The 133775-nt window shown below is 41.8% G+C and overlaps 1 protein-coding gene and 1 long non-coding RNA gene across 5 annotated transcripts; one reads left to right on the top strand and one right to left on the bottom strand.

Annotated features, from left to right (window-relative positions):
• The first annotated feature begins 48773 nt into the window (after positions 1-48773).
• Positions 48774-109477, top strand: PAXIP1 (PAX interacting protein 1). Of its 4 annotated transcripts, none has more exons than XM_055269767.2 (22): positions 50000-51815; positions 53334-53468; positions 59003-59046; positions 61674-61737; positions 66764-66926; positions 69616-69729; positions 76775-77410; positions 83886-84612; positions 85105-85199; positions 89257-89352; positions 90573-90710; positions 91366-91487; positions 91923-92107; positions 93072-93115; positions 95510-95580; positions 97109-97211; positions 98323-98491; positions 105216-105316; positions 106389-106523; positions 106615-106690; positions 106774-106838; positions 109004-109477. In XM_055269767.2, the coding sequence occupies exons 4-22, from the start codon at positions 61679-61681 to the stop codon at positions 109013-109015; spliced, it is 3111 nt and encodes a 1036-aa protein (XP_055125742.1). In that variant the 5' UTR covers positions 50000-51815; positions 53334-53468; positions 59003-59046; positions 61674-61678; the 3' UTR covers positions 109016-109477. The 4 variants fall into 4 exon arrangements, with proteins under 4 accessions (XP_063498444.1, XP_055125739.1, XP_055125742.1 ...); XM_055269768.2 differs by having other exon boundaries at positions 50001-51815; positions 66764-66887; XM_063642374.1 differs by lacking the exons at positions 50000-51815; positions 66764-66926 and adding an exon at positions 48774-48894.
• LOC129476913 (uncharacterized) lies at positions 106763-109076 on the bottom strand. Its single transcript, XR_008655165.2, has 3 exons — positions 109000-109076; positions 108548-108626; positions 106763-106839 (listed from the first exon to the last, which is right to left on the bottom strand). It is a non-coding gene; the product is annotated as an uncharacterized lncRNA (long non-coding RNA).
• Positions 109478-133775: the final 24298 nt, after the last annotated feature.

Here is a 133775-nt window from a genome sequence, read left to right as displayed (position 1 = left end):
GCTGGTCTTGAACTCCTGACCTCAAATGATCCATCCACCTCAGCCTCCCAAAGTGTTGAGATTACAGGCGTGAGCCACCGCACCCAGCCTGTAATTATTTTTAAATTTAAATATATCCATATTGACTTGGTGGCATGCCATGATATTTTATGGGAAGAAAAATAATTTTCTCTTCCACCTTTCATGCATTCTTAGCTGAGACTCCACGTAACACAACACAGATTAACAAAAGTAAAACAAACGGAAGTGTAATAACATATATCCCTCCTATACACATGGGAGATACCCAAAGAAATTAGTAAACCTCTGCTGATGGTCCTCAACTTATGATGGTTTGACTGAAAATTTTCTGACCTTGGCCAGGTGCGGCGGCTCATGCCTGTAATCCCAGCACTTTGGAAGGCCGAGGCAGGTGGATCACCTGAGGTCAGGAGTTTGAGAGCAGCCTGTCCAATATGGTGAAACCCCATCTCTACTAATAATACAAAAATTAGCCGGGTGTAGTGGCAGGTGTCTATAATCCCAGCTACTCGGGAAGCTGAAGCAGGAGAATCGGTTGAACCTGGGAGGTGAAGTTTGCAGTGAGCTGAGATCGTGCCATTGCACTCCAGCCTGGGGAACTCAGCGAGACTCCATCTCAAAAAAAAAAAGAAAATTTCTGACCTTTTGATGCTGTCGATGCTGTGAAATCATTCTGTTTTTTACTTTCAATAAATTACAAAGTATATCCAACACTTTAGTGTAAATAGGCTTTGTGTTAGATGCTTTTGTCCAGCTGTAGGCTGATGCAAGTGTTCTGAGCAGGTTTAAGGTAGGAGAGGCTGAGCTATGAGGCTGGTACGTTAGGTGCATTAGATGCATTTTGGACTTATGATATTTTCAGTTTACGACGGGTTTACTGGGAGGTAACACCATCGTATGTCAAGGAGCGTCTATAGATCTCAAAGAAGGGGCATTGACTTAAGATTTAAATACCATTGTTCTCTGAAACAAAAAAAGTTGCAGTGGACAGGAGGGAAGCCCAGTTAAAGCAATCTGGCTAGGAAAGGCACCTTAAGGGAAAGGTTTGTTCTGCATATTTAAAGTGGTGCCTTTTCAATTAATAAAAAAGTCCCTAGTGATTTAGTCATCCTTCTCTTCCTACTGCAGTGAGGAAGACACTCTTGCAACTGGAAGTTTCCTTTGCAGACACAAACATCTCTTTTTTTTTTTTTTTTTTTTGAGACGGAGTCTCACTCTGTTCAGATTGGAGTGCACTGGCGCAATCTCGGATCACTGCAAGCTCCGCCTCCCGGGTTCACGCCATTCTCCTGCCTCAGCCTCCTGAGTAGCTGGGACTAAAGGCACCCACCACCACACCCAGCTAAATTTTTGTATTTTTAGTAGAGACGGGGTTTCACCATGTTAGCCAGGATGGTCTCAATCTCCTGACCTTGTGATCTGCCCACCTCGGCCTCCCAAAGTGCTGGGATTAAGGGCGTGAACCACTGCTCCCGGCCTAATTTTTGTATTTTTATTAGAGACTAGGTTTCACCATCTTGGCCAGGCTGGTCTTGAACTCCTGACCTTGTGATCCACCTGCCTTGGCCTCCCAAAGTGCTGGGATTACAGGTGTGAGCCACCACACCTGGCCCAAATATCTCTTACAAAAGTGTCACTTCTATTCTGCTTTCCAGTTTCTCCTGGGTCTGCTGCTACTCAAAATGATCAGCTCCATACAATCTGTATGCATAAAAGGCATGTTTGAGGTGGCACATTCTGGTCTCCTACAGTCATATTTTTGGGTGGAATATTCTGGACCTTATCATTATATTAACTGGGAACTAGTTGTATATTTTTGTAAATAAAAGGGAGCCAAAATCCTTATGTTTTACATATCTGTATAAGCAGAGAGAAAGGTATAAAAGATACACACACACAGACATACTGCAGTTGTTGCTTCAAACCACTAAGTTTGACAAATTAGATGCTCTTTCCAGTGACTTTGAATCTTGAAAGTTTGAGTATGGAAGAAATGCTGTATTTTATTTAGGCAGTGTCTCAAGTACTGCTTGTGTAGTTGAGTCCAAAGCTCATACCATGCCCTGCATGACAGCAAGTCAAGAGACAAGGTGCTGGGGGCGAGGAAAGGGACTTTATGCTGGAGAGTGAGCAACCTGAGAAGATGACAGATGAAGGTCCTAAAGAACCATCTTAACAGGCAGGAATCTCAAGCTTCTTTTTATATTGGGGAAGAGGGAACAAGTAGGAGGTTGAGGTCAGGAGATGACTGGTGACCACACGCACCTGGTGTCAGCAGGCGTCCAAGGGAGTGGCAAAATTTGTCTTTGGTCAGGTCACGATGCACCTTATCAGCAGTGAATCCATACAGGTCTGCAGCAAACTCAATCCTTGCCTCCTTGGAGGAAAGAATTTGGCCAAGAGGCAGAAGTATGTTTAAGGCAGAGAGAGAGACCACAGCAAGTTTTAGAGCAGGAATGAACATTTATTTAAAAAATTATAGGGCAGGAATGAAAGAAAGTAAAGTACACTTGGAAGAGGGCCAAGTGGGTGACTTGAGAAATCCAAGTGCCCTGTTCAGCCCTTGATTTGGGGTTTTATACACTGGTGTGATTCTGAGGTTTGTGTCTCTTCTCCTGTGATTCTTCCCTTGGGGTGGGCTGTCTGCATGCACAGTGGTCTGCCAGCACTTGGGAGGGGCCACATGTGCAGTGTGTTTACTGAAGTCGGGCACATGCTCACTTGGGGCATTCTTCCCTTACCAGCTGAGCTTTCCTAGAGGAAGGTCATATACTGGTTAATCGCCGCCATTTGGCCTCAGTTCACATGCTTGAGCCTGCTCCTCCAGCTCCTGAGATTCTTTTGGGAAGCTGCTGATCACCAGTGCCAGGTGTTTTCTATCTATTGAAGACTGCCTGTCCCTGGTGCCAGTTGCTACCAATTACCATTCTAAAGAGAGACAGCTTAACCAAATGACCATCACCTAATGGTCGCCTGACATTCTTGGGTGTGGGGGCCTCTCCTGCCCTGCTCGTGGCTGCCTAACTACCTGCTCTAATACACTCCTATACATTTTTAACAGAACAGTGCTATTTGTATGTATAGCCTCCTTATCTCCTCAGGGGTTAGTTTTGGGAAGGGACTATATTATGGTTTGGCTGTGTCCCCACCCAAATCTCATCTTGAACTGTATCTCCCATGATCCCCACATGTCGTGGGAGGTAATTGAATCATGGGGAGAGTCTTTCCCATGCTGTTCTCATGATAGTGAATAAGTCTCACGAGATACTATGGTTTTATAAAGGGCAGTTCTCCTGCACATGCTCTCTTGCCTGTCACCATGCAAGACGTGCCTTTGCTCCTCCACCACCTTCCACCCTGATTGTGAGGCCTCCCCAGACATATGGAACTGTGAGTCCATTAAACCTCTTTTTCTTTATAAATTGCCCAGTCTTGGGTATTTCTTCATAGCAGTATGAAAATGGACTAATACAGCCTGTTATCATTCTTGCTTTAAACTATAAACCAAATTCCTCCCATAGTTAGCTCAGCCTACGTGCAGGAATGAGAAAAAGCGGCTAGCTTGTGAAGTAAGGAGCAAGATGGAGTCAGCTATGTCAGGTTTATCTCACTGTTATGCTTGGATGCTGGCAGGATCCGCCCCGGTTAGTTTTCCTCACCTATTGAGAGCTGGATTTTTTCTTGTTTATTTTCATGCTTGCATCTCCAGTTTTGCATTTTGTGGCTAGATTACATTGGAGCAACAGCTTGAAATAATCGTGGCTTACAACCTCTTCTGACACACGTTCCATTTCCATCATGAACTGTTCCAGGTAGTCACTCAGGGATCCAGGCTAACAGGGGCTCCATCTTCACACATACTTCAACAATCACACAGGCAGCGAAGGACAGCATGGCAGCCCCTGCACTGGCTCTTATGGGGCCTCCCCAGCAGTGACATGTGTCAACTTCTCTCATTTTTCATTGGCCAAAGAAAGTCAGGGGGCCACACCTGAGGTCAATAGGGTGGGGACATATAATTATTCCACAGGAAGGGACACTGAATCCGGGGAACCAGTAACAGCTGACCACATCAGCCCATCCATATGGTCTTCCTTGATTTGTATAACAGCCACAACATTTATTTCTGATCAATAGAGACCTGTTATGAGCTCTCCTAGGAGTCATGACCAATCGCTTAGTTCCCAGAAATTATTGAATTTGCCAACCAAGAAGTATTTAAATAAAGAGGCAGTTAGGTACACTTAAAGAGACTCTCTGTTTTAATAATGCAAGAGAACTATGACTCTTTCTCTTAAATTTCCTCCAAAGGAAACTGTGAATATTGGTTGAGTAACTTTGTATAAGGGAAGGGGAACTAGCCACAAACTTAGGAGGGTTCTGGGATGCTGCTTCTGAGCTGACACTGATTTCTGGGGATGGCAGGAACCAACAGTGGTTCACTAGTCAGAGTTGAGCTATATTGGTAATCAGGTGATAAGTGGAGTTTTGTACAGAATCTGCGTCAAATTAGGCCCCAGCAGGCCCCTGAATCCATGCCATGGTTTGAACACTGACTGTTCTGCTTCAGAATCCCCAACGTGTGGTCCTTGGCTGATGTCAAGGCTGTTAGTTAGATCAAGCAACAGGTTCTGGAGCCTGCCTACTTTATTTAGATAGTAAAATAAAGCAGTTCCACCTCCCTTGGAGAGTCACACAGTTTAATGTCACCAGCAAAGCTTTGAATAATGCACACTCATATTTTTATTAATGAAATTTAAAAAATGAAATTCAATATATATACAGAAAAGCATACATCATAAGTGAATACCTCCATGTAACACCACCCAGAACAGAAAATATCACATTACCATCACTCCAGAAACCACCATAATTCGCCCTCCCAGTCACTATACCCCCAGAAGTAATCACAATCCTGACTTCCAACAGCAGAGATGAGTTTTGTGTCTGGCTTCCTTGTTTAATGTTATATTAGTGAGATTCATGGATGCTGTTCCACATAGAAGTTGTTTGTTCATTTTCATCATTATATAATATTCTGTGGCACAAATGAATACTATTTATCCATTCTGTGGCTTGTGGACATTTGAATTATTTCCAGTTTATGTCTACTAAGGAGAATGCTTTAAGAAAATTTGTGCATAAGTCCTTTTGTGGACATGTGTAGAGTTCTGTTAGGCACTTGGCTGGGGTGGAATTGCTGGGTTATAGGGTATAGTTACACTGGGCTTCAGGGACGTGCTGTTTACAACAATCCCAGCAGGGCACAAGAGTTCCAGTTCCTCACATCCTCATTAACACTAGGTAGAATGATTTTTTTAGTATTAATCATTCAGGTGGAGGAAATCATATTGTGTCTCTCATTGTATCTTCTTGATAACTGATGAGATTGAGCATGTTTTCCTTTGCTTATTTCAAATCTGAGTATCTTCATTTGTGAAGTGCCTGTTCAAATCCTTTTCCATTTGCTGTCTTTTTCTTTTTATTTGTAAGTGTTCTTTGTATATTCTGGATTCAAGTGTCCTTTACTAGTTATATGCATTGTAAATATATTATCCTACTGTGTAGTTTGTCTTTTCATTCTCTTAATAATCTCTTTTTCTAAGTACAAGTTCCTCATTTTAATATGTTCCAAGTTGTCTACCTTTTTCTTTACAGTTACTGATTTTTTTTTTTTTTTTTTGAGACAGATTCTTGCTCTGTCACCAGGGTGGAGGGCAGTGGTGTGAGCTTGGCTTACTGCAACCTCTGCCTCCTGGGCTCAAGTGATTCTCCTGCCTCAGCCTCCCAAGTAGCTGAGACCACAGGTGCATGCCACCACGCCTGGCTAATTTTTGTATTTTTAGTAGAGATGGGGTTTCACCATGTTGGTCAGGATGGTCTCAAACTCCTGACTTTGTGATCCACTCACCTTTGCCTCCCAAAGTGCTGGGATTACAGGTGTGAGCCACCATGCCCAGCCTACAGTTATTGTTTCTTAGGACTTGTTTAAGAAATCTTTGCCTGTTCTGATATCATGAAGATAGATTCTGATCTGCTAGTCACTTTATTACTTTACCTTTTAATGTTAAGATCTAGAAACCTCCTGGAATTAATTTTGGTATGTGGTAAGAGATAAGGGTCAAGATTTCATTTTTCCCAAAGGAATATTTAATTGATCTTGTGCCACTTATGAAAAGACCATGAACAGCATGTAACCCAACAGGCAGCAGTGTCTTCTTTATCACAGGTTAAGTGACCTGCATAGAGAGCTGTTTCTGGAATCTCTCTCGTGTTCCACTGGCTGTTATCTATCCTTTTGACAATACTACACTGTCTTAGTAACTATAGCTTTATAATATGTCTCATTATCTAAGAGCGTTAGTCCTCCAAACTTCTTTTTCTTCAAGATTGTCGTGGCTATTTTTAACCCTTTGCATTTTTATGTGAATTTAGTGTTAACTGGTCAACTCTCATCTCACCCCCCCAAAAAAAACTTCTTCTGAAGTTTGTATTGGGAATGCATTGAATCTTAAGATTAGTTTGAGAACAATTTACATCTTTACAGTATTGTTTTCCAACGTAAGCATAGTATAGTGCATATGTTTAGAGATCTTTCTACAGGTACGTGTTCACATATTTAATAGTTTCCCTTTTTAAATTCAATTTTTGAATTATTTATTGCTGGTATAAAATACAGTTAATTTATTATAATCCTCTATCTAGTGAAATTGCTAAATTTCCTTACTAGTTCTGGTAGGCCATAGATTCCTCTTAGTTTTCTGCATAAACAACCATGTTATCTGAAGTTAATGACAATGTAATTGCTTCCATGCTAATTCTTTTGCTTGTATATCTCTGTCTTGTGTTAATCAATGCACTAGTGGCCGGGTGCAGTGGCTCATGCCTGTAATCCCAGGACTTTGGGAGGTTGAGGTGGGCAGATTGCTTGAGCCCAGAAGTTCAAGAACAGCCTGGGCAGCATGGTAAAACCCCATCTCTACAAAAAATACATAGTCTGGGCGTGGTCGTGCATGCCTGTAGTTCCAGCAACTCAAGAGGCTGAGATGGGAGAACTGCTTGAGCCCAGGAGGTGGAGGATACAGTGAGGTGAGATTGTGCTACTACACTCCAGCCTGTGCAACAGAGCCAGACCCTGTCTCAAAACAAAAAAATACATAAATTAGCTGGGTGTGGTTGTGTGCACCTGTAGTCCCAGCTACTTGAGAGGCTGAAGTGGAAGAATTGCTTGAGCCTGCGAGGTTGAGGCTGCAGTGAGCCATGATCCTACCACTGCACTCCAGACTGGACAACAAAGTGAGACTCTATCTAAAAAAAAAAAAATTAGTGCACTAGGACCTACAGCATAATGTTAAGAACCCTCCCCTCCCCCCCACGCACACCTTGTACAGTCAAGCTACTCTCTGACCAGTTCACTTCCTGAAGAATGTGACCCAGAAGGACTCCTGATTGGGGTGGGGACATCCTGGAAACTGAGGTAACGGGCAGGAGAGTACCAAGGCATTTGCAAGGCCTCCTTGTTCCATGTGTTCCTCAGTTTTGTAGCCAGGCAAGAGATAAAAAGATTCTTTTGGGATAAATCTGTCCAAATCTGTGCTTGTAGGAAGCACCTTAAGACACTGAGAGTCAGAGGAGCCTTCGCTTTCAAGAGCCTCGTTCATGTACACAGAGACTCCGAACGGCATTTGAGTGCTCCGTGGTGAAATACGGGCGGGCAGCCAAGGATCATCAGCTACCTGGACAAAGTCTCCATCCCCTAAGAGAGGAGCACAAACAGAAAAACACAATTGATTAACAAGAAAAATGATGCAGGAAAAAGAAAAGTTAATGAAAACTCTATTTTGATATTTACAAATAAGAGAAAATATTATATCCATATAAACAAGAATAAAATGCCATTTTACAAAAGGAAAAAGGCTGGGTACATTGGCTCACACCTGTAATCCCGGCACTTTGGGAGGCTGAAGTGGAAGGATCACCTGAGGTCAGGAGTTCGAAACCAGCCTGGCCAACATGGTGAAACCCCATCTCTACTAAAAATACAAAAATTAGCCAGGCACGGTGTGTGCCTGTAATCCCAGCTACTTGGGAGGCTGGGGCAGGAGAATCGCTTGAACCTGGGAAGTGGAGGCTGCAGCAAGCGGAGATCGCACCATCGCACTCCAGCCTGGGTGACAGAGTGAGACTCCATCTCAAAAAAAAAAAGGAAAACACATGGGGAGAACCGAACACTTAAAATTTTCTCTTACACAGAGGAAGTGAAAGTGCAACAGAATAGGAATTATTGCAAATAGCTTTAGGCATGAAAATGGTATTCTGGGTTTTTTAAAGTCTATCTTTCACAGGTACATGCTGAAGTATTTACAGATGAAGTGTTTTGAAGTCTGGGATTGGCCATGAGTTGATCATTGTTGAAGCTGGATAATGGATACCTGGTGCTAAAGATTTTAATTATGTTATTTTCTCTACTTTTGTATATGTCTGGAAATTTCCATGATAAAATTTTAAAGGAAATTCAGTAGAAGACAAGTTTTAAAAAATTCTCCAAGAAAGTGGAATAGGGACAAAATTAGAAAACAAACGCAGGGCTGGGCACATTGGCTCACAACTATAATTCTAGCACTTTTAGAGGCTGAGGCAGGAGGATTATTTGAGGCCAAGAGTTAAAGACCAGCCTGGTAGACATAGTGAGATCCCGTTGCTACAAAACAAATTTTTGTAAATTAGCTGGGTGTGGTGACATGTGCCTGTAGTTTCAGATATTTGGGAAGCGGAGGTGGGAGGATGGCTTGAGCCCAGGAGTTCAAAGCTGTAGTGAGCTATGATCACACCACTGCACTCCAGTCTGAGAGACAGAAAGAGAGAGAGAGAGAAAGAGAGAGAAAGAAAGTAAGTAAGTTAGTTCAGGAAAAAGAAAGATGGTGAAGGGAGATTCCAGAGTGGCAGGTGCACATCAGGCCTAGAAGGCAGCAAGTCCAGATTAGAGCAAAAGCTCCAGGCTCTATGAGAGAGGTCTCAAAAACGATGGCCCTGATAGAGCACTGGATAGTTTCACAGGAAAGCTGCACAAAAGACAAAGTCAGGGAAGCAAATTAAATCCAGGGAAAATAATGTTATACAAGAAATGGAGGCCGTGTGAGGTGGCTTACACCTCTAATCCCAACACTTTGGAAGGCTGAGGCGGGTGGATCACCTGAGGTCAGGAGTTCACCAGTTGAGCTGGTCAACATGGTGAAACCCCATTTCTACCAAATATATACAAAAATTAGCCGGGCAAGGTGGCAGGCATCTGTAATCCCAGCTACTCGGAAGGCTGAGGCAGGAGAATTACTTGAACCTGGGAGGCGGAGGTTGCAGTGAGCCAAGATCGTGCCATTGCACTCCAGCCTGGGTGACAAGAACGAAACTCTATCTCAAAAAAAAAAAAAAAAAAGAAATGGAATGGAATATAATCCCAGTATATATTGTAACCCAGCTATGAATAATGATCTTTACACAGCTCTAATAATAAAACACTGAATATTTATTATATAACTATATTGAGAAGTGAATGGGGGGTGGACTGAGGGAGGTATAATCTGTCTTCTTTTTCCGTAGTTAGGAGTCAATAATAAAAGTGAAAAATTGAGAAACAACAGCATAAGCATGCTATTTAAAAATATACAAGTAGGCTGGATGTGGTGGCTCGGGCCTGTAAATCCCAACACTTTGAGAGGCCAAGGTGGTGTCAGAGACGTTTGAATCAGAGCAACTCCATCTTGAATAGGAGCTGGGTAAAATGCGGCTGGGACCTACTGGGCTGCATTCCCAGACAGTTAAGACATTCTAAGTCACAGGATGAGATACGAGGTCATAAAGACCTTGCTGATAAAACAGGTTGCAGTAAAGAAGCCGGCCCAAACCCACCTAATCCAAGATGGTGACAAGAGTGATCATTGGTCATCCTCACTGCTACACTCCCGCCAGCTCCATGATAGTTTACAAATGCCATGGCAATGTCAGGAAGTTACCCTATATGGTGTAAAATGGGGAGGCATAAGCAATCCACCCCTTGTTTAGCATATCATCAAGAAATAACCATAAAAATGGGCAACCAGCAGCCCTCGGGGCTGCTTTTTCTATGGAGTAGCCATTCTTTTATTCCTTTACTTTCTTAATAAACTTGCTTTCACTTTACGGACTCGCCCTGATTTCTTTCCTGTAGGAGATCCAAGAATCCCCTCTTGGGATCTGGATCGGGACCCTTTTCCTGTAACAGTAGGAGAATTGCTTGACTCCAGGAGTTTAAGACTAGCCTGGGCAACATGGGGAGACGCCATCTCTACAAAAAATAAAAAATTAGTTGGGCATGGTGACGTGCACATGTGGTGCCAGCTACTCGGGAGGCGAAGGTAGTAGGAACACTTGGGCCCAGGAGGATGAGGCAGCAGTGAGCTGTGATTGTGTCACTGCACTGCAGCCTGGGTGACAGAGGGAGACCCTCACTCAAATATATGTGTGTGTGTGTGTGTGTATATGGACACACATATGTCGGTGTCTGTATATAGATACATATAAACACACATACACACAAACACACATATATACACTAAAAATATATATGTATATAGATATATATACACACACATACACACACATAGACACATATATACACATTCAAATATATGTATATAAATATATACACACATACATACATGTATACACTAAAAAATATATATGTATATAGATATACACACACACATATATATACACACACTCAAAAGTGTATATATATATATATATATATATGGCCCAGCATGATGGCTCACGCCCATAATTTCAGCACTTTGTGAGGTTGAGGCGGGCAGATAACCTGACGTCAGGAGTTTGAGACCAGCCTGGCCAACATGGCCAACATAGTGAAACCCCATCTCTACTAAAAATACAAAAATTAGCTGGGCGTGGTGGAAGGCACCTGTAATCTCAGCTACTTGGGAGCTTGAGGCAGAAGAATCACTTGAACCTGGGTGGCGGAGGTTGCAGTGAGCCAAGATCGCGCCACTGCACTCCAGCCTGGGGGACAGGGCGAGACTCCATTTCAAAAAAAAAAAAAAAAGGAAGATGGAGTTGGTTAGATCGGATGTTTTTTACTGTTACAATTTTCTCACTGGTATGAATTTTGGCATTTACGAGTAAATGCCAAAAGAAATAATTACTGGGCTTTTTGGGTTTTTTTGGTTGTTGTTGTTGTTTGTTTTGTTTTGTTTCTTACAGATTGTCTTCCAGATAGGGTAGATTGCTGATTTTTATTGTACATCTTGTAGAACTTATTAAGCTTTAATAAAACATTGATTTAAAAAATCCAAAGTAGGGATTACAAAGCCATCACCTGAAAACAAACAGGCAATTGATTAAGAAACATTATCAGAGTCAAGACATTGAAGGCCGGATGCGTTGGCTTACACCTGTATTCCCAGCACTTTGGGAGCCCAAGGTGGGCAGATCACCTTAGGTCAGGAGTTTGAGACCAGCCTGGCCAACATGGTGAAACCCCATCTCTACTAAAAATACAAAAATTACAAAAAATACAGCTGCGCACCTGTAATCCCAGCTACTCAGGAGGCTGAGGCAGAAAAATCAGTTGAATCCGAGGGGCAGAGGTTTCAGTGAGCCAAGATCCTACCACTGCACTCCAGCCTGGGGAGCAGAGCAAGACTCCATCTCAACAATAATAATAATAATTAAGAAATTGAAACCACCTCTGCAAAATTCATAACAGTGAGAAAATTATGACAGTGAGAAAGATCTGATCTAACCAACTCCATCTTGCCTTTAACCTCCAAACTGCCCTTGGTCATTCCTGAGCTTAGGCTAAGCTAGCTTTGGGACCAATTGAGTTATAGTTTAAATGCTAATAGCCATTCCCAAAACTAAACCACTTTTGTAAAACTAATGAAAAGCCACCAGGTTAGCAGTGTGAGAGGGGCCTGAATTCTGCTAAGATGCAGACGTAATTAACCAATTACCAGCCATTGTTCCAGAGGTCACAAGATTTGTAACTTCTCCAACTACTCCTGTGAATAACATCACTACTGTAGAACCTAAGATTTGCCTTTTGAGATGTCTTTTCAAGCTTTTGCATTTCTGAAGACCAGATGGTCCCACCCAGACCAGCGACTTCTCTGTGGACCCCACCCAGAAGCAGCCAGCACAGAACGATCGTTTTCCACACCTCTAGGATTGCAATCCCAACCAATCAGCATTGCTTCTAACCCCAGCCCCCTGCCCACCAAACTATCCTTGAAAAACCCTAGGGTCTAAATTTTCAGGGAGGCTGATCTGAGTAATAATAAAACCCCAGTCTTCATTTCAAACAGCTCTACATGTATTAAACTTTTTCTCGATTGCAATTCCCCTGTCTTGATAAATCGGCTCTATCTAGGCAGTGGACAGGATGAACCCACTGGGCAGTTGCAAGATTTTTAAATTCTAGTCTTTGCATGTATATGCAGTACAAGTCTCCAATATTAACAAGTAGAAATAGCACCAAATGAGAAGACTGGAAAGCCAAGTTACAATCCCAAGGTATGGAAACATTTATGTAAACTGAAACATACTCTGATGACTATTAGCTGGCAGCAAAGGTACAATTTCACTTTTCCACCCAGCCTAAGCTGTATGTTTAGGTGAAATTAGTGGCTGACATCAATGTGATTTCAGAAATAGCAGTGTAGCAGGCAGGAATCTCATCTACAAATGCAGGTGCTTAAGAAATGAAGCTGTTTTAAAAATGCTTTTTTCTCTCATCAGTGGTATGGCAGAAACTTAAGAACAGTCATTCAGGTTTTGTGCCCCTTACACCATGTCTTACCTTTAATGGTGGATGGCAGGGTGGGAGTCGGGAAGGAAGTTATCTTAGCGATTGTTCCCTTCTGGTTTTTTACTATAAGTCTGAATAGTTAAGTATTGCATTATGCTTTTTCCTGCCCAAATTCACTTAGAATCTGGCTTTTTTTTTTTTTTTTTTTTTGACAAGGTCTCGCTTTGTCACCCTGGCTGGAATGCAGTAGCAGGATCACAACTCCCTGCGGGCTTGACCTCCTGGGCTCAAGCAATCCTGCCTCAGCCTCCCAAGTAGCTGGGACTACAGGTGTGCACCACCACACCTGGCTAATTTTTTATTTTTTGTAGAGATAGGGTCTCACTATGTTGCCCAGGCTGGTCTCGAACTCCTGGGCTCAAGCAATCTTCCTGCCTTGGCCTCCCAAAATGTTGGGATTACAGGTGTCATACACAGTGCTTTCTCGTTTGCATCTTCCCTATTACTCTTGGGTACATGGCTAACATCTAGCTGCCCCATGGCCTAGGGAACTCTAGGAAGGTGTTTAAGACACAATCGGGGCCAGGCGTGGTGACTCACACCTATAATCCAAGCACCTTGGGAGACCGAGGCAGATGGATCACTTGAGGTCAGGAGTTCATGACCAGCCTGGCCAATATGGTGAAACCCCATCTCTACTAAAAATACAAAAATTCGCCAGGCATTGTGGCGTGCACCTGTAATCTCAGCTACTCGGGAGGCTGAGGCAGGAGAATCGCTTGAACCCGGGAGGCAGGGAGTGCAGTGAGCTGAGATCCCGCCATTGTACTCCAGCCTGGGAGACAAGAATGAATCTTTGTCTCAAAAAAAAAAAAAAAATACACTATCGCCCTTTACCTGAACTCATCACAGGTAATGGTCACAGGATATCATCAGGTAACATAAAGAGGGAAGCAGGTGAGTGTTGACCGTTGTGAGCTGGAGAGAGTGCTGGCTCCATCTAGAGGGGTGGCAACTGCTCAGCTCCAGACCAGCACCATACAACAACGTCTTCAGATGTCCCAATTGTTCGAGAAAAGCCAAACATTCAGGTGTCTGGGCAAAAATCCATCCCCCTTTTTTTCTTTTCTAGAAACCATATCACATTTATTCATCATTAAAATAGACCAGTTGAAAATGCAAATCAGACATGTGATTATACATGTGTCCAAACCCATAAAATGTGCAACACCAGAAGTGCACCCTAATAAAAGCTATAAACTTCAGGGGATAATGATGTGTCAATGTAGGTTCAGTGCCGGTAACAAATGGACCATTCTGTTGGGGGATGTTGAGAACGGGGGAGACTGCATCTGTGGTGGTAGGAGGTATATGTGATACCTTCATATCTTCGTCTCCATTTTGCTGTGAACCTAAAACTGCTCTAAAAAATAAAATCTAAGGCCGGGCACGGTGGCTCGCGCTTGTAATCCCAGCACTTTGGGAGGCCGAGGCTGGCGGATCACGAGGTCAGGAGATCGAGACCACGGTGAAACCACGTCTCTACTAAAAATACAAAAAAATTAGCCGGGCGTGGTGGCGGCGCCTGTAGTCCCAGCTACTCGGAGAGGCTGAGGCAGGAGAATGGCATGAACCCGGGAGGCGGAGCTTGCAGTGAGCCGAGGTCGCGCCACTGCGCTCCAGCCTGGGTGACAGAGCGAGACTCCATCTCAAAAAAAATAAAAAAAAATAAAAAAATAAAATCTATTAAACAAATACAAATCAGATCACATTACTCCCCTGCTCAATCTCTTCCAAAGAAATCCAAATCATATCTGTTATTTCTTAAAACATAAGAAACATTCATTAGTAAAAACTGCATATAGAGATTAGAAAAACAATAGCCTTGTTGGCCGGGCGCGGTGGCTCACGCTTGTAATCCCAGCACTTTGGGAGGCCGAGGCGGGTGGATCACGAGGTCAGGAGATCGAGACCACAGTGAAACCCCGTCTCTACTAAAAATACAGAAAATTAGCCGGGCGTGGTGGCGGGCGCCTGTAGTCCCAGCTACTTGGAGAGGCTGAGGCAGGAGAATGGCGTGAACCCGGGAGGCGGAGCTTGCAGTGAGCCGAGATCGCGCCACTGCACTCCAGCCTGGGCGACAGAGCGAGACTCCGTCCCAAAAAAAAAAAAAAAAAGAAAAACAATAGCCTTGTTTTTGAGGTAACTTGTTCACAGTCAAAACTGAATCTTTTATCATTTTTAAAAATCAACTTTATTGGCCATTTGCAGTGGTTCATGCCTGTAATCCCAGCACTTCGGGAGGCTGAGGCGGGCAAATCACCTGAGGTCAGGAGTTTCAGACCAGCCTGGTCAATGATATCCCGTCTCTACCAAAAATACAAAACTTAGCCAGGTGTGGAGGTGGGCATCTGTAGTCCCAGCTACTCAGGAGGCTGAGGCAGGAGAATCACTTGGACCCAGGAGGCAGAGGTTGTAGTGAGCCGATATCATGTCATTGCACTCCAGCCTGGGTGACAAGAGTGAAACTCCTTCTCAAAAAATAAAGAAAAAAAAGAACTTTTTAAAGATATAACTGAAATACAGCAAAAGGTACCACTTTTAAGTGTCTAGTTTGATAAGTTCAGACAAGTGTCATCGTCCATTAACAGCCACACCAATTGTGATATAGAATATTTCTATCACCCCAAAAAGTTGCCCCTGAACTCAGGCAATTGCTTATCTTATTCCTGTAACTACAGATTCATTTTTTGCCTATTCCAAAACTTCACATAAGTGAAGTCATACAGTTTGTAGTCTTTCCATTGTATGGATATACCACAACATGTTTATCATTCATCTGTTGGTGGATTTCAGGCTGTTTTAATTTTGCAGCTATTAGGACTAAACAGACCATGAACATTCATGTACAGGTGATTTTGTGGGCATATGTTTTTATTTATTTTGGGAAAATATACATAGAAATGGAATTGATGGGTCATACGGTAAATATATAGCTTCGTAAGAAACTCTCAGATCCCTTTCCAAAGTGGTTGCACTATTTTCCAATGACTCCAGCAATGCATGAGAGTTCCAGTTGATCCACACTTTGCCACATTTGGTGTTATCTTAATATTAGCTATTTTGTTGGACATGCTGTAGCATCTTATAACTTCAATTTGCATTTCCCTAATGAATAAAGATGTTAGACAAGTTTCCATGTGTTTATTGAGGTGCTTACATGTTTTCTCTTGTAAAATATGTGTTCTAATCTTTTGTCCACTTTTATAGCTTTCAGTTTGTTGTCCTCTTACTGTTGAGTTTAGGAGTTCTTCATATTTTCTCACCACAAGTCCTTTGTCAGATACATGAATCACAAATATTTCCTCCCAGTTTGTGGCTCGCACAATTGGATGACGATGTGCCTTGGAGTTATCTGAGTTATCTTCTTTGGTTTATTCTTCTTGGGGCATGCTTGGCTTCTAGTGGGTTCACATTAGACATCAGATATGGAAAATAACCATCATTTCTTCAAATATTTTTCTCTCTTTCTGGGACTCCAACTACATGTATGTGAGGCTTCTTGATTTTGCCTGACAGGAACTAAGGTTCTGATCATTGTTTTTCAGCTATGTTTAAATCCATGTTTCTGTTTGGATAATTTCCATTGTTGTGTCTTAAAGTCCACCGGCCTCTTCTTTTGCACTGTCTAATCTGTTGCTACTCCAGTGGTATTGTATTTTCCAGCTCAAAGTTTTTCATTTTTTAGATATTCCATGCAAATGGAAATCAAAAGAGACCAGGAGTAGCTATGTTGATATCAGATAAAATAGATGTCCAGACAAAAACTATAAAAAGAGACAAAGAAGGTCATTATATAATGATAAAGGGGTCAATACAGCAAGAGGACATAACAATTGTAAATATATGCATCCAACACTGGAGCACCTAGATATATAAAGCAAATATTATTAGGGCTAAAGAGAGAGATAGACTCTAATTGGAGACTTCAACACCCCACTTTCAGCATTGGACAGATCTCCCAGACAGAAACTCAACAGAGAAACATCAGACTTAATCTGCACTCCAGACCACAGGGACCTACAAAATATTTAGAGACCATTTCATCTAATAGCTCCAGAATACACACTCTTCTCTTTAGCACATGAATCATTCTCAAGACAGACCAGATGTTAGGCCACAAAACAAGTCTTAAAATATTTTTAAAAAAATTAAATCAAGTATCTTTTAGACCACAATAGAATAAAATTAGAAATCAATAACAAGAGGAATTTTGGAAACCATACAAATGCATGGAAATTAAATAATATGCTCCTGGATGACCAATGAGTCAATGAAGAAATTAAGAAGGATATTAACAAATTTCCTGAAACAAATTGTATTAGTCCATTCTCACGCTGCTATAAGGATATACCTGAGACTGGGTAACTTACAAAGGAAAGATGTTTAATTGACTCACAATTCTGCAGGGCTGGGGAGGCTTCAGGAAACTTACAATCATGGTGGAAGGGAAAGCGAATACATCCTTCTTCACATGGTGCCAGGAAGGAGAAGAATGAGAGCAGAACAAATGGGGAAAAACCATCAGATCTCATGAGAAGTCACTATCATGAGAATAGCATGGCAGAAGCTGCCCCCGTGATTCAATTACCTTCCACTGGGTCCCTCCCATGACATGTGGGTATTATGGGAACTATAATTCAAGATAAAGTTTGGGCGGAGCCAAACCATGTTACAAATGATAATAGAAACACAACATGCCAAAATCTATGGGATATGGTAAAAGCAGCACTAAGAGGAAACTTTATAGCTATAAGCACCTACATCAAAAAATTAGAAAAACTTCAAATAAGCAATCTAATGATGAAATTTAAAGAACTAGAAAATCAAGAGCAAACCGAACCTAAAATTAGTAGAAGAAGATAAATAATTAAGATCAGAGCAGGAATAAATGAAATAGAAATGAAGAAAACAATACAAAAGATCCACAAAGAGAAAGTTGTTTTTTAAAAAAGATAAACAAAATCAATAAACCTTTAGCCAGACTAAGAAAAAAAAGAGAGAAGACCCAAATAAATAAAATCAAAGATGAAAAGGGAAGCATTACAACTGATACCACTGAAATGCAAACGATTATTATTCAAAGCCTCATTAGAGGCTACTATGAGCAACTATATGCCAATAAATTGGAAAACCTGGAATAAGTGGATAAATTCCTAGACATCCACAACCTACCAAGATTGAACCAAGAAGAAATCCAAAACCTGAACCATCCAATAACAAGTAACAAGATTGAAGCCATAATAAAAAGTCTCCCAGCAAAGAAAAACCTGGGGCCCAATGGCTTCACTGCTGAATTTTACCAGACTTTTAAAGAAGAACTAATGCCATTCCTACTCAAACTATTCTGAAAAATACAGAAGGGAATACTTCCAAACTCATTCTACGAGGCCAGTATTACCTTGATACCAAAATGAGACAAAGGCATATCACAAAAAGAAAACTACAGGCCAATATCCCTGCTGAACATTGATGGAAAAAGCCTCAACAAAATGATGGCAAACCAAATTCAACAGCACTTTAAAAAGATCATTCACTGGGCATGGTGGCTCATGCCTATAATACCAGCACTTTGGGAGGCAGAGGTGGGCAGATTGCTTGAGCTCAGGAATTAAAGACCAGCCTTGGCAACATGGCAAAGCCATGTCTCTACAAAAATAGAAAAAAATTAGCCAGGTGTGGTGGCTCATGCCTGTGATGCCAGCTACTTGGGAGACTGAGGTGGGAGGATCACCTGAGCCCGGAGAGGTCAAGGCTGCAGTGATCCATGATTGTGCCACTGCACTACAGACTGGGCGATAGAATGAGACTCTGTTTCAAAAAAGAAAAGAAAAATAAAAGATCATCATGACCAAGTGGAATTTATCCCAGGGATGCAAGGATGATTCAACACATGCAAATCAACCAGTGTGATATACCATATCAACTGAGTGACAGACAAAAATCATACAGTCATTTCAACTGATGCTAAAAAGTGTTTGATAACATTCAACGTCCCTTCATGACAAAAACTCTAAAAAAATAGTATAGAAGACAAAAACCTCAACACAATAAAAGCTATGTAATAACAGACCCACAGCTAGTATCCTACTGAATGGGTCAAAACTGAAAGCCTTTCCTCTAAGTTCTGGAACACAACAAGAATGCCCACTTTTACCACTGTTATTCATTGTAGTACTGGAATTACTGGCTAGAGCAATCAGACAAGAAAAAGAAACAAACTGTAAAGGAAGAGGTCATATTATCCTTGTCTACAGATTATATGATCTTATGTTTGGAAAAACCTAGAGACTACCAAAAAAGTATAAGAACTGATAAGCTAATTCATTAAAATTGCAGGATACAAAATCAACATATGAAAATCAGTGGCATTTATATATGCCAACAGCAAACAATCTGAAAAAGAAATCAAGAAAGTAATCCCATTTATAATAGCTACAAATAAAATACCTAGGAATTAACCAAGGAAGTGAAAGATCTCTACAATGAAAACTATCAAACGTTGATGAAAGAAATTGAAGAGGACACACAAAAAAATGGAAAGATATTCTATATTCATGGATTAGAAGAAATCATATTGTTAAAATGTCCGTACTACCTAAAGCAATCTACAGATTCAATGCAATCCCTATCAAATTATCAATGACACTGTTCACAGAAATGGAAAAGAAAATCCTAAAATTTATATGGAGCCAAAAAAGACCCAGAATAGCCAAAGCTATCCTGAGTAAAAAGAACAAAACTGGAGGAATCGCATAACCTGAATTCAAATTATACTACAAAGCTATGGTAACCAAAGCAGTATGGTGCTGGCATAAAAACAGGCACATAGACCAGTGGGACAGAATAGAGAACCCAGAAACAAATCCATATATCTACAATGAACTCATTTTCAACAAAGGTGCCGAGAACATACATTGAGCAAAGGACAGTCTCTTCAATAAATAGTGCTGAGAAACTCAATATCCATATGCAGAAGAATAAAACTAGACCTTTATTTTTCATCATATTTTTAAAAATCAAGTTGAAATGGATTAAAGACTTAAATCTAAGACCTCATACTATAAAACTATTAAAAGAAAACATTGGAGAAACTCTTCAGGACACTGGACTGGGCCAAGATTTCTTGAGTGATACTCCATAAACACAGGCAACAAAAGCAAAAATATATAAATGGGATGACATCAATTTTAAGAGCTTCTGCACAATAAAGGAAACAACCAACAAAATAGAGTGACAATCCACAGAATGGAAGAAAATATCTGGAAACTATCCATCTGATAAGGAATTAATAGCCAGAATATATAAGGAGCTCAAAGAACTCAATAGGAAAAAAATCTAATAATCTGATTGAAAAATGGGCAAAAGATCTAAATAGACATTTCTCAAAAGAAGGCATACAAATGGTAAGCAGGTATATGAAAAGGTGCTCTGCCGGGCGTGGTGGCTCACGCTTGTAATCCCAGCACTTTGGGAGGCCAAGGCGGGCGGATCACGAGGTCAAGAGATCGAGACCACGGTGAAACCCCGTCTCTACTAAAAATACAAAAAAAAAATTAGCCAGGCGTGGTGGCGGGCGCCTGTAGTCCCAGCTACTCAGAGAGGCTGAGGCAGGAGAATGGCGTGAACCCAGGAGGCGAAGCTTGCAGTGAGCCGAGATTGAGCCACTGCACTCCAGCCTGGGCGACAGAGCAAGACTCGGTCTCAAGAAAAAAAAAAAAAAAAAAGAAAAGGTGCTCAACATTACTGATTATCAGAGAAATGCAAATCAAAACAATGAGATATCATCTCACCCCAGTTAAAATGGCTTTTATCCCAAAGACAGGCAATAAAGAATGCTGGCAAGAATATGGAGAGAGGGGAAGCCTCATACACTATTGGTGGGAATGTAAATTAGTACAGCCACTACAGAGAACAGTTTGGAGTTCCTCAGAAAACTATAGAGCTACCGTATGATCCAGCAATCCCACTACTAGGTATACATCCAAAAGAAAAGAAATCAGTATATTGAAGAAATGTCTGCACTCCCATGTTTATTGCAGCGTTATTCACAATAGCCAAGATTTGGAACCTAAATGTCCATCAACAAACAAATGGATAAAGAAAATGTGGTACATATACATGGTGAAGTACTATTTAGCCATAAAAAGGAATGAGATCCTGTCATTTTCAACGCCATGGATGGAACTGGAGGTCCTTATGTTAAGTGAAATAAGCCAGACACAGAAAGACAAACTTGGCATGTTCTCACTTATTTAGGGGAGCTAGTAATTAAAACAATTGAACTTACAAAGATAGAGAGTAGAATGAGGGGGCAAGGGATGGTTAATGAGTGCTAAAATATAGATAGAAGGAATAAGATCTAATATTTGATAGCAAAATAGGGTAACTCTAGGAAACAATGATCTATTGTCCATTTAAAAATAACTCAAAGAGTATTATTGGATTGTTTGTAACACAAAGAAAGGATAAATGCTTGAGGTGATGGATACTTCATTTAACCTGATGTGATTATTATGCATTGTATGCTTGTATCAAAATATTTCATGTACTGCATAAAGATATAAACTTACTATGTACCCAGAAAAATTGAATATTAAATTTTTTTAAATTAAGGAAATCTCAATAAAGTACGAATCAGTTGCCCAAAAAACTACAATTTTTTTTTTTTTTTCAGTCTCACTCTGTTGCCCAGGCTGGAGTGCAGTGATGCAATCTTGGCTCACTGCAACCTCTGCCTCCCATGTTCAAGATTCTTCTGCCTCAGCCTCCTGAGTAGCTGTGATTACAGGCGTGCACCATCACGCCCAGCTAATTTTTTTGTGTTTTTTAGTAGAGACAGGGTTTCACCGTGTTGGCCAGGCTGATCTCAAATTCCTGACCTCAAGTGATCTGCCCTCCTTGGCCTCCCAAAGTACTGGGATTACAGGTATGAGCCACCATGCCAGGCCCCAAAAATCATTTTTTAATAGTTTCCATTTCTTTCTTCATTATATGTATTTTTTAAAAAGTCATTGAATAGACATTTTTAAACACTTATCTGTGAATTTCATAATTTGTCTGATTTACATATCTGTTTCAAAGGATTGATTTTCCTTCTGGTTATGGGTTATAATTTTCTGCTTCTTCACAGGCCTAGTAATTTTTATTGGATGCTGGGCATTATAAATGTCGTATCTCCAAATGTCTGGATTTTGTGGGTTTTTTTTTTAAGACAGTGTGTCTGCACCAACAAAAATTAAGAATTGAAAAAAAAAAAAGGGTCTTGCTCTGTCGCCCAGGCTGGAGTGCAGTGGTGTGATCATAGCTCACTGTGGCCTTGAACTCCTGGGCTCAAGTGATCCTTCTGCCTCAGCCTCCCAAGTGGCTAGGACTACAAGCATGCACCACCATGCCTGGCTAATTTTGTAATGTTTTTGTAGAGATGGGGTCTTGCCATTTTGCCCAGACTGGTCTTGAGCTTGTGACCTCAGGCAATCCTCTTGCCTTGGCCTCCCAAAGTACTGGGATTACAGGCATGAGCCACCATGCCAGGCTAAACTTTGTTTCTGTATTTAGAGTACTGAGTTTTGTGCTGGGTGGCATTTACTGAACTTGCAGATCAGCTTGATAACTTGCAAGGCTGGAAGTTTTGTTATCTGCAGGGTACTGAAACCGAAACCTAACTTATAAAACAGGCCTAGGATTCAGCAAAAGAGAAAAACTCTACAAATGTGTACGAGCCAAGCTATCTAAGTTCAAACTGCTTTAACAACAATTTGTTCCATTTCATATATTCCAAAGTAAGATAACAGACAAATTAACAGTAACTCCTCATGAACTCATAGAGAGTTGGATACTTCTCCAGTATTCATTTATTTTCTATTTTTTACCCCAAACCTACATCATATTAATGTTTCAATACACTTCTAACAAACTCTAATATGAAGCAGGAGGTTTAGTGTATGAAACACAGTATGCTTGAACAACATAAGAAAAGAGGTGCAGCTGGTAGGCAAAAAAAACACACACAATGGGACACTGATCAGAGGAAGGACACAAGTGTGCTTTCTCATCCATTCATTAGTTTACCAAATGAAGTGGGTGGAAAGGTGATGCTTAAATAACATGTTTAGGAAGCTGTCTAAAAGGTGACATTCAATCATGAATGAATGAGAAAGAGGCAGTCATGGAAAGAGCTGGGATCAAAGACTCAAACATTTACACAACCTCTAAAGCAGGAAGAAGGGGTTGCAGTTGTTTTTAAAGATGGCAGACACTGGCCGGGCATGGTGGCTCATGTCTGTAATCCCAGCACTTTGGGTGGCTGAGGCCAGTGGATCACTTGAGGTCAGGAGTTCAAGACCAGCCTGGCCAACACGGCAAAACCCCATCTACTAAAAATACAAAAATTAGCCAGGCATAGTGGCACGCACATGTAGTCCCAGCTACTTGGGAGGCTGAGGCAGGAGAAACTCAGAAGGCGGAGATTGTGATGAGCCAAGATCACGCTACTGCACTCTACTCTGGGCAATAGAGCAAGACTCTATCTCAAAAAAAAAAAAAAAAAAGATGGCAGATACTGGAGGATATTTGCACGATGGTAGAAATGCTGTCATGAAGAGCAGGAGAAATACATGCTAGAGAGAAGGGAAGATGGAAAGAACCAAGGCATTAAAGCATTTAGGAAATAGTAGATTAAAAGGCCCACTCAACATTCATTGTTTTGGTTGTCAACATCCCTTCCTCCTTCTTAACTGGGCTCCCCAGTTTCCTCTGGGGAAAATACCTCAATGCCCACCCCATGCCCATTGTGTGAAGCACTGGTGGGACTCTCAATTAAGGTGCCTGCAATCCTCCAGCCAGGAACATGGCTCAACTAGACACTCTGTTCCCCCACTTTGATTCCTGCACTTACTAAATGGTTGGTGTGGGACTGTAGCCCTTGGAGGATTTGACTGACTAGTTCCTGACACCTCCTTATCAAGAGCTGCCCTGGTTCCCAGATGTTTCTGGGAACCCATCCATTTAGTGAGATATCCAATATTTCTCAAACTCGCTTTCGGAATAAGTTAGCCAGCATGTGCTTTATTGATACAGAACTGGTATACAAGCACCTACCACGTACCAGACTCTGAGGCAGGAGCTGGAGGATATATTATCACAAAAATATTAAGGCATCTTCTCTTTCCATGGCATGTAGATTTAGCCAGGTGAACACACATTAATTAAATCATCACACAAATAAATAAATGAGAATGGGTCAGGTGTGGTGGCTCACACCTGTAATCCCAGCACTTTGAGAGGCCAAGATGGGGGGATCTCTTGAGTCCAGGAGTTCAAGACTAGCCTGGGCAACATAGTGGGACCCTGTCTCTGTGAAAACATGAGAGGGGTGGTAGGTACTGTAGCAGAGGAGCTGAGAGAGCTCAGGGGATTTAACTAAACCGAGAAAAGTTTCCTTCAGCAAGTGCTTGTGCATACTTTTTTTTTTTTTTTTTTTTTAAGATGGAGTCTCACTGTTACCCAGGCTGGAGTTCAGTGGTGTGATCTTGGCTCACTGCAACCTCCGTCACCTGGGTTCAAGTGATTCTCCTGCCTCGGCCTCCCAAGTAGCTGATATTACAAGTGTGTGCCACGACACCTGGCTAATTTTTGTATTCTTACAGAGACGGGGTTTCGCCATGTTGACCAGGCTGGTCTCAAACTCCTGACCTCAGGGGATCCACCTGACTCGGCCTCCCAAAGTGCTGGGATTACAGGCATGAGCCACAGCACACATTCTGAAAGACGACTGGAATTAACTAGTCATGTGAAAAGAGGAGGGAAGAGCATCTGGGGACGTGAGAAAGCATGTTCTGGAATGGGAAGTAGCACAGGAGGTATTTGGAATGACAAGGAGTGTAATACGACTAGAGTAAAAAAATAACGGAGACAGTGGGTAGGAGATGTGGCTGGTGCAGTCTGTAAGGACTGGTTCACTCATAGCCTTTGGGCCACAGAATAGAGGACATCACTGAAATACTTTAAAGCGGCGGCACCATGATCAGATCTGTATTTTAAAAATATGGTCTGGTCGGCCGGGCACAGTGGCTCACGTCTGTAATCCCAGCACTTTAGGAGGCCGAGGCAGGCAGATCACTTGAGGTCAGGAGGTCGATACCAGCCTGACCAACATGTTGAAACCCCGTCTCTACTAAAAATACAAACAAATTAGCCGAGCGTAGTGGTGCACACTTGTAGTCCCAGCTACTTGGGAGGCTGAGGCAGGAGAATTGCTTGAACTTGAGAGGCAGAGGTTGCAGTGAGCTGAGATTATGCCATTGCACTCCAGCCTGGGTGACAAGAGTGAAACTCGGTCTAAAAAAAAAAAAAAAAAAAAAGAAAAAAAAATGTGGTGTGGCTCTGCATGGAAAATGTATTGGAAGGTAAGAGTGAGCTTAGCTCACCTAGCCAGGTGGAATGGCTAGGAGGTCACTGTCATATTCCAGGCTCACAGTGATGATGAGAGTTTGGAGTATGAGCACATGGACAGGCAGAGATGGGTTGTAGACCACCCAAGACGTATTTAGGGTAAAATCATTAGGAACAGACTATATATAGGCCAGGGAGGGTGGGAGAGGTGGAGGTGTCAAGGTCTAAGTTTCTGGCCTGCATAACTGGATGGAGGGCTCCTTTCACAGATACAAAAAATACTAGAAAATAACAAGCTTTAGCATAAAAATTAAGTTCAGTTTGGGGCATATTGAGTTTGCAGTGCTTTTGAGCAAGAGGAGATCTTAAACAGCAAGTGGAATAGATCTGTAGCTCAGAAAAATGTTTGAGCTGGATATGTACCTTTGAGAGTTGTCTGTGTAGGGGTGGTGTCTTAGTCCATTTGGGCTGCTATCACAAAAATTCCATAGACTGGGTGGCTTAAACAGTAAACGTTTATTTCTTTTTTTTTTTTTTTTTTTTTTGAGACGGAGTCTTGCTCTGTCGCCCAGGCTGGAGTGCAGTGGCACCATCTCTGCTCACTGCAAGCTCCGCTTCCCGGGTTCACGCCATTCTCCTGCCTCAGCCTCTCCGAGTAGCTGGGACTACAGGCGCCCGCCACCACGCCCGGCTAATTTTTTGTATTTTTAGTAGAGATGAGGTTTCACCGTGGTCTCAATCTCCTGACCTCGTGATCCTCCCGCCTTGGCCTCCCAAAGTGCTGGGATTACAAGCGTGAGCCACTGCGCCCGGCCAGTAAACGTTTATTTCTCACAGTTCCAGAGGCTAGGAAGTCCAAGATCAAGGTGCCAGCAGATTTGGCAGCCAGTGAGGGCTGCTTCCTGATTCATAGAGGGCTAGCTTCTCACTCTACCCTCACGTGGAGAAATAGGGCAAGAGAGCTCTCTTGTGTCTTTTAGAAGGGCACAGTTTCATTCAGAAGGGCTCCATCTTCATGACTTAGTCATGTCCCAAAGGCCCTACCTTCTACTACCATCATTTTGTGGGGTTAAGATTTCAACATATGGGCCGGGCGTGGTGCCTCACACCTGTAATCCCAGCACCTTGGGAGGTCAAGGCCAGTGGATCACAAGATCAGGAGTTTGAGACCAGCCTGGCCAATATGGTGAAACCACATCTCTACTAAAAATACAAAAAAACTAGCCAGGTGTGGTGGCGCATGCCTGTAGTCCCAGCTACTTGGGAGGCTGAGGCAGGAGAGTCACTTGAACCCAGGAGGCGGAGGTTGCAGTGAGCCGAGATTGCACCACTGCACTCCAGCCTGGGCAATAGAGAGAGACTCTATCTCAAAAAAAAAAAAAAAAATTTCAACATATGAAATTTAAGGGGATACAAACAGGTGGCAACTGATACTGCAGCACAGTAGAGAGTTTTGGAGAGAACGCAAAATAAGAACTGAGCCTTTGCTGAGCTGCATAGGGGATGAAATATCTGCAAAGATGACAAAGGGGGTATAGCCAGAGAGACTGCCAGGAGAGTGTCCTGTCCAGGAAGCCACGGAAGGAGAGTATTTGAAAAGAGACAGTAAGGTCAACAGTGTCATTGGCTGCTGAGGGACACCAGTAGGACAAAGGCCAATGTTGTCTGTGAATTTAATAATATGGCGGTCCCCGTGCCCCTAACTGTGTTAGTGGGTCAACAGAAGTCAGATTAGCATGGGTTGAAGAGTTGGGAGTGAGAAAATGGAAACAACTCTTTGAGAAATATGACTACAAAGAAAGGGAGAGAAATTCGAAAGAGATTTGGAGTGGAAGGGAAGTCTGGAATGTATAAAGTGGGGATGTTTAAAAGCACTAGCTTACTTAAAAGCTTTTTGGGGGATTCTATTAAGAGGGGTGGAATATGTAAGAGAGAAGGAATGAGTGACAGGCTCCTGAGGATACAGGTGGATGGGGGAAGATGTAAAGGCTCTAGAGTTAGAAGTCCAGTTTCCCTATTGCACCTGGAGGGAAGGCAGGAGGGAAGTTGCAGATGTGAGTGAATTTGTGTGTCACAGGCCCTGAATCCAAGCTCAGTTGGAGAAACAGGGCAACGAGGCAATATACCGAGAATGTATTTTGGAAACAGAGCCTTATGCGGCTGATTAAACCATCTGTGTGAGGCTGTTGAGTCTGTCTGGGATTGGCATCTGAAGTCTACAGGGTGGGCAGCAGGAAGGGAAGATAAGAGTGAAGTGGAGGAAGCCAGGAGAGTCTGGGCTGGAACCCTCATCAGGCTTTCACTGCCTCCAGTCCTCCTGCTTCGGGGAAGGGGTGGCCCAACGTAGAAGCTGCAGAACTTAAACACTCACCTGGCCCAGGAGGTGGAAAAGCTTCAGGAGGATCTCACAGGAGCAGGAAGGGCTGTGGGCCCCGCTGCTGCCCAGCCTAGGCCCGGGAGCCACAGAAAAGCAACAACACGTGTGTGTCGGGGCGGCGCCTGGGGTCCCCGTGCCAGCCTGCAGAACGTGAAAAGAGAATGGCTACTGTTCCACTTCTGCCTTCCAAATCTTTAACAAATGTCTCTGTGGCCCATGCTAACCCCAAACCATGCAGAGAAGGGAACTCTGGGAAATGTAGCTCCTACTTGGCTAAATTGACACAATACAATTCCAGCACCATCCTCCTTTTGTCCACTTGGCATACAAAGCCACCACTTTCAGCCATTCTTAACTTCCAAACATAGATGGTAGCAAAACCATGCTTCTGCCACCTATCATAAAGCCATTATCCTTCATACAACTGAAAACATGTGATTCTCTCCCCCAAAACTGGATACAAAGACCCTTTATTCAAAGTTAGATGCTGCTGCTTCCACTTCTAATTGAGTTGCATTCCCCCTTTGGCATCCTGTAAGCCAGACACAGAGATACGAGGTTAACTACTTTACACATCTTATGTTAGATTACAGGGGGATGGAAGATGAGAAAGGAAGAAAACGTTGGCTATACCTACATATACATCTTCATAGTGAAATAAGGAAGAAACACTCATAGCTATGACAGCCTTTGTTTCTGCAACTAGTCATGTGGTCATAATTGGAATTTATTAATTTATTTATATTTTAAGACAGGGTTTCACTCTGTTGTCCAGGCTGGAGTGCAGTGGTGCAATCTTGGCTCACTGCAACCTCCATCTCTCGGGTTCAAGTGATTCTCCTGCCTCAACCTCCTGAGTAGCTCACCATACAGGTGCGCGCCACCACACCTGGCTAATTTTTGTATTTTTAGTAGATACAGGGTTTCACCATGTTGGCCAGGCTTGGCTCGAACCCCTGACCTCAAGTGATCCACCCTCTTCAGCCTCCCAAAGTGCTGGGATTACAGATGTGAGCCACTGCGCCCGACCCCTAATTGGAATTTATAACTACTTTCTTCTGTTACACAGTCCATATTTCCTTTGCCCATAGCAAGCACCTTGACTAGTCATAGGTTGTAGTTTTCTACTGGCTTTAATCACAGGGCATAGGAGTAGTGTCAGAGGCGTTGGAACAAGAGCAATTCCATTTTGAATAGCGACTGGGTAAAATAAGGCTGAGACCTACTGGGCTGCATTCCCAGACAGTTAAGACATTCTAAGTCACAGGATGAGATAGGAGGTCGCCATAAGACACAAGTCATAAAGATCTTGCTGATAAAACAATTTGCAATAAACAAGCCGGCTAAAACCCACCCAATCCAAGATGACCACAAGAGTGACCTCTGGTCGCCCTCACTGCTACACTCTCATTAGCACCATGACAGTTTACAAATGCCATGGTAAAGTTGAGAAGTTACCCTATATGGTGTAAAAAGAGGAATCATGAATAATTCACCCCTTGTTTAGCTTATCATCAAGAAATAACCATAAAAATGGGCAACCAGCAGCCCTCAGGGCTGCTCTGCCTATGGAGCAGCCATTCTTCATTCCTTTACTTTCTTAATAAATGTACTTTCACTTTACGGACTCGCCCTGAATTCTTTCTTGCATGAAATCCAAGAACCCTCTCTTGGGATTTGGATCAGGACCACTTTCCGGTAACAGTAGTAAGAGGCCCCCTACAGTTGTAAGAAGAAGGATAGGCAAGTGAGCTCCAAGTCAGCCTAAGATGATGATTATTGGAGGGAATTCAAGAAAAACAGGTCTGGGAACTTGATGTAAGCTCATAGTGGCAATAGTGGCCCATAAAGGCACAGGAGGGGCAGTGTAGATAAGCATGAATTTTTTTTTTTTTTTTTTTTTTGCCAGTAAGAATGAATATCCTAACAAAATGCTTAATTATAATCAACCAAATTATTATTGCAAGATGCAGGGTGAAAACAGTCATGTATTCACATCAAGTTCTCCTAATTTAACTTCCTTTAGCATGTTTTGCTTTACCAGCTAAAATGTCTGCATGTCTCCCATCTTATTACTAAGGAAATGAGAAGGAAGAAGAATATTGAGTCAAGCAAGATAGAAAAGAGGATTCGAAAAAGAAAGCCAAGTCTGGGCACGGTGGCTCATGCTTGTAATCCCAGCACTTTGGGGGACTGAGGCTGGTGGATCACCTGAGGTCAGGAGTTCGAGACCAGCCATGGCCAACATGGTGAAACCCCGTCTCTACTAAAAATACAAAAAATTAGCTGGGCATGGTGGCAGACACCTGTAATCCCAGCTGCTCAGGGAGGCTGAGGCAGGAGAATCGCTTGAACCCAGGAGGCGGAGGTTGTAGTGAGCCCTAGATCATGCCACTGCACTCCATCCTGGGCAACAGAGCAAGATTCTGTCTAAAAAAAAAAAAAAAGAATAAAGAAAAACAAAGCCAAGGAAAAAACTGGGAAGCAAGTGTGGAGAAAGGGAGAAAACGACTGTCTTGGCATCAAGCAGCTCAAGTCCCTGCAAAGTCTCCTGTTTTTGTTTGCCGTTTGGAATCTTCCTTTAGCATTCAAAAGGCTGGGATTAATAATTTTATATCTGAAACTGTCTGACTGAGCATATAAGTAACTATTCCTATGACAGATTCCAAGAGTGACTGCCCAGAATATCACAGGATAGCAAACTGGCAAGCACTGGGGTACTGAGGCTCAAGCATGCTAAGCTCTGATGAATCTTTTTTAAATACTAGCACTAAAAAGAATAAGTGACACTTCTTTCTCTGATTCTACTGAGTGTGTCATGGATAAATGGAATGAGATACGTAAATTATAAAACCTAAAATAAGACATAAAATTCCAGTGTCTCTTTTTTTTTTTTTTTCTGAGACAGAATCTCACTCTGTTGCCCAGGCTGGAGTGCAGTGGCATGATCTAGGGCTCACTGCAACCTCCACCTTCTGGGTTCAAACAATTCTCTTGTCTCAGCCACCAGAGTAGCTGGGACTATGGGTGCATGCCTCCATGCCCGCCTAATTTTTTTGTATTTTTAGTAGAGACATGGTTTCACCATGCTGGGCAGGTTGGTCTCGAGCTCCTGACCTCAAGTGATCCACCCACCTCGGCCTCCCAAAAGGCATGAGCCACCGTGCCTGGCCCTAGTTCCAGTTTTTATGATGTTTCTCTACAGTGGTGTTCAGGACCTGCTACCCCAAAATAGGGCAGCTTGACATAGTGAATATTTTAAGCTGCAGGCATTTGAGAAATGGCAGGAAGGAGTCTGACTTTCCCTCTTCTCTCCTGAAGGAGGTCATTAGTTCCTCAGGTGAGAGGCGCCCTCCCTGGACTCCAGGGAAAGAGCGCTCTTACTGTCAAGCTCACTGTGCTTAGCTCAGACCCTTTGTCCTCTCACTTCTCCCCTCTGTTGCTCTTCATCAAACCTAGCATAAAAATGCTCAGATTTCACCATTTCTTTGGGTCTTCCTTTCCTTATGAAGGCCCCTGTGTCATGTAAGACTTTTAAAATTTGTATACTTTCCTGTTGTCAATCTGTCTTTTGCTACAGGAGCCCAGCTGAAAACTTAGAAAGGGAGAAGGAGAGATATTTTCCTCCCCTTCAACACACATCCAATACGCTGAACATCTTTGCAGGAATGTAACGTACAACTGAATCCAACACTATCTGCATATTCTCCTGATTTTTTTAAATACTTCTTCTAAAGTTCACATAGCTGCCTCATATAGGTAAACGGACTAAGTAAATTCTCTCACTTAGAAAGATACCAAAATTATTCGGGACTCTATTAAATCACTGAATCACTGGAATGTTGCCTGGACAAGGCATTGTAGACGTAATTGTTTTTTGTCTTTGCTTTTCATAGTCTTGTTTCCCTTCCCTCCACAGGTGCAGTGCAGATGCTGTCCTCCACGTGAGCATGTGAGTAACAGGAGCAAGACGATACACCAGTATTCTCAGCAGGCATCCAATGAGGGCGTCTTATATGCCAGTGGAAATAGCAGAAAGTCAAGGCTACCCAGTCAATGCACACTTCTTTTTTTTATTATTTATGTATTTATTTATTTATTTATTTGAGAAAGAGTTTCACTCTTGTTGCCCGGGCTGGAGTGCAATGGCACGATCTCGGCTCACTGCAACCTCTGCCTCCTGGGTTCAAGCGATTCTCCTACCTCAGCATCCCTGTAGCTGGGATTACAGGCATGCCCGGCTAATTTTGTATTTTTAGTAGAGACAGAGTTTCTCCATGTTGGCCAGGCTGGTCTTGAACTCCCAACCTCAGGTGATCCACCCGCCTCGGCCTCCCAAAGTGCTGGGATTACAGGCGTGAGCCACCGTGCCCAGCCTGCATGCTTCTTTCCTGTGAGCTTCTTTTTGATTCATCCTTTCCCCTCCATATTCTTGACCAATAATATTCCTTTTTTTTTTTTTTTTTTTTTTTTTTTGAGATGGAGTCTTACTCTGTCACCCAGGCTGGAGTGCAATGGCGTGATCTCAGCTTACTGCAACCTCCATCTCCTGGGTTCAAGCAATTCTCCTGCTTCAGCCTCTGGAGTAGCTGGGATTACAGGCGCCTGCCACCACGCCCGGCTAATTTTTGTATTTTTAGTAGAGACGGGGTTTCATCATGTTGGCCAGGCTGGTCTCAAACTCCTGACCTCAAGTGATCTGCCGGCCTCGGCCTCCCAAAGTGCTGGGATTACAGGCGTGAGCCACTGCACCTAGCCGACTAATAATATTCTTACTATGGTCTTTGTCTTTCTAAGGAGTAGTATGTTTTTAAATGAAAAAAATGAACCAATTTACCACCGAGGAGAGAATTACTTGTGAACCCTATTAATGAAATGTAGCACAGTGTTAGAAATTCTATATAGTTGGGTTTATAACATCTTTGAAAATTTGTCTTGAGAATTAACTGGGAATAGAAAGTTCATAACAAGAAGTGACTCACAGACGCCCTTTTAGATTTGCAGTTTCTAAATTTGCTCTAAGCTTAAAGCTCAAATATTTATTCATGTAAAAAGACTTTAAAAATGTATTTTAATTCACTTAAGGAGCCACACACCTCATTTTGTGACCATTTTCTCTTTGGTGAATATGTTGTTCATTACAATGGTTAAAATAGGCCAGGCATGGCGGCTCACGGCTGTAATCCCAGTACTTTGGGAGGCCAAGGTGGATGGATTGCTTGAGCCCCAGAGTTTCAGACCAGCTGGGCAATGTGGTGAAACCCCATCTCTTAAAAAAAAAAACAACAAAAAAACCTAGCTGGTCATGGTGAGAAGCACCTGTAGTCCCAGCTACTTGGGAGGCTGAGGTGGGAGAATCACCTGAGCCTGGGAGGTTGAGGCTGCAGTGAGCCATGATCATGCCACTGAACTCTAGCCTGGGTGACAGAGTGAGATTCTGTCACAAAAAACCAAAACCGGCCCAGCACGGTGGCTCACACCTGTAATCCCAGCACTTTGGGAGGCCGAGGTGGGTGGATCACCTGAGGTCAGGAGTTCGAGACCAGCCTGGACAACATAGTGAAACCTCATCTCTACTAAAAACACAAAAATTAGCCAGGCATGGTGGTGGGCACCTGTAGTCCCAGCCACCTGGGATGTTGAAGCACATGAATCGCTTGAACCTGGGAGGTGGAGGTTGCAGTGAGCCGAGATCATGCCACTGCACTCCAGCCTGGGCAACAGAGTGATACTCGGTCTCCAAAAAAAAGAACTGCCCTTCCCCCAAAATGATTATAACATGTTGAAATATCTGCCTTTTTCCTAATAAAAATGGTTTCTATTAATACCTGTGAAAAATGTCCCTAAAATTCCTATATTTATCTTGATAGGCATTGAATTAACTGCTTTTAGATTGCTGCTCTTCTTTTATTCCATGAGCTTCACTGAACAATAAGCTTTTATATCTAACATACGATGAGCACATTTCACTAAGACTCTCTTCATTTTCACCTGTGCTGTGCTAATAAGTCTCAAATTAAACAGCTCCATCCAGTCTCTGCAGCTGGCATTGTACCCCACTGAGTATCGCAAACTGGAAAATGATTATTTGGGGAGGCTTCATAATTATACTAAGATGAAAATCTTGGCAGCTAGGAGATACTTATTTTTCAAGATTTGAGAGAAAATTTAATGAAAGTGCCACAAATATATTACTTAGGATGATAGTTTGCACTTAATATGAGGCCCCATTTCTCAGTGGATTTCAAAGTCTTGACTAATTAATTAGCCCTAATTCCCTTGTTTGCCTGATGGTCAAGCATTCAGACAGACCTCCTGAGACCGCAGAGTTATCACAGTGAAGCAGGGAGAGTGCTGTACGGGGGTCAAGAGGCTCATTAGTTAGTGAACACCTGTTGGGTTTTAGTCTTTCTTTGTTTCTTCCACTTGCTAGTGTGTGACCTTGGAAAACCTAACACAGGGTCAGCAAACCAAGGCCCAAAGGCTAACTCTGGCCTGCTGCCTGGTTTTGTACATAAAGTTTTATTGGAACACAGTCTTGCTCATTTTTACACAGAGTGTCTGTGGCTGCTTTCGCACTGCAATAGCAGAGTTGAAAAGTCACAAGAGAGATTGTATAAACCACAATGCCTAAAATATTTTCTATCTGGGCCTTTCAAGAAAAATGTTTGCTGACCCCTGATCTAACCTTCCCAAACGTGTTTCCCCAGCTCTAAAGTATAATGAAATAGAACAAGGAAACCTTGTTAGAATAAGTTTTAAATTTGTATTATGATGATTATCTTTAAAGAGGCCCTAAAAGGTGAAAAATCCCTGGCAGTGATGTTAATTCATTCAAAATGCATCCATCCACTCCTTAAATATTTACTCATCATCCATTTGACATCAGGCCTCATACTAAATATGGAAGAGAATATGTGTTAAGGGAAAATAAAACTTGTTTTAGGCCAGGTGCAGTGGCTTACGCCTGATATCCTAGCACTTTGGGAGGCCAAGGCAGGAGCATGGCTTGAGCTCAGGAGTTCGATACCAGCTTGGGCAACACAGTGGACGCCATTTCCCTTTTTGTTTTTTTGTTTGTTTGTTTGTTTTCTTTTGTTGTGAGACAGAGTCTTCCTCTGTCACCCAGACTGGGGTGCAGCGGCACCACCACGGCTCACTGCAACCTTCGCCTCCCGGGTTCAAGCGATTCTCCTGCTTCAGCCTCCTGGAGTAGCTGGGATTACAGGTGCCTGCCACCATGCCTGGCTAATTTTTGTATTTTTAGTAGAGACAGGGTTTCATTATGTTGGCCAGGCTGGTCTCAAACTCCTGACCTCAAGTGATCTGCCGGCCTCAGCCTCCCAGAGTGCTGGGATTACAGGCATGAGCCACCGTAGCTGGCCTGAGACCCCATTTCTGCACAAAATTTTAAAAGTAGCTGGTGGTGTGTGCCTGTGGTCCCATCTACTTGGGAGGCTGAGGTGGGAAGGTCACTTGGGCCCTGTGAAGTCGAGGCTGCAGTGAGCTGTGATGGCTCCACTGTACTTTCAGCCTGGGCAACAGAGCAAGGCCCTGTCTTAAAAACAAAAAATTGTTTTAGTACTGGAAGGGTTGGGAGTGGGGTGGTGGTGGTGATGAGATGGCAAACTATTTTAGAATACAGTCTTTTTGATACTTTAAATATAAGTATTGGGATGAAGGCAAGCTCTCACATTTGAGGCTCCCTCCAGCCTTGTTTGTACTCCTTGCCCTGAAAATGGTTCACAGCAGCACCACACCAAGCCATTACATTGGGTGAGATGAATTCTCTCACATGTGGTTGAGTTAGTCATCCTTGATCCAAGCCAAAGAGCCACCAGTTATATAATTAATTTATATTTATGTAAATCACGGTAGAAGAGACCAAAGAAATTCTTTCTGAAGGCATCAGAGATGTTTCATGAAATGGGACATCTAAGGTTGGCCATAGGAAGAGCAGGTGCGATTTGCACAGGTGCAGGTGTGCAGAGGGTTGCTGGTGATGGAACACAGCCATGGCTGCGGTGGGAAAGTTCTGGATGTGTTTGGAGAGTCAAGTACTGTAGTCTAGTCTGCTGAGAGTGGGAGGACGTGGGCCTAGTGTGCTTGGGCTATGGCGTACAAAGGTGGGGTGTATGGTGGAAAGGAACAGCTTAGAGGGTTCTCTGAAAGGCAGGCTAAGGTGATTGAACTTCAGTCTACAAGTGGTGGGAAACTATGGGACATTTTGGAACCAGAGCATTAGGTCAGCATTGTCTAGCTAGTACTTTTTTGGATATTGTGGAACTAGCAGCACTACTTTGCCTGCTATTGTACACTGAATAGGGGCAGGCCAAGCATGGTGGCTCACACCTGTAACCCCAGCACTTTGGGAGGCCGAGGCCGGCAGATCACTTGAGGTCAGGAGTTTGAGACCAGCCTGGCCAACAGGATGAAACCCCGTCTCTATTAAAAATACAAAAATTAGCCAGGCGTGGTGGCACGCATCTGTACTCTCAGCTACTTGGGAGGCTGAGGCAGGAGAATTGCTCGAACCCGGGAGGCGGAGGTTGCAGTAAGCCGAGATTGCAGCAAGCCGAGATTGCAGCACTGCACTCCACCCTTAGTGACAGAGTGAGACCTTGTCTCAATAAAATAAAAAATAAAATAAAATAAACAGAATAGGGGCAGATATTTTCCAAATGGAATCAAATGGAATACCAGTTTTTACTGTCTCAACTTCAGCCTGTAAATTTTTCTGATAGGAATTTAAAATAGTAGGATTCTAATCTATGAGAAATATGAACAGTCATTTCTTCATATAAAGCTTTTCCCCGAAGGTCTCCAACCTGCTTCTTTGTACGTGTCTCCCGCGCTCCATCCTGCAACATCTTCCTCCAGGCAGGAGCTGACTGCTAGTCCTGCCACCCCACCATGCTCATTCCCAAGCCCAGGCCTCTGCTCAGGCTTCTCTTCCAAAGGGAACAGGCATCCTTGTCTTCCTGTTGATCTTCGAAGGTCTCTCAAGACCCCTCCTCTAAGACAACCTCCTGAAACATCCCTGTCTCCGTCACATCTCACACTTTGAATTCCATTACTCTACACAACTCACGTTGGCATTTGATATGCTACTCACAGGCTGGAACTCAGTCACTCCATGGACGGGCCTTGACTGCAACACAAAGCCTATATGCAACGCACCTACGTGCTTAGTACAGGTTTGTTCAACTACAGCAGATTTCCTATCATCAGATCACTTCACTGGACTACATGCGTTGGGCTTGTGTTTTAAACTATACCAGTACCCAAGCTTTACTCACATAACCTCCTGATGGAACAGGACCTCTCCCAGGTAGTGCTGTGGATAAGGGGCAATGCAGAGACAGGGAGAAATGGGCAACAGTGTCCTGTCTCTATCCATGTCTGCCTGCAGAGGGCTGGCTGCTCAAATCTCCGTGCAGAGGCCCTTCCAAAGTGGGAAGACAAGGCAAATTCAGCCATTTTGTAGATGCAGCCTCATTTTTGCTCTTGGAAAACACATCGCTACATGAAAACATAGGTATCCACAAATTGTTTATATTTATAAACATGAAATAATATGGCTTATTGATTTCCTCAAGCCATATACCTGCTAGGCTTATCAATCTATTATGTCTTCCCAAAATGTCATCCATTTAGTCCACTGGCAAGTCTGAGGAAAAACTAAATATTTTATTATGCCATTTATACCAGATGATAGTTTCAGAAACTCTCCTTTTCATTATAGTTATTTAGTATTATTTGATGCGTCATGATTATTTTATTGTCTATAACTGAGATCATGTGACAGGGCTATTTCTTATAGAAGTCTATGTTCTAGGATGGATTTTTTCCTTAAACAAAGGACGTATCCATTGAGTTCAAATTGGACAGAAATTATGGAGTCTCAACTCAAGTTTTTACATGCATCATGGTTCAAAACAAGTGAGAAATACCTTTGCAAGTATCTGATATCTCACCTAAAATTCCCCTTAATCTGTCTTATTCCTGCCACTGATCATAAAACAATAAGTGTAAGACTTGGCAATAATCCCTCTTGTCATAAGCTTTCCAATTATTGAAAATTAAGTAACTCCCTATAGAGGAGAAATCATTAAATATATAGTAAATAATGAGGTTAATTAATTTAACCCCTTCTAATTAGGAAACTAATTAAATCAGAAAATTAAAACTGACACGAGACATTAAACATAAAATTGTCTCTTCCACTTCAACCACTTCCAAAAGAGAAATATGTATTACCTACAAAAAATATAAATCTGTATACTCTTTTCAACCTAAAGTTAGATTTTTCCATAATGTAAATATTACTTTTATAGAGTTTACCTCTTTTCTGTTTCTATTGTATATGAAATTAAAACTCTTTCCTTTCAACGTTTTTAAAGAATGAATTAGAATAAGTCTAAAAAGGAGAGTGTAACCCAGACTCTGCCAGTAATTGTGACAATGAGAAAGTCACTTGAATTCCTTGGGCCTCAGCTTTCTCAGCCTTAGTGTAGTCTCTGAAAGAAGTGAGATTGACTCCCGTCATCTTGGAGACGGACACAGCGTTAAACAGGAGCAACAGATCAGGCAGTTAGAGTTAGAGAAGCTGTTAAAATCTTTTCAGGGTGTTACGATACAGAACTAGATCTTGGCTTGGGATCTTCATTAATTAGCTGGTGAAATGTCTGAGATAAATTAAAGAGATATTTTGCAAACAAGCCCAACTCCTCTTCAACCCCAAACTGTCATGCCTGTCAACATTATTTTTGGATATAAAGTCCTAACCTCCGGGAAACGTCTCAGAACAACAACCAAATAAAGAAAAAGGTTGTGTTGCTTGGTGCCATCAAAAATAATTTTTCTTTTCTTTCTTTTTTTTTTTTCTTATTAAGACAGAGTCACTCTGTTGCCTAGGCTAGAAGTGCAGTGGCATGCTCTCGGTTCACTGCAACCTCCACCTCTTGGGTTAAGCGATTATCGTGCCTCAGCCTCCCAAGTAGCTGGGATGACAGGTACTCACCACCATGCCTGGCTAATTTTTGTATTTTCAGTAGAGACAGGGTCTCACCATGTTGGCCAAGCTGGTCTTGAACTCCTGACCTCAAACTATCCACCTGCCTCGGCCTCCCAAAGTGTTAGGATTACAGGTGTGAAAAAATGATTTTTCTAAGATTGAAAATATCTAAGCAGGTATCCTGCCAGGAGTATTTTTTTACATTGTTCTCAGCCTCCATGCGACTGACAAGCACATGGTGCATCTGCGGGGTGGGAGTGGGTGAGCGAATACGGATTCCCAAAAGCCAGCGCCGTAAATCATTTGTCAGCAGAGAATATCTTCGATAGACACTTGGTCTTGCTTACAGGAAGGTGAGTAGCCCCAATTTGTAGGGAATCTCCAAATTTCAGGACTATCTTACTTCAGTATGTATTTCCTACACCTGGGACCTACGAATTCCCACAGGAATTAAGTGTAGCCCATCTAATTAAGGTGTTAGAAAGCACTAGTAGAAGCAGATGGGGCACAATTTCTTCTCCAAAACTTGAATCCTTAATTCATTCATTTTTTAATTACTGTAAACAAGTGGGTCAATTGGCATGTTAATGCTGCTGGGTGTTTTTAATCAAATGACAAATGCAATTCGTGACAACAGTTTTATTTTCACATGCTTCAAAGGAGATAAATGAAACAATAGAAGTCTTCAATCACTCTACAGGCTGGCCGCTCCTGACTTAGAAAATATTTTGTTATTTCCTAGATTTGTATTTTCGTTTTAGTCCTAGGACTTGTCCATCTCTATGCTAGACCTACAAAGGTTAGGTCTAAACCAACTGTTTTGTAAAAGAAGCCGTTCCTCTGTGTATGCACACCTCTTTCTGAGAAGATGCAGGTATGAGTCCCATGCTGGGCTGTCTCCCTGCTGGTTCACAGAATCTGAACAAGTACAGCTTCTAGATGCCACCTAATGATGTCACTTAAGCTGGTGCTCAGTTGTGTGTGCAAAGTTACTGGGAGTAATTTAGCTGCCCCAGACAAATGTAGATAACATGGTGTGAAGAATCATTAACTTTAAAGAACCAGCAATTGGTGAACGTATTAATACTTTCTGGAAAACTGTAGGGAATTACTTGCTGGGCAGATGACACAGTTCTGAATAATGAAAGTCCACTGTGATGTACTAGAAACCATGGCATTATCCTAACTCTTAAGATGCTCTTGGAGGACTGTGAACCGTGCCTTTAGCCACAACCAAAACCCAACCAAGGAAACAAGAGCCACAACACCACGTTTCCACCGCAGTCGCTTGTTGCGTATTGTTCCCCACCATGGGTTGCTTTCCTGTAGGATTACAGTTCTTGCCCTGTTCACTGCAGGCTTTGCCTTGTGACTTGCTTTGGCTCTGGCTTGGGTTCTCCAAATTGCCCCTCTCAGAGCAGGGCCTGAGCAAGGGCCTGTGTGCAAATTGTTTAACTGGGAAAGTGACCCCAGAGAGCAGCGGTGCAGGTGCAGGGAGTGAAACAGGGAGCATGGGATGTGTGACCAAACTGGCCACCCAATGGGACTCAATGCAAGATCAGTGGGGCCCTTTCTGAGGAGCCTGGTGAAATGTCTCAAAAAATGGGGCAAAGAAAGGAAAGCTTTCACCCATGAGTTCTCACCCCACAGTGATCAAGTACCTTCACAGGCCAACTCCTCGAACCTCACCCTTGTGCCTGTGAGCGCAGTCATGAGATTCAGAAGTTGTGTGTAGCTGCAATGTAATTTATTGAAGTTTAACTGGTAGTGACAGTTGAGGTGGGGAACCCTCCCCACATCCACCCACAGGGATGCCCGTAGCGCTCTGGACCAGCGACTGGGTCAGCCTGCATTCATTCTCCCTGTTCTCAATGGAGGGATCTTTCCCAGCTCCACAGCACCTCGGGGAAGAGGGGCATTCATCTGTTACTAGACTGAGAGAAGACACATCTAGAGTTGCTGTAGAGGCCCCCAAGAGTGCCTACACTTTGGGCCTGATGCTATAATTGGGTGGAATTTTTGCAATTTCTTCTCAAAAGACATGGATGTGGAGTACAGAAGGGACATACGTTCACATTTGTGACTGAGAGGGAACATTGGTAGAACATACTGCTGTCCTCAGTTATCTGCTGTATTCCCAGGAAGAGGATGACACACCCTTGCCCACTCTGCCATGACTTGGAGTGACTCCCTGTGGGAAGAACAGATTCACTACCACATTGACATCAGGCTTGGCAATGAGACTGACTTTCAAATGGAATGTGTGTGAATTCCAGAGAGAAGTTTTATAGCTATTACACGGTTCTGCCATTCTTCTTTCCCCTTGGTCACTAGAACTGCCTATGCCTTCTGCAGAGGTTCCAGAAAGAAGAGCAGCAGAGCCATGCCTGCCCGACGCATGAGTGAGAAGTGAGCTTTGTTTAAGCCACTGAACTTTGAGAGTTAGTTCCCACAGCATAACCTAGCAGTGAAAGCTTACCACTAGACCCACCTGGGCTTCAAATGACCACGGGATGTGTATATGCTAATAGGAAAAAAGAGAAAACATGTAAAGAAACGAAATAATTTTGAAATAATTGACTTGAAATAATTTTATCTTAATAGACTTATCACGCAGTTCTTGGGCACTCAAAGTCAGTTAAAAATCCTGGGGTCACTCTTAGGCTGTAACAATTTCTCGATATTATAATTTTTAGCAGGGCACACATAGTATGCTGTTTGGCTTAAATCCACTCCAAACATGGGCTGACATCTTAATTTCTAGCTTCCTCTTGACTACCCTTCAGACATACTGAATGTTGGTTTGCTAGGGTTACTTTAACAAAGTGCCCCGTACTGGCAGCTTAAACAATAGACATTCATTCTCTCAGTTCTGGAGGCCAGAAATCCAAGATGAAGGTGGTGGCCAGGCCGTGCTTCCCCTGAAGGCGTTAGGGGAGGGGCTGTCCTGGCCTCTTCCAGCTTCTGGTGTCTGCCGCAACCTTGGTGTTCCTCAGCTTCTAGACACTTCACCCCAACCCTTGACGCGGTCATCAGCTGGCACTCTCCCGGGTGTCTGTGTTCAAATTTTCTTCTTGTATGAACACCAGTGACTGGAGTTGGGTCCCATCCTCATCCAGTAGGACTTCATCTTAATGGTGTGGGCAAAGACCCTATCTCCAAATAAGGTCACACTCACAGGTACCAGGGGTTAAAATCTGAGTTAAGATTCAATATGTCTTTTTGTTTACCCACAACATGAGTAAACAGTCAATCCCACAGGCAGCTTGTCACAAAGTACTTAACTTTAAATAGCAGGTAAGCAATTTTCTTTTCTGTTTTCACAGCCACAGAATTTTGCTAAGTCTCAAATGCAACAACCTCCTCTGATGAGGTCCCAAGATCTTCATACGCTAGACACAGCCTATTATTTCTTAATATTCCCTATTTCTACCTTAAATCACCAGTTATTTAATATCCAAAATGTGCACCCTTTTATTTGGCAATATCAGTATTCTGGCCTCTTTTCAGTGGTTTCTCCTGTCCCTTCAATAACTATTCCCTTCAGCCCATTCCATCCAAGAGGTTTCCCCCAGCTATTCTGGCACACGGGAACCTCTTTTCTAAATCTCTGCTGCATTTCTACAGAATCCCACTAGTGTTAGGCTTGTGCATCCAAGTATTTGAGAGCAGTCACAATATTTTAAGAATTTCTCATTGTCCCTGTAAGATTTTCCTGTCCATCACAACAGGGTCATCACTGGGGGCAGCACACTCAAATTACAATCATCTGAGAAGGTTTATCAAGGAACTACTTTCAAAGATGTAGGCAGGATGCATGGAGAGTGAAGGGATCTGCGGAGAGAAGCAGGTGAGCCCTCACCACCCCTAGGTCCAAGGGATGGGAGGAAGGAAAGATTCCCAGGACCTGGAAGGAGAGAGTTGTATAGAATGGGCTCCTCTGCCAGCTCAAGGCAAGCTGATGAGGAACCTGGGAAATAAACACCCTCATACCTCTCTCCTCCCTCCCCTCATTGCCCAGCTTTCTGCTGGTACTCCCCATTGACCAAATTCAACTAGAAGCCAATGTGCAAGGGATTCTACTTATATAATCTGCTCAGGTCAGCACCCAGGGGCGGAGAAAAAGGTGGAGCAGGATGGAGTACAGATCTGACATGGGGAGTGGGACAAATGGAAGATATCTAACACATCCCTCACATGCCTCGGAGAAGTACCTTGTGTTTGCTTTTTAAAAATAATGCTGTTTCTTTGTTGTTGTTGTTTGTTTTTGAGACAGACTCTCACTCTGTTGCCCAGACTGGCGTGATCTCAGGTCACTGCAACCTCTGCCTCCCAGGTTCAAGCAATCCTTATGGCTCAGTCTCCTGGGTAGCTGGGATTCCAGGCGTGCACCACCATGCCTGGCTAATTTTTTTGTATTTTCAGTAGAGATGGGGTTTTACCATTTGGCCAGGTGGGAAAAAGAATACGCTTAATCCTCTATGTATAAAGCCAGTAACTTCAAATTCAACAAATATCTATTGAGTAGCTAACGGGTATTTTTTTTTTTGAAATTACCTTTGAGAATTTTGTTTTATATTACACTAATCTTAATTTGTATAAGAATTTTTTTGAAAACCAAAAATGGCAAAAATTGGCAAGATATCATCAATGCCATTTTCTTTTCTTGGACGTGTAAGAAGGCCACATCACCCAGCAGTCTCCTTTGCAGCTTACGGAGGTGTCAGGAGACCAGGTTCTGGCCAGTGGAAATAGCTGGAGGTATGTGTGCCACTCTTGCTAGCTCAGCCATAGAACCTGCAGCAGGATACTCTATATGCTTTGTCCCCATCTGTATAGCTGGCAAAGCCGCATGATGACAGAAGCCAAGTCCCATTTGGAAGAAAGCTGTCCCAAGAAAGCCACCAAGGCGTTATGTGCAAGAAACTTTCTTTTTCGTTTTTTTTTTTTCTTTGAGACAGAGTCTAGATCTGTCACCCAGGATGGAATGCAGTGGTGCAATCGTGACTCAATGCAACCTCCACCTCACTGGTTCAAGCCACTCTCGTGCCTCAGCCTCTCGAGTAGCTGGGATTACAGGTGTGCACCACCATGCTCAACTAGTTTTTGTATTTTTAGTAAGAGATGAAGTTTCACCATGTTGGCCAGGCTGGTCTCGATCTCCTGACCTCAAGTGATCCACCTGCCTCAGGCTCCCAAAGTGTTGGGATTACAGGCGTGAGCCACTGTGCCCAGTCGAAACTTTCAAAGTCTTATTCCACTGAAATGTAGTTACAACATGATCTTAATTCAGTTTTCTCAACAGTGGCACTATTGACATTTTGCACGGGTCCTTTGTCATGGAGGGTGGTCCTGTGTGTTGCGTGATGTTTAGTAGCTTCCTATCCTCCACCACTAGATGCATCCCCTACCCCCTAGCTGTGACAACCAAAAATGTCTCCAGACATTGTCAAATGTGCCACAGGGGGCTAAATTGCCCATGGTTGAGAATCGCTGATCCTGCTACCGCACTGTTCTCAGAGTGACGGGAGACAGGTATGGGATGTCGTTTCTAACCTTAAAGGATGGAACATTATGATACATTATACATGTATTTGTATTTTAAGATGATTGCTTCATTGGAGTACTGTAATTGTTAAATTGGAAACAACAAATGTGCAACAATACAGAATAAAATATTGTACATTCAAACGAGTATTATGTATTCATTAAATGATATAGTTATTGACATGGAAAGACAGTCTTGATTTTTTTGAAGTGGCAGAGTATGGGGTATAATTTTTTTTAGGGAAAGAAATATATTTATATGGGACAATGTCTAGAAGGATTTCAATAGTGCTTGCTTCTGGGTATAGAATTTGGGGTAATTTACAATTTTTCTTCACTTGTGATTTCTCGTTTTCCGACACTGAATAGCTACATGACACTGGTGGCAGCTGTGCCCCACAGGTCCACCGATGGGATCTTTCCTGCAGAGAAGCAGTGCTCTTTTGAGTCCGCAGTTTCTCCTGCAATTAAACTATGGCCTGTTTGTGCCTGCAACTGGAGTATTCTGACCCTTTCATGAGAAGGTTAAATGTTGTCTAGAAACCCAAACTAAAGGTTTACTAAACATTAAAAATATCTAATTTTAAGGCATGTATGGCTAGCTGAACCGGAGAGATGAAGACTGAGACTGTTGTATACAATATAGAAATGCATTTTTAAAAAGCCACTTGCAAATAATCTAAGTAACTGCCTTGAGTTTCCACCAGTAAGGACAATTTGAGTTAAATATCTCCAACTCTACATTTTTTTCTAATTTTTTATTTTTCCTAGGCTTAGGTTATCTAATTTTGCAAAATAGAAAATGAGAAACATATTACCATATTTACTGAACTAGTATTGGCAGTAAGCAGGCTGTTTAATTCTCCAAAGGCTGATTATCAACAAAATGATCATGCTTTTAATTTACTTGGGGGAAGTCTAAAAATATTAATGCTCAGTGTCATATGTGGAAGTGGTATATGCTTCAAATTAAACAAATGCAAAGCTTCTGTTTAATAAACTGATAGTTATCACCCTAAAATGGGTCATCCTTGAAGTGTCACAAAACCAGTAATAAGAATTTTATTTAACTGTGAATAAGATACCACACTGTCAACATATTTTGTTCCTGTAACTTTGCATATGGCCATTTTGGGGAAGATAATTTCTGAGTTTACCGCTTGCCTTTAAAAACTGACTTGCCATCTTTATGTCCTCTGCTAGATGGGTTACTCTTCATGATGTCAGGGTGCTAGTTTTTTAAGACTGCCTCAGAGCATCCTTTATCCACATGAAATTAACCTAATGTAAACATTTTTATTTTTCATTACTAGCCAAGTAGTAGTCTTGGAGACTCTCGGAGGTACATTTTCTTTGTGTGACGCTGCCTCCAGGCCTTCCTGATGCTGTTGCCGTAAGATCCACTTGTGTGGACTGTCTCGCACAGTTCACGTGTGGTATTTTACAAATTCTGACTAGGTGATGGGGTTTTAAATGGCACATTTATTTATTTGAGTCTCACTCTGCCACCCAAGCTGGAGTGCAGTGGTGTGATCTCTGCTCTCTGCAACCTCTGCTTCCCGGGTTCAACTGATTCTCCTGCCTCAGCTTCCCAAGAAGCTGGGATTACAGGTGCATGCCACCACGCCCAGCTAATTTTTATATTTTTAATAGAGATAGGGTTTCACCATGTTGGCCAGGCTGGTGTTGAACCCCTGACCTCCAGTGATCTGCCTGCCTCGGCCTCCCAAAGTGCTGGGATTATAGGGGTGAGCCACCACGCCAGCCTTAAATAGCAGGTTTCTTAATCTCACAATTTGCCTTACTATCAGAACCTGAAGTAGGGTAAGCTTGTTCTCTTGAACGTTACAAATTGCTTTCTTAATTCACAAAATAAAATACCTGGTTGAGGTCCACTTCAGGTCTTTTAACAAAAAATCACATGCTTAGTTTGTGTTTAACCAAGAGAAACAAAAGGAGGGCCAGGCGTGATGGCTCACACCTGTAATCCCAGCACTTTGGGAGGCCGAGGCAAGAGGATCACTAGGTCAGGAGTTCAAGACCTGCCTGGCCAACATAGTGAAAACCTGTCTCTACTAAAAATGCCAAAATTAGCCAGGTGTGGTGGCACGTGCCTGTAGTCCCAGCTAATCGGGAGGCTGAGGCGGGAGAATCACTTGAACCCAGGAGGCGGAAGTTGCATTGAGCCGAGACCACGCCATTGCACTCCAGCCCCTGGGTGAGAGTGAGACTCCGTTTCAAAAAAAAAAAAAATAGAAAAGGATAAATAAGTTCTTTTACGCCACAGGTTGATAAAAAAGCATTAAAGCATTATCTGTATTTGGATCTAATGTATTTATTACACTGATACGTTCCCAACATAGACCATTAAACATCATAATGAAAAATATATACCAGAATATATCAAATTTATTCTTAGGTATTCAAGGGTTTCCTGATTACAAAAAATGTCATAAAAATTTAAGGATGGATGATAAATTCTTAGTTTTTCCTTCAGGCAAGCACTCAGTGTTTTTATTACAGGTTGAGTAACCTTTACCCGAAATGCTTGGGACAAAAGTATTTCAGGTATTTTTGATTTGGAATATTTGCATATACATATCTTGGGAATGGGACCCAAGTCTAAATGGGAAATTCATTTGTTTCACATACACCTTACCTTGCCCACATAGCCTGAAGGTAAGGTTATATATTTTAAATAATTTTGTGCATGAAAAAGTTTTGATGGCGTTTTTAAATTTTTTTTTTTTTTTTTTTTTTTTACAGACAGGGTCTTGCTATATTGTCCAGGCTGGACTCAAACTCCTGGGCTCAAGCAATCCTCCTGCTCAACCTCCCGAGTAGCTGGCACTACAGGTGCCCACCACACCAGGCTTGTGACTTGACTGTCACCCAGTGTCACATGAGGGCAAGTGTGGAATTTTCCATTTGTGGGGTCATGACAGCACTAAAAAAAATTCGAATTTTAGAGCATTTTGGATTTCGGATTAGGAATGTTTAACCTAAGTTTGTAAAAGAAATTTTTTAGCCTTAGAATAGGGATGTTTCAGATTGTTCAAGAGACAAATGAAAAAGACTAAAAAAACCAGAAAACACTGGAATGATAAATCATTAAGTATATTTAAATGTGCGTTGTTTACCTCCTGCCCATACAAAACCACTCATGACATACATACAAATGTAAGGACAAAACTGTATTCACCGGATTAACAAGAGCCAGAGTTCATTGCATGCTGATCAACGAACTAACACAACTTTTATCATACACTAAAAAAAGGGTAGAACAAAGCCTGGAAAGTGATCTAATCTGTTAAACTAGTGTACCACAGAGTAATTTTGAAAGCCTTTTTTTTTTTTTTGAGACGAGTCTCGCTCTGTCGCCCAGGCTAGAGTACAGCGGCGCGATCTCGGCTCACTGCAACCTCCCCCTCCCGAGTTCAAGCCATTCTCCTGCCTCAGCCTCCCGAGTAGCTGGGATTACAGGCGCGTGCCGCCACGCCCGGCTAATTTTTTGTATTTTAGTAGAGACGGGGTTTCACCGTGTCGCCCAGGCTGGTCTCGAACTCCTGAACTCAGGCAATCCCCCACCTCGGCCTCCTAAAGGCTAGGATTACAGGCGTGAGCCACCGCGCCCGGCGCTTTGTTTTTTAAAACCAATTTCACTAACATTTACTTAAAAATGATTTTCTGCTTGGCAGAAGTGACTTAAGGCATGTGGAGGAGACACTGCGGGCCTGTCTCAGATTCCTTTAGAAACCAATGCTCCACAGTTTTAGGACTAGGTAATATTCCGATAATCACCCATGAGTTCCTGGTCTCCGGTTTGTTGTGGGATTGGAAATAAACGAGAAAGGCTGCGTTCGTCATCATGGCCTTATTTCTTCTCCCAGCTTCCGGTCGTGCAGGTGTCTCGGGCAGGTGATCCCGAGGCCACTCTGCCGTGTTCTGTGAATCTTGGCGGAAGGGAGGCGAGCTGTAAATAAAAGCGTGAGCATTAGAATCGCCGCTGTGTAGTATTAACCTGTTGAGCGCGGGGCTTCCCGGGGCTGGAGCTGCACCGCGGTCTCTGCTGTCTGGGACTCTCCTCCAGCGCGGACCCGACAGGACGCCAGGGACCAGGCCGGTCCGGCCGGGACAGCGGGGCCTCGGGCAGAGACGGGGCCGGGCCTCCCCCCAGCACGTCCCCAGCTCGGGCGCTGAGGTCTGGCGGAGACCCCAGGACTCGCCGCTGAGGCCTCCAGCGCGCGTCTCGCATGTAGCTACGGCCTCGGGAATTCCGTCACGGCGTAGCCCGGTCCAGCGCGATGTAGACCGGGGCCCCGCGCCTCGCTCGGCCAGAGCGGCTCAGGTACTACTCCAAGTCCGGCCGTACTCGCGGCCACTGCGAACAGCCGGGACACCCAACCCCACTCGGCCCGAGGAGGCCGCAACCCGGCTCCCGCTCCCAGTCGCGGCCCCGAGGCCCCACCCCTCCGCCGCGCGCATGCGCCGCCCCCGAGCAGCCGCGTGTGGCGATGGGAGGGGCCTGCCAGCTCCCCTCCTTCCCGGGACCGGCTCACTCCGGCCCCGTCGAGGGGGGTACGGGTTTCCCCTCGTCCTCGGGACCCCCTCGTTGCACAACGGCGGCCATGGAACCGCAAGGGCCAGAGCGGGCCGGCGGACGTCAGCTCCCCCGGAGCGGTGGGTGGCGGCAGAGGCGCGGGGCCTCGCTGGAGGCCGGGCGGCTCCTCGGCGCTCCCCCTCGGTGTCCGGGGCGGGATGGTGCGTCCCGCAGGGCGCGCGCGGCTCCCGCGCTTCGGGCGCTCGGCGCGGGCGCGGGCGGGGGCGCGGAGGGCGGGGGAGCGGACCCCGATTCGCAGGACCGGGCCCGGGCTGCGCGGGCAGGGCCGTTGGCGGGGCGAGCGGGGGCGCCGGGCGCCGCGGGGGCCGGGGGCGGGGGGTGGGCGGGGCCGGGCGCCGCCGCGGAGCCTCCCGGGCCGCCGCGACCATGTCGGACCAGGCGCCTAAAGTTCCTGAGGAGATGTTCAGGGAGGTCAAGTATTACGCGGTGGGCGACATCGACCCGCAGGTACCGCGCCCGCCCCTGCCGCGGCCTCCTCCCGCGTCCGCGTCCCCGTCCGTCCCCGTCCCCGTCCCCGCTCCTGCCGCGGGCGCGCGCAGGGCGCAGAGCGTCGGGTCCGCCGAGGCCGCTGGCCTGAATGCGCTGAGGGCAGGGGCGACCGCGGGGTGGGCGCGGGAGGCCGGGGCTCGGGGGAGTGCGGGAGGGAGGGCGGCCGGGCCGGCTGGGGCTCTGTGCCTCGGCCCCTAGTGCGCGCCCTGAGCCCCCGGCCTGCGGCCCTGGGGTCGCCGCCCCCCACCCACCGGGCCGCCTCGCTCTCTGCTCCTTTGCTGAGCGGGACTGGCGCGGGGTCCCGTCTCCCCCTTCCCCGCGCCGGGCGTCTCGGCTCCCGGGAGAGCAGCTCCGAGAGCGGACGAGGGGCGCCGGGATCCCCAGCCGGGGCAGCTCGCGCGGGGATCCCAGGCTCGCTCGGCCGGCGGGGGTCGTGGCCGCCTTCGCCACCCGGGCAGCTGCCGTCCTGTGCGGGGCTGAGGAGCGCTCCCTTCCAGCCTGTGTCCCTACACGTGGGGGCTGGCATTCGTCTTCTTTGATTTTCCTACTTGGACGATTAATTTTACGGTACCCTGGTAACACCATCACATTACACATTTAATGTTGTGTAGTTTGGGCTCACGCCAAAGGATATTGTGGGTTTTCCTTAGTATTCCTATAATAATACATCTGTTTGATGTCACACAGTTATCAGTCTGTGGTAGGAATGCATCTTAGTTGAATATCCTCTTCAGGTTAATCTTCAAAATATTTCCTTCTTGAAAGTTTAACTGTACAGTTATGTTGCCTTGGGTGTGACATCAGCGGCCCCCACCTTGGAGGATGGGGATGCCCAGTGATCAGAGTTAGGCCTAGAAGGGCGGAGACTCATATTTAGCAGATGAACTTGGATGGTGTAGAAGGAATTGTAGAAAGCTGATTGATCTTGGCCTTCTTGAGGTTCGTCCTTGTATGTTAGTAACAACTTTTTTGGTCCCTTTTTGCTCTGTAACTTTAGGGTAAAGAGACTTCAAGGCCGGGCTTACCCCTGTAATCCCAGCACTTTGGGAGGCCAAGGCGGGTGGATCACCTGAGGTCAGGAGTTCGAGACCAGCCTGGCCAACATGGTGAAACCTCGTATCTACTAAAAATACAGAAATTAGCCGGGCGTGGTGGCGTGCGCCTGTGGTCTCAGCTACTCGGGTGGCTGAGGCAGGAGAATTGCTGGAACCTGGGAGGTGGAGGTTGCAGTGAGCTGAGATTGCGCCATTGCACTCCAGCCTGGGCAACAACAGAGAGACTCCATCTCAAAAAAAAAAAAAAAACTTCTATCTATGAATTTAAAGAGTGAAACGGTTGCTGAACACGGAGTGATCAAGATGAGTGCTTGTAACAGTTAGCTTTTTCCAGTATTGATGATTCCCCAGCCCTCCCTTTTTTTGTTTTTTGTTTTTGTTTTTGTTTTTTGCTATCCACCATTTTTCTCTTCCCCCTCCTTCCTCGCCTTCGTGTTTCATTTTAGGACTTTGGCTCTTATAGGGGACTTGAACCAAATGTTACTTAAAACCTGGAACAAGTTGAACTGGAACCATATTTACTCGACTTTGAATCAAATCTGAGCGCTTAAAAATGTCCTTGGCAAACCACTTTCATCTGAAACAGTATATTTTCTGAAAAGTTTTGAGCCTGGACATCTGATTCTCTGACTCTTATAACTGTGATTATAAGTTCACATGTTGACCATCTAGTATGAGGCAGGCATGTACTAGGTGCCAGGTATAATACAGAGGTGAAGAGGACATGGTACCTGCCCTTGAGCTCCCCTCATTGGTGGGGGAGGGAGCACACCTGGACATATCACAGTACAAGGTGTAGCAGATTTCTCCACTGGGGTGCAGAGTAGACACCACTGAAATGTCACTCAGTAGATGTCATTTCAGTTGGGTTTTGAGATAAGCAGAAGTTAAGAACGTGAGGGAATATTTTCATGTGGAGCGTATGTGCTGAGGAATGAAGGCATTCATGTGTTTGGGATACATCAGGATGATCACTATAACAGTGACATGAGATAAATCTATTAAGATATTCAGTAGTGTGGAGATTGAAGAGAAGCCATTGGTTTTGGCATCCTCAAAGTCCGTGAAAACCGAGTAAAGTGTTTTTGGTAGAGTGTTGGTGGAAGGGGCTGGACTGCAGGGAGTTGAAGAGTGAATGGAAACTGAGAAAGGTTAGACTCTTCAGGAAGTTTGTCCTGAGAAGGAAATAGAGAAGGTGCCTGAGGAAGAGAGGGCAGGGGAGGGATCTGTGTTGCGTCACAAGCGCGTGGAAGGATGTGGGTGACTTTACTGTTTACAGGTGGAGGGAACATAGCTATGGACAGGGAAACTCATGAAAAAGGGAGTAGGATCAGAAACAGACTGGAGGATAGGAAAAGGAGGGGTGCCTTTTCTGAAGACCCGTCGAATGGATGCGTGAAGCTAAAAATGCTTAGAGGTCAAGGGAAGGAAGAAAGGTAAAGTGGCCCATGGCCAGCGACCATTGTTTTTTCACTTACTAAATATTGAGCCTCTGCTCTAGTTCATATCTATTAGTGGTCAGTAAAGTATTCTGAAAAGGTTGTCTAGCTTATGGGTCATTTTATTTTTTTTTTTTGAGGTTGGAGCAAAAGTTTAATAATTGAAAGAAGAAAGCTCTCTGCTGCAGAGAGGGGACCTGGAAGAGGGTTGCCCTTGTGGGTCACTTGAGCTTTGTGGGCACCATGTCACTTTGACAGTTGGTGTGCACTATCAGCTTAGACACTACCCACCTCTTCTGAAGCACTTGACTGTCGACTGTTCCTTAACCCTCACTTCCTTGGCTTCTATTGACGCTCCTCTCCTGTGATACTGCACTTCCCTACCTGTCCCTGAAGTATCAGTTGCTGTGTCTACTCTCTAGCTCCCCTCCCGTTCTGCACTGCTACCACCTTCACGCTCCTGGCTGTGGCTCCCGTCTATGTAATATGCTGATGACTTTCTGTCAGGGAGATCCACATCTTTTCCTAGCTGCAACTGGATGCCTCTTGCCAGATGTTACACATGACCCCCAAAGAATGGCATGCCCAAACTAAAACACGTCCTTGCGTCCCCCACCTGCCAGCCTTCTGATGTGTTCCTCAGTGAGTGGTACTCACCACCATTTCAGTCTGGACTTTGCTCTTGTGCTTATACCCCTTCCAGACACCAGGGCTTGCTGATTCTCTCACATCTTCCTCCTTTCTGCCCCTCATGACATCCCTTTAGTGGATGCCTCTTTCACCGAGGTTATTGCGCTTGTTTCTTAACGGATCTCTTGTCTTTAGTCACCCAGCCAACCAAACCCAGCCAGCCCACCCAATCCATTCTTTTCACATGGGCTGTCATCTTTGTATGAAATCTGTGCTACTTTTCCTGTGTGAAATCCTTCAGTGGCCCTGCATATACCGCAGAATGAAGCACAGACTTTTTTGCGTAGTGTGTAAGAAAGCCCATTTACGGTCTGCTCTGTATTCACCTGTTCAGTGCCTTCAACACTGCTCCCTCTTCCTCGATGTATGGATTTTTGCCTAACACCCAGACGTTTACGAGGGTTCTGCTCACATATCTCGTCTTCCAGAATCTTTCCCTAATTATGGTGAAACTCCCCATGCCCCAGCCTTTAAGTTGGAAGCTCAGGGGCGCCATGTGCGTGGCTCCACCGCAGCAGTGATTGTGCTGTCTCCTGGTTTGTCCAGCCCATCTGTCTTGAGGACAGACCGTGTCCACTACGTGACTCACAATAGCCTCCATTACTTGGTCATTGACTTGGTCAGTGAATCAAGATTTGCTGCTTTTGATTGTCCCCAACAGTTTCATTGGCATATTATTCAGAGTAAAAGGCTGTTAGTTTTTATGTGGGGAATATGGTGTGTTTTTATTAAGAATTGCTATTATGCCCAATAATTATTTCTGTAATTCAAGAGCGCAGTACAGTATTGCCCATTTTAATTTGTGTGGATTTTTTTCTTTTTTAGGTTATTCAGCTTCTCAAGGCTGGAAAAGCAAAGGAAGTTTCCTACAATGCACTAGCCTCACACATAATCTCAGAGGATGGGGACAATCCAGAGGTGGGAGAAGCTCGGGAAGTCTTTGACTTACCTGTTGTAAAGGTCAGTAGTAAATATGATTTGTTTTATATCTTTTCCTCACGTATCTTGGAAGCAGTACATTGAAGTTTCAATGTAGCTCTTTTCAGGGTCTTTGCTAAAGTCCTGTTTTATTTTATTTTTATTTTTTATTTATTTTATTTATTTATTTTTTTGAGCTGGAATCTTGCTCTGTTGCCCAGGCTGGAGTGCAATGGTGCGATCTCAGCTCACTGCATCCTCTGCCTCCCGGGTTCAAATGATTCTTGTGCCTCAGCCTTCTGAGTAGCTGGGATTACAAGTGCCTGCCACCATGCCTGGCCAATTTTTGTATTCTTAGTAGAGACAGGGTTTCAACATGTTGGGCCAGGCTTGTCTTGAATTCCTGACTTCAGGTGATCCACCTGCCTCAGCTTCCCAAAGTGCTGGGGTTACAGGCGTGAGCCACTGTGCTGGCCCTAAAGTCCTGTTTTATGTGGAAAGTTGCCAGATAACTGTGGACATCTTTAACATCTGAGTAACTTCCCTTAGCTTCAGGCCCTTTCAGCTAAACCAAGGTAGAGCGTGGTTTTGTATGTCATAAGTAATCCTAGGTCATCATCCTTTATGCCTGCTACAGAACTCGTCCCATGTTACCACTGCCTAGAAGTTTTCTGAGCCAAGGAAACCTGTCATGGGAAACAGATCTGATGCCTTGAATCAGATGGGTGTTTGAGTTATTGTAAGAGTGTATTTCATTCCAAAAGCAGGCTAAGGCCTGTCAGGAGGTAACTCTTAGGACAGGGTTACTTTCCATCCCTGCTGTGGCAAGGTGTCCTGAATTTCAGTTAGCTGAAGGGAGTCCCCCATTAACTATGTTGTGGAACTCCTTCCTGACAAGAGTCACAATGACCTTTAATCACATTGTCTACCCACTGGTCGTCTGGGGTGTATCTAACTTGACCTATGGGTAATTTATTGCAGAAAATGGGGGATTCAGCTGGTGGAAGAATTGTTCAGATTTTGTTTATCCACGTACTGTATTATGTTATGGCTAATAAGTTAGTTGACGTCTGTTAAAATGTATGTTTTAAAAATTTGTTGAATTTTGTAATTCCAATGCTTCGATTTTACTTCAGATCTTCTGTATTAAGTATTTGTTTTAAAATAGTTCTTTACCACTACCATTTTTTCCCCCTTCATGTTATTAAATGCTTTGCCTTAAAAAGAAATCAGTATGAAAGTTACTGTGGCTTAACAATAACAGTGTTAGGAATTAAGAAAGATTGCCAGCCTGGTGCAGTGACTCACCTGTAGTCCCAGCTACTTAGGAGGCTGAGGTGGAAGGATTGTTTGAGGCCAGGAGTTCAAGGCTGCCATGCACTGTGATCACACCTGTGAATAGCTACCTTACTCCAGTCTGGGTAACACAGTGAGACACCATCTCTTAAACAAAAAGAAAAAGGGAAAAAAATAGAAAGATTGCCATTAAGTCAAATTGCGGGGCCAGAGAAGCTGCCTGGCTGCTGGGAAGTGGTGACCTCCCCAGTACCCAGGGTCGGAAACTGCCTTGTAGGTTTACAAACTCGAATTTCTTTTCTTTTCTTTTCTTTTTTTTCTTCTCTTCTCTTCTCTTCTCTTCTCTTCTCTTCTCTTCTCTTTTCGAGATGGAATCTCACTGTCGTCCAGTCTGGAGTGCAGTGGCATGATCTCTGCTTACTGCAACCTCTGTCTCCCGGGTTAAAGTGATTCTCGTGTCTCAGCCTCCTGAGTAGCTGGGATTACCGGTGTGTGATGCCACGCCTGGCTAATTTTTGTATTTTTATTAAAGATGGGGTTTCACCATGTTGGCCAGACTGGTCTCGAACTCCTGACCTTAAGTGATCTGCCTGCCTCAGCCTCCCAAAGTGCTGGGATTACAGGTGTGAGCCACTGTGCCCGGCTACGAACTCGAATTTCAGAAATAAATCTGAAAGTGGATCTGTCTCAAGACAAGCTGTTTATAAACCATACTCTCAAGAGACTGCTGTAGAAGTCAGAATGACTTATGAATTTGTGGTGGTAACGGTCATGTCCACTCACTCATGGGCCCGGTTCAGTGTGGCCCGCTCAGGCTCGCTGTGGGTACAGACTCTTTTGTGAAGACTGAGTATCAGCAGGTTTCCTGATTCGTTTACCCATTGCCCCTTTGTGTGACTTACCGCAGGGGTGAGGTCCTGAGCTGGGGCACCCTCTTCTTTGGAACATGTTTTTGTCTCTGGCTTGCTTCCTTGCACTGCTGTAGGGACAGTATCTCTGTCCCTTCCTTCTCCTTCCTACAAACTTCCTTTCTCTCAGACAATAGCCTGGAGCTATTGTCTCATTAAGTGGCTTTGCATATCTTATGCAGATTTGATGTGAAAGGGTGATCTTCCTAACGCATCCTTGGGGCCTAGGTGATTGTTGCCAGGCCAACTACCAGAGGTAGTTCTTAAACCTGCCTGACCCCAAACCCCCTTTTTGTAATAAATACTTTGTAGCACCCCCCTTATTATCCAGAAATGAATCGATACATAAGCCAACTTTTAAAATATGTATATATAAATTGCCTAAACTGAAATGTGAAGGCGAAATAAAAGGGAAGTAAATAGTAAATATATATTTCAATGTGCAAACACTTGGGCATGGCTGCTGCTATATGTAGAGTCACTGCCAGTAGCTGCTGCAATTGCAGATTGATTTCATACCCCACAAGTGGGGTCGCCGCTGTGAGGTGACATTTCAGAATGGTGATCAATTCCTGAGCTAAACAAAGCAGTCTTCCTTCATTTTACACAGTATTCATATTCCTGGGAAACTCGATATGTAAGGCTAAGTAGAAATACCCATTACTTGTACAATTAGCAGTTAGCGTCTAGGATTATCACCATTTTGCCAAGGTAATTTACTGTATTCGAACCCAACTTTTTCCCCCTCTGGCTATAGTATTTTAAAATGAGTGACAGACATATTTCATCTGTACCCAGTAGCATTCCAGCCTGCTTGTAATTTGTGGCAGCACCTGTATTGTCCAGGGACTATTGTGTTACATTACAGGGTGGTAGAGTACTTCGGAGCTGACCCAACAGTTTGCCTTCACTCTAAGATATTTCAAGTAGATCCTGATATTCTTAGTTTGAACCTTATGGGCCTGTCTTATTTTGGATCCTGCTGCTAATAGTTGAGTCTGAATTCATATGACTGAAGGCTGAGACCTGGTTCCCTAGAGGCATATCCCTTGGCCTTTACCTTGATAGGAAGTTTGACAGTGCATTTTAAAAATAAGGCATCTTTATACACAGTGACAGTTTATCATTTACATATTTGAATCTTATAAATGTTTAAAACTTCTTTGGGCACCAAAACTTTTTAAATTATTTTTTTAATTGAGATTTTTTCTGAGTGGCCTTTGGGCATCATTGGAAATGTTAATTTTGCTGACTTGTAGTGGGCTTATTTTATTTAATTTTTTTTTCGAGACAGAATCTCCCAGGCTGGAGTGCAATGGTGTGATCTCGACTCACTGCACCCTCTGCCTCGGGGTTCAAGCGATTCTCCTCTCTCAGCCTCCCGAGTAGCTGGGACGACAGGCATGTGCCACCACACCTGGCTAATTTTTGTATTTTTAGTAGAGACGGGGTTTCACCACGTTGGCCAAGCTGGTCTCAAACCTGTCACCTCAAGTGATCCACCTGCCTTGGCCTCCCAAAGTGCTGAGATTACAGGCATGAGCCACCGCGCTCAGCCAGCTTATTTTTATATATTGTTCTTTGCCTTTAGGATAAATAGTTCCTTATTACTTTGCTTTTATAGTTCTCCATTTCTGCTTTGTACTGTGGCCTACATCCTAATTTTGCAATATTTTATCTAAACTTATCTGAAGTAGGGCCTCAGTGATTCTACTGTGCTTGGATGGGACTTTATGATAGCCAGCAGTCTTTAAACTGGGATACCCTACCCAAGCTCCCTGGGGGGAGATTTTCAGTGTGTGTGCTGTGTGGATGTAAGGTGATAGATAACATTTCCAGACTGGCCCTTCCTAAAGCTGCCTGAGAACACACCTGTGGTCACAGTGGCCTCTCCCACTTTACACAGGAGGAATCAGACCTTCACCCATCCTAATCTTATAGTGCATTGCCCCAGGCTATGAAAATTCTCGTGGACAGCAGACAAAAGGACAACTAGAAAGACTGGTTTTGGGGACCCTTCCCTTACCGCTCAGTCATGGCATCACGAGCAGAGAGGGGTTTCTGGGTGTCTCTGTTGAGAGGAGAGCTTGGTCTACGTGAAGGTGTTCTGAATTCAGAAGTGTCAAGGCCAATACAGATTCCTGATGCTGGCCCATTTTTTTAAATTTAACTGGAATTTTTCTAGGACTATCAAAAAATGTGAAGATATGTTGGATAAGGCACATAGATAGAAAAATTAAGTGCCTTCTTTCAGATTTCAGATAACTAATCCAATAACTTAGTTAAAACCTTTGGTAAATGTCAAATCATCATTAAATAATTATCCCAGGCACAGCTGCCAATCTTTATTTTATTTTATAAAATGTTTAATATTCCTTTTCTCGCAGAAAATATGCTTATTTAGAGTTATGCTGAAAAATTGTAGATGTCATCTAAAAAATGATAAGGGGGGCGTTTCATTGTATGAAATTTATTTAAGGTGTACATGACAAAAATAGCTTGAAGATCATTAGCTTGGAATATGAGTTGCAGGAGAGCAAAGACTGCGTTTCTCTTTTTCATTGTTACATCCCCAGCGTCTTGCACCATCTCTGCATAAAATAGATTCTCAATAAATATTTGATGAATGAATTGATGGGTGGGTAATGAGTATATATGTATGTTTCAGTTGGCTGAAGTTTCTGGAAGTCAGCTGCCTTCCAGAATGTAGTAATGGGGGCATTACTACATTTTGATAGTAATTTTGTGAAGTAGAGCTATCAGGATAATGATTTGTGTAATTATAAAAATAAAACATAGAAACAAGATAATTTTTCAAAAATATAAATTACCCAGAAAGGTAGTAATTAATCTGTTTTATAATTAATCTCAGTTTTTAGACTTTATAAAAATATTTTCCGGCAGTTAGAAATAATTTTTATGGCTTACAAACATTGCATCTACTTGACTTCACTAAAACAAACACCTCATGAATTTAGACTTGACTGAATTTGGGATTCAAGAAGGGAGCGTATGAGGAGCTGACTATGCCCTGGATGAGGTGGCGGCGGTGGTGGGGTAGGATGGGTGGCAGTTCTCCTGTCCTAATTGTGGGGTCAGCAGTAATAAGTGTATAAACCTGGAACTTAAATGTTTATACATAATTTTTAAACAATATGGTAGTGCTTCATTCTATAATTGGATTTTTCATCTTGGGTATTAGTAACTAATCTTTGACTATAATGTTTCTATTTGAATATTCATACTTGTAATCTGGATGTTTTAAAATAGGTTATAACAGAGACTTTTAATTTCTAAGAACAACACTAGTAAAATAATATCATGCCACTTGTAAATCGAGAATACTTTTTGATTTAATCTTTTCTTTTTCAGCCTTCTTGGGTGATTCTGTCCGTTCAGTGTGGAGCTCTTCTGCCGTATCCTTTTTTTTGAGTAGGGGAGGAGGGAAAGGGTAGCTCTGGGTTTAAGACTGAAAGAAATGATAGTTAATGGGGTGAAAAGTGGATTCATTCGTTAGGACAGATTGTTTTGTCTACATCTTATATTCCTACTATTTTCCATCCTGTTTCAAATTTTATGTACCTGATCCTTGTCATTCCTCATGTTAAAAGGGGGCTCAGCTGTGACAGGTAGCTCTAGGCCAGGAACTGGAGGCAGGAGCTCCGGTTCTCTTCAGCTTTTGTGGTGCTAGCTAGATGAGGGATATTTCTAAAATTCTAAGTCTATGTGACTCAAATCATGAATTGTTTGAAGAGTAAATTGGGGAAGAGAACATGAGAAGAAAATTTATAACGTGCATTGTTAATCCTTTTAATTGCATTGGGTAGAAGGATTATTAATTCAGTACACCTGTGCTGTGGGTTGAATACTGAAAATGGAGTGGTGAAGAAGACCATTTCTGCCCTCAGGGAGCTTCCTTGCTTGCATTGTTCGTTCATGGAGCGTTCATGGATGTGCCCTTGCCCTGGCACTGTGTCAGGAGTCAGAAATGAGGCATTCTACAGGCCTGTTTACTCTTCTAGGCCTGGTGGCTCCCTTTTCATCCTAAAAGGATAATGCTTCATGGGACTGTTATTTCAAGTGTAACTTGCTTGTGGAAATCATTTCTTTTGCAAGTACCTGATACCATACAGTTGCTAAAATTTTAGACCTGGCAAGAGATTATGTTATGTGCTCTATTTTATTTTGCAGCTATGCCAGGCAGTTCTCTTGAAAGCACTTATTACCCATTGAATCAATGCAGATGGAAGGAAACTTATCATGAAATATTTATAGAGAAATAGGGAAAACATTATTGTACAAGCAATTCTTCTTGGAGGATGTGTAGAACTTCAGCAACTCCAACTCAGAAGTTCTAATATTTTCTTGTATGTAGCCTAAAGAGTTGAAGGAAATTAGTTCCTGTTTTTGTTTTGTTGTTATTTATTACTTTTATAAGAAGTGAAAAAGACTGGGAATAGAGATAAGAGGCTGGTTTTGCTGTTCTAGGTCATTTATTCTCTGTTTAAGACTCCTTAAGAAGCTGAGATCTTTTTTTTTTTTTTTTTTTTTTTTTTTGAGACAGAGTCTCGCTCTGTTGCTCAGGCTGGAGTCCAGTGGCATGATCTCGGCTCACTGTAACCTCTGCCTCCTGGGTTCAAGCGATTCTCCTGCCTCAGTCTCCTGAGTAGCTGGGACTACAGGCATGCGCCACCACGCCCAGCTAATTTTTGTATTTTTAGTAGAGACGGGGTTTTACCCTGTTGGCCAGAATGGTCTCAGTCTATAGACCTTGTGGTCCGCCCACCTCAGCCTCCCAAAGTGCTGGGATTACAGGCATGAGCCACTGCGCCCAGCCACTGGGATCTTCTTTGAGCTCTTACTTGTTTATCCATAACAACAAAAGATTGTGCCACTGTGCTCCAGCCTGGGCGACAAAACCAAGACTCCATCTCAAAAACAAACAAACAAACAAACAAACAAACGAAGGAGCCTGGGAGACTCACTGGTAGACAGTGCGCTCTGAGATTTGCCTTTGTTAATATTTCCCCAAGTCTTTGGAAGTAGAAAATCCATGAGCTTAGGTTGGAAGCTGGAAACAGATCTTAGATAATGGGGCTGAAGGTGTCATTGCAGTCTACAGAGTTTTTTTTTACAGCCAGGGAGGTCTCAAGTGTTTATAAGATTCATCTGTATAACTGTATAGGAGACTTCAAATTTGGAATAGAATTTTTAAGCTGATATTTTTCTTGATTCACCTATCTCAATCAGTATACTTTTCTCCTATAGGGAAAGAGGAGTAATACTGTAACCCATTTTGAATTCTACACACTCCAAATTATTCAAAAAAAGTCATTGTTTGCTCTAAATAGACTATGAATTACAGGCACATAGAGATCATGACTGCCTTGTATCTTGTTAAATTCACAGTGTGTGATGTGTAGTAAATGCTCATTAATCATTTTGAATGAATTTTTAAGATCAGCTTTAGAAATAGGAAGGATCTTTGGAATCACATATTCCAACTTTTGTTTTAAAGAAGGGGACATTGAAGCTCACAGTTGTCTTGCCTAAGTTCACAAAGTTAGCGGAGATAATAAAACTAGAGCTCAGTCAAGCTCTTATGAAGGATTCTTCCTACTGTGCGGTGGAAGCAGTCACAACGTTTCAGTCTAAAAGAAACAAGACATTTTAATTTTGCTTTTAAAATAACTGCTATGCCATTTGTGTGTATGTGTATATGCATGTGTGTGTTTATATATGTGTATATAGTTAGCTAGCCAGCAGAGATCAAAAGGCTTCCCCCTGCGAGTATATTTTGCCCATTTGATTTATGATATAAGTGGAGAGATTGGATTTCAAAATGCACTTTACAGAAAAGCACTCAGTTCTTTCTGTGCCACCCACTGCTCTCTATTCCACTCTGCCCTGTACTTTTGTCTATCTTAAGTCTGTCTCTTTCTTAAGTGGACTGAGTGGGGACGGAGTGGGTGGGTAATGTCTGTTAGTGAAGTACAGGTTGCACTAATCTTATTTCATTGTAATCTTAATAACTATAAAACAGAGTAAATGGTTTTTCTCCAGAATCATGTCAGATTTTTTTTGGAATCACTGCCTGCCTTTCTCAGGTAAGCATGGTTACAGTTAGTCTTGAGTTATTTATATGGGACACTTCTGAGTTTTTGTATGGTTGGATTTATGACCTGTTAACCAGTTTTAGAGAAGCTATTTCCTAAACTGACTGTATATTTAATATGAACCCATGACACTTAAAATTATTTAAATATTTGTGCTTGCTTTTAAGATTTAAAGTTTTTAATGGGTGAAAATGGTCTTTATAAATAAAAGAACAAAGATTTAAAACTTGAATATGAAAAAATATTAAAAATGAAATTAAAAGATGACAAGGAAAATTCAGTTAGAAATACAGGCAAAGAATTTTCTTAATAAATAAAGGGATCATACAGATCAACAAGAATAAAAAAGACCTTAGCAGGTAAGGCAGAGAAACGAATTTAGAATCTATAAAGAGGAATTACCAATAAGTGTAACAAAACATTTGATGCACTTTATAATGAAAGACATGAACATTTTATAGCAATGAGATAAGTGTTTTTGCTCATCGAATTTCTAACAGTGTGTTCAGTGTTGGTGGAGATGCTGAGGACAGACTCCTGCTTCCTGCCGTCAGGAATGGGAGTCAGCACAGCAGCTTCCTAGGAAAGGGGAGCAGTGTTGAGCCTTAAAATACTCATTTCGTTTTCACCTGCATTTCTTTTATGTTTAGAAACTCATCCCAAGTCAGCCGGGCGTGGTGGCTCATGCCTATAATCCCAGCACTTTGGGAGGCCGAGGTGGGCGGATCACCTGAAGTCAGGGTTTTGAAACCAGCCTGGCAAATGTGGCGAAACCCCATCTCTACTAAAAATACAAAATTACCCAGGCGTGGTGGTGCACACCTGTAATCCCAGCTACTTGGGAGGCTGAGGCAGGAGAATCACTTGAACCTGGGAGGCGGAGGTTGTGGTGAGCTGAGATTGTGCCATTGCACTCCAGCCTGGGCGACAAGAGCAAAACTCCATCTCAAAAAAAAAAAAAAAAAAAAGAAACTTATCCCAAGTCGATAGGACAGACTGACACATAAAGGTGCTCACATTTATTGATAAGCATTATTTATAAGATGGTAAAATTGGAAACAATCAGATCATCCACTATTTGGGAATGTTTAAGGAACCTATTGTATATACTTACACAGTAGTCTAGCTGCTTAGCCATTTTTGAATTCTGTTTTATGAAAACATGTAAAGACATGGGAAACGTCTTAAGTGGCAAAAGCAGGCCATAGCCTAGGCATGTATAATATTACACCAACCAAATAAAATATCTGAAATGAGAAACCAAAATGTTAACAGTGGTTCTGGGTATCTGAATATTTTTTTTTTTTTGAGACGGAGTCTTGCTCTGTCGCCCAGGCTGGAGTGCAGTGGCGCAATCTCGGCTCACTGCAAGCTCCGCCTCCCGGGTTCACGCCATTCTCCTGCCTCAGCCTCTCCGAGTAGCTGGGACTACAGGCGCTGGGTATCTGAATATTTAATATTTTTTTATTGTATTTTGTTTTTCTAATCCCCAGCTAAGAAAAACCTCAAATCATAATAAAAACTATTAGAAAAAAATCAAATTGTTATTGTTTAAAGTCGTTTTACAAATTATGTGGAATAATTTGTTTAAAATTAGTGGTCCTTAGGAAGGTAAAAGTGCACCGTAGGATGTCCCATCTTATTTGACCTGACAGTCCTCATCCCAGGCTGTCATTTTGGTGCTCATAGGTGATAGTTTTGAAAAAGTATTTAGTCATCTTTCTCTGTGCACACCTTTGAGAAAAGGGCACATTTAAGTTATTAGGTAAGATGGGAAGGAATTCGGTTATAATCTTGCTTTTCCTTATGCCTTTGTGATAGAGGGTTACGGAGCTGGGGGTAGTATTTGGTTTAGCATTGTTAGGTTGTTGGCCAGACTCAACAGTTAATGCAAAGGGTATCACCAGTCTGAAGTTGACCCATCCTCTGTCCAAGTAATAAGTGAATTTATCTGTGGTTACTGTGTTTTTGTTTGTGTCTCTTGTATCCTGGAAGTTCTCTAAAATCCTGTTTTTGTTTTTGTGACATTAATTTGATGGAGATCCTTCAAGAAGCAAAATTGGCTTATTTTTTTTTTTCTCTTTAACAGGAATTTTGTTGGTATTTGTATTTTGCAATGTTTTTTCATATCTGTTATAAGTGTATATTTACATGAATGATCTTTAAAGTTGACTAAAATGAAAAAACCTTTTAAATGCTGGGTGCTGTGGTTACATGTAATTTTTATTGTTTTCCTCTACTTCTCTGTATGTTCCAAATTTACAATCAACGTATCAGAAAAGTTTTAAAAATGAAAGCATTACTACTTATGTATAAACACAATGTACTTTGGCTAAAATGTGAATTTTTCATTTAATTTTATTTGCACTGGTTGGATTTCTGGGTTTCAGAGACTCAGAGCCGACTATCCAGAAATGATTCCAATTGAATGAGAAAGGGAGAGAGGACGAAGGGCCACTCTGAGTTTGGGACAGGGACAGGGAGTCCTGTGGGCATTTTTCAGAGATGAAGGTCACAGTGACATGGGATTTTGAAGACTTGATTTGGTGAAATAAATAAGAAAATCAAAAGTATGTGAGTACAAGATGATTATAGGGTTTCAAATGAGGTAATTAGATATTGTTAAATATTAACTATGAGTTTAGCACAAAAGAATATTATTAGTCTTCCAAAGAACTAATACTTATGTTTAACAGAGTTTATATTTGTAATAGATTGTTATATTATACATGTAATAAATTAGGTTATAGTATAGACATACATACGTGATACATATATGACCACTCAGGGGGCACAAGTATGATTGTGTGAGCTTAGGAAGGATGGCATCTGTCTGGATTGCGAGGCGAGGGAAGCCTTGATAGAGTGGAGGTAAGGTGTGAGTGGCCCGGAAAGAATGGACAGAATTGGAGGAAATGGGAAGGGAGGAGGGCGTTCTGCATAGAGCAAGGTGGAAGGAGAAGTCAGGAGTACACAGAGGCTAGATAAGAGGAGACTGGTGTCAACCAAGGGTGTGCATTTGCATGTAGAAGAAAAAATGGTCAGGCAGGTAGATGGATAGAGACGATGGGAAACCAAGGTATATGAGTTTGAACTGGGTAAAGTAGGTAGCAGGATGCTTCATCACCCTTTTTTTCTCGTTATTTGGTTTTGGATTACAAATACTTACCTCAGAAAATTTGGGAAACCAGAAGTCAAACAAAATTAGAATCACCTGTGATCATTGCAGGTAAAACTGGTCCAGGAGCTCTGAGGATGACTTGCAGGGCAGGACAGAGGCTGGAGTTTTGACAAATGGAGATTAGATTCAGGGTAGCAGATACAACATGGGACTTAGCAACAGATGGGACTCAGCAGGTATTGGGGACGTGGGATGCTGTGGTGCAAAGAGTGAGAAGCCAGCACTCACTGTATACCTCCCTGCGCCAGATCCCATGGTGGATGCCAAAGATTATGTCATTGTTTCAGTCGGGGAGCACAGGAAAGTGGCAGCATCGCTGAAGGAGCTGGGAAATAGGGAGGAGCCTGATTGGTGAGGGGAGATGGTGACATTGGTTTGAAACACACTCTGGGCTGTTGATAAGGTATGGAAGTGTAGGAACTTGGAGCTCCTATGGCATGAAGGAAACTCCTGCAGAGCATAATAGAGAGAGGAGCAGATAACTGGGAGTAGAGCCTTGGGTAGCACGCATTGGTAGAGAGATTTGGGGAAGAAAAAAAGAAGGAGCTTGAAAACAGAGATGATACTGGAGGAGTAGGATATTATTGTTAGAAACCAAGATAAAGTCAGACTTAATCATTTTGATTTTCATTGCTGGGAAATAACAACCCAGGTGAAGATTTAGAGCATAAATTGGTAGAAGATAGTTGTACATAGGTTTATTGTATCCTGAGTCCTATTCTGTGACCCAGGAAGAGGAGGAAAAGGATGATAGAAAGTGATACAGGAGGATCAGCTGGCTCAGTGAGCATCACGCAGGCTGAGGGGTCTAAGTAGATCTTGGGTTCTCAGCTGAGAAGTCACCAGTGTAGTCCCTGTGGGAATAGGAGGATGGATATCCATAAAGAAACAACTAGGTGAGCAAACTGCTCAGAGAACGTGAATATCTTGATTCTTTGCAGTGGAATAGTGTCATTTGATCGTGTGGTCTGGGAAGGGGCTCTGCTGGTGAAAAACTGGGCAGAGGCCCTGCTCACCCACTGTCAGATGAAAAGTCGAATTTTACCTTGGTGCTAAACTTACCAAGGGGAGTGGCTGGGTCAATGGTGGCCAAAAGGTTAATTTGTTAGCAAGCTCTTTGATAGTATTTTATATCCTTTTAGCAAATTTAGTGGATAAGAAAAATCAGAATCCAGAATTAGCATGATCTTTGTGGGTCACTTACTGTACTTCCCGCAGTTCATCACTTAGCATGATGAATTGGAATCCACAGTGTGTCATGGGGTAAAATAAAAGCATTTCTTTTAAGTTGAGAAAGATTGTTCAAATAGGGATGGGGAAGACTTTAATAGTCACTTCTATGAAGAAACCCTGGAAATTGTAGTTTAAGAAAAGTGCATTGGGAGCACTAATATTTTGTGGTTGCTAAAAAATGTTATTTTGGTTTTAAGATAATTAACAACATATGTACAGTGTGCAGCTAAGGGACTTTGGTCCAACAAATCCTTGATGGGTACTTCCTTTGTGACAGGAGCAATGCAGAGGGGTACAAATTAATTAAGATGCGATTTCTCTCTCAGTAAACATACAGTCTAGGAGGGGTCAGACCTTGGACAAATACGGTATGTTGCAACATATGCAAAAATGAAAGTGGGCACCAGGTACAGAAACAGGAGGGAGTGCTCACAGTGGTTAGTCCTAACTGATTGGAAACTGTCAGAGGGATCTGCACCTTTTCTGCACACTGGAGCACCCATGTGCACACACACTCACATGCACACACCAGGCAGGACCCTAGCTTTACAAAAGGACTGTTTCTTGGTGGTTCTCAGTGACCTTCTGTCTTTTCCCCGTCAGGGTGTTGATACAAGCTGGAGCTCTTTGTTGGAGTCTTCCAGAGCTCTCCCAGGGAGAGGTAGGGAAGGGAGCTTGTCCAGCAGAAGTTGGGAAGCACAGAGATCATCTGCCTTCTTCTGACCCGGTATTGATGCAGGCTGAGGCCTCTGTTGTAATGTGCTGGGTAGGTTTTGGGGAATAGGTCAAGAGTGTAATGGAGAGCCTGGCCAGGTCATGATTTAAATCTGGAAGACTAAAAAGTCCTTTCCATTCTGTATCTCAATCAACAGTATTTCTTGACTGCCTACCCATGTGCCTTGCACTGTACTAGGTACTGTGAAAGATCTCAGAGAAGTTTAGGACATCATGTTAGACTCTTTAATAAGGAGTGTTAGAATTCATAATCAAGACTGGACAAGGAGAAAATCCCATAAACTAGAATCAAGGAGTGTCTTATTGGGGGTGGTAAGGCCTGAAGAAGGAAAAGGGAGAGTGTTCCTGATTGGTTTAAAGGAAAGCTTTTATTCCTGGGAGCACAGACTTGAAATTCTAGTCCTCTGCTCCTGGTTGCTTTGGAGTATAGCTGGGAGGACAGATAAGCAAGCAGATAGTTGTGGAGTGTGAGAAGTATTTAGATTTCTGTCCAGCTTGCTGTGGGAGTACAGTGGTAATGCCACCTGAGCTGAGTCTTAGAGGAGGAGGTCGGAGGGTGGGCACAGCAGGGCACAGGAAAGCGGAACGTGGTGAGGATGGCAGGTGCACGCGTGGGCAGTGCTCATGGGCAGGAGGAGGTGGTTAGGAGCCAGCCAGACAGGAAGGGCCTGGACACTATGGGGGAGCCTTTGGATTTTAGCCTTACAGCACTGAGGAGACATTATTAGCCAACATGATAACATTGGTATTTTGGAAAGATGGTTTTTAAAAAAGAAAAGCACATTTCCCCAATTATAAAATTAATGCTTTTGAAAATTTGGAAAATACAGAAAAGTATAAAAATGAAAATAAAAATGTCCCCATAATCCTATCACCACTAAGTAACTATTGTTAACATTTTGGTGTGGAAAGAGCATTCTTAATTATGCTGCTGGAGATTCATTAAATGAGCTGGTGTGGATGTTCAAAGTCATTTAATCCAAACGTACATCAGTGAAGAATCTGGATCATGGAAGTTTTCCAAGTTGACATAAGCGAGTTATTGGAGGCGTCGTGTTAATACCAGCTCTCCTCCATTCCTCCCTAGCTGATGTTCTTTCCACAGCAATCTACTGCACCCTGTTGAGGTCTACGCCTGTGACACAGGCCAAATAGGGTATAGGACTAGATTTACTGCAGTCAGTAAAATAAAATAATACTTAACTGAACATATAGGCAAATCTTGGTAATAAAGGCATATCTAGACTGTTTTTTAATTTCATTTTTAATAAAGATTATATAATGACTCATTGGATTAATCTGTATTATCATATAATTAAATCTCAACTCTCCACATGCTGCAGGATATAAATGTTTTTGTGAAAGCCTCTAATAAAAATAACCTGGTCCAGTCTTCTGAAATGTGACATTGACTTACTAAATTAACAAGTTATAAAATAATGATTTGAAAAGTGATTTTTAGAAAGCTAACCTGTTTTTGTTAATATTCATAGAATAGTGTGTAATACAGAATAATTTCTAGAAATGTTTGTAAAATGGATGAGAGTAGATGAAGAATGCTAGATTATTGGCAAGCTGCATACTGGCAGTTAAAAAGAGATTAACATGCTATTATCAATACTTTTAAAAAATTAACTTGAGACAAAGTTCAGGATTCTTCAACAACTATAATCCTCAACTTACAATAAATTTATCCAGAAAAAATTTACTTGGTTAAATGATTATCTTAGAATTAATGTTTATATTTTTATTTTTCTTAAATGTTCTTTTGCTTTTCAGACTCTAAAATTTCATTTTTTTAGAAATTATTTTTGACTTTCCCAGCAGTAACTACCCTTAGAGAAGCACTATAGAACAGTGGAAAGTCCAGTTTGGAGTTAGACCTGGGTGTAGACAGACCTGGGTTTTAAAAGCCAGCTTTTCCAATTATTAGGTGTAATTTAGTGTGTTTCCTTATTTTTAAAATGGGGTGAATGATTCCTGTTTCACATGGCGGTTGGAAGGGCTAGCTGTGTAGATATAAAGCACTTGGCACAGTTCCTGGCACATAGTAGGCAGGCAATAAATGGTAGCTGTTTCTATTGTTACAGTGAAAGCCTGTTTGACTGCATAAGCCATTGTATCTGGAGTCCTTACTTCATCACTGAGCAAGCATAAGAATTATTCCTTTTATGCTTGCCTTCTTCCTTTCCTGTGTTAAGTAATATTTACATTTTCCCCTGAACTTATAAGTCACCATATTTTTATCTTTGTTTTTATTTTATTCATTTCATAATTAGTATTTGTTATCCATTAGCATAAAGGCATTCCTAAAATACGATTTTGATATTGCTGTTGTATTTAAACATTTTCAAAAGTGACACAAATGGAAGCTGGAATGGCGTACTAGTTCTTCCTGCTTTTTTTCCCCTGACTATTTTTGTTATCGACTGAAATAATCCTCCATTCCACTTTTTGGAATGTGGATATAAATATTTTTAAATTCATTTGGTGACAAGGCAAAAATAAGTAATTTATATATGTAAAACTGTTGTGATAGGAGTGAAGTTTTTGTTATAATAAGCAGATAGCTAAAAGCTTCTCTATTTTTTCTACAAATATTCTTAGGTTAATTTTATTAAGGGAGAAACAGAATTGTTGCAGTTTATTACTAAAGTGAAAATATAGCCATGCACAGATTGAAATGTATGGTAAAAGCCTTCTTTCTAACTTTCTGTCAGGTGTCATCTGAAGACAGAAGTGCCCTGTGGGCTTTGGTTACGTTCTATGGGGGAGATTGCCAGCTAACCCTCAATAAGAAATGCACACATTTGATTGTTCCAGAGCCAAAGGGGGTAAGCATTTCTTGTGCCACCTTATTTTTGTATGTCATTTAAGAATTTCTAGTAATCACATGTCTTTTTTGAGCTTCTTTTAAATTAATTATATTTCATTTACAAAAGCTGATTATATTGGTTTATATTATTTATATCCAGCTTCATTCCACAAAAGATGTGAGATGATTGTAAATTGTAAGCCAAATGTAACTTCTAAATACTATGAAATTTGGCTTCATTTTATGCGGAAAACAGGAAAATTTTATTAATCTGTAAAATTTCCTTTCAAATCCAGTAAAACTTTGGTTCATTTTTATTTGTTAAAAAAATGTATTTTTAGTTCCCTTCACCATTTTTTTTAAGAACCTCGTATCAGGTATGATTATAAACATGCGTTTGGTGAAATTTTCGATATATTTTCTTCATAATCTGGAATATATGAAAATGACTTTTGTCTTGATAAGCATAGGGCTCTCATCCTTGAGCAGTGGTGTGGCTGTATGGATTTTGTTTCCACAAGTAAGGCCCGGGATCAGCAGCATCTGCCCTCCTTGGGGACTTGTTAGAAATGCAGCCTGTTGGCCAGGCGCAGTGGCTCACGCCTGTAATCCCAGCACTTTGGGAGACCGAGGTGGGTGAATCAGTTGAGGTCATGAGTTCGAGACCAGCCTGACCAACATGGAGAAACCCCATCTCTACTAAAAATGCAAAAATTAGCCAGGCATGGTGGCATGTGCTTGTAATCCCAGCTACTCAGGAGGCTGAGGCGGGAGAATCCCTTGAACCCAGGAGGTGGAGGTTGCAGTGAGCCGAGATCACACCACTGCACTCCAGTCTGGGTGACCGAGTGAGACTCTGTCTCAAAAAACAAAAAGAAATGCAGTCTGTCTAGCCTCTTCCCAGATCTAATCAAATGAGCCCAACAGTCAGTGTGTGATCAAGTTCTCTGGTAGGTGATTCTGATGCATACTAAAGTTTCAGAACCACTGTTCTCTAGAAAGCATTATATAAAATTTATGATGTGACTCCTAAAATTTAAGTAAAAAACATATTTTCCATGACAATTTAAGTCATAAACAGTATGCTTTGGTTAAAATAGTGGGTTCTTTTTATATTAATGTTGATTTATAGCAAAAATGTATTTGATTTTTACATAATTTGAAGGGGAAATGAAAGCTTTTGCTTTTTTTCACTGCATTAGAATGATAATTCAAGAGGCGCTGTGTGAACAGAGTGGGTTTGTCAAAGCTGTTTTGAATTGTGATTTGACGTTTACTAGTGCGTTAATTTAGCGTTTTTTCACCTTCCGAAATATTTTGATGAGAAATCCTTAGTAACTCTTTGGGCTTTAGGATATAGTATATATTTTAAAGTATTTATTGACTTTAGACTAATTTTTTAAGTGTATAGCTAAAAATGGAATCTTAAAATTTTTATTTGGAAGGAAAAACAAATCTAAGTCATAAGGTCTATATATAAATACTTTAATTGAGCTTTATTTATCCCAACAAAGAGGCACTTAAAAGTAATCGTTTTCTTTGGCTAAAACATGCTTGTGAATAAGACAACAAATATGCTACTATAATTATATTTAGATAAAGCAAATACTCCATATATTTTAAAAGTTGATACTAAACATGATATTATATATAATGTATTATGCATGTATACAGAGATTATCTAAGTCAATAGTGGAATTATAATATTGTCTTATGTAATATATTTGTTCTTCATTCTTGATTTCATTTATGGACTGGAAAAGAAAGATAAGTCTTTTTTTGCTTTTCCAATTTTAATTTCCCAGTTTTACATGAACTAATTCAACATAGGGAAAAATGAACTACTATTTTAATGCTTACTGTGTTTCTTCTGCAATGGTAAATATTTGTTAAAAGCAGATTTTGTGTTTGCCAGTAATAAAAATAACACTAATACACAGCCGTTAGTGAGCACTTACTAAGTGCCAGTACAGTGCTGCTTGTGGCATACAGTGAAGGAAGTCCTGCTGTCCCCTTGAGGAAACTGAAACACAGACACCCACCACTCCTTTCTCTAACCCCGTTCTGTACACATTACCGTTCCTAAGTAATTTTTTTTTTCTTGAGACAGAGTCTCACTGTCGCTCAGGCTGGGGTGCACTGGTACAATCTCAGCTCACTGCATCCTCCATCTCCCGGGTTCACACAATTCTCCTGCCTCAGCATCCCAAGTAGCTGGGATTACAGGTGCGTGCCACCACACCCGACTAATTTTTGTATTTTTAGGAGAGACCAAATGTTGTCTGGGCTGGTCTTGAACTCCTGACCTCAAGTGATCTGCCCACCTCGACCTCTCAAAGTGCTGGGATTACAGACGTGAGCACCACGCCCAGCCCTTAATTTTTAAGAACATAATGCCCACATGTAAAGAAAGAGAAAGAGGGTAATTAATAATGAAAAACATCCAGGATTTTTTAATGCTCAAGCATAACTACCCTAGAAGACAATGAAGTAGTAAGATATTACATGGGCCAGAAGTGGTGGCTCACACCTGTAAATCCCAGCACTTTGGGAGGCCGAGGTGGGAGGTCTCTTGAGCCCAGAAGTTTGAGACCAGCCTGGGCAACAAAGTGAGACCCCATCTTTTTTTTTTTTTTTTGAGACGGAATCTTGCTCTCTTGCCCAGGTGCTGGACTGCAGTGGCACTATCTCGGCTCACTGCAAGCTCCGCCTCCCGGGTGCACACCATTCTCCTGCCTCAGCCTCCCGAGTAGCTGGGACTACAGGCGCCCACCACCGTGCCCGGCTAATTTTTTTGTATTTTTATTGGAGACGGGGTTTCACCGTGTTAGCCAGGATGGTCTTGATCTCCTGACCTCGTGATCTGCCCGCCTTGGCCTCCCAAAGTGCTGGGATTACAGGCGTGAGCCACCGCGCCCAGCCGTGATACTCCATCTTTACAAAAAATAAAAAATTAGCTGGATGTGGTGACTCACGCCTGTGGTCCTAGCTACTTGGGAAGCTGAGATGGAAGGATTGCTTGAGCCTGGGAGGTTGAGGCTGCAGTGAGCCATGATTGCGCCACTGCCCTCCAGCCTGGGCAACAGAGTGAGACCCTGCTTCAAAAAAAAAAAAAAAGATATTTTTATATGTATAACATATATATGAGCATATATTTTTATATGTTACAATCCTCAATATGGCAGCTGCAAAAAAATTAATGTCTATCTGTTGTAATGATGACATAAAGGGTAAGCGATCACTACCGTTAGTGACAGTTTCCAATAAAATTCAATTAAAAAAAACCAACTTGTAGTAAATTTTTGAATAAGCTAGAAATAATTCCTTTGATTTTTTTTTTTCTGGAAAATTAAGTACATACCTCCAGATACTTTTTAGTATGACTGATGGTACGTTACCAGAATGTTTGCAGGATAATTCCTCGACTATGCAGCATTGTCTTGATCATTCTAGGACTTAGCATTCCCTCTACCATTTCCTTCCAGCCAGCTTTTGTGACAAATACAACAGACTCTCACAAATTTCCAAAACTTCAGGGAGTGGTAACAGCTCTTCTTTAGTGTTACTGAGTTAGTTTCAGCCAAGATCACAGGATCAGAAAGTGACAGTTGGACTTCGTGCTCATGTCTGTCTGTTGTCTTTAAGGCAATAGTGTTTCATTCCTGTTGGATTCTGGTAGGCCATGCACCCTTCTATGGCATGGTGTTCCCTGCCTCACCTCGCCTCTTCCCTGGTTCTTTCTAACTCACTCCTTAAAGGCTGAGAAGCACCAGTCTATAAAATCAACTGAAGGAACCATATATTCTGGCATAGTCTTCTATTTATAAAACCAAAATGGTTTTAATTTAATGGTAATTATAATTAGCCATTATGTTCTTGATTCACAATTATGTTATGTTTGTGGCTTATGTAACTCAATAACCACAAATATTTGAAAAATTAAATCCCTTTAAAAAGACTGAATTTTTATCATTCCTTTAAATTATTGTATTTTATAATCTATTCAGATATAAATTTATAAACCTAATATGGTGAATTTAAATAGTTTCTTCTAATTTATAAGTTTTATGAGTGCTAGAGACAAGCTGATTATACACAAAAATAACATTTCTTTTTAAAGTAAATGTTTTTGTTTTCTTTAATGAGCACATAGCAAAAGCTTGTGCAAATGGCCTAATAAAACTACCTTTTATACTCTTGAAGTTTAAAAGTTTCAAATTGAGAAGAATGAAAGAATTTATAACTTAAAACCAACAGAAACGGGGTATGGTTATTAGTTGTTGGGGAGAGGGGACATGGTTGACCCTCGAGGTCCTTAGCCCTTAGTGAGTTAGAAGTTTTGAGGATACAAAATTTAGAATAATTTAGCTGATAAATTGGGTCAGGCAAAGATATCTAAACATTGCTTTCCTCTTAAATCATCTTTGTTTAAACAGTTACTGTCTTTCAGTGATTAAAAACTACCTATCTTGTGAAAAGTGAGAGAAAACTTGAGTGAAATATAGTAAGGCTGTTCACCTAAGTGTTTTACTTAGATTTCCACAGGAAATAGTCAAGTTATTTCTGAAATGTGAAATGCCAGCATTCTATACAAACTAGGAACTCAGGAGCCTACTGGATCCCAGCCTTTTAAGTGTGAAATTATCTTTTTCATATCCAAAATTTTCAGTTACTCCTCTTCATGGCAATAGTTTTGTTTTGTTTTTTGGTATTTGTTAAAACAATTACAAATAACTTTTTTTCATATTTTATTATTTCAACAAATATCTTTTTAACTTGGAAAAATCATATGTAAACCATATTACATATAGTCATATGTTATTCAAGCAGACGATATTTTTGTATTAATTGGTTCAAAAATATTTTGCTGTGTACCTAGACTTCATATTTTCCTAAAATAGGTTTTTCTGGAATGGGTAGTCCAGAAATTGAAAATCTCTAGTAGAAATTTATCATCTGGGGAGAGCTATATAACATTTTATGCTTTTAAATATTTAAGAACAGCATGATTTTTAGGATAAAGAATAAGACATTTTATTGTCGAGGGTATAGGTAAATTGATGGACTCTTACATAGCCTTTTTGGGAAGGGAAGTGTAGTTAGAGATATGAAGCCTTAAATCTGTATTCCTTTTCAAACCTCAACACCAAAACCTAGGAATTTGTCATAACATATAACTCCAGTTTTTCATAGTAGTGAAACACTGGAAACAACCACTTGGCTAACACTGGGGGATGAACTAAGGTACACAGCTGTGCAACCGAAGAGGAAACTGTAAAAGCGTTTGAGACTACTGGGGAGATCTGAATAGGGCCTGAGGATGAGGTGAATCATAGTTCATTGTGCTGCTGTGATAATTTTGGTGGTTTAGAAAGTCTATCAATTTGAGATCCGTAAACAAAGTTCAGGAGAAGCAAGATTTGTAAAAGGTTGCCAGTTATTGAAGCTGGGTGACAGATACAAGGGATTTATTCCACTAGTCTCTAATTTGGTCTGTGTTTGAAAATGTACATAAAAAAGTTAAAAACAAAAGCATCAAAGTATACATTTTTTCATAGGAAAAGGTTGTTCACAATATATTAAGTGAAAAAGGAACATTCTAAATTATTTGTTCACTATGACTATATGTTTTTTCCCTTTGCCCTTTTAACATATGTATGTATATATTTATAACAAAAATAATTTATACCCTAAAAATGTTAATCGTGGTCCTCCCTAGTCAGTGTGATTATGATTACATTCATTTTCCTTTGCTTAGCTTCTTATTCATGGGTATCTCCCATGACTAGGTTTTTCTTGTATTTTAAAAAGGTTTAAGAAAGAACAACCTCACAAACACAAGTTAAGTCACTGAGCTGTGTGCAGAGCTCACTATTTGCAAGGATCTCCCAGGTGGACAATGCCTGGCGTTCTTCGCCAGGACTGAATGACCGACAGCTGTCCTCTCTGTGCTGCTGCCATGCATCCCTATTGCATGTGACTCTTATTCCACCCAGAAATTGCAAGTGCCACCTTGGGGCTCTGCAACAGGACATGGAGTTGAGTTTAGGGCCCTGATTATGTGTTTGCTAGAGAATTGCTGTTATGTGTTAGGCTTTTAGAAGCACAGCCAAATTTACAAACTCATTTATTTTAAGGTTACTTTATTGTCATATTACTCTTATTTAACATTTTTTATTTATTTCCTCTTTCTTTCTTATTCCTTCCCCTGTGCCTTCCACATTCTGCACCCTTTACCACAGGAGAGGCCTCTGTTAGCTTGCTGTACATACTACTCCGGACACGTCTTTTCCATTGGGTTGTATTTTCTGCTTTCATTCTAACTGTGCAAATTGTCATCATTTGTGCCCCAGCCAAAGCTCACCTTTCAACGGGGCTTTCCTCACGTCCTCCAGCTTACGTTGATGAGATTCCCTTCCAGTCTGTCACCACCATCATTCAGCACTGGTTTTATATTGTATTTGCATTCCGTATTTAATATCTCTTTAGAACAAAATTGTGAGCCTTGTTAGGTCAGAGACTTGTTGCATCCTTTGTGTCTCCATCCCTTAGTGCTGCTTGGCATATAGCATGAGCTCCATAAATAATGGATCATGAATAGAGCTGTCCTGTGCAAGTCAGCCACACTCCATGAGTGTACGTGATGCATTGGCGGCACTCTGCCACGCTGTTACTTTACTAACTGTCACGGAAAACCAAGCTTCTAAATATTATCAATCGTAAAAACTTAGGTAGCAATTATTCATTTCGTAATTTTCCATAGGATTACTAGCTCTACTTTTGTACTTAAAATATCGTTTTAAAAAGTTAATTTTAAGCCAAGCCTTTTAAAACTCCTACTGCAGATGTGAGACCTTCCTACGATCACTGCTGTATGGTTCCTTTTCACTTTCGCCTCATGTCCCCTCTCTGAAAGATCAAACTTTCCTTATGTATAAAATTGTAATAATAGTTGCTCAACATTTCAACTGCATTCCTCTCCTGAGTTTTTTCTAAAATGCATAATTGTGGGAAATGTGATAAAATTTGCAGCTTTGTTTTGTGTGTTTCTGCTTTCCTCGTAGGAGAAATACGAATGTGCTTTAAAGCGAGCAAGTATTAAAATTGTGACTCCTGACTGGGTTCTGGATTGCGTATCAGAGAAAACCAAAAAGGACGAAGCATTTTATCATCCTCGTCTGATTATTTATGAAGAGGAAGAAGAGGAAGAGGAAGAGGAGGAGGAAGTAGAAAATGAGGAACAAGAGTCTCAGAATGAGGGTAGTACAGATGAGAAGTCAAGCCCTGCCAGCTCTCAAGAAGGGTCTCCTTCAGGTGACCAGCAGTTTTCACCTAAATCCAACACTGAAAAATCTAAAGGGGAATTAATGTTTGATGACTCTTCAGATTCATCACCGGAAAAACAAGAGAGAAATTTAAACTGGACCCCAGCCGAAGTCCCACAGTTAGCTGCTGCAAAACGCAGGCTGCCTCAGGGAAAGGAGCCTGGGTTGATTAACTTGTGTGCCAACGTCCCACCTGTTCCAGGTAACATTTTGCCCCCTGAGGTCCGGGGTAATTTAATGGCTGCTGGACAAAACCTCCAAAGTTCTGAAAGATCAGAAATGATAGCTACCTGGAGTCCAGCAGTACGGACATTGAGGAATATTACTAATAATGCTGACATTCAGCAGATTAACCGGCCATCAAATGTAGCACATGTAAGTCACTCTTTCAGAAAAAAATTTGAATATTGGATTGTAGAATTGGATTTCACAGTCTATTTCAATGTAGGTTATTGGTTTTGCTTTTTCAGACCAAATAACTTACAAGCAGTATTTGTGTGAGAACCTGTTTACTGTTGTGTATGTGTGTGTGTGTGTGTGTGTATGTATGTGTGTGTATATATATATATATATATATATTTATTTCAGGATCATTAAAAAAGAGGGTGACAGCATATGTTAACTTGAAGATTTAAAGCAGCTGAGTAGAACCAGGATGTCAGTGATGGAGTACTATCCGTTGAAGGGTTTCCAGTCTTACTTAGAATAATGAAGTTTACCAGCTGTACCTGATTTGCTTATAAATGAACTTCATGGTAGTAAATAAATAGCACAAATTCATGCATTTGTTGAAGAAGGCTTGATTTCAGGTTAGTTTATATAGCATGGAGCTTATTGATACAGAATGGATCTTAAGTTTTGTTGCTGTTGTTTTTTGTTTTTTTTGACATGGAGTCTCACTCTGTCATCCAGGCTGGAGTGCAGTCGTGTGATCTCTGCGCACTGCAACCTCCACCTCCTGGGTTCAAATGATTCTCCTGCCTCAGCCTCCCAAGTAGCTGGGATCACGGGCATGTGCCACCATGCCTGGCTAATTTTTTTTTTTTTATTTTTTTTTTATTTTTAGTAGAGACAGAATTTCACCATGTTGGCCAGGCTGGTTTTGAACTCTTGATCTCTAGTGATCCACCCACCTCGGCCTCCCAGAATGCTGGGATTACAGGTGTGAGCCACCATGCATGGCCTTAAATGTTTTAAGTAGGTGTATTTCTATTTAAGACAGAAAGAAGGTAGCTGAGGTGGTATATTGGCCACTCTGCATTTTTCTGGGCACTGGAGATAAAATTGTGAATAAGAAAACTAATTTAGGTAGAGAAGACCTACAGTAAGTGGAGAAATATGAACAAAAGGACTGTTGATGGTGAAAGGTGTTTCAAAGAAAATAATCAGGCTCCCCTAATAGCAGGTGAAGGAAAGGAGGCTATTTTAGACGAGATGGTCAAGAAGGACCTCGGGCAGGAGGTGACTTAGATTAGGGTTGAATGACAAGGAGAGGCCATGTGAAGAACTGAGGACACAGACTTCCCAGGCAAAAGGAAGACCCAAATGTGGGCATGAATTTGCTGAGTTCTAAGAAAAGAAAGTTAATGAAATTTGAACTTCATAAGGTGGATGAGTTCTAGGAAGGATTTAAAAGGGGCTTTGCCATGTGGGGCCATAGTGAGGAGTATGGTCTTTCTTAGAAGGAAGCCACTGGGCTTTGAGTTGGAGTGAGATGTACTCTGATAGGTATTGTGTGAACAGTGGATCGTAGAGGGGCAAGAGTGAAGCAGAGAGGCCCCTTAAGAGGATACAGAGGTGGAGTTTGAGAGACAAAAAAATGAATGGGAGGATCCAGCTTTCTGGCTTGAGCGAGTGAAGGAAGATGATGCTGTTTCAGAGATAAGGGACACTGGAAAGCTGCAGGTTTGAAGAACCTAAGTTTCTCTTCAGATGTGTTGGGTTGATCCATGCAGGGGCTGTCTGCTACGTGGTGGAACCAGAGGAAACAAAGCTGACTGAAGCTATGGAGGCAGATGTGAGGATGTGTAGTAGGTGGGGCAGAGCAAGAGGAGGGTCTGGGGCCAGGCTCTGAGGAGCCCCACCATTGAGAGCCAGCTGGGCTGTTCCATCTGTTGATGACACCCTGTCTGCCGCTTCACCTTGTTCTGGACACTTTGATTTCATAATGACAGCTCAGAGTCCCAGAAAAATGGCTCTGTAGCATATAGGAACAACCTGAAGCAGGATCCAGTATTCTCCACATCCACTTTCAGTGGAAAGGCTTGATGTTGATGAAGTGGGGAAATTCAGTATGGCATAGGTATAAGGTGATGTTGACAATGATCATTTTATTGGGTATGATAATAGCAGTGGTTTAAAAAGTGTTTAGAAATGCTGTGGGACAGACAAAATCTTTGTCTCCCCTCCCCTCCACCTAAGCAGCAAGTATTAGTAGTACATGGTTCTTGGAATGATGACAGCGGTTGGCTGGCATCCAGAGTAAGATAGAGGCAAACATGCCCTTTAGATGTTAGGCAGCAGACAGTTAAGATGGTGGGGGAGAAAGTGAGTAGAGGGAGAAGGTCATCGGGTTTGAGGAGAATAGAAGATTTTCAAATAGTTGATTCATAGATAGGGAAGACTTTGGGTTTCTGGCTTGAGAGGTGGATACCTGATAAAATGCCGAGCTGGCCTTCCTCAAGTCCTGGGTGGTGACAGTGCCTTGTAGCTGAGCAGCAGCTGCCCGTTAGAGAGGAGCTCTCGGGCCTGCTTCGGTGCCCACCGCTCCATGCTACCTTGTTGGGTCCTGGAGGAAAACAGGCCTGCCACTGATCATGGGTCTTGGGGGTGGTTGGGAATGTGTGGCTGAGGAAATGGGGAGAAGCCCACCAAGATGGGGAGGTCCAAGAGCTGCAAGGCCAGGGATTGTCCAGATGGGTGCCCATGAGAGGGCTGGCGTCAGCCGAGTTTAGGGAAAAGGTAGATGCACAGAAGGAGCAGCTCCAGCACTGCCCAGTGCTGAGGGTGCCGGCCCTGGTCCCTGCGCATCCGCGTCCAGGCAGGTGGGTGGGATAAAGCCACAGGGCACAGTCTCAGCCACAGAGCAGCAGAGTGACGATCACACAGTCGTCCTGAGAGCCAGAGAATGTCGTGACAGGTAGAAAGTAAAGGCCATAAAGAATGATAGGCTAGAGACAAAGAGGATTCTAGCATTTTTGACCTCAAACATGAGAAGAGTGATGATACTGCTGAGGTGGAGGAATTGAGAAGATGACCAGTCCTGGCAGGAAGACTGGGACCACGCAGTGGACCTGTCCTTTCAGCAGTAGGATATGCGGGATATGGGCCGTAAAGATCTCTCTCATAGGGTTGGTTTGAAAAATCATGGACGAAGCCGCTGGCACTTCGAGAAATGCAACTTTCTCTCACTTTCTTTAGGTGAGAAATTATGGACAGAAGTCATCCATTTGAAATAGGAAATGTTCTTTGCTTTTCATTTATTTGTGGTGTCAAAAAGTGTTAGTCAGTTACTGCTGGTTAGTTACTACTTATTTCTCATATATATGTTTTGGTTGTTTTTTGAGACACAGTCTCACTCTGTAACCCAGGCCGGAGTGCAGTGGTGGGATTTCTGCTCACTGCAACCTGCACCTCCCTGGCTTAGGCGATTCTCTTGCCTCAGCCTTCTGAGTAGCTGGGATTACAGGTGCCCATCACCACGCCTGGCTAATGTTTGTTTATTTTTATTAGAGACGGGTTTTTGCCATGTTGGCCAGGCTGGTCTCGAACTCCTGACTTCAGGTGATCCGCCTGCCTCAGCCTCCCAAAGTGCTGGGATTATAGGTGTGAGTCACCGTGCCTGGCCTTATTATGTTTTTCAAATACAGTGGATGTTGGTTTAAATATAAAGTTCCTTAAGTTTGTATTTGGATATAGAGACAACGTAATTTACTTTGAAATGGAAAAATTGACTGCAGTAGGGAGTTTGGGCACATCTCTGCACTGGAAATTGTCCTTAGGAGACAAATTTGGTATACTTAGCTGTGTGCTCTAGTGGCGGAAAACTGAGAAGGCTCCATCCATTTCTAGTGAGTGAATAGATTTGATCACTAGTGAGAAGAATTGCAGAGATTTTCTGAGAGACTTTCCGCAATGCAAGAGAACATAAGGACATTTTACTGCTAGATGTGAAGAAAATGACTGAAACTTTAGAAATATGAGACAGATTTAGTTGAACATTAGATTGTTCGGAGGGAGGGCGTAACTTACCATCAAAATCCTGTTTAAATTGCAGATTTATAGTGGTTAGAAGCCATGTGGTGTGTATCATAATGCTTTCTGTATATGGCATTCAGTAACTCAGTATTAATGTAATGTAAATGAGGATTATGACAGTTGTGATGGAAAAATTTAAACTTGACATTCATTCAGAATTGTTTGTAGTATAGCACAATTATGTAATTGAGCAATTAAGATTCTTTTTCGTACGTTCTCCAGGACTAACATGTTTCCAGCCAGAGGCAGATCAGATGGTTGAAAAAGTGATCGGATGGATGTGGTAGGGGTTTTGGGAGGCATTTCGATGGCTGGCCTTGCAGATTTCTCCTCTCCATCCAGGCCTGCACCTCTCGCTGCCTCAAGTGGAGAAGGTTCCAGGCCAATGGCCATCTTCATTCCTAGCCGGGACTCTTGTCCTGAATCTCCATCTGTTCTTCTCCCTTAATGGGCTGGGTCAGCAGTGGATGAGGACCCATCTTAACTCAAGCCCATAGTAGAAACAGCTGTAAGTTGCCTCCTGTCCCACCCAGGCGTCCCTCAGCCCTCTGAGATCAGATGGAGCACTTTCTGCAGGCAGCAGACCATGCTGAGTCCTCTTGGCCAATCTGAAAAATAGGAGCCTCTGGCCTCTGTCCTGTCCGATATCTGCTGCTGTGTTTGTCTAGGTCCTGTGCCCGTTCCTGAGCTCCCTTCCACCTGGGCTTGGCAGGTACAGAGAGGCGGGGAGCAGCATGTGGTGAATGACTGGTTCAGCCCTGTCCACCTGCAGACGGGCATTTATTTCTTTACCATCCCTCAGAGTTCCATGGGCTGTTTACATATGAGGGTGAAAAAGTAGTACGTGTACAAAATTCAAAAATTCAAATTATACCAAAGACAGAGTGAACAATTAAACTCTCAGCCCTCTCCCACCCCTCATTGCTGTTTACCTTCTCAAGAGGCAGCCGCTGTTCCCAGCAGTTTGCCGTGTAGGGCTTATGGCTGGTGCCCACCAGGCAGGCAGGTGCCCCACATGTGCATGCTTCTTAGGGGGTGTTCGCACAGCACCAAATGCTGCTGGGCTCCACGGGGTGGCATATGGTGGGGTGAATTTTCCCCTCTTCTTTTCCGGATTTTTAAAAATACTTTTAAATATGGAGATGAAACAGTTGTCTTATTATTTTGTTTAAAAGACATTTTTCTGCTTAGAGTTCCACTCAGGTGTTTCTGAAGTGTTGAATCTGCTTATAGAGATGTCTCATACATAAGGTGATTTTAAAGATGGGTGTGCCCGAGCTCTTGATTTTTACTTATTTCAATTCTAAACTCCATTATTTATTACTAAATCCAAAATCTGTTACCCTTGCAGGTCATATAACCTTTTCAATTTGGAGTCTGTTTAAGTGAAAGATACGTGTTAGAATATGTTTGAGATTTTGGTATAGTTCTGATATGTGGTAAAATCAAATTCCCAGAATTTTATTTAAATTTTAAATGCTTTTAATAGGGTTAAAGGTAGTATGGATTGAGTTTAGTAAAATCTATTTTTACTGATTTCCATGACCATAAGAAGTTGGTTTCAAATTTTTGTTGCTTTAGCATGTTGAACAAAATTCATTGTATAACGTGTATCTTCTGTTGTATTCAGTGCCCTATAGGATATTAAAAAAATAACTTACTCTGCTTGGTGGGTATCTGCTGGTCACCATCCTTCTACTCCTCAGCATACACAGAACCCTCAGCTTATTTCCTGTCCTTGTGAAGCAGAAAGAGCTAGAAGACAAATAGTCTGGTTTGAATTCTTTTTTTCTAGCTTGAAATATTTTTGTGTCCCACATGAAGAACTCAGTCATTTTTGAGGAAGCATCATTTCCCAGCTCTAATGATGAGTTCTTAGTTGGGAGGAACGTCACTATTTAAACAGCCCTGATGGTGTCTTAGCTGGCCTCCTTTTCCATAGCATGCCAGTGCACATAGCAAGTTGACAGTGGAGCAAAAGGCTCTTGGAGTCACAGCTTGGGTCATGCTGCTTTCATCTGGAAGGTGATTCACTGAGAACCTTTCTTTACTAGACTCTGGTCTGTAAGACAAGAGGAAATGGGAAGTGGCAGCTGTGGCGAGAAGGTTTGAGGTGAGGCTGAGCCTGATTACCAGATGCCTTCACCACCTGTCATTCCTCAGTGCATTCCTGGGCCAGGAGAGGGTCTGCGGAGCTGATGCAGGCGATGGGCAGTGGAGAGGTGCCGCAGCACGGTGCAGGGAGCACCGAGGCTTAGCGATCAGGTGTGCACAGGACTCACATGCCCTCCTGTGGCAAACACATCAGCCGTCTGAGTCTTTGTCACTTTAATTCATTAGTTTACTCCATTATACTAACATAGTTTCAAATTTTGGTGGTCTCAATATATGAATTTACTTTATGATATTGGTGTTACAAAATAAATACAAAAGAAAATGCAGTATCGTTTTTGAAGTTTCCAATCATTTGCTGTGTCTACTTGGTTGAATATTGTTAATAAGTAGGATATGCTATTATTCTCTTGACTAAGAAACTATCATTCGTCTGTTTCAGGAACTATTGAAAATGTTTCACCTAACTTTTGTTTTGTAGATCTTACAGACTCTTTCAGCACCTACGAAAAATTTAGAACAGCAGGTGAATCATAGCCAGCAGGGACATACAAATGCCAATGCAGTGCTGTTTAGCCAAGTGAAAGTGACGCCAGAGACACACATGCTACAGCAGCAGCAGCAGGCCCAGCAGCAGCAGCAGCACCCGGTTTTACACCTTCAGCCCCAGCAGATAATGCAACTCCAGCAGCAGCAGCAGCAGATTTCTCAGCAACCTTACCCCCAGCAGCCACCGCATCCATTTTCACAGCAACAGCAGCAGCAGCAGCAAGCCCATCCGCATCAGTTTTCACAGCAACAGCTACAGTTTCCACAGCAACAGTTGCATCCTCCACAGCAGCTGCATCGCCCTCAGCAGCAGCTCCAGCCCTTTCAGCAGCAGCATGCCCTGCAGCAGCAGTTCCATCAGCTGCAGCAGCACCAGCTCCAGCAGCAGCAGCTCGCCCAGCTCCAGCAGCAGCACAGCCTGCTCCAGCAGCAGCAGCAGCAACAGCAGATTCAGCAGCAGCAGCTCCAGCAGCAGCAGCTCCAGCGCATGCACCACCAGCAGCAGCAGCAGATGCAAAGTCAGACGGCGCCACACTTGAGTCAGACGTCACAGGCGCTGCAGCATCAGGTTCCACCTCAGCAGCCCCCACAGCAGCAACAGCAGCCACCACCACTGCCTCAGCAGCATCAGCTTTTTGGACATGATCCAGCAGTGGAGAGTTAGTAATGGAGATTTTTTTTCCTCTCTCCTAAAAGTCTTGTACCCACATAAATGCTTTGAGAGTGTTTGAGTGTGGGGTAAGGATTCATATCAAAACAATTATTACAAAATGGAGAGTATGAGTCTCATACCTAACAAAGAATACAGTTACGATGGGATAATTATGTTTGCTTTTGTACGTTGGGACATCATATCCTGAAGTGAATATTGGTGTCCCGTAGAACATCTAGGCTGCCACAGGGACTCATTCAGGATATTTAATGGCTAGGCATAAGTTACGTTGGTTTTGGTTTTTAATGATCATTTGATGTAGACAGTTAAATAGGATCTTTGTAGCAATATTCCCCATGCACTCTGATTACTGGCAGATACGTCATGGTCAGGACTGATAAGCATAACAGATTCACATTGCAAGGCGCCACTTTTTAACTTTTGTGCGAGCATATTCATAGGGTTTTAATTTTCTTTTTCTTATATAATTTTACTCTAGTTCCAGAAGAATGCTTCTTATTGGGATGTGTGTTTGCAATTGCGGATTATCCAGAGCAGATGTCTGATAAGCAACTGCTGGCCACCTGGAAAAGGGTGAGATTGTGCCTGGAGGAAGGATGACTGTGTCTGAAGATGCTTCTTTCTTATGTAGATGTAACTATGTTCACTTAGCTGCATTCACTGAGCTGCACCTACATGTGTTCTGAATATGTGATGGGCATTTTGATTAACATTCTCTGTGACCTCAGGCACAGCACTTTTCTGGGCATCAGTTTTCTCAGCTGTTAGATGAAGATGGTGGACTTTTTATTTTTTTCAGCTTGGAAATTCCAAGCGGCACTAATTGTATGTGTATAATTGGGGCGATGGAAATAAGTTCAGGGTTTTGGTGTCCTGGGAGAGGGACCATTAATTTGTATGCATCTCAGTCATTTCTCTTTCTCCAAAGGTAACTGTTGGAAAATCCTGGAATCTCTAGAACCTCAAATTCTTCCAGCCTAGTTGTGAAACTGGAGTTAATTTAATTATTTATTATTTTGCATGGTGGTGTTTAAAGAAAAGAAATACTTGCATTCCCCAAAACAAAACTGAGTCAAAAAAAATTCTTTTTCATAAAAACTGAGTTTAAATATGCCTCTGATATATCTTGAATGTGCTTCACTATAAACGTCCTTAGTGCTTAAACCCCTGCTATGTGCCAAGCATGCTGCAAGACCTAGGGAATATGTGCGAAATCACAGAGACGGAGAAAACCCAAGAGCAGTGCGAGAGGCAGCCACACAGCTAAGCAGAGGCAGGGTGGCAGGTGCAGGCTATTGTGAGAGCCTGAGAAAGGACCTTCACCCATCGTGTTTGGGGTGATGTGTTAAGAAAAGTCTGCTGGGAGAGGTGATTCCTGAACTGCTTATAGGATGAGTAGGAGTGAGAATCAGTGGAGAGGATTTTCCAAATGGTGCAGCACAGCCGAAGGCATGTGATTGGGGAAACTGATAGGAGGGTGCAAAGGACGGTGCCTCAGTGGGATCCACGAGGCAGGGATGGGGGCAGGAGCCAGGGCTGGCGTGTCTTCCAAGACCTTGTTGATGTGCCATGTGGTGGAGTTTAGATGCAGGTGAAGTGATCAGCTGTGCATTTTAAATAGTAAAGGGTTGAATCTGAGGGTGACCAGGGAGATGACTGTGTGGTTGGCTGAGGAAAGAGGCGGATGGCATGTGCCAGGGTGAGGAAGGAAGGGAGCCGTTCTGAGAAGGACGGCAGCAGAGATTTTTTAAAAGTCAGAAGTGTTTGAAGGCAGCACTGAGAAACTGTCTTGAGAAGTAGAACAAAACTCAAAGATACAAAAGTTAGTGGAGAAAAGTTGGGGGTTCTTGTCTTGTTTTCAAGTTAAAGGATTTATCCAAGAGGTCTAACATTAAATAGGAGCTTGGGAACAGAGAAAATGAAGGCAAGAACATTATGAAAGAAAATAGCTTTGTAGCTGAAGGCTGTGTGCCCTCGGATTGAAAGAAATGTAAGGAGAGCCATGATAAGGCAACTGGGAACGTTCACAATGCTGGTAGAGAAAACTGTTTTCTCTCAGACAAAGACAAGCTCACTGGAGGGGAAACGCGGACAGATCAGGAGTCTGGGCGATTTCAGGAGCCTCCAGTGCAGTGCGCGGGGGCCAGCAACGGAGCAGCTTCTTCCATTTTTGAGGGAAAATAATTTCCAACCCAGAATAACCTATAGAGCCTGTCAGTCATAAGACTATGGAAGGAGGATATTTGTAGACTAATGGTCAAAAATGTACCTGCCTTATATTCTTCCTTAGGAAGCCGCTATGCCAGCAGAGAGTGAGACATGGTAGCCAGGAAATGAGGCATTTGACTCAGAGATTGAAAGAGAGTTCCTAGGATGGAGGTAAAGGGAAACGCCAATAGATGAGAAAGTAGGTGTAGAGAGAACTAGACCTGGGACCGGAAGAGAGACTTCCAGGAGGAGCAAGCAAACAAAAACACTGGTAGATTCAGGAGAGACATGTACAGATGACCCCTGAAACAGTGTGGGGCTTAGGGGTGCTGACCCGCATGCAATCAGAGACCTATACATCACTTTTGACTCCCCAAAACCCAAATTACTAATAGCCTGGTGTTAACCAGAAGCCTTACTGATAAACAGTCAATTAACGCATATTTTGTATATGTATTACCATATTCTTACAATAAAGTAAGCTAAAGAAAAGAAAATGTTATTAAGAAAATCATAAGGAAGAGAAAATATATGTACTATTTTTTAAGGGGAAGTATATCATCACAAAGGTCTTCATCCTTGTCGTCTTCACGATGAGTGGGCTTAGGAGGAAGAGGGACAGGAGGGGCTGGTCTTACTCCCTCAGGGGTGGCAGAGGTGGAAGAAAATCCAGCTGTCAGTGGACCCACACGGTTCACACCGGTGTTGCTCAAGGATAGGTGATACTATATTCATTTGCTCTTGCTGTGTAACAGATTATCTCAAAACCCAGTGGCTTAAAACAATAAACATTACCTCTCAGTTTGGTCGTGGGTCAGAAATCCTGCAGCAGCTTGGCAGGGCGGTTGTGGCTCAGCTGTCTCCTGAGGTTGCAGTCAGGATGCCAGTGGAGGCTGCAGGAGCCCCTTCCAGGATGGTTCCCTCACATGGCTGTGGGCTGGACGCCTCAGCTCCTCACCACAGAGGCTCTCCAGAGGGCTGGTTGTGTGTCTTCACAGCATGACAGCTGGCTCCCTTCCCCAGGGGGTGTGACCCAAGGTAGAGAGAGGGAAAACCCGCAGCGTTATGGTGTTTTTTATGACTGAGTTATGGGAGACTCCCACTGTCAATTCCACCATATTAAGTGACTAAGTCTAGACCATATTTAAGGCTAGGGAGTAAAGCTCCAACTCTTAGAGGGAGGAGTATACAGTAATTTGCAGACATATTATAGAACCACCATATGTACATTTTTCATAGAGTTTGGGAATGAAATAGTGAAAGGTATATAGAAAACTAAGAAAAGGGCAAATTCTGGGGGGCTGGGATGAGGAAGTGATTAGCACCAGGGAAAACCAAAGTTTATACCACAAAGGAACTCTAATTTTAGGCTGCCATATTAAGCCATGTGGCTGGGCTGCGTCGTGTTAAGTCACTGATGACTGATCTAAACAAGAGTCTGGATATAACCAAATCAGGAAGGCTTGAAGAGTGTGTGTGTTACTAGGGGGAAGGGTGTCCACAGTAGGAGGTCAGTAGATGGTTGTGTAAAACTAGAGAAAAGGAACTAATAAAAAGTGTTAGTTAGAATATATTAATAATTGTCAGAGGAAACGGCTTAAAGTGCTAAATGTGCTTCAGGGGAGTGAAAAGCAGGGATGGGTGAGCAACCTGTGGTTTTGTCCTGTGCCTCATTAAACTATATTTATGCTTAGCCACAGGAAGAATAAACATTCACATCTTAAAAGTAGTAAGTGAAAGAATCGGTTTTTTTTAGGGGGGGCTCATCTTTTTAAAGTTTATATTTCACCTAATAGGCCGTCAAATTCTCCTTTTTCCGTGTACAATATTTTGAGTTCTGAAGAATGCCTGGGGTTGTGCAGCCGTCACAGCCCGAACACAGAGCAATTCCTTCCGCCAGAAAACCAGATCTGTTTTGAGAAGAAACTGTTGGGATTTACTAATTTCATTCTGATTTGCTTTTTATTTCCCTTTTTAAGGAAGGTGGATCTGCCCACCATAGACCTTTGGCAGTATCTGAAGATCTTTAGTAGTCGTGGCTAGGGGGCTGCTGCTGGCATAGGTTGGGTAGAAGTTGGGGATACTGCCAAACATCCTCCTCTGTACAGGACAGCCCCCACTTCCCAGAACCCCCTGGTCCAGAGTGGCAGTTATGCTGAGCTTGAGAAACCCTGGAGCGCATTCCATTGTTCTCTTGTTTTCCTGGGAATTCAGATTAAATTTAGAGTATTGGAGTTCATTTTCATTGTATGGTGCTGGGTAGAAAAGTCTGTAAATGGAACTGTTACATATCCTTGATACTTTGGGGAAATACATGATATAAATATATGATAGAGTCTTTTAATAGCTGCCTTATTTGAAATTGGAATTCTCCTCTATTCTGAGTGATTGATGACCACATTGGTCGTGTCTTTGTGTGTAGATAATCCAGGCACACGGTGGCACTGTTGACCCCACGTTCACGAGTCGATGCACGCACCTTCTCTGTGAGAGTCAAGTCAGCAGCGTGTATGCACAGGTAAGGAAAATAACCTTAGCTGCGACCAGGAGCAAGGTCTGGCATTTTTTATATGCAATCTTAAATGCTAGTGATTGATTATTATTTTTGGAAAGAACTTTTTTCTACCTCTAAAGATAGGAACATTGCTTCTTCCTGTGATCGATTCTTTGGTGGGATTGATACCTTTTGTGAGCACCATTGTCTTTGAGCGATGGAGAAAGAAAGGGATGTTCCCAGGTGGTGGTAAGAAAGGGCGGACAGGAGGCCAAGGTGGGCAGATCACGAGGTCAGGAGTTTGAGACCAACCTGACCAACATGGTGAAATGCCGTCTCTATTAAAAATACAAAAATTAGCCAGGCGTGGTGGCGTGCACCTCTAATCCCAGCTACTCAGGAGGCTGAGGCAGGAGAATCGCTTGAACCCGGGAGGCAGAGGTTGCAGTGAGCCGAGATTCCACCACTGCACTCCAGCCTGAGTGACAGAGCGAGACTCCATCTCAAAAAAAAGAAAGAAAGAAAAAGAAAGGGCAGCACTCCCTGCAGTCACCATTCCAGCTGCTCTCTGTGCACGGTGGAGGGAGGCAGGATTCCGTACTGGTGTGTAACTCTCACACAAGCATGCAAAGACCAGGTCCCTTACAGAGCTTTTCTAAAACTACTGGGGTGCAGGCTTTCTCCTCAATATTACCTTCCTGTGCTCTCTGAAGTTTCATTTCTTTTCAAAAAATTATGCTTATTGTAGACAGATTATATATATGTGACAAATGACTTCCAAGACACCCCTCTTAAAGAGGATATCCATTCACAGGATCTGCTTTTCCTGTAAAAATGTGGAAATACTTCTGAGGCTTTTTTTAATTTTCCTGTGGTTCATCTTAGGTGGATGGTTTTTTTATATTTTTTCTTATATGGGGCCCTCTGTGTTCTTCTGGGGCACTTTTAACTTTGGTGGTCATACATGTTATTTCAGTCATCACTGAAGTTATTTTTAAGGTTGTTGTAGAATTTGTTGCTTTTATAGACTCTTGTTTGCAGATGGATAGTAACATTTTTAGGTTGTATTTCAAGTAACCAGCTACACGGTTTTAATTCGTTACTTTAATCAAGTGCTAGATGTCATGAAATTCTTTTATGGGGCTTCCAATGAAAAGGGTATTGTAGTTATACAACCTTAGAATTTTCTTTAATCCTGCAGCAGAAAAACAAAAACAACAAACCTATAATTTTGTGTTTGATAGGCAATAAGAGAAAGAAAGAGATGTGTCACTGCACACTGGTTAAACACAGTCTTAAAGAAGAAGAAAATGGTACCGCCGCACCGAGCCCTTCACTTCCCAGTGGCCTTCCCACCAGGAGGAAAGCCGTGTTCACAGCATGTAAGAGTCCTCGCGTTCCATTTGTTAAATCATCCTTCGACTTTGGCAAATCATCACTTGCTAGCACTTACCTGAAGCTCTGAGTCAGAGCTTCTCTGTGTACTTTTGCCCAATTCATAAGTGCCTGCTCATAAGAAATAGCTTGTTTTCTTTTAGTTCCTTGTAACAGTCACAACTTTCTGTGCATAGTAGATATTTAATGGATTCTCCAGTCTTTGACACTATTTAAAATCCAAAAATAAATCAGATGTCTTGCACCAAAGGTGGCCCCTGTTGGGTGGAACTAATCAATAGTTGTGGGTCCTCCCACTCAAATGATCTCAGCGTTGGGATCAGTGAGAAGAAGGAGGAGCTGGCTTGTGGTTACGTGCTTTATAACGTAACTGTTGGGATCGTCTGAGCAGTGTTGCAGTAACATAAACAAGGCATCTCATGTTCATTTTTTTCTTCCTCCCCGTGAGGGCTATGTGTATAACCTTTTGACCATTAATACAATTCTGGTCTTGAAAGTTTTAGGAATGATATTACCAAATGTGTTCCATAATGCCAAAGAAATAGTGAAAAAATATGTATCAACCAAGAAGTAGAAGAAATAGTACTTGGTTTTGGTTTTTTGCTTATTTTGTGTTTACCTTATTTTCTCTTTTTTTCTTAGATTATTTCTGTGACTGGATTTGTTGATAGTGACAGAGATGACCTAAAATTAATGGCTTATTTGGCGGGCGCCAAATATACGGGTTATCTATGCCGCAGCAACACAGTCCTCATCTGTAAAGAGTAAGCGAATTTTTGAAACTGTTTTTATTCATAAATTTACACACAATATAGTGCCTATTTCAATAATTGTGCCTTTTTTAGTATGTCATAGTTTTGTGGAAATCAAAGTCTGTTAAAGTATGACAATGATATGGTAATGTTAGTAGAAATACCTGGAAAACATTTGAATTAATGAAATTAGATGAACTAATGAAATTTGAATTAACAAAACAGGAACAGGGTAGAAGTAAGACTCCTAGGTGGTTTTGTAATTCTGTGTGAGCCTTGAGGTGTATATTTCATTACCATTCAGGGTCACCCTCAACTTTGCTAGGATATGCCTCCCACTTCTATTATGAGAAATTTTTTATACCTTTTGTTGGAAATAAATGTACATTTGGACAGTTGACATCTTTAACATTTAATAAATATGTTTTCTCCTCAAAAAATAAAAAGACCAACTGGTTTAAAGTATGAAAAAGCCAAAGAGTGGAGGATACCCTGTGTCAACGCCCAGTGGCTTGGCGACATTCTTCTGGGAAACTTTGAGGCACTGCGGCAGATTCAGTATAGTCGCTACACGGCCTTCAGTCTGCAGGATCCATTTGCCCCTACCCAGCATTTAGTTTTAAATCTTTTAGGTAAGTGAAATTCTACATGCTGCAAATCTTACTTAAATAAAATCATTAGCATTACTTCTACCATCTTTTTATTCATACTAATTACCAAGCCTGGCTTGAGCTTTCTAATCAGTTTTTGACTCATTTCCAATTTCCTTTCTATACTCTTTCTTCCTTCTCACCACTCTGCCCAGGATTTTTGTTTGTTGGTTTGTTTTTTTGTTTGTTTGTTTGTTGTTGTTTTTTTTTTTTTTTTTTTTTTTTTTGAGACAGGGTCTCGCTTTGTCACCCAGGTTGGAGTGCAGTGGTATGATCATGGCTCACTGCAGCTCGATCTCCCCACCTCACCCTCCCAAGTAGCTGGGACTACAGGCGTGTGCCATGGTTTAATATTTTTGTTTGCTTTTGATGAACTCTTCGAGATGGAAGGAGCGCTTGAAAGCTTTTTGGTAGTCTTGCCTCTCAGGCCGGTTAATCTTTTGTCCAAATTACTCCCTACCCTACAGAACATTCCCTGCTTTCCTAGAATGGACGTCTGTCCTCTTTGTCACTGCTGAGCTTTGACTGACTTGCTGTTACATCTTGGATGCCATTATGGCTCCTGTGGTGGGCAAGAAGGTTTGTGCCTGCTAGAGGCCAGACTATGTGAAACCCAGGCTTGGACACAGGCCTAGAAATGTCTACCCAGACAGCCCACGGTGGGAGGGTGAATGCCATGGGTTTAGACACAACGTTTGCTTTGTTGTTTGCTGCCGATGGTCTTAATGCTACTTCATCCAGACAGCATGTGAAACGAAAGCAGCAGCATGCCCTCACCTTGCCTGGAAAGCTTTCTTTAAAACTTCATTATAGTACTTACATTTATCCTTGTTAAGTGTTGTCAGCTAAACCACCTGTCTATTGAGGATTATCAGGGAAGACTTTTACAAAAAGGCCTTTTTACTTAACGTATCTATCATAAAAAATAATGTGTTTCTCTCTTTAGATGCTTGGAGAGTTCCCTTAAAAGTGTCTGCAGAGTTGCTGATGGTATGTCAAATTAATAACCTTACTTTGGCTATTACTGTATTATTAAAATGCAGTAGGGATGTATTTGTCTTCATAAATTAAAAATTATTTTAGTAATTTGTCAACATGATAACGAATTATCTACTCCAGTAAATCCTAGGACTGATTTTTCTCTTAATTGTTAGGATATGATTGTCATTATTTTTATATATACATGTGAGGGGTTTATTTGCTTCAGAGAGCTGTGTGATTGCTTATAGAGAACAGTAAAATCAAAGATGATGTCTTGTTTTTCGTAGTGTTAGAAAGGCAAGAACTTTAAGAACCACTGGAAGCAATGGGTGTGTAACCTACTTGGGGCTACAGATCAGAACTTAAGGAGTCCCGGGTCTCTTGATGAGGGGGAAATGTTTTCATAGTGTCCTGAGTTGGGAGTCACATCACAGTGCTTGAGGTCTCTGCTTCTCAGGATAGGCTATTCTTGAAGTGTGAGGGCCATTGGTTGTTAATTACAAGAAAAAGAAGTGCTTTCTGCATTCTCATCTGTCAGGTATGATGAGTGGAAGATCAGTTTTTTCTCTTTTCCCCACATTCACGTTTACTAAGTTACAGACAGGACCACTTCAATAATTTTTCACTGTAGACTTTGTCTGCTGTGACTTCTCACTGTTTGACTGAACATCAGCACTTTGAGAACAGCAGATTTTTTTTACTGTTGGCCAATAGTAGTGTAATTTAAAGGCTTTGGTTTATGTTCATGTTGTTATATACTAACCTTTGTTTTGAAAAACGGATTTCCATGTCATGTACCCACCAAGTTTTCACCACATTTCTGTTGTATACAGAGGTAATTTAGGGTTTGTGCCACTTGAACAACTAGCTGAGGGGAATAGTCTCATGAGGATTCGCAGCTAATACCCAAGCCTGTGTTTCTGGTTATTCGTCTACTGACTTACTGGTTTTCCAGATCTCATCTGGAAGCTGCTGATAATCATCCCACGTCTCTGAGGAAGCCCCTCCAAGCCACAGTCTTGTTTTCTTCTTGCTAGTGATAATGTGATCATAGATGTATTTTTTTTCCTAGCTTAAACTAGTAGTTATGATTTTGATTTTAAAGACATGACCAGTTTTGACACATCAGCAAAAGCAAATATTCCCCCAGTTCATTTAGCTGAAAAGAATTTTATGGTGGCTTTTAAGCTCACTCTGGGAAAGCGGTCATCAGAGTTTTCCTCCCAAACTACATGGCTTATATTCTAAAGTTGTTAGGGGCTCCAAATGTCAGCTTCTCTTGTGGCTTTGTGTCAGTAATTAAAAGCTAAAAATCTCAGAGACAAAGAGGCCCAGTTTATCCTTTTTGCCTATCCCACCATTTGTTTCTGTTCTTGGTACCAATGAACGACAATTTGGAGACTTAAATGCGATCTTCGGAAATAGAGTTGAGAAATTGTTTTCTTATAAAGGCTATAATAAGAAAGTAATAAACTTCCCTGCAAATTATTATAAAGCTTGATTCTCTATGACAGGGCTAATAGATTTTGAATGCTTTCTGTAGATATATTTATTTTGGTTGTCTAGATATGGCAGCAATATTTAGAAAAAATAAGTTGTAGTTAAAGTAAATTAATAAGATTGAGAGCAATTCCTTCAAGTAATAAAACATCTGGGAAAGACATGGTTGGCCCACACAAGTCAAAGAACTTCTGAGTTGAAACTATGAAGGAGGAGTGAACAAAGAATAGGGTAGAATGGAGACGCTGACTGTGGTCGGGACCCCACAAGGGAATCCCATCTCCTTCCTGCTGTCTTTGTGCTCGGCATGGCTTCTGCTCCAGGGTCAGGGACTGGAGCCGGTTCTAGTGGATGTGACCATGTTGCTGAGGCAGAGTGTAGGTTTTGCTACCTTGTCTGGCTGTTGGTAGCAGTGTTGATCTGATTGTCATGTAACATCTTTTGTGAAATCTCATAGGTGAAATTTCTCTTTTAGGAATAGTCTTTTAGGGTGGAGGTATAATATCAATCATGTTTTCCACATTCTAAATCGGGACACAGGACAAAATATTTGAAATAAAAACCATTCTGAGAAGTTCAAGGTTGAGGCCTGCATATATATAACATGGAGGAAAAAAAGCAACAAAGATACTTTAAAGTACTGAAAGGATTTTGTGAATAAAGAGGGAAAGAAAAAGCAAAAAATAAACAGAAACGATACAGAGGTTCTCTCTGGAATATTAGCTGCTTCTGCCAGCTTGCATTGTCCTAGTGATCTTTTGAGGTGAAGACTAGTACTGATGTGGTGAAGAAGAACATGATTCTTGTATATGTTTAAGTAGTTTGATTATTTGACACATAAATCTTTTGGAAGCTACTGTATTACTTAGTAGATTGATTAAGTTGACAATATTTTAATTGCAGAGTATAAGACTACCTCCCAAACTGAAACAGAATGAAGTAGCTAATGTCCAGCCTTCTTCCAAAAGAGCCAGGTATGAGTAATAACCTTAAATTTTTTATTGCTGGCTTTCACAGGTCTGCTTTGGAAAATTGGTGGCAATTGAGGAAAGTTTCTAAAATGTTTTGCAGTAAATAGGATTTGAAAGGGTTTGCTTTTTGCTTTACAACTTTATTGGGATATATTTCATTTTAATGACATAGGCCAGTATATTTTTTATTTAAAAAAAATTCAGTCTTTTTCTTTAAGCGACATATTATAAGAAGCCCCTCTCCAACATGTAAAACAGAAGTTGCAGTGGTGGAAATGGGGTGGGAGGTCTAGAACCCAGCTCAGAGATACACTGCGGAGCCCCAGGCCTCCTGGGCATGGCTGAAGAACCTGCTGTACTTGCCGAGAGAGCGTAGGTGCCGAGAGAGCATGTACGCTGTGGCGTCGTCTTGGGTATGCTCCTTGGATCTGCCAGTTCTTGATGAGGACAAAGCAGTGTTGGCCACAGTGGGAAGGAGGATCCAGACCCAAAGCCTTTGGAAGGACATGCGCAGTGCACGTGGCATGTTGGGTTTTGGCTTGGAGTATGCAGATTGAGATGCGTATCATTTTAGTGTCGTGTCGGCCAACAGGAGTCAATAATGAAGTCCTTCCAATCATTTAATTAGTAAGGCATAGCAAATGCAGGAGCAAACCAACAGAGCTTTTATATTCTTCCTTGATTCTAGAAAACTCTTCTTTCCAAACTGTACATGGAAATATAACTGCTTGAATGGTTTTTTGCAGTTACCAGGTTCCTCATCTTTTCTCTCCCTGCTCCTCCTCTTTCCCTCCTTCCATTCCCCACTTCCAGAACACAAACTGAACTGTTGACTTTTGTAATAAAATCCTAATTATGTGATATTTTTTGAGGCTGTCATCAAATTACCACAAATTTAAAATAAATTTTTATTGGACTGTCTCAGAAAATAATAAGCTGAAAAAAAGACCTAAAAAATTTAAGGGTTATGTACAAAACAAAAAGGTTTAATTTAAAATGTGTGCTTGAGCAGAGCTGCGTTTTTATAATTTGTGGTTGAAGAGGGCTAGAATGTAAAAGACACTAGAAGCTCTAGTGACACTCTTCTTGGCTGACTTGTATTGATGGTGAACATGCAAACAAGGAGTGGCCTGAGTCACACAAGGTTATCTTAAAAACTTGATAGAAAAAAACTGAAGTGATAAAGCTAGCAAAATCAGTGATGTTTAGAAGCAACTTTGATACTTGCTTTCTTCTGAAAGCCAATGAAAAAAATGAATCAGGAGGGGATTGATGAAGAAGAAAGTATTGATCTTAACCAAAAGTGAATTGGATGCCTCCCTTGGAGGCTTCAAAGGTAGTCTTTTTTGGAAGGTGACTTTATGGAAATGGTAGAAAGAAAGGAAGGACAGATAGCTCATTGTATTTTTCCTTTAAGAATAAAAACCGCATGCAGTTAAAGCTTGTTAAACTATTGAAATCCCTTGTTTTCTAAAGAAAATTTTCATTGTAAGTAAATATGAAATCACTACTATTTTATGTGTATTTACAGAATTGAAGACGTACCACCTCCCACTAAAAAGCTAACTCCAGAATTGACCCCTCTTGTGCTTTTCACTGGATTCGAGCCTGTCCAGGTTCAACAGTATATTAAGGTGAAATTTCATCTACTTTGTACAAGGATTTTTAGCAGTGTCCTTTTTTATATATATTTACTTCAGATCAGCAGTTTATTAACTTACATAGTTTAGATAGGAATATCTTGTTATAACAGTCTTTATAGTGCATATTTATGAAGTATTTTTAGTAGTATTTATAGTAATAAGTAAGTATTTTGTGGCTTCCTGCCCTGTTCTGTGCTATTATTTCATACTTAGATAGTTGCTTTCTTATTAGTATAGGCCAGGAACCATGTTAATAGACACATGAACATTTGCAAGTCTCCTTCTGTGTCGTATTCATGAAGACATCCAGCGTGAAGGAAAACTGTCTTTTCAAGATCTCTGATTGAAACACAGTCTATCCAAGATTAGTTTTCTTAGGTAGAGTGAGGCCAAAAGGGAGTTTGTGTATTTGTTTAGATGATAAATGGGCACAGGTTTTAAATATACTTTTTGAAATAACATCCCCAAGGATGATGGGATTTTGTTTTGTTTTGGTGAGGGAGAGGATGGTTAAGAGTATAAGTTGACCTGTATTATGGTGGATTCATACATTTTACTCCTGGTTTCCTTTTTAGGGAAAAGAAACAATTACAAATGCTATTATACATTTAGAACAAATTAATTTCTCCACTTTTAAAATGTGAGGATAGTTATTAGGAGGTCGCTTTTTAATATGCTCAAGTCTTAGCCAGTTTTTATGCCATCATTTCAAAAAATGAAGATAGCAGGTAAATGTTCCTCATTAACACCAGTTTCTGCCTAGGAAGTCTTGGCTGTTTACTCTTCATTGTGAAGTGAGCTGCATCATTCTCATGTCATTTAATTTATTCATGGAGATATGTTATTGATGTTTGATGGAGAATTCATATTTTAATCTTGGTTTGTGTGGAATTGAACTACAGAAATGTAAATGATAAATTCTCCTTTTTATTTTTCTCCTGTAGTTATAGGTTTTGTTTTACCTGTCACACTGTTTGCTGTGGCTGAGAATTACAGTCATAAACCTTGTCTTTAGATAGATATTCCTCTGTGTTACTCTGTGTCAGTGTGGCTCTGTGGATGCTGAACTTTATCATTTCTGACCTGTGTTTGTGACCTTTAGAAGCTCTACATTCTCGGTGGAGAGGTTGCGGAGTCTGCACAGAAGTGCACACACCTCATTGCCAGCAAAGTGACTCGCACTGTGAAGTTCCTGACGGCGATTTCTGTCGTGAAGCACATAGTGACGCCAGAGTGGCTGGAAGAATGCTTCAGGTGTCAGAAGTTCATTGGTAAGGAGCAGCGCCAGTAACTTTGTTTTTAATGCCAAATAAACTTTTTTTTTCTTGAATTCATCTCTTTTCATCCAACAAATGTTTATTTTTTAACTATGTGATAGTTATTCATTTAAATTTATAAATTTATTTCATATCCCCAGTGATTCCTTTGATTGATGTCTTTGCATTTTACCCTAAGTATAAAAGTTTTGGTAAATTGGACAATATTAGGGGGAAAACAAGCTCTATATCCCTCTTTTTATTTTCTTGTTAGTATATTTTGTTTGGAAATCTGGCTGTAAAATGAGATTTTTCAAAGTGCAGGGAAGTATTTTTTTCTTTATTTGGAAAGAGAGCAGGTGTATGTAAATGTCGTATTCAAATACACTTTGAATATCAGTTTATATAAGGAGGGAAAGACATCTATGTCCTCTTGCCCATCTTCCATTGTTCAGAGCCCCCAAAGAGAAATTCTTTTACTAACAGGCACATTTAGAGATGGTATGTAAAAGATAGTTTTTTCTTAGATTGATATACACCTAAATGTTTTTAGAACCTTGCTAGGTATAAAATAAGTATAAATTCTAAGCAATTTTTTTCTTCATGGAGGCTGTATAGCCAGGGCAGCTGTGTGCCCTTACTCTCCTGCATAGGAGTGGTGTCACCCTGTGTCTGCAGGGTTGGTGTCCACAGTGTGTCGTCTAGGCCAGGCACCTCTCAGCTTCTCCAGCTATGTCCTCCATCCTCCCCTGGGCCCTGTCTGGGTTGAAAGGTTCAGAGGCACATGCCCCATGACAAGCTTCACTGAATTCTCAGTCATTTTTCTCATTTGGTCTTTCTGCCCCAAGCACACAGGCCCTAAAACTGAGCTCCCTGGCTACTCCATCATGTAGCAGTGATACTGATTACCAGCCCCTGATTTAGAGCATCCACATGCTCATTTTTCTGTGCCAGTTGTTTGCCCTATATTGACGTGTTCTCACACTTTCTCACCTATGCCTCCCTTGCCCCTGACCCCTTAAACAGAAAGATACAGCTGCCAAAGGGAAGAGCAAGGCATGTGGCCGTGGAGCAAGCAAGGCCTGCAGGGGGCGCTACTAGGTCCCGTTACACTCCTGTGGCTAAACTCACCTTATTTATCACTTAGACACAAGTCATTAAATCCATCTTTTAAATTTAAAATGTTTTAGATTCATGTCACATTTTTGGCCACAGATTTTAAATATAATTCATGTTTATGTAAATAAATTAGGAGTGTATATATCTTAAAGTTCATGTAGTCTAATTTTACAGATGAGAAGACCCAGAAAAATAAAGATACTTAAGATTGCTGTTTATAGCAAAGCTAGAACTAAAGTTAAAATTTTATGGTTCTGTATCTAAGGCAGTAAGACACAGGAAAGAATAAATCATTAATCTGAAGAAAAGACTAAATCCTCAACTATGATATTCAGGCAATTCTTGTCATTCAGGTAGTTATGCTCTATAAAGTTGCACAGACACTGAGTTAGTGAATGCTGTACTGTAGCCTGTGGGTAAACACGGGGTTAGGTTCCTGAGAGCCTCTGTTCACTACATTTTCATCAGCCAATCATATATAACCTTGTTTTATGTGTGTTTCTGTTTAAAGACATCTTATTCAATGTATATTGTTAATTCATTGACATCGAACTCATGATCAACAGCACTGTAACTCATGCCCGCATGAAGCTTCCCTAAGACACATATTTTCTCCATAAGGCACATCACAGCCTTCTTGCACTTAGGGCTGCGGACATTTTAAACAGCAAAATCACCAACATAAGGCACGCAAATTTGAAAACAGTAGCACTAAATAGATCACAAAAAGGATGCTTATTCACCATTTCAGCTGGAACAGGAAGGCAAGGCATGGCCTTGTTCCTCCCGGCTAGGAACGTTCATGTGGGTGACTGATTCTTTTCCAGTCCACGTATGTCCACAAATGGCCACCGAAGTGCTGCAGACACTGATTGTGGGTTCATAAATAAATTTCAGAGGGGAGGAAAATTAGCAAAGAATCTGTGAATAATGAGGCTCACATGTATTAAGTGGTATTTAGAAATTTTTTAAATTGAAATTTTGAAAATTTTTCGACTCTAAAATAAAAAGATATTAATGAAACAAAACAATGAAGGCAGAAGAAAAACATGGTAGAAACAATTACTGCAAACATTTTAGCTTCCAATTTTGTATAATGTTATACAATTTAGAAGGAGATAGTCTATTCGTTAACAGAAATAGTAAGTGTACTTTCTTAGCTTCTGCTGTGGGAGCATGGCATACACCAGCTTGGGTGGTGGAGAAAGCGGGTCTGCAATGTTCCAGCCTCTGTTGGCTCCATCGGCTGCTTTTGGGCAACACCCAGCTTTAGAGATCTTTATTGTTACTTTTGAACTTTGCTTATTCCTTTTCTTTTCCAACCAAGAACATGCTAATTCTTTGAAAATTAGTTTGCCAAGCAGCCAATTTAGTGAGTGACCAATTTACTTAATTTTTCAAGTTTCAGTTTGTGAAAATCTGGTTCTTTTATCTGTATATATAAAGTTTACAGTTCATATTTGATGGGAAGTTTTGGTTGACTAGCTTTTATTTCTTTATAGCACTGTTAATAAATGTTTGCTGTGTTGCTCTCTGAGGGTTAAAAAAGTGGTTGTTATAAACATTTAATATTGAGAAAACATTTCATATTTTATCTTCCATATTTTAGGATTTCCTAAGAGAATTTTTGCAGTTTATAATTATTGTTTTTTAAAAATAGACAATTTTTAGGGCAGTTTTAGGTTCACAGCAAAATTACAGAAAGTACAGAGAATTCCCATATACCCCAGCCCATACCCATGCACACACACTGCCACCCCCGCTACAGTAACCATCCCACACCAAAGTGAAATGTTTATTAACCGTTAATGAAGCTACATTGACATTTGGGTCATAGTCACCCAAAGTCCATAGTTATATTAGGGCTTACTCTTGGCCTTGAACAGTCATTGGGTTTTAACAAATGTATAAGGACATGATTTTGCTATTACAGCGTCATACGGAGTTGTTCCACTGCCCTAAAAATCCTCTGTGCTCCACCCACTCATTCCTTCCTGCCTGCTGACCCCTGGCAACCACTGATCTTCTATTCTTTCTATAGTCTTGCCCTTTCCAGAATGTTACATATTGGGAATCATACAGTATGTAGGATTTTCAGATTTGCTTCCTTTGCTTAGCAATATACGCCCCAGCTTCCTCCATGTCTTTTCATGGCTTGATAGCGCATTTCTTTTTAGCACTAAATAATATTCCATTGTCAGAATGTATCTGTTCAGCCCCTCACCTACACAAGGACATCTTAGCTGATTCTAAATTTTTGCAGTTATCAGTAAAGCTGCTAAAACATCCATGTACGGGTTTTAGCGTGAACATAAGTTTCAACTCCTTTTGGTAAATCAACAAGGTTGCAATTGCTTGATCATATGGTAAGAGTATGTTTAGCTTTGTAAGAAACCGCCGGGCTGTCTTCTGAAGTGCCTGTGCCATTTTGCATTTCCACCTGCAGTGAATGGGAGCTCTTCTTGCTCCACATCCTCCTCAGCATATGCTGGTGTCAGTGCTCTGGGTTTTGGCCATTCTAATAGGTGAGGTCCAGGTTACTTATTATTTCTTTCATGGATTGTGTCTTTGGTGTTGTACCTAAAAAGTCATTGCCAAACTCAAGGTCCCTTAGATTCTCTCGTGTGTTATCTTCTAGGAGTTTCATAGCTTTGCATTTTACATTTAGGTCTGTGTTCCATTTTTGGGTCAGTTTTTTTTAAAAGAGGGTAAAGTCTGTGTCCAGATTCCTTTTATTGCATATGGATATGCAGTTGTTCCAGCATCATTTGTTGAAAAGACTTTTCTGCACCTGTTTTGGTAGGTGCATGTTTTTGGGATTTTATATTTATGTGTAACTTATATAAAATTTGAGACATCAATATTATAATCAATTTCTAGGATACTCATTTCTTTTGTACTTCCATGAAAAGTTTAATGTTCAGGTTGAGTCTTTACATTGCTACTACTATGTTAACATAACGCTGTTTGAAAAAACCAAAATCTCAATGTCTTATCTATGACAGGATCATCTTAGCTGAATTATTTTATTTTTCAATGTTACTTTCTTTTCTTTTTAAGACAGAGTCTCACCCAGTCTGTCGCCCAGGCTGGAGTGGAGTGGTGCCATTGGCTTACTACAACCTCTGCCTCCCGGGTTCAAGCCATTCTCCTGCCTCAGCCTCCCTAGTAGCTGGGACTGCAGGTGCCCACCACGACCACGCCTGGCTAAATTTTTTTGTATTTTTTAGTAGAGACAGGGTTTCACCATGTTGGCCAGGTGGGTCTTGAACTCCTGACCTCAAGAGATCCGCCCACCTTGCCCTCCCAAAGTGCTGGGATTATAGGCATGAGCCACTGCGCCCGGTGGTATTTTCTCTATCATAAACATTAACTACTTCTTGGTGATCTCACACAAGTTCTTCAGAAGGCGTATCAGCTTTGAAAGTAACACTTCAAATATACCATCTCATGTGTGACAGTACTTTTTCTGTTCCTTTTTTAATTCATCATTTTTTGTTTCTCCAAATTTTAGACATGTTTTTTCTCCTTTCACCTAAAAAGCAGGCTTTCTATCTGCTGGTTGACTCAGGGATTGATTTTGTATTTCTAGCTGTTGGTGAACAGATCCCTGCATTTCTGTCATGATGTGGTTGCTCCTGCCCAGCAGTCGGCAAACTGATCCATACGCTGAGAATGGTTTTTACATTTTAAAAATATTGCTTGAAAGAAGAGGAATACGCAAGACAAATAATAGCCCACAAATCCTAAAATATGTGTCATCTTGTTAACCCCAGTTTGCCAATCCCAAATCACTTTTCCTTGTTTTCTGCTTTTGATGTATATATTATTGGGTTTGAGCTGCCTTATTATGCTGTATGGTTGGTAGGAAATGGCGGAGGAGAAGAAATGGTTTTCTGAATATGAGACATATTTATAGGAAGATTGAAACATTTTGTGATCTTTAACTTTTGACACATTTCTTAAAATGTTGCTATGAAAACTCTGAAAATCTGTCAATTATTAATAATTGTCAGAAATCTTTAAAAATTGATAAAACTATCCTTTATAAATTGCTGTATACTTTTATATATTTGAATGTGTGTTTGGTGAATCTTTAAAGTTTGGTAATTCACCTAATTGATTATGAGCCAAATGACTCCAATGTCCTACAAGTTCTTGAGGAGTTAGTGTGTGTATATATATCATATATATAACATATGTTATATAAAACGCATATGTTATATATCACATATATGTTTTATATGTGATATATAACATATATAACATGTTTTATGATATATATCACATATATACCGTATATGTGATATATATAATATATATCACATATATACCGTATATGTGATATATATAATATATATCACATATATACCGTATATGTGATATATATAAAACATGATATATAACATATATGTGATATATCTTATATATCACATATATACCGTATATGTGTAATATATACCATATATGTTATATGTGATATATACCATATGTTATATATGGTATATATACCATATATATCATATATATATATCTCATATATATACTTGGATGGGATTATTTAAAACTTGTCTTTCTAGGACTGGAGATTTTAACCTGAGATCTGCAGGCTTAGAAAGTTGGTGAACTTCCTAAAATAGTGGGGGGGTAAAGGGGAGGAGCAGCTATGGGAAGAGGGTTCATATTTTTCAGTAACTTTTTTTTCTTTTTTTACATTTTTATTGTTAAAAAAAATTATTACTGCCGGGCGCGGTGGCTCACGCTTGTAATCCCAGCACTTTGGGAGGCCGAGGCGGGCGGATCATGAGGTCAGGAGATCGAGACCACAGTGAAACCCCGACTCTACTAAAAAATACAAAAAATTAGCTGGGCGTGGTGGCGGGCGCCTGTAGTCCCAGCTACTCGGAGAGGCTGAGGCAGGAGAATGGTGTGAACCCGGGAGGCGGAGTTTGCAGTGAGCCGAGATTGCGCCACTGCACTCCAGCCTGGGGGACAGAGCGAGACTCCGTCTTGAAAAAAAAAAAAAAAAAGTAAAAAAGTAAAAAAAGTAAAAAAAAATTATTACTATTATTTTGAGACCAGATCTCACTTTGTTGCCCAGGCTGGAGTGCAGTGGTGCAATGACAGCCCACCATAGCCTCGAACTTCCCAGACTCAAGCCATCTTCCCACTTCAGTCTGCCAGGTAGCTGGGACTGCAGGCACATGCTACCATGCCAAGCTGATTTTAAAGTTTTTCTGTAGAGATGAAGTCTCACTATGTTGCCCAGGCTGTTCTCGAACTCCTGGCATCAAGCAGCTTTCCTTCCTCGGCTTCCCAAAGTGCTGGAATTACAGGCATGAACCACCACACCCAGCCCGTTTTTTTCAGGAGTTTATGACCTCAAATGGTTAATTACCACTGATCTAGGAGAAAAAATACCTGCCTGTCTTTTTTTGGTCTGGCTGTTTTTAGAGGGAAGTAAATGAAATATAATGGTGACATTTAAATATCCGAAGGCTGTACAGGTAATTGTAGCTGTAATATTATGTACCTGAATATGGGCGAGAATTTTCTGGGTCACACTTGCCACACTTCACGTGTCCACACTTTTCAGAGTATGTGCTGTTCTGTTTTCCAGATGAGCAGAACTACATTCTCCGAGATGCTGAGGCAGAAGTACTTTTCTCTTTCAGCTTGGAAGAATCCTTAAAACGGGCACACGTTTCTCCACTCTTTAAGGTACACTTTAAGGGAAACGTAAATCAGTCCAAGTAAGCATAAAACACATGGACCTGCTCAAGGGAACTACCAGGTGATTTGGTGGGAAGTGCGCCTCCAGGGCAGCTGGGCTCACCCTGCATCCCATTTACCACTTGGCTCCCTTCTTGGACATTGCCACTGGAGGTGTTCCTCCCGTGAAACACAGCACATCTCTAGAGAACTTTACTATAATGTTTAAAAATAAGTACACAAATTTAATAAATACATCTATGAGAAATAAGTTGTTCAAACAGTAGGTTTTTGAGTAATTGGTTAAGAGGCATGTTCATTTTTCTGCTTTTAATCTTTAGAGGACATTGCTTCGTACTATTGTCAATAAATGTATATTCAGCTGGAGAAGATACTTGGGAAAAATATTCCCAAGTATGTGCGTAGATATAATTCAGAACTAAAGATTTTTAAATGTTAGATAAGTGTTAGAACAGTTAGAAATTTTTTTGTACCAAAGAACTAAGTAAATCAATAAAGATAATCTGTTCTTTAACCTTCTTAAGGAGTCAACAGGAATTAGAAATGATTTGCAGTTTAAGACAGAATAGTATTTTGTGGTATCCTCAGGAGCAATTCTTGTTAGATAATTAAATCTTAAGCATCAATATCATTTCCTGCTTTGAGTTCAAATAATATGGAGAAAATAAAGAAAAGGGATACAAGCCAGGCAGCATGCTATGCCAGAGGCTGTTGCTGGGCAGATAAGTGTGGTGAAATATAATGCTGATTTAAAATTGTATAAAAATTGTCAAAAATATTTGTAATATTCTTGCTTATTCACAAAACACTTTGTTTTAGGGACTTAAGTTCTGGTTACTTTAAATCATCTTCAGGCATACTTAACATGTGAAAATGCTTACATTCCAAATTTACATAGCTGGATTCCTCTGCCACTTCAGATTGAATGCTAGTAGGAGAATAGTACCTTCATAATGTCATAAAATTAGAAATTTTGTCAAAAATCTCAGGGCAGAATCTATGTACTCTAAAAATGAAAGCATTTTAAGAAGATAATACATATATTTTCATTTAATTTTAGGCAAAATATTTTTACATCACACCTGGAATCTGCCCAAGTCTTTCCACTATGAAGGCAATCGTAGAGTGTGCAGGAGGAAAGGTGTTATCCAAGCAGCCGTCTTTCCGAAAGCTCATGGAGCACAAGCAGAACTCGGTGGGTAGAGTGGAGTCCGCCAGCGAGTCCGTCATTGCCCTGTGTCACATTCGGTGTTCGGTCACTGAGAAACTCATTTTCTTTTCCTTAGAGTTTGTCGGAAATAATTTTAATATCCTGTGAAAATGACCTTCATTTATGCCGAGAATATTTTGCCAGAGGCATAGGTACGTCTCCCTGCTTACGTATGTGAGTATGTGTGCACACATAGCAGTGGATCTCTAACAGTCTCTGTTTCCACCCTGTTCAGATGTTCACAATGCAGAGTTCGTTCTGACTGGAGTGCTCACACAAACGCTGGACTATGAATCATATCCTTTTCAAAAGAGAATAAAAAGTAGATGGGTTAGATATGAAATGGATTTCCCAGGTTAATAAGGCAGTACCTTTCCTGTTTTGCAAGCCATTTTTCCTTTTTTTGCTATTGTGATTTATGCAGTGAACAATTCTTTTCTCTTCAGAATATTCATTTGAGTTGCTAGTAAAAATATTCTCTTAACTTACTGAGAGTTCGGTTTTAATAGGTGATGTTAATTAGAAAGGATCTATACTGTCTAGTTTATGGAGGTATTAAAGAATTTGACAATTAGATAAAATAGAAAATAATTGCAAAAATAAATAGATGTTTCTTTTTATCAGCTCATTTTTGAGCTTGTAGTTTTCAAAATGAAATTTAGTTCGTTTATAGTCTTTGTACTCAGGAGCTTTGGGATGGGAGATCAATTACTACTAAATAGAAGTGGCAGAATGAATACTTTATCAACATGTCAGGAAAATGCAAAGGTCAGTCTTTAGAATATTGACACCTCGGCTTTTTTCTGTTTCAGACATTCAGGAAAAAATAAAGCTCATCGTCTGTTATTTGAATTCCTTATTAAAAATCTCTGAATTATTATTTTAATGTAGGAACAGCCCATCAGTGAAGCGAAACATGCCTTACAGGTCCTTATGGGAAAATTCTGTTTCAACTTCCGTTTCCCATTGCAGAGGGCCTTCTCTCAGGGGTGTTTCTCAGGACTTCTCCCTGGGCCTCCTGCAATGAGGCTGGAGGGCCGAGCTCCTCATCTCTGTGGGGTGGGGGCCTCTGCCACCTCTGACCAGTGTTAACCTCGGTGGACCGTTTGTGTTTGGGATAGGACTGCTTCAGTAAGGCACAGAGGTCAGAATGATACCTATCCTTGCCGAGGTTTTCTCTCTTCATGTGTGCCTGTTTCATCCAGGTAATTACATTTAAGTATATTTACATTTAAATACACTGACATTCATCCAGTTAATTACGTTTATCAAACATTTTCCTCTTAACCCTAAAGAGCTTATGGTTATAACAGTAGACAGAAGACCTTGATATCACTGAGAGAAAAGCACTTTTAAGAAGTAAAATTTGGCCGGATGCGGTGGCTCATGCCTGTAATCCCAGCATGGGAGGCCAAGGCGGGTGGATCACCTGAGATCAGGAGTTCAAGACCAGCCTGGCCAACATGGTGAAACCCCGGCTCTACCAAAAATATAAAAAATTAGCTGGGCATGGTGGTGGGCACCTGTAATCACAGCTACTTGGTGAGGCAGGAGAATCACTTGAACCTGGGAGGCAGGGGTTGCAGTGAGCCAATATTGTGCCATTGCACTACAGCCTGGGCAACAAGAGCGAAACTCTGTCTTTAAAAAAACAAAAAAGTAAAATTTGCCTTAGACCCAGAAGCCAATGTCGTGTCAAGCTATTGCCTGTCTAGTTGGAATGAGGCTTGGTGCAGAAACCCTCTTATCATTCATACCAGAGCTTGGTGTATTCTATACCGCCATCTATTAGAAAATTATTGCAGGAGCTACTGATAGGAATGATAAGAGGCCTGTTAAATTTTTACAGATATGCTATAAGCATTTGGTTTTTATACAATATATACTCTTGCATTTTTTCCAGACTTTTCCTAGCATTCATATTTGTATTTGTGAAAGCCTATTCTATACTACATTTACTTTCAGAAGAAATTGCTTTAAAACTCATAGAGGAGACTTGTGAGTATTACCTTGGGAGCCTTTTTTCATATCCATGATGAATTTTGCCCAAAGTGGATGGTTTAGAATCGCAGAGGTCAGCACCTGCTCCTGAAGGTATAAGTAGGAGTTAGCTATTTGTGGTGGGGCTTTGGGGGATGTCAGCTCTTGGGGGTTGTGTGTTGTACATGTTAATTTAAAGGACACTTCAGCTATTGCTGGGCCTCAGCTCTGGCCACATAGTGGATCCCCTGCGGAGCTGGCACAGGTGCTCATGTCCCTGGGCCGAGTGAGCCTGTGTGTCGGGGCCAAGGGCCTCCTGTGATTTGGGTGTGCAGCAGAGCGACTGGTTTGAATGGGTAAGAAAGAGGCTGTAGCATTCCTACAAGGGTGTCCCTGAAACTGGGTGATGAATGTTGGAACCCTTGGTTTCATGTTTTTCTTTTGCCTTGTATTTGAAAGTCGTTTTCCTCAACAAGCTTACATATAAGTTTAACTGATGGCGTCTAGGCTGCCGTGTGTGTCGACTCCTGCGGTGCGGGGCTAGCTGTCTGGCTGGCGAGGAGCTGCCGCGCTTCCTTCACATGCTCTTGTTTTCCAGCTGCTTCCTTGGGGTATCAGACTGTGAAGCAGGAAGACACATACAATAAATATACTGCATCTTTTTAAGATGTGCAATTTTATTCTGAGGAAACATAAATTATGTTTTGTACTATATGACTTTAAGAGCCCACATTAGGTTTTATGATTCATTTGCCAGGTTTTTAAATGTTTTCACAAAACTGTTACGGGACTTCAACTAGAAATAAAATGGTGTAAATAAAGACCTTGCTATCTCTAAATTATGAATGTTAAAGATTTGAAATGTTTTGTACTTTGATTATTTTTATTTCTTATACTCTGTTTTCTTTTATATTGATATCTTGCCCACATTTTAAATAAATGTACTTTTGAAGTTAGAATTGAGTAATCCTTTATTATTCCACATTTTTTGCATAACTTATAATTTACATCAAACCGGATCACATTTTAAGTAATTTCAAGACAAAATATTTTCCAGTAAATTTTTTACCTCAAGAAATAATAATTTCTGGAAGCCAGCCATTCTTTTGTCACTGTAATAAACTCCATCCCAGGCAGGGGTGGATTCACATTATTTCACAATCAATCACTAAGCACAGGTGCAACCAGTGAGAACCAGTGACGCTGCAGAACTTCCATCCATCCTGCTTCTTTCCAGACCCTGTTGCAGTACGTCTTGTTGGATCATAGGTGTAATAAAATGGTAGAGACTGCTGGTTTATTAAAGATGAGCAGGGCAGTAACTGCTAATATCTTTAGATCGTGCTGACCAGTGCTGTCACAGACATTCAGAGCTGCTTTATAACAAACATTGTGCCTCAAAATTTGTATACTTTTAAGCTTATATTTTTGTGCCTAAATAAACTTAGAGATACTGACTGACTTACCGCTGAGCAGATGTAGAACTGACCTTTTCCCCTCATGTACCACAGGTGGAATTGATGTTGCTATAAAATATTCTAGATTCTGTAGAATCCTGGAAGTGCGGGAGCGTTTCATAAATCAGAATAGAGTTTTCATTTGCAAAGTATTCAAAGTACTTCCCTACTACTTAGAAGCTTGAAGGCAAGTTACAATCAATCATTACAGACTAAATGGGCCTTCTGGGTAGAGTACAATGCATCTGTTTAATCTTTGGTGGAGACAGGGTGTTTATATAACCAACATACAAATATGACTGATTCGATTAACCTTTCAATTAGTGCTTTTTTTTTCTAAAGCTGCCAAGAAATGATCCTTAAAAACTCCAGGAGCTGTCTAAAGCCAGCTGGCTTGCACAACTGTTAAGCATTGATTTGGTGACTAAGAGGGACTTAGATGAACATATAAAAATAAAATATTTCAAGTAAATACTTCTTAGAAAAAAATGAGTAGATCGGACACATTAAATGAGATTTAATCCTGGTATTTTCATCTGGCTCAGTGTCATCTAATAGAAATATAATGGGAACAACGTGTGTAATTTAAGCATTTTTAGTAGCTACAATAAATGTTTTAAAATTAGTTCTAGTATGTAGACAGTACATCCAAATATTGCTTCTGCCAGAAGTAATCAATATTTTTAGAAATTACTGAGATATTTTTACTGTTTGAGGGATGCCAATTCTTTAAAATCCAGTGTATATTTTACACTTAGACGACATCTCAATTCTGAAATTTTCATTGGAAGTACTTGATCTGTTTAGATTTCACACCACTTAGAGTTGAAAAAGTATATTACGTATCTTTATATACTCAAATTATTCAAAAGATAGTTGTGTCTTCCAATAACTGAATTACTGTCGGTTTTGAAGTTAACATAAAGTGCAATTAAAAATGGAGGTCCTCCCTTGCACTAGGCACTTTTCCAGTGTGCAGTGACCAGGGGTGGCTGATCATTGAGAAGATGAACAGCTGTCCATCACCGTGCTGCCACCTCAGTTTACCCTGAATTCTGTAACACTGGCAAGTAAGAAGGGCAGGCAATGTGAATGCCAAAGTTGAAGACATAGATATTCCATCCAAATCATCCCAAGATTGTTTCTTTGTGTAGGATAATTAAAATTATCTACCTGATAGTTCACAAAAAGTGTGTTTTTAATCTATCTGCTAGGTATTGAGAGGAAACTTGGAAGAAATAATGAGTATCCTAGCTCTAGGAGTTTACTCTCATTAGGAAAAGTTAAACAACATATGTCAATCTAGCAAATATTTGGTAATTTAAGAAAATATTTGAATAGTAATAGCTGCACAACTTTATTTTTAAGGAATATTTTAGCATAGAAAGTAAGTTAAATGAAGATAATTGTATCCTCAGCTCTTTAAACCTCAGTGCTGCTCCCCATGAAGCTCTCCCAAATTACTTTGTTGAATTAAAAAAATAAGTGCGTAATTACATACTAACTTTGTAGAAAGTTTAGCTACTCCCTGAAATGAACCACATGTGTCCCAGAAGAGTTTCTCTCGCCCACCGCCCAGCCGCTCCATCTCTAAACTTCAGTGTTGCTGGGCCCCCTCCTCAGCCGATTCCACCCTCCAGGGGTGCGGCTAAACACAGGTCACCTCTCCTTATCTCCAGGGTTTGTTCTTCCCGCCGCAGAGCTGTTCATATCTACCTGTCCCTATGCTCACTGTGTTCAATTTCTTTTCCTCTTGTAAATGTTAGTAAGTTTTTACATTTGCCTTCTTTTCTCCAGTCGCTTTCCTTTCAGGTTGACCTCTGTACTGTTCCAGGAGTAATTTTCCTGAAATAAGATTCTGTTTCTCATATTAATGCTAAAAAGAAAAACAGAGTCCAAGATGAGATGTTTCACATCTTTTTTTTTTTTTTTTTTTTGAGACCGAGTCTCGCTCTGTAGTGCAAGCTGGAGTGCGGTGGCATGATCTCGGCTCACTGCAACTTCCACCTCCCGGGCCCAAGCGATTCTCATGCCTCAGCCTTCCAAGTAGCTGGGACTACAGGTGCATGCAACCACGGCCAGCATCTTAACGTCTTGTAATGTCACCATCCCACCTCCTTACTCCTACTAGTCACATGGAATCAGATGTGATTATCCAAGCTTGCCAAACACTTCACAGGCCTCTCTCACTTTATATGCTCTCTCTTCCTATTAGAAGAACTCCCATTCCTAGCTGGCAAGCTTTCCCCTCATTTAGACTGTAAGGCCTTCCTGATCTTCGCAAACATTCTAGCTTCCTCATCTTTGTGTCCTCAGCCCTCTCTGATACAATGGAATAGATGTCTTAGAGGTGAGTGGTTACTTGTTTGCAATCTGTTCCTCTCTGCCTTAATAAAGCCTTAGAGACAGATTTAGGCCCTCTTTACCGATGTTATCCGTGGTAGGCAGAATTATAGCCCCCCAAAGATACCCTAGACCAGCAGTCCCCTACCTTTTTGGCACCAGGGAGCGGTTTCATGGAAGACAATTTTCCCATAGACTAGGCGGGGGTTTAGGGGATGTTTCAGGATGAAACTGTTCAACCTCAGATCATCAGGCATTAGATTCTCATAAGAAGTATGCAACCCAGATGCCTGGCATGTGCAGTTCACAATAGAGTTCGTGCTCCCATGAGAATCTAATGCTGCCAGTCATCTGATAAGAGGCAGAGCTCAGGCGGTAATGCTCGCTCACCCACCTCTTAACTCCTGCTGTGCAGCCCAGTTCCTGACAGGCCGTGGACTGGTACTGGTACATGACCTGGGGACTGGGGATCCCTGTCCTAGACCTAATCCCCAGAACCTGTGGCTTCTTTGTTAGCTTAGTGGCAAAAGAAACTTTGCAGGTGTGATTAAGGTTAAGGACCTTGAGATGGGGAGATGAGCCTGCATCATCCGGGAAGGCCCGAGCGAGCCATGTGAACCCCTCACAGTGGAAGAGGCAGGCAGAATTATCCAGGAAGACCCGAGCGAGTCACATGAACCCCTCACAGCAGAAGAGGAAGGCAGGAAAGTGGGTTGGAAAATGGGACCTTAGTCCTACAGATGCAAGGAACTAAGAGCGATTTTATTCCAATGAGACCCCACCAGACTTCTGACCTATAGAACTGTAGAACAACAGATTTTAGTTGTTCTCATTTAAACCACTAAATTTGTGGCAATTTGTTACAGCAGCAATAGAAAACTGACAGTATCCCAAATTTTTGTAGACTGCTTGGCATTTAATAGGCATTTGCTCAAAATGTGTTGAACTAAAATTATCATAGAGGGAAAATAAGGAATAGTTTTAAGGTTTTGTGGGGGGAGGGGATATAATAAAAGCTATCCCAGAAAGATTAATTTGAAAGTAGACACAATGAAGGCAGGTAAGTGAACAAAGCATGTTGGATTCACCTTTATAAGAAGTAGTAAGACCTGGAATTAGGATAGGCTTAGGGAAAAATGCGGTGTTTCAAAGGAAAACAACATCGCTTTGTTCATGATTTAAACTAAAAATTTTACATTTGGAGAAAAGAAATCAGTGGTAACAATATAAACAACAAACTTGGTAAGGCAGCCAGAGAAAATTTTATAGTGAAATTAAGGCTGCAATTTGGGTAAGCGTGTAAGCTGAGTTCCGTTACTGGGGAGTTATCATAGTGGCATTAGGTAATTGTAGGTCAACACTCCCTAATTACCCTTTGTACTGCCAAGGACTGGGGCTTGAAGACCACTTCTCAGTGGTCAGTGGAAGACACCAAAGGAATGGTTGGCAAGGTGAGATGAGAATCTTGATGGTATGAGACCTCAGTGTTCAGGGAGACATTTGTATCTCTGGCAATACGGTGGGCAGCTACCTTGACTAGTAATCCTTCTGAAAATGAAAAATGCTCACCTTAGATATAGAAAACAAATCCATGAGCTGGCAAAACAGGAGTACTCAGGCCAAGAACTAAGTAAAGATGAAAACTCAGGGACTAGCTAAGCACTGAGGCCGTTGCCTTGAGACCATTTGTGCAAGCAGCTGAACTTGAGTTTCACAGCCTCACTGTGGAGAAGGTAAGTGTTCAGGGTCTGCCCAAAGTGAAGAGCCAAATAGAAGATTCTCCTTCCCTAAGACTGGAACCCCAAAGGGCTATGCCCTAGGTATAAATATGAAATAGAAATAAACCTAAATCTGCCCCCAACAACCCTGGGAGTCACTGCCAGTCTTGAACCTTAGGGCTGCTGCACTAATTCACAATACATGGATGGTCCAAAAACCCTTCAAGCTCAGAATTTAGGCTAGTAGCACCTTAAAGCAATTGCATAAGGAATTACAAATCCTCCTTGGAGATACCCCCTCCCCATCTTGGACTAAACACATACTTATCCTGCAGAGAAAACAGCAAGGAAGCAAGGCATCATGAACAAAAATGGGCACACACCAGACGTAGAAATAGGAAACAGAGCCACATAATTTGGAATTATGAGGGAATACAACACAGTTAATATCTCCTGAGGCAGGCTTAAAATATTAGCAGGAAATAAGAAACTATGAAGAATGACCCAGCAGATTTGAAAAAGTATCAAAAGGAACATGTAGAAATAAAATATAATTAAAATATAAAACTTAATGGGGTAGTTCACAGGTGACATGATCTTATATGTAGAAAACCCTAAAGATACCACCAAAACAAACAAAAACACCAACCTGACAGAACTAATAAACCAGCAAATACAAAGTCAACACAAAAATCAGTTGTGTTTCTATATACTAACAATGAACAGTCTGAAAAGGTAATTAATTCCATTTACAATAGCATTAAAAAGAATAAAATACTTGTGAATAAACTTAACCAAGGAGGTGAAAGATATGTATGCCGAAAACTACAAAATATTGATGAAATTAAAGAAGATACCAATAAATGGAAAGACATCCCATGTTCATGGATTGGAAGACGATATTGTTAAGATGGCAATACCCACCAAAGCAATCTATGGTTTCAATGCAATCCCTATCAAAATCTCAACGACATTTTTCCCAGAAATAGAAAACTTGACCATAAAATTCACATGGAATCTCAAGAGTGAACAGCAAAAATAATCTTGAAAAAGGAGAACAAAGGTGGAAGTCTCACTTTCTGATTTCAAAATATTATAAAGCGACAGCAATCAAGACAATATGATGTTGGCATAAAGACTTATTGACCACTGAAATAAAATACACAGTCTAGAAATAAACCTTTGCACATAGGGCCAAATGATTTTTGACAAGGGTGCTAAGATTTTCAATGGGAGAAAGGACAGTCATTCTATCATGCTACTGGAAAAAACTGGATACCCACATGCAAAAGGATGTTGCTGGAACTTTACCTTTCACCATGTGCAAAAATGAACTCAAAATGAATCAAAGTCCTAAAGCTAAGAACTAAAACTATAAAACTCTTAGAAGACAACATAGAAAAGCTTCATGATATTGGATTTGGCAAAGACTTCTTGGATACAACACCAAATGCATAGACAACGAAAGAAAATATAAATTGGGCTACACCAAAATGTAAAATGTTTATGTATTAAAAGACAACAGAGTGAAAAGGCAACCCATCAGATGGGAAAGAATGTTTGCAAATCATATATCTGATAAAGGATTAATATCTGGAATACATAAGGAACTCCTATGACTCAACAACTAAGAATCAACTTGATTAAAAAATGGATAAGAGACTTGAAATAGACATTTCTCCAAAGAAGACATATAAATGGACAATAAGCACATGAAAAAAAAAGCTCAGTGTCACCAATCATTTGAGAAATGTGAATTAAAGTCACAATAAAATACCACTCCATGTTGGGAGAAAGGCTTATGGGGTGCCTACATAAACTGGCCATAAAAATATGAGACAATAAGTTGCAGAAAGCCACAAGAGGCCTCTGAAGAAGAAAGCCTTCTTATCACCAATATGTTCCCATGCTCTGAGCAAGACTTGCTCTTTTATCCATAAACACCGTGTTCAAGGAGAAAGACACTCCTATGAAGCATTAGAATGTGGCTAGATATGCAGGCTTCTAGTTAAGCCCACTTCCACCAACTAACTAAAGATATACTATTTGAGCACAAAGGAGATTCACTTAAACCACCACTGCTATAGATTACACGTAGGACACACTGTCTGCCTTTCCCCGTTTCACTCCTGAACATCTGCTTCTCAGATCTAAGTGACTGTACTCAACAAATAGTGTGGAAATCAGAGCTCTGAGCCTTTTGCAGCCTCCACATTTTGCACTGGCCCCCTGGATCCCCACCTTTCACTCTTAACTTGACTCTTCTCATTCCTTTATCGCCACCAAACTTCAGGTACCCACAGGTGGTGTTGAGGCTGGACCCTAACAACTCCACACTCATTAAAATAACTACTGTCAAAAAAAAGCAGGAAATAACACATGTAGGTGAAGATTTGGAGAAATTGGACATGTGTGCACTATTATTGGGAATGTAAAATGGAAAACAGTATGGCATGCCCTCAAAAAATTAAAAATAGTATTAACATATGATTTAGCAATTCCACTTTTGAGTATATACCCAAAAGCATTGAAAGCAGGGGCTCCTCAAGATATTTGTAAACCCATGTTTATACTAGCAGCATTCACAATAGACAAAAGGTGGAAACAAACCAAGTGTTCATCATTAGATGAATGAATAAATAAATGTGTTCTATTCATACAAAGGAATATCATTCAGCCTTAAAAATATCATTCAGCCTTAAAAAGGAAGAAAATTCTAACACATACTACACATGGATGAACCTTCAGAATATAATGCTAAGTGAAAGAAATCAGTTACAAAAGACACATAGTGTATGATTTATCATACACTTCAAAATATAATGCTAAGTGAAAGAAATCAGTCACAAAAGACAGATAATTTATGATTCCACTTGCATGAGGTTCCTAGAGTAGTCAAATGTATAGACACAGAAAGTAGAATGGTGGTTTCCAGGGACTGGGAGAAGCATGGAGAGTTATTTAATGGGTATAGAGTTTCAGTTTTAAGATGAAAAAAGTAATGGAGGTGGTGGTGACTGCACAACAATGTGAATGTACTTAAAAGTAACAAACCTGTACACTTAAAAATGGTTAAGATGTTAAGTCCTGTATTGTGTATATTTCATCACAATTTAAAAACAAGAAAATGCAGAGCACTAGTTTAGCCAGTGAATTGGTGACAAGGAGGTTGGCCAAGGGGAGATTCTGTTGTGAATTCATATTTTGCTCTTCCACAGGACTTTCTTTTAACTTATCTTAAACCTTGTGTTCAAAACCTGATATGGTCTGTCTTTGTATCCCCACCTGAATCTTATCTTGAATTGTAACCTGAATTGTAATCCCCATGTGTTGGGGCAGGGACTTGGTGGGAGGTAAATAAATCATGGGAGCAGTTACCCCCATGCTGATCTCATGATAGTGAGTGTGTTCACATGAGATCTGATGGTTTTATAAGGGGCTTTTCCCCCTTTGCTCAACACTTCTCCTTTCGGGCACCATGTGAAGCTGGACGTGTTTGCTTCACCTTCTGCCACGACTGTAAGTTTCTTGAGGCCTCCCCAGACCGGTGGAAGTGTGAGTCAAACCTTTTCCTTTATAAATTACCTAGTCTCTAGCAGTTCATTATAAAAGTGTAAGAATAGGCTAATACAGTAAATCGGTACCACAGAGAGTAGGGTGCTGCTATAAAGATACCCACAAAATGTGGAAACAACTTTGGAACTGGTAATAGGCAAAGATTGAAACAGTTTAGAGGGCTCAGAAGAAGACAGGAACATGTGGGAAAGTTCGGAACTGCCTAGATACTTGGAGGGTTCAGAAGACAACGAGATATGGGAAAGTTTGAAACTTCCTAGAGACTTATCGAATGGTTTTGACCAAAATGCTGATAGTGATGTAGACAATGAAGTCCAGGATGAGGTGGTGTGAGATGGAGGTGAAGAACTTGTTGGGAACTAGAATGAAGCTGACTTTTGCTATACTTTACCAAAGAGACTGGTGACATTTTGCCCCTGCCCTAGATATCTGAACTTGAGAGGGATGATTTAGGGTATCTGGTGGAAGAAATTTCTGAACTTTAGAAATTTCTTTAGAATTCTGTTTTACAATTTTGCCTTCTAAAGCAACATATTCAAGAGGTGACAGAGCATAAAGTTTGGAAAATTTGCAGCTTGACAATGCGGTAGAAAAGAAAAACTCATTTTTTGTGGAGAAATTTATGCCAGTTGCAGAAATTTGCATAAGTAACGAGGAGCCAAATGTTAATCACCAAGACAATGGGGAAAATATCTCTGGGGGATGTCAGAGACCTTTGCAGCAGCCCCTCCTATCACAGGCCTTGAGGCCTAGGAGGCAAAAATGGTTTCATCGGCCAGGTCCAGGGCTCCCCTGCCGTGCGCATCCTGAGGACTAGTTGCAATGCATCCCAGCTGCTTCAGCTCCAGCTGCGGCTAAAAGGGGCCAAGATACATGCTCAGGCAATTGCTTCAGAGGGTGCAAGCCCCAAGCCTTGGCAGCTTCCACATGGTGTTAGTCCCTCAGGTGTGCATTAGACAAGAATTGAGGTTTGGGGACCTCCACAAAGATTTCAGTGGATGTATGGAAACACCTGGATGTCCAGGCAGAAGTCTGCTGCAGGGGTGGAGTCCTCATGGATAACCTCTGCTAGGGCAGTGCTGAAGGGAAATGTGGGGTCAGAGCCCCCACACAGCGTCCCCACTGAGGCACTGCCTAGTGGAGCTGTGAGAAGAGGGTCACCATCCTCCAGACCCCAGAATCGTAGATCCACTGACAGCTTGCACCATGCACCTTCAAAAGCCAAAGACACTCAAAGCCTGCCGTGAAAGCAGCTGGCACACAGGGGGTGGGGAGGCTGTACCCTGCAAAGCCACAGGGGCAGAGCTGCCCAAGGCTGTGGGAGCCTACCTCTTGCATCAGTGAGACCTGTATGTAAGACCTGGAGTCAAAAAACATCACTTTGGTGCATTAGGGTTTAATGACTGCCCTATTTGATTTCAGAGTTGCATAGGGCCTGTAGACCCTTCATTTTGGCCAATTTCTTCCATTTGGAACAGGCGTATTTACCCAATGATTGCTTCCTATTTACCTAGGAAGTAACTAGCTTGCTTTTGATTTTACAGGCTCATAGGTGGAAGGGACTTGCCTTGTCTCAGAAGAAACTATGGACTTGGGCTTTGGGGTTAACACTGAAATGAGTGAAAAGTTTGGGAAACCGTTGGGAAGGCATAATTGTGTTTTGAAATGTGAGAAAGACAAGATTTGAGAGGGGCCAGGGTGTATAATATGGTCTGGGTCTGTGTCCCCACCCAAATCTCATCTTGAATTGTAATCCCCACATGTTGGGGGAGGGACCCAGTCGGAAGTAATTGAATCATGGGACCAGTTACCCCCATGCTGTTCTCATGATATTGAGTGAGTTCTCATGAGATCTGATGGTTTTATAAGGGGCTTTTCCCTCTTTGCTCGATGCTTCTCCTTCCTGTCACCATGTGAAGAAAGACATATTTGCTTCACCTTCTACCATGACTGTAAGTTTCCTGAGGCCTCTCAGCCCTGTTGAACTGTCAGTCAATTAAACCTCTTTCATTTATAAATTACCCAGTCTCTGGCAGTTCTTTACAACAGCATGAGAACAGACTAACACAAAACCCAACATCCACATATAGAATTAAATAATAGGCCAATGTACATTTGTGTATGTGTGTTTCTGTGTGTGTGTGTGTATATGCTTTTTTTCTGTGTCTTTTATTACACTAAAGAAAATTTGACCTAGAAAAGATTTAAAATTTACCATGGTAAAAAATAAAAACCACCACCCATAATGCCTGGAGAAGGATGTGTGAAGTGATGGAGGAGGGCCCTCTAAGAATCTGTGCCTCCATAAGAGAAAGGACATAGCATAAGCTGTCAAAATCCACTTTTTCAGAACTCTCGATATTAACATAGGATTGGAACAATTCAGAGTGTTTGTTCAAGAAAATGGCTGAAACTCAGTAAACAGCAGGCTTTGTGGAATTTTAACTTTGCCTCTTCCCCACTCCCACCCCTTTAACCACCATCAGCTCTGCAGCAGCCTTGAAAAGCAGCAGCCTTGGAACCATGGTAGTAGTGAAAACCAACAGCCTAATGGACTGGACTAGAGGGGCAGGACAGCTTCGGAGCCCCAAAAACCTCATTCCCAGAGAATCATCACTCTTTCTCCTGGGCTGGCAGCTCCTATTCAAGCCCCATTCACAAGGCTCACCTTTATTTGACCTGATTCAGATCTCCCAGTGAGGAAAGCCCCATCCCCAGAGTGTTTGTGAAAATCAATCAGCACTAACTGTTCAACATCCCAGCTGCCAAAAGTGGTGGTACCACTTAGGGCAGATAAGATATTGGATATAAAACTTACAAGGAAAGTCTAGGGAGACAAATATTCTTAGGGGCTTTGGAAAGCTCCAATTTATTCCTGGGGGATTAGAAGGCCTCCTGTGTGCATGGCTGCATGCAGGCCCAAGAGAGATCAGGAAGGCCCTAAGTACTTACTCCAGTGGCTCTTGAGGGTCTGCTCAAACAGGAGTGAAGACAGGGACATTGAAGACATACCCTAACAAACAGCCCATGAGCAAGGGGAGGCTTATTGGTTGAAGGCATTTAGGGAATTCTCTGTCCAATCATTAGCCAACCACTAAGCTAACCAAGTAAATACTTTAGTGGCTGCAAACAAAAAAGAATACAGACTTTACAAAGCCAATCCGGAAACATCACTAAACAAACCACCACCACAACAGCAATCACAAAAACAGCAACAACTCTAATTTCCAGAGTTGATATATTTTTTAAAGTGTCTCGTTTTCAACCAAACAATTAGGAGGCACACAAAAGAACAGGCAAGTATGGCCTATAAACATATAAAGGTAGTCAAAAGAAATTATCCCAGAGTAAGCCCAGATGTTGGACTTATTAGACAAAGACATTAAACCAGGTATCAAAAATATGTTCAAATAAAAGAACTATGTCTAAAAAATTAATGGAAGGTATGAAAGTGATTCCACACCAAATAGAAAAAAATGACATTTGGTAATTATAATGAACAATATAGAAAATTTTGTTATATATATTCAATAATAAATCTGCCTATCTATCTGTCTATCTATCTATGTTGGACCAGCAATTCTACTTCCAACAAAAATGTGTACACATATTCATCCAAAGACATGCCGCAGCCCCAAACTAGAAACTATGTTAAATGTCCATCTACAGTAGAATGAAATAAATAGTATTATAGTAATGCAATAAAATACTATAATAACAATAAAAAAATGAACCATTGGTACAAACCACAATACAGATGAATTCCATTGGGAGAATATTATACAAAGAAGTTAGACAGAAAGTATAAATACATACAATATGACTTCATTTATATAAAGACCAAAACAGGATAAACCACTGACATTACAAATCAGAGTTTTAGTTACTTTTGGGGAGGAGTGTGAGATTAGTAACTAGTAAGTGTGCAAACATAGTTTCTGGGATGCTGGCAATGTTTTCTCACATAGTTGATGGTTACATAGGTGTAATCACTCTGTGATACTTCATAAAATGCTATAATGTGTATACTTTTCTGTTTGCTGTACTTCAATAAAGATTTAGTTAAAACAACAACAAAACACTTCTGTTTCTAGTATCTCAGGAATTGGAAAATTACAGTCCATGGGCCAAATCTGGCCACCTGCTATTTTTGGAAATAAAATGCTAATGCGACCCAGCCACACTCATTCATTTACATATTGACTATGGCAGCTTGCACACCACTACAATGCAGAGTGGATTTCATGGCCTGCAAAGCCTACAGTATCTACTATCCAGCCCTTTACAGGAAAAGTTTGTCGACCAGTGCTCTAGCCAGGCCTTGCTTCCATTCTTCAAACTGGCTCTTTCAAGGCTTCGTTCTCAAACTCAAATGCCAATCTGACTTTTTTTTCTCCCAGCAATTTTGAAGTAGGACATAGAAACTGACTGGGTTAGGTGTTGTAGAGAGCAAAGCTGGGAGGTCACATAAAACAGAGGGCTGAGGCTGCCATGCGCCAATAAACACAATAGGAGGTGTGCAGAGTCTCATGTGCAGAGAGGAGGGTGAATCAGGCCTGCAGGGCACAGGCAGGAGACCAAGAGCTCTGCAAGGATGCTGAGGAAATCAGAGCGGGGCATCATCCCTCTGCTTTCCAGGACCTGGGAGGCTCAGTCCTCTATTCCTGCAGCTAGGGTCATGAGCTTTCCCCAGCATAAACCCCAAACCCTTATCTTCGTAGTTCTTTGAGTGGCACACCTTGTTACTGATGATTGCTAAGAGGAACATGGTGTTCTTCAGGCCGGGGAGAGGGCTTGATGCATAGTGAATGAGGAAGGCAGTGCTCTCTAGCCAACAATAGACAAATAAAAATTAAAATATGGATGCTTTTGTTGCCAAGAAGAAATGAAAAATTAACATTAAGATTCAAAGATTTTTTTTCATATCAAGACCCTCAATAAAAACGAATTTCAGCCAGGCATGGTGGTGCGCACCTGTAGTCCAGCTACTCAGGAGGCTGAGGCAGGAGGTTCACTTGAGCCCAAGAATTTTGAGTCCAGCCTGGGCAACAGAGTAAGACCCCTTCTCCAAAATGATGAAAAATCTAACAATGAAATTTTGAAAAATTCCAGAATTATTTATTCTGATTAGCCTAATCTGTATATTGAGATTAGTAAAGGTAGGTTTTGTTTTGTTTTCCAATCAGGAATATCCTCCCCTCTCCGTCTGCCCTGTATATACCTGGGAGCCTGAGAATGTATTTTAGTGCTACCATGGGAGGAAGGAGAAAGAATGAGTAAATGGTTCATAAAACCAAACAAACCCTGAAGGTTCAGGCCATTCTGCCCAGTGGGCCCTGTGGGAATTCGTGGGGCTTGTGGTTTAGGCTTCAGAGCTTTGGGGCTTCTGGGGTTTCTGTCTATATTATTCCTGCCTGGATGTCATAGTGAGGTCTTCGCTGCTGGAGAAGGGAGGGCTGGTGGGCCAGAGGGGAGACCCTGCAGAGGTGTGCAGTGTCCTTCTCTGTTGTCCATCTCAACCTGCCATGTTAGGAAACCAGGAGGAAGCCCTACCTGGAATGAAACAGGTGCCTAGAATGAAGAGGGTAAGGATAACAAGGTTTAAGACTGTGACACCTGTTGCTTAAAGAGATGCACTTAGGAGTGTGGCATGTAGATCCCAAATGTCCATTTTGTAAAAGTTAGTTGTTGCTATTGTTTCACTTTTGTTGTCGTTGTTGTTTGTGTGTTTTGAGACAGAGTCTCACTCTGTTGCCCAGGCTGGAGTGCAGTGTGCAATCACAGCTCCCTGCAGCCTCAACCACCCTGGCTCAAGCACTCTTCCCACCTCAGCCTCCCGAGTAGGCGGGGCCACAGGTGTGTACTGCCATGCCTGGCTAAGTTTTCTTTTAATTTTTTGTAGAGACAGGGTTTCCCTATGTTGCCCAGGCTGGTCTTGAATTCCTGGGCTCAAGCAATTCTCACACTTCAGCCTCCTAAAGTGCTGGGATTACAGGTGTGAGCCACCACACCCAGCCTGTTGTTATTGCTTTGAAGGAGTTCAGGAAATGCCACCCCCATGGCACTTGGGAGTGCTGATCCCTGTGAGCTGAGGGCACTTGGGGATCAGTGGATGCAGGCAGAGGTTTCCTCTGAGGTCCGCTTACCTGCCTGAAGATGGATCCTCCAAAAGGAACTCAGCTGTCATGAATCACCTCCCCAGGAATCTCATCAATCTGGGAAGATTAACACAGATCACAGGAGAGGACACTGGAGGTGACATCAGCCCAGATGACTATCACCTGTTCTCCCAAAGGCAGCTCTGAGATGTTTACGACCTCAGAGACATTTCATCCACAGCAGCACAACCTTTACTCACTAGACATTCCCTCCCCAGGCTCTCCCATCACTTGTGTTCTCACCTCCCCTGGAAGCCCCAGGAACTTTGAAGTAGGTTTCCGTGGACTCCTGCCACTTCATCAGTAGCTGGGGCCCTGGTACCAGCATAAACTGCTTGCATCCAACTGACTTCACCAGACATACAGGCGTCTTTGGTAAGACTGCTCTCAGGTTTTGAATCTGCCAGGTTTGGGCTCAGATTCAGATTTTATTTAAGTAAATGAATTTCATGCTCAATGGGGCTGATATTGAAGCTGTCATTTAGGGCTTTAAGGCAGGAGTTTTGTTTGTCATTTCTCTAAAGATTCTGCTAATGGCAGATTTGTGGTTTCACTTTTCTATTAGGTTAAGTTTTCCTTCGTCTTACTTGCTCAAGTTTGTAAACTTTTCTCTCATTTGACATTTGGTTAAAGAGAAAGCAGTTTTCTTTTTAAAAGGAGAAAGTGAATGTTTGTGGCTTAAGCTAAATTTGTGGCTTTAAACCAGCCAGGCTTTGGATCTTGGTTAACATTGAGATTTAAAGTTTCTTCTTGAGCGACCAAAAATTTGTAAAAGGCTTGGAATGAGGACGTGATAAGCTGAAGACAAAAAGCACTCTTTCTCCCAGCTGAAAGGCACCTTAGGCAATGGAGGTAACACAAGGGTGTGGAAGCTCACAACAAACTCCAGAGAAGAATTCACAGGGAGAGTTGCTTAACCCCCGGGGCACACAACACACAAGGGACTGGTCACCCAGTGCCTTGAACCCCCAGAAATGTCTGGGTTTCTCTGAGGTAGGTAAGAGGGAAGAAGCTACTTGTAGGTGACACCTCCAGGAATAATCCCTACTAAGCAGCACACTGGACCCCAAACACTTTTCCCTTTTAGCCTTTGGGCATTTTAAAAGAGAATCCAAATTACGAGCAATTATCCATCTATAACCAAGCCCTCCTTAAGCAATGCACCTTTGGAAACGCCAGTGGGGTTTATGTACAAGACTTATGGCGCCACCTCCTGTCAATAGTTGGAGAAATGGTCTTATTTGACCTAAGAAGATCCTAAATTACAATGATCAAAGAGAAGAATATTTGAAATGTCTAGATTATTTATATGCACAATTTTAAAAAGCCAGCTATAGAATCAAATAAAATAATTAAGAGAGTTACTTCCAATGGCACCCAGAAGCATCCAAAAGAGGTTTTGACAGAATTCTTCCCTTAGAGGAAGAAATAAAAAGTGCTCTAAAACCATTACTGAATTTTAAAAAACACTGAAATGTCTTCTCTCCCTGCTCCCCTGTCTCTCTAAGCCTCCTTGTTAGACTATTTGCAATTTTTGCAAAAAGCATGATCACTTTAAAAAGAACTGCCAAAAATGAAAAAGGAAAGAATGTTAACCAGTGGAGGCAGGAAAGAAAACAGGAGTGCTCCAAGGAACTTAAAGGGGCCTTTCATTTCCTACTTACTAACACTGGGAGAAATAGAAATTATTATAAATGGAGAACTAACACAAGCGCTTATTAACACTGGAGCCACATTATCTGGAATTAATCCCATCTTGGTACAAGGTCCCATTCCTTGCAGTAAACAAGGAATTCAAATGGTAGGCATCACAATCCTCCTGTATTGGCATACAAATCTCAGCCTGTAACCTTTCAACTGTGTTCCTTACAAGGAACTCATGCCCTCCTCTTTGTTCCATCAGACCCCATCCATTCAATAGGAATAAACTACTTAGAATTATATGATACCCACATTTCTTTCTCCCAAAGGAAGGAAATATATTTAAAATTAGATTATAAGACTCAACTATGAGACACAACAGATATTTTAATAAAATTTTCAAAATCTAATCCAATTGCAATCCCTATTGCCATGAAAGACAATGAATTATTGCTTAATGAAGAATTACAAAATGTACTAAAGACAGTACATGATCCATTGTGGTCAGTGTCCTCCCTTGATATGGAAACTATCATCTCAGCTACTCCAATAAATATTCAAATATACCCATGGAAACATCTTCAAAATATAAGACAATACCCCTTGAGAACTAAAGCTCTAGGAGGGATAAAGCTTATAATCTCAGATTATACAGAAAGATTACTGATCATTCCTTGTACAAGCCATTGTAGTACCCCAATCCTCCTGGTAAGAAAACCAAATGGTAGCGAATGGAGGTTTGTACAAGACTTGAGAGCAATAAACAACATGGCAATCCCACGGCACCCTATACTGCACAAGCCTATGTTACTCACAGCCATTCCATCTAATGTGGAATTCCTTACAGTCATGGACTTATGTAGTACATTCTTTAGCATTCTTGTAGACAAAAATAGCCAATTTCTCTTTGCCTTCACTTGGGAAGACAGACAATACACCGGGTCACACATGCCTCCAAGGATATATCACTGAAAGCCTGACTTACTTTTCAAAAATATTAAAAATAGGCCTTTCAGATGTTAATTTCCTGGAAATGCATGCGTTAATCCAGTAAATAGATGACTTCCGTCTTGGAGAGCAAACAGGTTCTGTGAATGATGAGCTACATTTATTACAAAAGGCAGCCCTAAGAAAACAAAGTCTCTAAAGAGAAACTTCAATTTTGTCAAAGACAAGTGAAATACTTAGGCCACCTAATATCCAAGGAAGGATGTTTTATTAATTCAGACAGACTAGAAAGGATCTCACTTTTTACAACCAAGAATGAAGAGATGGTTGAGTGGGTTTTTAGGACTGGCAGGATATTGGAGAAATTGGATTCCAAATTTTTATTTAAAAGCCCAATCCTTATATGTCCTCTTTTTTGTTTTTGAGACAGAGTCTCACTCGGCTAATTTTTGTATTTTTACTTGAGACGGGGTTTCACCATGTTGGCCAGGCTGGTCTTGAACTCCTGACCTTCATTGATCCACCCATCTCGGCCTCCCAAAGTGCTGGGATTACAGGCATGAGCCACTGTGCCCAGCTTCCTTATATGCCCCCTTAATAGAGAACTTTTAACCCTCTAGACTGGATAAAAGAAAATCAACTAACATTAGAAATGACTAAGAATGATCTTGCCAATGCCTGTTCTTTGGGGCATGTAAATTATAACCTCACATTTTCATTGTTTGTACATGAAAATGATGGAAATGCTTTAGATAATCTGACTCAGAAACATGAAGTCTGAAATAGAACTGTCGGGCATTACAGCCAACAATTAGGCTCGCTAGCAAAAGGATTGCCTCTTTGCATGGGAGACACAACAGCAACCACCTTGTTCATTAAGGTGACCCAAGGAACTGTGGTGGGAACTCCCCTTACTATTTTTATCCCTTGTTCTGTGGAAGCATCACTAAACTCGCACCACACTGGACATTATTCAATTAGTAGACGAGCTTCACATGAGTTTTACTTCTTTCAGCTTCTCCTATCACCATCTCCAGGTGTAACCTAAATCCTGACACCCTTCTGCCTTCATTTTCAGATGAAACACTGCATGATCACATAGCCCCAACTGATTGGCTTCTCTCTCCTAGGACTGACTTGCAAGAGACTCCACTGAGTAATGCTGATGTTGTTTGAGTTACAGGCAGCTCTTATTTAAAGGATGGATCAGGGACTTACCGAGCGGGTTACACAATAGTATCTTCAACTGAAGAAATAGAAAGGCTTACCTTCCAGAAGCCACCTCACATCAACAAGCAGAATTGCATTGATCAGGGTTTGTCAGTTGGTGAAAGGAATAATTGTTGATAATATTCATTATAATATTCAGTAAATATGCTTGCAGAGTAGCTCATGATTTTGGAATGCTATGGAAACAGAGGATTTTTCACCTCTTCCGGTCAATCCATAAAAAATGGACACCTCATTTCACAATTGTTGGAAGCCATACTGTTACCAAAGTCACTGGCCATAATTAAAATTCCAGGCCATTCCAAATCAAACACTCCAGAAAGCAAAGGAAATCAGCTAGCTAATAAGACAGTAAAAAGAGCTACTCTAAATGCATTGAAACAAGAAAAATAATCTACAGTAATCTTAAAAGAAACACCTGCATTTATATAAAATTACCTCAATCCGGGCTCCAAAACCAGAACATAAAAGTTGGAAAGCAAAGAGGCGGAACATACTCCCCCAAAGACGAGGTATGATATGGACCAAACAACATGCCTCTACTTCATGCTGAATTTTTGTTATCATTTCTAACTTATGCACATGACATAATTCCCCAGAGCCTGACAGAGTGATTGCTTGAGGGAAACGATATTTTGGAAACCTTCTCTGACTGTAGCACACAGGATGTACAGTTGTTACCTTTGCCCCCAAAATAATCCAGGGAGGCCTCTGTCAAGGTATGGCAATTTCATTCTGTCCAGTTGCCACCCTCACAAATATACACATATGTTTTGGTAATGATTTGCATGTTTTCTCATTGGGTGCAGGTGTTTCTATGTAGAAGAGCAATGACCTTAGGGTGAGTACAATTCTCTTAGAAAACATTATTGCAGCCTGGGGAGTTCCTCTGGAGCTTCTTAATGACAGAGGCAATGGGATCACTGGACTAATCATCCAACCAGTACGTTAAATTTGGCTCATTCTCCAACATTTCTGTTGTGTCGACCACCCCCAGTCATCTGGGTTAGTGGATCACACAAACAGAAAAATCAAAGCTCAATTGGCAAAATTAATGGAGGTCTTTCAAACTCCCTGGCTAAAAGCTCTTCCACTGTTTCCGCTTAATCTGAGGTCAATCCCTTTTGGTAAACACCAGTTATCTCCATTAAAAATTACAGTAGGGAGATCTATAGCCTTTACTAGTAAAGGAGACATATTTAGCTATTGCAATGGCTTAATGAAGGAATTAACTAAAAATTATGAATTGGTAGAAGAATCTTTTCACAGTGAGCTCCTGGGAGAAGAAAACTTCAAGGACCACGGACTTGACCCATGAGATTTCATCTATTGGACACAACATTTCTTAAATAACTCTCTTCAGCCAAAATGGTATAGACCTTATTGAGTACTGCTTGCTAAACTTTGTGCTGCTAAAGTAGAAGTCAGTAACACTTCTCATCTAAAGAAGACTATTAGTTTGTTCTTGCATTGCTATGAAGAACAACTTGAGACTGGGTAATTTGTAAGGAAAAGAGGTTTAATTGGCTCTTGGTTCTGCAGGCTGTACAGGAAGCATGGCTGGGGAGGCCTCAGGAAACTTTCAATCACAGTGGAAGGCAAAGGGGAAGCAGGCATGTCTTACATGGCCAGCAGGAGGAAGAGAACACAGGGAGGTGCTACACACTTTTTTTTTTGAGATGGAGTCTTGCTCTGTTGCCCAGGCTGGAGTGCAGTGGCGTGATCTCAGCTCACCGCAGCCTCCTCCTCCCGGGTTCAAGTGATTCTCCTGCCTCAGCTTCCCAAGTAGCTGGGATTACAGGTGTGTGCCACCATGCCCAGCTAATTTTTGGATTTTTAGTAGGGACAGGGTTTCACCATGTTGGTCAGGCTGGTCTCGAACTCCTTACCTCAGGTGATCCGCCCACCTTGGCCTCCCCAAGTGCTGGGATTATAGGTGTGAGCCACCCTGCATGGCAGTGCTACACACTTTTAAACAACCAGATCTTGTGAGAACTCAGTCACTATCACAGAACAGCAAGGATGAACTCCGTCACCATGATCCAATCACCTCCCACCAGGTCCCTCCTCCATCACTGGGGATTATACTTGGACATGAGATTTAGGTGAGGACACAAATTCAAACCATATCAAAGGCTGAGACTCTAGGTTGGACTCTTTCCCCAGCAGGTGACCTCTGACTCAAAATAGTTGACGCCAGGCAGAGAAAAAGATGGCATTTGACATAGACAGCTGAAACCCAAAATGCTAGACAAACATTTAATACTAAGTTATTAATCTATGGAGAAGATTTTCTTTTATAAGCTTCCACTGAACTTCCTTCTAGTATCCTTAGTCCTTATGTTGTGACGGCATGACTATCAGCCTCTTTTTGCAATGGGTCCCAGGCTATGCTGGTAGATTACAAAATGACGCCTGCTGGATATGTGGTCCCTTTCCAGTGGCTCTGGCCTACCACGGTGGGCTTTTCTCTTCCAAAGGCAAGACTGGACAGAATGTCAAAAATTTATCAAAACTATCAGACGGGACACAAAATCAGCCTGGTGTCCTTCACACTAGTCTGACTAGGGATAAGGTACACCATCGACCTATTGATGATGCTTTACAGAATGAGGAACATGAGAAGAGCTTCTTGGTAGAAGAAACCAGCTTATTGGCTTTTCCTCAGGCCCCACCCCAAATGAAAGGGAAAACAACGATACCTAATTGACAGCACGATTTCAAGATGGTATATTACAAATTTGGAGTGGGCTTACTTAGCTCACCTCCTCTTTTTTTCTTTCTTCAGATGGAGCCTCGCTCTGTCGTCCAGGTTGTTGTGCAGTAGTGTGATCTCGGCTCACTGCAACCTCCACCTCCCAGGTTCAAGCAATTCTCCTGCCTCAGCCTCCTGAGTAGCTGGGACTACAGGCACATGCCACCATGCCCAGCTATTTTTTTGTATTTTTTTAGTAGAGATGGGGATTCACCATGTTGGCCAGGCTGGTCTCAAACTCCTGACCTTAGATGATCCACCCGCCTTGGCCTCCCAAAGTACTGGGGTTACAGGCGTGAGCCACCTCACCTGGGCTCATCTCCTCTTATGGCCAGTTTAGGCAGCATCCTCCTTTGTGTTAGGAACAAAAAAAATCACACCAAAGATAACGGCCCAACTGCGCTAGAGATATGGGGTAGACACCAAAAATGCGGTATGCCCACACCCTTGTCTTATGAAGGACTGATTGGTCTGCCACCAATTAGACACAAGCACTGGTATTTATTGGTTATAGCCCCAAATGGAACATCTTGGCTATGTGACACTAACATAGGGCCATTGTTGCTCCCAGGATGGTAAGAATGATTTTACCCCGGTTATGCTTGGGCACAAGGCTGTGTAGTTCATACCCTATCAAAACCAGTAAAATTTCCTCATTTACAATCTTGTTGGGTATGTTCTGTGTTCCATTGGTGTGGTCATTTGGCTTCTGTTGTCCTACCACAGCTGGGTATTGAAGTTGTCATTTAGCACATAGAGGCCCTAACCAGTTGTGCACGAAAGACCCTAAGTGACAGCTGCATGGGTATTTTGTTATTAAATCATGAAGTGGCTGTCATGAGAAAGGCTGTATTACAGAGCCATGTGGCCTGAGACACACTCAGTGCGGCCCGAGGAGAAGCATGTGCTGTCATGAAAACTGAATGTCGTGCCTTCATTTCGTTCACGTCAGATGAATCAAATAACCTCACAAATTCATAACTCATATAACCCAAATAACCAGACTTTCAGATCGAAAACCCTCCCTCTGGGACTGGCTAAGTAGTTGTTTTGGCACTCGGGGAACTTGCTGGCAAAAGCTGCTGCTCATCTTAGGAATCAACATCATGGTGGGTTTCGTCCTGTCCTCATCCACAGCACTGCTACGGTGTTCGTCTGCAACTGAGTCAACATGCAGCTGAGAAAACTAGAACCGTGATTGTTCAGAGAATTGCTGTGATTGAAGAGGCAGCTGCGCAGCCTGACTCAGGCTCCAGGACTACTCTCCCTTTGTTCCTTTGACATTTCACCTTGGTCCCTTCCAGTCCCCCTTCCTGGGGAGGTGACTTCCGAGGAATGAGCCCTCGTAGCAATGTGGGATTTGATAAAATACAAGGCCTGAGCATGATTCCTCTGCAATACTAATACGGTTTGGACGTCTGTCCCCTGCAAATCTCAAGTCGAGATTTGATCCCCAGTGTTGGAGGTGGGGCCTACTGGAAGGTGGCTGGGTCATGGGGGTGGATCCCTCAGGAATGGTTTGGTGTCCTCCAGGTAATGAGTTCTTGTTCTATTGCTTCCCGCAAGAGTTCCCCAGAGAACTGGTTTTTCAAAAGAGCCTGGCACCTCCTCCTCCCTCTCTTGCCACATGATGTGCCAGCTCCCCTTCCCTGTCTGCCATGAGGAGAAATTTCCTGAGGCCCTCAGGAAGCAGACATTGGCACTATGCTTACTGTACAGTCTGCAGAACCATGAGCCAAATAAACCTCTTCTCTTTATTAATTACCCAGCCTCAAGTATTTCTTTATAGTAATACAAATGGACTAAAACAAATGCTTTCTCTGAACAAGTTTCAAAGAAAGGGAGAAATGTGAAAATAAAATAAGTTTCAGGAGCTTCTAAATGTATTTTGCCAAGCGGGAAAGCTAAGGCCCTGGAAACCAAGTCATGTAACGGCTGTGTTTCTTCTCTGGGGCACAACTGTAGCTGTCTGACCTTGGTGTGTTGAGATGTGACACATTAGCCAGGCTCCTGTTCTTTGCTACCTGGCATCGGCAAGTGGCCAACTCGTGGGTTGGTAAGAATTTACCAACAACAGTATAGATTTGAAAAAGGAAATTTTTTTTTTCTTTCTGAGACGGGGTCTTGCTCTGTCGCCCAGGCTGGAGTGTAGTGGTGTGATCTCTGCTGACTGCATCCTCCGCCTCCCGGATTCAAGTGATTCTCTTGCCTCAGCCTGAGTAGCTGGGATTACAGGCATGTACCACCATGCCCAGCTAATTTTTGCATTTTGAGTAGAGGCGGGGTTTCACCATGTTGGCCAGGCTGGTCTTGATCTCCTGACCTTGTGATTCACCTGCCTTGGCCTGCCAAAATGCTGGGATGACAGGCATGAGCCACCACACCCGGCCAAAGGAAAGTTTTGTTAGAAAGAACGCTGCTGCAGAGCGCAGTGGGTGCCTCAGCTAGAGAGGACTGTGCACGCTGCGGTGGATTTTTCCTTAGGGGTATTTATGGACCTTAAAGCAGGAGCTGAAGGGTGATTTGCACGGTAAAGTATTACATTTGGTGCCTCAGTGTCAGTAAGGGTTGCATAAGTTTTGGCATGCATGCATGATTCCAGAGATGTATAGAAATTCTAGTTACTCACACGTTTTGAGAAGAGGCCTGGAACCAGGTACCTTTAGATAACAGGGAAATCTAATTACTTCTAAATTCCTCAGATAAGGAATTTTTGTCCCTGGGGTCTGCATGATGCTCACCAGGTGATTTTTGCCCTCCTCATTCTTCATTTACACCTAGACTAAATGATGCTGGAACGAGAGACCCTTGCGATTGTTACCTCTTCTCAATGGAATGTTAAGCAATGCTGGAGAGTGTAAGCAATAGTAGCCAATTAAATCTTATATCCTTGTGCCAACCTTTCCATGGAAAATGTAATTCACCTGTGTTTTCCCCATATAAACGATCCTTACCTTTCCCGACTCCAGGAGCACTGGTGAACATTCTTCAGTGTCAATGTGTCCCAGACAGCTGCCCTCACACTTTACACCGGGTAAGCTCTTTTAACTGGATCCCAAGCCTTTTGATTGTCTTAGGTTGACTGTTAACAGCCCCAGTTAGAGTCCTTGAGGGTGTCAATTGAGAAAAGTGATGAGACAAGTCTCAATCATTCTAGGAGGTTTATCTTTCTCCAAAGATGATTTTGAGGGCTCCAAATTTGAAGGGGAAATCGATGAGTTTCCTTTCCCAGCCATACACATATGAAGGGCTTGCCCTCTTCCGTGGGCACGTTGGCCTGAACACCAGGATATTTTTGGGATATATATTGCTAGACAGGGAACACATACTCCAAAACTCAATTCCCTAAAACAAGAACCATTTCGCTGTGCTCAAGATCCTGTGGGTGGGGCACAGCAGGGGCTGCCTGAGCCTTTTCCACAACTCTCCTG

This window comes from Symphalangus syndactylus, chromosome 6 (genome assembly GCF_028878055.3).
Source record: "Symphalangus syndactylus isolate Jambi chromosome 6, NHGRI_mSymSyn1-v2.1_pri, whole genome shotgun sequence".
NCBI classification, from domain to species: domain Eukaryota; kingdom Metazoa; phylum Chordata; class Mammalia; order Primates; family Hylobatidae; genus Symphalangus; species Symphalangus syndactylus.
The sequence above is the reverse complement of the archived record's forward strand: the minus strand, read 5'-3'. Positions and strand labels throughout refer to the sequence as shown.

Coding starts and splice junctions, on each gene's coding strand:
- PAXIP1 (XM_055269764.1), top strand. CDS start 49,202: ATGTCGGACCAGGCGCCTAAAGTTCCTGAGGAGATGTTCAGGGAGGTC. Junction 84,613..85,104: donor ACATGATCCAGCAGTGGAGA/GTTAGTAATGGA, acceptor ATTTTACTCTAG/TTCCAGAAGAATGCTTCTTA. Junction 93,116..95,509: donor TGTCTGCAGAGTTGCTGATG/GTATGTCAAATT, acceptor TTTTAATTGCAG/AGTATAAGACTACCTCCCAA.